This window comes from Rana temporaria, chromosome 7 (genome assembly GCF_905171775.1).
Source record: "Rana temporaria chromosome 7, aRanTem1.1, whole genome shotgun sequence".
In the NCBI taxonomy this organism is placed as follows: domain Eukaryota; kingdom Metazoa; phylum Chordata; class Amphibia; order Anura; family Ranidae; genus Rana; species Rana temporaria.
In genome coordinates this window covers 98,898,007-99,012,942 of record NC_053495.1, presented here as the reverse complement: position 1 = coordinate 99,012,942, position 114,936 = coordinate 98,898,007, and the positions used below count along the sequence as shown (strand labels likewise).

General features: G+C 44.8%; 1 protein-coding gene across 4 annotated transcripts; it reads left to right on the top strand.

Moving 5' to 3' along the window:
• The first annotated feature begins 15,079 nt into the window (after positions 1-15,079).
• ALDH9A1 (aldehyde dehydrogenase 9 family member A1) lies at positions 15,080-114,448 on the top strand. 4 transcript variants are annotated; one of them, XM_040359739.1, is made up of 12 exons: positions 15,080-15,180; positions 36,718-36,905; positions 51,252-51,397; positions 76,461-76,590; positions 77,197-77,331; positions 81,610-81,806; positions 85,145-85,285; positions 92,424-92,612; positions 97,609-97,696; positions 103,484-103,625; positions 106,398-106,510; positions 114,145-114,448. In XM_040359739.1, exons 2-12 carry the CDS (start codon positions 36,725-36,727, stop codon positions 114,237-114,239), a joined length of 1,557 nt encoding a protein of 518 aa, XP_040215673.1. In that variant the 5' UTR covers positions 15,080-15,180; positions 36,718-36,724; the 3' UTR covers positions 114,240-114,448. The 4 variants fall into 4 exon arrangements, with proteins under 4 accessions (XP_040215673.1, XP_040215671.1, XP_040215675.1 ...); XM_040359737.1 differs by lacking the exon at positions 15,080-15,180 and adding an exon at positions 32,116-32,202; XM_040359741.1 differs by lacking the exon at positions 15,080-15,180 and adding an exon at positions 32,160-32,198.
• The last annotated feature ends 488 nt before the right edge of the window (positions 114,449-114,936 follow it).

Below are 114,936 nucleotides of genomic sequence, written 5' to 3'. Positions count from 1 at the left end.
GGCTGAGCGGCAAAGAGGATCTCGGGACCGAGGGTGGGACTTTCGAGGGGTCAGGTAAGTATAACGGGGGGGGGGGGGGGGGGGGGCAGCATCCGATGTTTTTTCACCTTAATGCATAGATTGCATTAAGGTGAAAAAAAATTTTTTCTTTACAACTCCTTTAACTGTCTTTTGCTGAACGCCTTTATTCCCCTCATTGCCACAATATTAGAGACTAATTGTTTTGTAGTCCAAGATAATAACTGATAACAGAAAGCGTGCACAGGCTGGTTACAGTCTACTTTTTCCCCCCCATATGCTGCATGTCTAACCTATACCATCTTTCTGATAGCATTAAGGAGCAGAGCCTTAATGGTATGTGCAATCATAGGCATTTCAAGAATGTATTCAGTTAATGCCCCAGAAATAAAGATCCTTATTTTAAAAAAAGCGAGAGGTGAGAGCCAATAAGATTTGAAAATAAAGTGAAATGGGCAAAAATAAAGATCCTTTATGTTATAGCTTTGTGAGTTGAAGCAAATGCAACATTACTTTAGCCTTACCCCTTTTCCGGAAGTCCTTTTTTTTTTTTTAGATAGTTGGGGATAATCTTCTGATTGGTCTATAAGAGAAATACAGGACATTAGAATGAGGCACATATCATTTTACACATGCACACGCACACACTATCTACATAACAAATAAAGTAAACACTGCCAATGACCATCATTAGGTTAAATAAACTTGGCCATTAACTGGAGGGGGTTAAATAAACGCAGCCAATGACCATTAGGCTAGGTTCACACCTGTGCACAGGACGCGGTTTGTACGGGCACCAGAGCCCATTCATTTGGATGGGCTGCCCTGTCCCATGGCAAGCAGAAAAGAAGTACCTGCACTCTTTTCTAAAATCGCACCCGGCACAGGAACCTCATTTCCCAGTACCGAGGCGGCTCTAGGTTTTGTGAGGCCTTAGGCCAAACCTTGACATGAGGCCCCCAATCACGCCCATAATGGAAAAAATTAATTCAAAAGATAAAAATTAACCGTAAAAATTACATATATTAAAAGCTTTAAAGTACTGGTGTCAGTATCTTGGTGCTGGTGTCCGTGAAGGAGATAGCAGCGGAGAAGTCAATCAGCAGGCAGATGCAGAGCACCCGGCCCACCATGGCCGAGGATCAGCACTGGACTGGGACATCCCAACCCCACAGTGGATTGCTGCATATGTGGGGATGAGGCAGTGGCGGCTGGTGCAAAAAAAAAAAAACATCAAACGCTGCCTCACTGTGCCCCATCAAACGCAGCCTCACTGCCCCATCAAATGCAGCCCCACTGTGCCCCATCAAATGCAGCCCCACTGTGCCCCATCAAATGCAGCCCCACTGTGCCCCATCAAATGCAGCCCCACTGTGCCCCATCAAATGCAGCCCCACTGTGCCCCATCAAATGCAGCCTCACTGTGCCCCATCAAATGCAGCCTCACTGTGCCCCATCAAATGCTGCCACTGTGCCCCATCAAACGCAGCCTCACTGTGCCCAATCAAACGCCGCCACAATGTGCCCCATCAAATGCAGCCGCCACTGTGCCCCATCAAATGCAGCCGCCACTGTGCCCCATCAAATGCAGCCGCCACTGTGCCCCATCAAATGCAGCATCACTGTGCCCCATCAAATGCAGCGCCACTGTGCCCCATCAAATGCAGCCGCCACTGTGCCCCATCAAATGCACTGAGCTGCATCACTGTGCCCCATCAAATGCAGCCGCCACTGTGCCTTATCAAATGCAGCCGCATCAATGTGCCCCATCAAATGCAGCCGCCACTGTGCCACTGGCTTCAGTATTAAAAGACAGGCAGGAGAGGAAGGGGTGCCAAAGGTTCTGAAACGCAGTTCCGCTGCATTCCGGCAGGAAAAAAAAGCCCTGATAATTGGAGGTTCTAAGTCATTTTCTAGCAAAAAAAAAAAAAGAATGCTAATTTTTACATGTGTGAGAAATGTAAAAATTGTCCTGGATAACAAGTGGTTAATGTGCACAATTTGGTTCCCAATCAGCTCAGTTCTGAACACATCAGGCAGAGAATCCTCATTTAAAAAAAAAAAAATAAGTGTTTTTTATTTACAGCTGGGAGTAACAGTCACATACAGGGACAGAAATAGAATCAACCAATCAGCATTAGCCCTGTGTCACATGACCCACGCTGTGACGTCACATAGTCCTTAGAAGGCGCTGTGCACATGTGCTTCAATCACTACTCTTATGCGTGAGCATCAGAGTGGTTGTGTTTAGGATAGGAGAGATAGGTCAGCTGATCTGTTGCTGCTTCTGTTTATCATGTGATTGGCTGACCTTTTGCTCGGCTCTCACGGCTCTACACAACTGCAGCTGACTCGATGACAACTACACAGGATGACAGCTACACAGAGGAAGACACAAGCTGCGGGATATGACGAGGGATCACGGCGGACACACAGGCTGGCTCTATCACAAGAGGGGGGACAGGCTGGCGATGGGCACTGATTGCCAGCTGATGGGCACCTTTTGATGGGGGCTGTGCTGATTATCAGCACAGACCCCCCCCCTCTAACAGGGAGAGCTGCAGATCAGCCTCTCCCTGTCAGCGTAAACCGAGGAAAGCCGTTACCTGCCACTTCCTGGTTCACTTGATGATCAGCTGTGATTGGTCACAGCTGATCATGTGGTAAGAAGCCTCTGTCAGAGGCTCCATACCACGATCGGAGCGACACACCGCACCTCCGATCACCCCACTGCGCCCCCTCGCCGTCTCTGTTATCCTGATCACGTCATATGACGTCCGGACAGGATAATACAACCACTTTGCCGCTGTCATTTTGCTATACGGCGGGCGACAAGTGGTTAAAGCAGAACTTTACCCATACCAACTTATTATTATCATTATACAGGATTTATATAGCGCCAACAGTTTTTCAATATAAAGGGAGATGATACAGAAACAATACAATTCAATACAAGAGGGTTAAGAGGGCCCTGCTCCTGGGAGCTTACAATCTAATAGGGAGGGACTGGTGGAACAAAAGGCAGTAACTGAGGGATGAACTGATGGGAGAAATCAAAGATTCAGTTATTAGTTGAAGGCAGGATAGGCCTCCCTGAAGAAATTAGTTTTCAGGGTCGGGATGTAATAAAAAGATTGAACAACAGATTAAACACACATGAATATATATGTATATAACTAGCTCTGCAAGCGTCCTTGCAAGAGTCAATAAAAACCAAACTAAAATGTTAATACAGTACTATTAAGTCTATAAATCGCTATAGGTAGTCTATGCTCGCAAGCTCCCCCTAGTGGCCAATTCTGTAAAACACAATTGCAGGTAATCTTAGCCAGGCCTGGCCCAAATAGCTTCAGAATGTTCCTCAATGGTGAAGTCTATGGTGAATACGTTGGTGCACTTTAACTTATTTGTAATCCAAGGGATTTTTAGGCTCAGTCAAAGGGGTATGATCAACACAAGTGTTAGTGGACCGATCCTCCAGTCCGCATCGGTGAATTTGGCTAGCGTGACTTTAAGATGTGATGCCGCATACACACCATCACTTTATGTGATGAAAAAAAAACGTCATTTTCTGTGAAGTAAAAAACAACGTTTTTGAAACTTCAATTTTCAAAGACGAAGTTGCCTACACACCATCGTTTTTTCACAATTCTCTAGCAAAGCGAGGTTACGTTCACCACGTTTTTCCATTGAAGCTCGCTTCATAACTAGCTTCTGGGCATGCGCGGGTGTAAAAACGTTGTTTTAAACATCGTTTTTTGCTACACACGGTCAATTTCTGTGAAGTAAAAAACGAAGTTTTGAAAAACGACACATAAAATTGAAGCATGCTTCAATTTTTTTTTGCCGTTTTTCACAAGACATAAAACGACGTTTTCCCCCACACACGTTCATTTAAAGTGACGTTTTTAAAAACGTCGTTTTTTTTCATCACATAAAGTGATGGTGTGTACGCGGCTTTAGGCCTCTGGGTTAGATCAGTCATACCAGTTAGATCTGGTATGTGAAGTGCTATGAGTCACAAGGCTGAGGTAATATTGAAACTTGGGCAAGTGCCCTCTCACCTGAGCCGGCTCAGTCCGCCTGAGTCCCTCACGAAGGATGCGCTGATCAATCGCCGCTCTGTAACACACAGTCTCCGGTATCCCGCTCTCCACTGTTATAACCGTCAGCTGGTGAGTTTCTCCGGTCTCTTGGAAACACGAGCTGGAGAGGTACTTGGTCTTGTCTCTCTCCGAATGGCTGGTCTTCCGTTGGTTCCCGCCTCAGGCTTCAGGCCTAGCTGCTTGGCTGTAGTGCTCTCCCTCGTCCTGCAGAGGGGAGAGCGCCGATCCCAAGAGACCGAAATCAGCTCCTCCCCGCCTTTAAGTAACCTCCCCCATAAAGCTGTGCGGGGGCGCAATGTTCTCTGGGAAGCCAATGCATTGTGGGTACCAAAGTCTATTTCTACTAATGTCAAATGGAGTCAGTTTCTCCTAATCCTTCAAATCCCACAATGCATTGCTTTAGGAAAAAGTAAACACATATTCACAACGTAACTGGAACTTCCAGGGGATTTAGGTATACATAACTATCAAATAGTCCCTGATAGTATGACCCCGCTACACCCCTATACATTGTAAAGCGCTACATAAACTGTTGGCGCTATATAAATTGTGTATAATAATAAAAATAATATTACTTGTGGTAATACACAACCTCTGAGCACACCCCCCATTACAGCACTGCTCTCCCTGCCTGCTCCCTCACTGGCATGTGGCTTTATCTCCACACTCCCCTCATATCGTGTCTCTTCCATTATTATTGTAGCGCCCCCTTGCTTTCAGCATGGGCACTACGCTAAAGTTAGTGGGAATGGGAGAGTTACTTTGCTCCCATTCAGTGTTTGTTCAAATTTGGGACTTCTGTCATCCCAGAAATGTCCACTGTCCACTGGGTCAGTCTGTGGTCAGGGGGTGCAATGCCACCCCTGGCCGGCAGTTGGCGCCAGAGGGGTTCTGGCAGAGCAAGTTTTCCCCAGCAGCCAATTAGAGGAGTTTTTCCGTTGCGGGGCATGCTGGGGGAGAGTATATCTGTGACAGGGGTCATGTGTTAAGAAATCTTTGCGGGGTCCCCATTCCAGGTGCGGTACCCACCTTCAGGGTACGCGCATCCATGGACCCCGCCAGCGCGGCCCACCTGGCCAAAGCTCAAAACTGCATTGAACCTCATCCGGAGGTAAAAGGGGACTCCAGTGCTTCGCTGGGTTTCAGGACCTGTTGAGAAAATCCCAGTCTGGGATCGGGTGTCCGGACCACTGACAGGTATGCTTGCTGTCATCCGGGGGCCTATATAGGAAAAGTCTACTGGGAGGATTTGCTCTCTTTATTCACCTAAGTCCTTTTTTGAAATTGGCCTGTGGCAGAGGCCCTAGAGCCAGGTCTGTGTGAGAGACCTGTTCCTCCCAGCTGGTTCAGAGTGACACTTCGACTGCTCCATTAATCCGGGCCTGATACCGCACGCTTCTCTTTCTTTCCTTCATCAACCTTGACCTTCCCAATTTATGTTGATGTTGGCAGTGTTTGGCCTGGACAATAAAGCATTGAAAGACTCTTTATTGGATGTCTGGACCTTCGCTCACTACCTCTGTTCTCACAACTACACCCCTAGACACTGCCAGGGTGACTTAGTAGGCCGATCCCAAAATCAACCAGTGGCTCCTTCGGGGGTTAGCGCTACACGTGGGGGCTCGTCCAGGATTCGGCCATTACCATTGGCAACCAGAAAGTGAGATTATTTATTAAAGAGCGAAGAGTGTCCGGTGTTGTGTACTTTGAACTGTCCGGCAGCGAGGGGGTTAACCTCGCATCACTGAGCTTGGGCATGCGTGCGGCCTAGCACGCGCCTACAACGTGTCCGGACAAGTTAATTTCAAGTGGGCGGAGCCACCCTTCCCTGCGTGAGACGTGCAGTGGGAATTTGCGCCAAATGGGGAGGAGAAACACCCAATTTCGCGCCAAGGGGGCAGAGCCGCCATTTTCTTTGAACAGGACGGATCACTGCCGGAGAGATGTCCGAAACTTTAAAGGCCTCGGCTGCCCTAAGGCGTCATGTGACTACACCGAGGCTGCCCTCTGAGTCTGCAGAGCTCGGAGTGCCCGTGACGGATACGGGCATTCGGCTGTCCGCGGCGGGACAGTTTGTCTTGCTGTCCTCTGAGGGAACAGAGATGTTGGGCCTCTTGTGCCCCAGATGTGAAGAGCTTGCCGTCCGCCTCCTGCCCTTTGGCCGATGCCAGCGATGCCGGGCTCCACTGTTCGTGACCATACCAGTGGTCGGACACCCGCGGGACTACCATGTGAACAGGTCCTCCGGAGCCGTCACCGCAGAGGTAGAGACCGCGTGGCCGCAGCCCATTGCTCCAGCTGAAGGAGAATCCGAAGTCCAGGAACGGAGTGTTGTTCCCTTCGCCTCGTCCGCTAATGTCCCACTGCCGGTTGCCGGGATCATTTACCCCCGAGAGGCGAGCCCATTGAATGGGATGGGGGAGCTGAGTGACTTTATGGCCCATGCGGCCTGCTTACAGGCCAAGGCCACTCATGAGACTGTCTCGGCTGGCGCGGCCTCCATACGATGCGTGCCTGCCGGAGAAAAATCTCCCAGACCGATTGACTGGGGGGAGATACGGAGGACCATTCGACCCAATCCAGCCACAACCTTGCTAACCTACCTTCCCGCTGGAGCAGAGGACTCTTCGGACCTCGACCATTGGTCGGAAAGGCTCCCAGATGGATGATGGCGATCTTCCTGACCACCTATTCGAGCCAAGATTCCCCAAGCAACAGGGCTATGGGGGATGTTGGGGCTCCAGAAGAAGAAGGAGGAAGAAGCACCCGGTTCAGAGCGTATCCTGCGGGCCCAGTGGCCCATGTTTGCCTTGAGGAGCAAGTGAGCCCATTGTGTGTTTTTTTTTTCTAGACTCACTGCTCCTCCAACTCGGGACATGCCGTCCTGTGCTGGGTACCGATGTTCCCGTTGCCGGGCCCTGTGTGATTAGGCGAGCTGCCTAGTTTGGGTGCTCACCCAAGGAAGGGGAAAGTTACGTACAAGTATGCCCCCCACTCCACTTAAATTTTTCTTCCCAGTTTCCCTTTTTTTCCCCCCTACTTCTCCAGAACCACATAAACTGTTGTGTAGAACTCTTGGGAGGGGTTGGGTTCAGTCAGTTAGAGTGGGGACTTTGCCAACTTTCTTTGAGCAGCTTTGGAACGTTTCACCAGGAGAAAGAACTATTTTTTTTCCCATTTTTGTATTCGCTTCCTTTTGCTGCTATTTCTGCACCTTTGGAATTTGTGACTGTTGCAGTACCAGTGCACTGACCGCTGGGGGCAGTGTTCTGCATCGTTCTTTGTAGGATAATACTGTTAAATTTTAACTTTGATAATTCTTTCACAGAGTATCTTCCATAGCACTTGTAGTTTAGAACTCTTTGGGGGAGGAAACTTCGCGTTCAGGCTTGAGCGTGCAGTCTCGGTCCAAGCCTCAGAGGTTGTAAATATTAGAGAGATATTGTACATCCTGTGGGCTAGATTCAGCAATGATTTACGCCGGCGTATCCATAGATACGCCGCGTAAATTCAAAGCTGCGCCGGCGTATCTTCTTTCTGTATTCAGAAAGCAAGATACGCCGACATTAGCCTAAGATCCGACTGGCGTAAGTCTCTTACGCCGTCGTATCTTATGGTGCATTCTCACGCTGGCCACTAGGTGGCGCTTCCGTCGTTTTCGGTGTAGAGTATGCAAATGACCTAGTTACGCCGATTCACAAACGTATGTGCTCCCGGCGGTAGTTTTTTACGTTGTTTGCGTAAGGCTTTTTTGGCGTAACGTTGCTCCTGCTTCTATGAGGCGCACGCAATGTTAAGTATGGACGTCGTTCCCGCTTCAATTTTTGAATTTTTTACATCGTTTGTGTAAGTCGTTTGCGAATAGGGCAACTTACGGAGCAAGTGCTTTGTGAATACTGCACTTGCTCCTGTAAGTTGCGCCGGCGTTTCGTAAATACGATACGCTGCGCCGCCGTTACAATGCGCGCCCTTACCTGAATCTAGCCCTGTATGTTTTTGTTTTTCTTTCCCTATGCAGGACTTCTGGGCCCACCTGCTATCAAACACTGCGGAGAATGGGCAGATAGAGAGCAGGGTTGTGTATGTTGTATGTCTTAGGCCAGTGGTTCTCAACCTTTCTAGTGCCGTGACACCTTGATAAAATTTCCCAAGTTGTGGGGACCCCTAACAGTAAAATTATTTTCGTAGCGTGGGTTGTCAGCACCCAAGCCAAGACAAGTAATTTGCACCCCTAACCCACGGACATTTAGCACTGCTTGAGTCCCTTCCACTCATACAGTATTAAAACCCCTTATGATAGATTTTAGGATGTACCACTCTTTCTCTTTGCTTTCCTTTCTTTCCCTTTTATCTCTCTCTATACTAATTTCTTGTTTTTTCCCCCATCCCTCTCTCTAGCCGCATTTCTTGTTCTTTCTCTTATTCTTTCTCTCCCTCTTTCTTTGTTTCTCCACCTCTTTTCTTCTCCCGTCCATGTATTCTCTATTTTTATTCCTTTTCTTGCTCCTTGGTGGGCTGGTGGGGGAATGGGATGAGTGGCAGTGCTGGTGGGGGGAATGGGATCAGTGGCTGTGCTGGTGGGGGGAATGGGATCAGTGGCTGTGCTGGTCTAGGGAATAGGATCAGTGGCTGTGCTGGTGGGGGAAATGGGATCAGTGGCTGTGCTGGTGGGGGGAATGGGATCAGTGGCTGTGCTGGTGGGGAATGGGATCAGTGGCAGTCCTGGTGGGGGAAATGGGATCAGTGGCTGTGCTGGTGGGGGGAATGGGATCAGTGGCTGTGCTGGTGGGGAATGGGATCAGTGGCAGTCCTGGTGGGGGAAATGGGATCAGTGGCTGTGCTGGTGGGGGGAATGGGATCAGTGGCTGTGCTGGTGGGGGGAATGAGATCAGTGGCAGTGCTGGTGGGGGGAATGGGATCAGTGGCTGTGCTGGTGGGGGGAATGAGATCAGTGGCAGTGCTGGTGGGGGGAATGGGATCAGTGGCTGTGCTGGTGGGGGGAATGGGATCAGTGACAGTGCTGGTGGGGGAATGGGATGAGTGACAGTGCTGGTGGGGGAATGGGATGAGTGACAGTGCTGGTGGAAGGAATGGGATCAGTGACAGTGCTGGTGGGGAGTTGGGGTGAGTGGCAGTACTGGTGGGGAGTTCTGATCAGCCAACTTAGATGCTCTTGATCAAGGTCATCTGCTGATCTGAGAACTGTAGTGGGGACTTTTAATGGTATCTATATTCACAGGTAGTGTTACTTACTGTGGGCCAGATTCAGGTAGAATCGTGGCGGCGTAACGTATCGTAGATACGTTACACCGCCGCAATTTTTCATCGCAAGTGCCTGATTCACCAAGCACTTGCGTGAAAAATTACGCCGGCGGCCTCCGGCGTAAGCCTGCGTAATTTAAATGGGCGTGTGCCATTTAAATTAGGCGCGCTCCCGCGCCGGACCTACTGCGCATGCTCCGTTTCAAAATTCCCGCCTTGCTTTGCGCGCAGTGACGTCATTTTTTTGAACGGCGACGCGCGTAGCGTAATTCCGTATTCCCGGACGGCTTACGCAAACGACGTGAATTTTTAAATTTCGACGTGGGAACGACGGCCATACTTTATACAGCAATACGTTTGCTGTGTAAAGTTAAGGCACCCAAAACGACGACTTACTTTGCGACGGGAAACTAGACTAGCAGCGACGTACCGAACGCGAAAAACCGCCGTGGATCGCCGTAACTCCTAATTTGCATACCAGACGCTGGTTTACGACGCAAACTCCCCCCAGCGGTGGCCGCGGTACTGCATCCTAAGATCCGACAGTGTAAAACAATTACACCTGTCGGATCTTAGGGCTATCTATGCGTAACTGATTCTATGAATCAGTCGCATAGATACTCTGAGAGATATGACGGAGTATCTGAGATACTCCGTTGTATCTCCGCTGTGAATCTGGCCCTGTGTCTCTGGCTTCACTGTCACCTATGCTAAAATTAGGAGATAGGGTCTCCTCCAGCCCCTCCCACTTCACATTCCTCACCAGTCAGCTGACCTCTAGTCTCTGCCCCCCAGCCATGCTGTGAACTGAATGGGCGGCAACGGGCTCCAGGAACAGCCCTGCTGAGCGGCTGCAAAAAGGCTGTGAGAGCGGTGCGGGCTTCAGGAACAGCCCAGGATTTGGTGACCCCTGGCAAATCATCATTTGACCCCCAGGTTGAGAACCACTGTCTTAGGCCATTTTAAGAATTGTATTACCATGTGTGAATTATGTCTTTCCTTCTTTTCCTCCTTTTTTTTTTTTTTTGGCAGGTATCAGGTCAGTATTCGGGCTCGAATGCTTTAGGACACTGGGGACAGTGTCATTTCACGTGGGGGGAGAATGTAGCGCCCCCTTGCTTTCAGCATGGGCACTACGCTAAAGTTAGTGGGAATGGGAGAGTTACTTTGCTCCCATTCGGTGTTTGTTCAAATTTGGACTTCTGTCATCCCAGAAATGTCCACTGGGTCAGTCTGTGGTCAGGGGGTGCAATGCCACCCCTGGCCGGCAGTTTTCGCCAGAGGGGTTCTGGCAGAGCAAGTTTTCCCCAGCAGCCAATTAGAGGAGTTTTTCCCTTGCGGGGCATGCTGGGGGAGAGTATATCTGTGAACAGGGGTCATGTGTTAAGAAATCTTCGCGGGGTCCCCGTTCCAGGTGCGGTACCTACCTTCAGGGTACGCGCATCCATGGACCCCGCCAGCGCATTCCACCTGGCCAAAGCTCAAAACTGCATTGAACCTCATCCGGAGGTAAAAGGGGACTCCAGTGCTTCGCTGGGTTCCAGGACCTGTTGGGAAAATCCCAGTCTGGGATCGGGTGTCCGGACCACTGACAGGTATGCTTGCTGTCATCCGGGGGCCTATATAGGAAAAGTCTACTTGGAGGATTTGCTCTCTTTATTCACCTAAGTCCTTTATTGATATTGGCCTGTGGCAGAGGCCCTAGAGCCAGGTCTGTGTGAGAGACCTGTTCCTCCCAGCTGGTTCAGAGTGGCACTTCGGCTGCCAGGCCTATCATAGGGGTCTGTCCGGGGGCACTTTACCCACTCCAAGTAGAGTGGCGACGAGTTACAGAAATTGGTACTATACAGAGCAGTACTGACTGCTCAATTTAATATCCGGGCCTGATACCGCACGGTTCTCTTTCTTTCCTTTATCAACCTTGACCTTCCCAATTTATGTTGATGTTGGCCCTGGGGAAGAGAAAAGCCACGGGATTACATAGCTGATAACCCGCTGTTACAGCTTACTTTACATTGCGGCTCCCTCCGCTCCACTCGCGGTTACACACAGCCCCGCCTCCTGAACCCGTGCCTGTATCATATAGACAGAACACGTCCCAGCATTGGACTGGCATTCTGTCAATCTGATACAGGCACGGGTCAGGAGGCGGGGCTGTGTGTAACCGCGAGTGGAGCAGAGGGAGCCACAATGTAAAGTAAGCTGTAACAGCGGGTTATCAGCTATGTCGGGCGTCACTAAATGGCAGTCCGGTTCCGGCCCCACTGGCCATTCTACCCGGACCGCAGCCTCGCCTGTGTGTCTCTGTCGCCGGCTCGCCCGCCTGCCAATGCCGCTATATACACAGTATAGCAGGCGCGGCAGGTCTGTGCCTTCTCTGCACTCCCCCCTCCCCACACTGCCTGTCTGCCTTAAGCATACAAACGTGAAGCACGACCGCGCTGGACAATGGGTGGGACTTTTTAAGTTGAAAAGTGTGTGATTGGTTGCTAGACAGCGGGCCGGTCCCAGCAAGAAATCACTCACTTTTAATGGGAAAGGCCCCGCCCATTGTCCAGCGCAGCCACGCTTCATGTCCTGTGTGAATAAGGTAGGTTTTCTGTGTGGAGGGGGTGTGCTGTGCAGTGCAGTGCAGGACAGGGCTTGGGTTTGATATTGAGAGAGGACTGTGATTTGGGGTGATCAGTCTGTGATGGGGTGATCTGTGATTGTGGGGAGTTCAGTCTGTGATTGGGGGGTCCATCTGTAATTGGGGGATCAGTCTGTGATGGGTGGTCCATCTGCGATTGGGGGATCAGTCTGTGATGGGGGGTCTGTGATTTGGGGGGTCAGTCTGCGATGGGTGGTCCATCTGTGATTGGGGGATCAGTCTGTGATGGGGGTCTGTGATTTGGGGGGTCAGTCTGTGATGGGGGGTCCATCTGTGATTGGGGGATCAGTCTGTGATGGGGGGTCAGTCTGTGATAGGGGTTCTGTGATTTTTGCGGGTCAGTCTGTGATTGGGGGGTCAGTCTGTGATAGGGAGTATGTGATTTGGTGGGTCAGTCTGTGATAGCGGGTCTGTAATTTGGGATTGTGGAGGGGTCCATCTGTGATTGGGGGGTCCATCTGTGATTGGGGGGATCAGTCTGTGATGGGGGGTCCATCTGTGATTGGGAGGATCAGTATGTGATGGGGGGGTCTGTGATTGTGGGGGGGTTCAGTCTGTGATGGGGTGGTCTGTGATTGTGGGGGGGGGGGGGTTCAGTCTGTGATGGGGTGGTCTGTGATTGTGCGGGGTTCAGTCTGTGTTTGGGGGTCCATCTGTGATTGGGGGGGATCAGTCTGTGATGGGGGGGGGCTTGGGTTTGATATTGAGAGAGGACTGTGATTTGGGGTGATTAGTCTGTGGTGGGGTGGTCTGTGATTGTGGGGGGTTCAGTCTGTGATTGGGGGGGTCCATCTGTGATTGGGGGATCAGTCTGCGATGGGTGGTCCATCTGTGATTGGGGGATCAGTCTGTGATGGGGGGTCTGTGATTTGGGGGGTCAGTCTGTGATGGGGGGCCCATCTGTGATTGGGGGATCAGTCTGTGATGGGGGGGTCAGTCTGTGATAGGGGTTCTGTGATTTTTGAGGGTCAGTCTGTGATTGGGGGGTCAGTCTGTGATAGGGAGTATGTGATTTGGTGGGTCAGTCTGTGATGGTGGGTCAGTCTGTGATAGCGGGTCTGTAATTTGGGGGGGGGGTCAGTCTGTGATAGGGGGGGGTCTGTGATTGTGGAGGGGTCCATCTGTGATTGGGGGGTCCATCTGTAATTGGGGGGGATCAGTCTGTGATGGGGGGGTCCATCTGTGATTGGGAGGATCAGTATGTGATGGGGGGGTCTGTGATGGTGGGGGGGGGGGTTCAGTCTGTGATGGGGTGGTCTGTGATTGTGGGGGGGTTCAGTCTGTGATGGGGTGGTCTGTGATTGTGGGGGGTTCAGTCTGTGTTTGGGGGGTCCATCTGTGATTGGGGGGGATCAGTCTGTGATGGGGGGGGGCCTGTAATGGGGGGTTTGTGATGAGGCAGGAGGGATGTGATGTAAGGGGGGGGACACTGATGTAAAAGGGGTCTGTGCAGAGGCTGCAATGGTGGGCACAGTGGGCAGAGGCTGCAATGGTGGGCACAGGTATGGCTGCACTGATAAAGTTTGTAACTTAATTTGGCATAAAACATGTAAGTGTCATTTCATGAGATAATTTGAGGGCGTGTTTAGGGGCAGAATTAGGGGTGGTGCAGGGTAGGGATTGGTTGGGTCAACTGGTGGTGAGTAACCCTTAAGGCCTGGCTAGTAGCGCAGGACTTGAAATTTTGAACCCTGCGCTACATTATTATTATTATACAGTATTTCTATAGCACCAACAGTTTACACAGCAATATAAGGGCAGACAGTACAATTACAATACAATTTATTACAGGAGGAATCAGAGGGCCCTGCTCGTTAGAGCTTATACAGCCATACGTTTTCCCAGTGGTGTAAACAGGGTTGGTGTCACCTGGTGCGGTAAAACATGGTGTCACCACCCGGATTGGATTGGATTGGATTGGGGAGGGTGGATGGAGCCGCTGTTCTGCCGAGATGTGTCCCCCTGGCGGATAATGTCCGCTCTGGACTGCGCAGGGCTCTAGCAAACGGAGCCGCCGGAAATTGCTGAATGTGAAGCAGCTGTAGACTGCGCCTGCTCAATGAACAGTGTGACAGACTTTGCCACACGCTCTCGATGCGCGCTCCAGTCTGCAAGGGGCGGGTGTAAGGATGGCTACAGCAAGGGGCGGATGTGTATTACTATTATATATCGTGTAAGGCGCGGTTGGCTACAGCAAGGGGCGGGTGTATTTCTATTATATTGTGTAGTTTCTTGATGAAACCACCCTAATAACACACCCGCCCCTTGCTGTAGCCATCCGCCTAGGGTTGCCCCCTTTTCTTCAAGCCAAACCCGAACATTTTAGCGGCACAGGGCACGTTTTTTTTCGTAGTATACACAATAGGATAATAAAAGACCTGGGGCACCTTTGGGCGCCTCAAGGAGAGTGGTAATGCAGCACGCTGTGGCAAACAATGGGTGTGGCCAAACTGCTCTTGCTGACATCGTGGGTCCCCCTCAGTGATGGCAAACCTGCCCCCAGACAGCGGCCCACATCTCCCGAATAGCAACAGATTTTTGTGACTACCTCAGTTACTTGGGGAGCCACAGCCCAGTCTGAATAATGTGTCCGGGTTTCAGGCAGACTGAAACCCGGACACAAGATCCCAAACCCGAACTGTCCGGGTGAATCCTGGACAGGTGGCAACCCTACATCCGCCCTTACACGATATATAGTAATAGTGCGCCACAAAATCGTGCTCATGTGATCAACAGCTGTGTTCATTTTCGGCGATTTTCAAAGGTCCGTTGTGCCTGCGCAGTACAGAGCGGGCATTATCCGCCAGGGGACAAGTCTCGGCAGGACACCGGGATTGTATTATGATGGTGGACGGTTTTCCACTTCTACAGTGGGGGTGCAAATTCTGAAAATACAATTTATTGTCAGCAATGTGGCATTGTCAGCATTGTCCGTGCTATATCACTATTGACCGCTAGGGGGAGCAGAGTGCTGCTGTAAACAGAATCTATGAGCTGCGTATGCGCACTGCCCCATGTTGCCGAGGATCAGAGACAGCTGTCTCCGCCTCCATATTGTTGAAGCCTAATATTGAGGCTGCTGCTGGTAGAGTATTGGAAGAAGGGAGGTGAGAGCTGCTGGCGGAGCGTAGGAGTGAATACCTGGTAGGTTCCAGGGCTGGGACGAGGTGGACTTGTTCACAATGTGTAGAGTGCTGCCAGCGGGACGTGTGAGAAGTGAGAGGAGAGAGGACAGGCGGAAGGAAACTTGTAGCAGATGGTCATTTCACCTGTACAAGGAACTTCTGTCTGTACAAGGAACATTGTATGCCCACCTTAGAGTCTGATTGTACAATCACCTATCCTTCTACCTACAACTATGCAGTGCATTGGGCTGGCCTCATGTTACACAGGGGGGATTTACTAAAGCTGCTGCACTCAGAGTCTGGTGCAGCCAATCAGCTTCTAACTTCAGCTTGTACAATAAGACCTGGAAGCTGATTGGTTTCTGTGCAGAAATGCACCTGATTTTGCATTCTCCCGCTTTAGTAAATAAACCCCATATAGTCTTGGTAAATCTGAAGTAGATTGTACAGTCAGATAAGGTTGCATTCACACCTGAGTATTTTCAGCTTGTAAAATGCCCAGAAAAACTCCTGGGAAAACGCCCAACAAGCAAAATCCCATTCATTTTAATGGCACCTGTTTACATCTGAGCATTTTGTCACCTGAAGAAAAACGAAACGCCTTAGGGCCCTTTCACACGGGGTGGATCAGTAATGATCCGCCCCGTTTGTCCGTCAGCTCAGCGGGGATCGCTCCGTAAAATCGTCGCTGACAGGGCGGTCCCCCCACACTGTGCAGGGACCGCCCTGTCTTTTCTCCGCTCTCCCCTATGGGGGATCGGATTAACACGGACCGTGTGTCAGTCTTCATCCGATCCGCAAATGGAAGAAAAAATAGGATTTTCTTCCGTCTGCAAATCGGATCTTTGCGGTGATTACGGGTGTCGGTGGATGTTCATCCGCTGACACCTGCAATCGCATAGGGACCAATGTATGTCCCGGTTTCATCCGCAAACGGTCCGCACATGTGAAAGGGGCCTTAAGCGAAAAAAAAAAGCCTTATAGCTAGATTCAGAAAGACCGCCTTAACTTTGCGGCGGAGTAGTGTATCGTGTTTACACTACGCCGCTGTAAGTTAGAGAGGCAAGTACATGATTCACAAAGTACTTGCCTGCTAAGTTACGGTGGCATAGCGTCAATGCGGCGGCCGTAAGCACGCCTAATTCAAATTCGGCTGAGGGGGCGTGTTTTAGGTTAATATGGGTTGACCTGACGTGATTGACGTTTTTTAGAAACGGCGCATGCGCCGTCCGTGTACATATCCCAGTGTGCATTGCGGCAAAGTACGCCGCAAGGACCTATTGATTTCAACGTGGACGTAAATTACGTCCAGCCCTATTCACGGACGACTTACGCAAATGACGTAAAATTTTCAAATTTCGACGCGGGAACGACGGCCATACTTAACATTACTAGTTCAGCTATTTGATGGAATAACTATACGCCTGAAAATGCCTTACGTAAACGGCGTATCTGTACAGCGTCGGCCGGGCGTACGTTCGTGAATCGGCGTATCTGGTGATTTACATATTCTACGCCGACCGCAATGGAAGCGCCACCTAGCGGCCAGCCTAAAAATTACACTTTAGGATACGACGGTGTAAGACACTTACGCCGCTTGTATCTTAGCCTAATTTAAGTGTATCTGTTTACCAGAATACGCTTAAATTTGCGTCGGCGCAGATTCAGACTTAGCCTGGCGTATCTACTGATACGCCAGCCTAAGTCTATCTGAATCTGCCTATTAGGCTGCATTCATACCTGAGCGTAGCTTTTTGCGGCGTTTTTTGCCGCGATTTTGTACAGGTCATAAGGTCACCAATGTTAAAAGCAGAAAAACGCCCAAATCTGCCTAAAAAAAAAAAAAAGTCCCAGAACTTGTTTGAGCTTCAGGCGTTTTGGAGTGGAGATGTGAACCATCTCCATAGAGAATAATAGATTTTTTTCCCCTCCAGCGTTTTTGTAGCTTGAGGCTTCAAGCTACAAAACGCTCAGGTGTGAATGGGGTCTAAGCGTTCGCACTCAGCTGGTATTATGAAAAAGAACAACTAAGACCCCTTTCACACTGAAAGCGCTTGCACACTGGAGCGGTGCGCTAGCAGGACCGCTCCAAAAGTCCTGCTATCCGCATCTTTGGAGCTGGGTGGTTTACCGATCCTTCCCATTGAAAGAGATGGGGAACTGCAGCTATAGAGGCGGCAGAGGCGCATCGAGGGCGGTATTGACCCTTTTTTGGCCACTAGCAGGGGGGTAAAACCGCACCGCTAGCAGCCGAATACCACCGCAATTCTGACGGTAAAGTGCCGCTAAAAATAGCAGCGCTTTACTGCCACCGCACCTCCCGCCCCAGTGTTGGTAAACAATGAGAGACTTGTTAGTTTAGCCTGAAATTCGTTGATTATTGTATCATACATTCAACCACCAGAAGGTTTTACCTCCTGCATGACAAGGCCATTCTGTTGCTATTTGGCACTGCATTACTTTAATTGGTAACTGCGCGGTCATGCGACACTGTACGCAGATGAAATTTGTATTAATTTCATGATACCATCAATTTACACATTTATTATGCATTCATATCAGTCCCTGCCCTCAAGGAGCTTACAATCTGAGGTCCCTAACTCGAATTCATACATACTCCAGGCCAATTAACCCTCTAGCGTGTCTTTGGAGCGTAAGTGGACACCAGAGTGCTTGGAGGAAACCCACACAGTCACAGGGGGAACAAGCTCTGTACGGGTAGTGCTAGAGCTGCACGATTAATCACGAAATGATCGCAATCTCGATTCATCCCCCCGCGATCTCCAGGCCGGATGACCCACAATTTTCGGGTGTGGCCATAGGAAAGTCCCCGACTTCGGCCTAGCTCCAGAGCGCCGCCCATCTTGGTACACCCGGCGGCTGTCTCGTCAGGAAGTGACGTTTCGTCGCCGCCATCTTTCTCCACCCAACACTCCTGCACATTAATGTTAGTGAGAAGGGGGCAAGCGGACACTCTGTAAACCCAACAGAGTTTTACATTTCAGTTATTTTCAACACAAAACGGAGCTTATGTGGTTAAAGCGGAGTTCCACCCAAAAGTGGAACTTCCGCTTAATCCACTTCTCGCCCTCTTACATTTGGCATGTCATTTTTTTGGGAGGGGGGGAGTGGGGGCTTCAGGAGGAGTGGGACTTCCTGTCCCACTTCCTCCTTCCGCCGAGGGGCTGCTAAGGCGATACATCATATCGCCTTTTGGTAGCCCCTCCCTTTAGGCGATCGTCTAGGACACGTGACAGGTCCCAGGCGATCACCTGTTCAATCAGATGGTGCAGCACAACTCGCGCATGCGCTGTGGGTGCCCGGCCATGAAGCCAAAAGCTGTGACGGCCGGGTGCCCACACTTAGAATGAAGACGCCGGCCTGAGAGGGGAGTGAGAGGAGCGGAGCCCCGGCCGGCGCGTCGCTGGAACGTGGAGCAGGTGAGTGTATGTTTATTAAAAGCCAGCAGCTACTGATTCTAATTTTTCCCAGAATCGTGCAGCTTTAGGTAGTGCCGTGGTTGGTATTTAAACCGACAGCCCCAGTGCTACTAGGCGGAAGTGCTAACCCTTTCACACCAGTATGTCTGTTTTTTCATCCATCCGTTACAGATGAAAAAGGGACATGCATGTATCCCTATGGGATAGCGGGTGAACATCCGCCGACACCCAATCTCATCAGTGTTCGTTATGCTCTGTTTCTGCAGATGCAGGAAAATCCTATTTTTCATCCGTCTGCACAGCGGATTGGATGAACACAGACAGATGGTCCATGTTCATCCGATTTCCCCCCCCCCCCATAGAGGAGAGCGGAGATCTGACAGGGCGGTCCCTGCACAGTGTGCGGGACCGCCCTGTCATCTGCTGGCTCAGCGGGGATCAACGGAGCGATCCCCACTGAGCAAGCGGATATATAAGGAATGGGTCATCACTGGATCTGCCTGTGTGAAAGGGCCCTTAGTCACTGTGCTATATCATTTATTTTTAGGCAAACAGAGCTTTCTTTTGGTGATCCTTAACCACTTAAGGTCCGCCGCACGACTATATACGTAGACAGAATGGCACGGCTGGGCACGTGGATGTGTGTGTGTGTGTGTGTGTGTGTGTGTGTGTGTGTGTGTGTGTGTGTATATATATGTATATATATATATATATATATATATATATATATATATATATATATATATATATATATATATATATATATATAATCTTCTTTAAAGGGGAGTTCCATCCACAATTGTACTTTTTAAATATAAATACCCCTGTAATACACAAGCTTAATGTAGTCTAGTAAAGTTAGTCTGTAAACTAGAGGTCGACCGATATGGGTTTTTCTCTGGCCGATGCCGATATTTAGAAATCGCGGCGGCCGATAGCCGATTTATGATGCCGATTTTTTTGGGCCGTTATGTTAAGCCGATTTTTCAGGCGCTTTTGGGCTAAACAGTAAAGTTAGCCCACATTTTTTTTTTCGTCCAAAAGTTTTCATTACCTGCTTTTGTGTATTACATTTTTTATATAAATAAATAAATATATATTTTACACAAAAACAGGTAATGAAAAAAAAAATATGGGCTAACTTTACTGTTTAGTTATTTTTTTTATTTGTTAAAGTATATTTTCTCCCAAAAAAATGTGTTCGAAAGACCGCTGCGCAAATACTGTGTAACATTAAATATTGCAGCAATCGCTATTTTATTTCCTAGAGTATCTGCTAAAAAATATATATAATGTTTGGGGGTTCCAAGTAATTTTCTAGCAGAAAATACAGGATTTTTACTTGTAAGCAACAAGTGTCAAAAAAGATTTAGCCTTTAAATGGTTAAACTGAGAACTCTCCTACACGGAGTTCAGTTCATTGATAAGTAGCAACATTGTATATCTTTTCTAAAACTTGGCAGGCTGCCCAGGAGAGAGAGAAGTCTTCTATGGGAAGCTTCAGGCAACTTGCATTGACTTCTATTACAGAAGCTTTTTGCAAGTCGCGGTGCTGAAGTTTAAATCGGCTTTTTTAAAGCACAAATCGGCCTATGCCGATTAATTAAAAAACGCCAAATATCGGCCGATATATCAGCTGGCCGATATATCGGTCGACCTCTACTGTAAACTAAGGTCCGTTTTGTTAGGTTGTTAGAGCATTTAGTTAGTTTATAATCTAGAAATAGACCGTGGCCATCTTAAGTGTGGGCATCATGAAGCCAGACTGTATGACTTCCTGGATTTCAGCCTTGCAGATCTCGCACATGCTCAGTGCTGCACAAGCGATGTAATAGGTTTCAGTCAGGTTTCCATAGCAACGGGAGTGTCAGAGGAAATTGCCGCCCCTTCTCTATGCAAATAGGCTATTTGCAAGGACTACTGACATACATGATGCCTATCCCAGAAACCCTTGCGAATAGCCTTTGACTTAATAGCCTGGGCTAATAAGGAGGAGGAAGTAATGAAGGACTACAAAATAAAGGTATTTACAAGCAACAAAATAAATAAAAATTGTCCATTCTGAACACTATGAGATTAGGGCATGCAGCACAGACAAACATAAAAAAATGGGTGGAACTCCGTGACGGCGCCCGTGGGACACGATCGCCGCCGGTGTCCCGCGATCGGTTCACAGGAGCTGAAGAACCGGGAGAGGTGAGTGTAAACAAACCTCCGTTCTTCTCTGTGTCATTGATCGTCTGTTCCCTGATATAGGGAATGACGATCAGTGACGTCACACGTCCAGCCCCGCCCCCCTACAATAAGAAACACACATTAGGTCACACTTAACCCCTTCAGCATTTTTATAGCACTTTTCGCTGTGAAAATGACAATGATCCCAAAAGTGTCCGATGTGTCCACCATAATGTCGCAGTCACGAAAAAAATCACTGATCGCCGCCATTGATAGTAAAAAAAAAAAAAATATATATATTAAAGAAAATGCCATAAATTATACCCTATTTTTCAAACGCTATACATTTTGCGCAAACAAATCGATAAACGCTTATTGCGATATTTTTTTATTTTTGTTTTACCAAAAATAAGTAGAATAATACGTATCGGCCTAAACTGAGGACATTTTTTTTTTTTTTATATATTTTTTGGAGATATTTATTACAGCAAAAGGTAAATTTTTTTTTTTAATTTTTTTCAAAATTGTCGCTCTATTTTTGTTTATAGCGCAAAAAATAAAAACCTCCAGAGGTGATCAAATACCACCAAAAGAAAGCTCTATTTGTGGGGAAAAAAAGGACGCTAATTTTGTTTGGGAGCCACGTCACATGACCGCGCATTTGTCGGTTAAAGCGACGCAGTGCCGAATTGCAAAAAGGGGCAAGGTCCTTAACCGGTTAATCACCTCTGTTTTTTTTTTTTTTTTTTTATTACAGTAATGAAAAAAGACCAACAATTTTTGAATAATGTAAGATATTTTTATTTTTCTGTAATAAAACACATCCAACAAATAAAACGAAATTGTTTCCTGAATTTAGGCTAAAATGTTTTTGGTAAAAAAACAAATCCCAATATGTGTATATTGATTGGTTTGTGTGAACGTTTTAGCGTCTACAAACTATGGTTATATACTGGGATTTACGTAGCTTTATAAATGCTATACTGTAATGGCAGTGATGTGTGACTGTGATAGGGTGGCGGACAATCTGGTGCAGACACCGGCTACGATAGTCACTAACTGACGCTGACGTCGCTAGTGACACTAATACAGTGATCTGTGATGATACTGTACTAATGACACTGGCTGGGAAGGAGTTAACATCTAGAGGCAATCAAGGGTTAACTGTGTGCCTACCTAGTGTAATGTGTGCTGCTTGTACTTGCTGATCTGGCTGTTTTTTCTACCTGCTTTTCATGGAGAAGAAACAGCCAGATTGCTGTTCCCTGTATACAGTTATGTGTGATTGGACAGCAGGTTTCAGCTAAAATCCGCTGCAAATACTCCTGCTGTGTCCAATCATTGCACTTGCCTCCCACTCACAGTATATTTACTGTGAGTGGTCGGAGGAGGTTGTGTGTGTTTTCGCTATTGATCATTTTTAGGATGGGCTCCCTTTATGGAGACAAAGCATAGCTGACACCGGAGATGATCAGCTTCCACAATTCTTTCTAACAGACCGTGAGGCCAGACCCATACTTGTACAGTCTCCTTCAGTGCAGACGCACACGCCAACGTTTGTTGTGGTAATTCAATGCAATCATATATGGGCCCCACTAATCCACTGCAGCAGATGTCCAAATCGCACCATTCTTCTATGGCAATGCAGCGTACGGCAAGGAGCTGCCGTGCGTTGTGATGTGCTGATGGGCAATTGCGATGACCACGGCCGCAGAGTGTGTTGGGATTCAGATGTGCTGCACTGGGATCTATGCTGTGTACACATTGAGCTAAACTTGAATGGGCCCAGATTAGAGGGTTGGGCTGTGGAATGAGACGGTGAAAATAGTAATACCAATATCTGATGATGGACTCCATATATTGGGTATTTAGATGAGGGATTGTTGGAATAATATGTGCTAGTATCTGTTCACACAGACCTGCACATAAAAATGCAGGGTTATATTGTGAGGGCCAGCAGGGGGCAGTGCAGTGGACATTGAAGCACATTGCACTATGTATTTTTTTTTCCTTCCAACTGTATTGAAATGTCAAAATGACATTTTATTTCATTTGTTTGCCTGTGGTGTGTAGAAATGGACATTACAGGAAGCTTCTTACATGAGCTCCTGTCTATTGAGGAAAAATGCTTACAGTCTGTTTTCCCCCACCGCACAGCACCCAGGGACTCTGTTGCATTGTGATTGGGCACATAGGGCCAGATTCACGTAGAATCGCGGCGGCGTAACGTAGATACGTTACACCGCCGCAAGTTTTCATCGCAAGTGCCTGATTCACAAAGCACTTGCGTGAAAACTTGCGTCGGTGGCCTCCGGCGTAAGCCCGCGTAATTCAAAGGGGCGTGTGCCATTTAAATTAGGCGCGCTCCCGCGCCGGACCTACTGCGCATGCTCCGTTTTGAAATTCCCGCCGTGCTTTGCACGAAGTGACGTCATTTTTTCGAACGGCGACGTGCGTAGCGTACTTTCGTATTCCCGGACGTCTTACGCAAGAAATTTTTTTTTTTAAATTTGACGCGGGAACGACGGCCATACTTTAACATGGGCTGTGTAAAGTTAGGGCAGCTAAAACGACGACTAACTTTGCGACGGGAAACTAGACTAGCAGCGACGTAACGAACGCGAAAAACCGTTGTGAATCGCCGTAACTACTAATTTGCATACCCGACGCTGGTTTACGGCGCGAACTCCCCCCAGCGGCGGCCGAGGTATTGCATCCTAAGATCCGACAGTGTAATTCAATTACACCTGTCAGATCTTAGGGCTATCTATGCGTAACTGATTCTATGAATCAGTCGCATAGTAAGGAAGACCCTAAAACAGAGATACGACGGTGTATCAGGAGATACGCCGTCGTATCTCTTTTGTGAATCTGGCCCATAGCGCATGTTTTTGGTGCTTCATTGCACCTAGTGTGAATGATCCCAGGGATCTCCTTCCTGGAGATACAATGCATTACAGAATTTTGTACTCTTTAGGACAGTGTTTCTCACCTGGGGTGCCAAGGCACAAGACCTTGTTTACCCTAAATCAAAGACAGATGAAGAGACTCTGATGTGAGGTGGGGGACCCTGTCGTGGGGATATTCTGATGTGATGGGGGCTGACGACTCTATGGTGATTAGGGAGGGGGATGCCTCTGACTTGAGGGAGTCCTTTGGCTTAAAGGGGAATTCTGATGTAAAGTAGGGTTCTAATATGATAGAGGACCTCTAATGTGAAGGTGGTCTTTGTGATATGAATAGGGTTGCCACTTTTTTCTTCAAGCCAAACCCGAACAATTTAGCAATGCACAGTAATTTTTGTTTTGTTTTAGTAAACACTATAGGATTGTAACAGACCTGGGACACCTTTTGGGCACTCCAAAGAGAATAGTAATGCCGCGCTCATAGTGCCCCTTCACCCTCCGGTCAAGCCCTGTTTCGGGCCACATTCCTGTCTGAATAATATGTCCAAGTTGAAGGTGGACTGAAACCCAGACACATGATTCAAAACCCCTACTGTCCGGGTGAATCCCAGACAGATGGCAACCCTAGATATGAAGCAATTTTTATCACGGTGGTTGTGTGCATTGTCCCAGTCTCAGGCATCCTATTGAATTCACAGCGTTCATGTAATTGGCTGATCCTTTCTGCCCTCTGGAAGTCCAGACCCTAATAAAGAAATGCTAGGGCTGGGAGGAAATGGGTTAGAGTGATAGTGAACTCTATTTCTCCAGTCATCTTCCAGGACGGCACACCTGAGATGACGCGTCTCACCTGACAGGAAACACAATTAACAGAGTTTAAAAGGCACCACCCTTCCCTCTGTCCTTCAGTTATTGTGTTTCCCACAGGATGCAGTAAAACTGTTTCTTTTCTTTTTACAGACCAAAGCCTGGGGCTGAGCTCTCCTCCCTGGGGGTCAGACCTAGGGGAGCCAGTGGTGGATGCTGGGTCAGACTGGGCATTGTCCTTCCCACACAGAGTCTTAAATCATTACTATGTGGGTTATATTTCACCATCAGGTGCTGGACACTGGTGTAATCAATTAGAACAGGAAGTTCCCTCCCTATATAACCCCTCCCATACTGGGAGCACCTCAGTTTTTTCACCAGTGTCTAAGGTAAGCCCGCGTTGAGGGGTGAAGGCTGGGCCTCTTGCTTTGCAATTCCCTGCAGCGTGGAAAGGTAAGCAGAGGTACCTACGGGACTTGGTCCGACAGTGGGTTCTCCATTGGGGATTATGGGTCTCGCCTTTTTTATGCTTCTATGCATGGGCAACTTAACCACAAAGTCTTTTGATACAGGATGGCTCTGGCACCCATATACCTCCCCTAGTGGGTCCTAGTCCTCCACTGAAGGGGCTATTGGGTCTTGCCTATAATGCATGTGTGCCTTGGCAAAGAAACCACTATGTCGGTTGAGACAGGATGGCTGTAATACCCATAGATCTCTCCTTCAGGAGGTTGGTACCCCTATATGAGTATGTCTTATCTGTTTTCCACGAAGGGCCCTAAGAGGACATGCTGGGTGTTTCGCTTGCCATGATTTCCAGGAACGGAAGCTCAAGGTTTGCTGATCTAGGGTGCGGCTTACTGCCTCCGCTTCAGGCTCTGCCACGATGGGGGGGGGTCGGGGGTCCCTCGTCCCTACGGCTCCTTGGGGGATCTCTCTCTCCCCCGCCTCCACCATTCCCCTACGCGTGCGTGCGTGAGAGGGGCGTGCTTTGAAGGCGGGGGGACGATGTGGTTGCCGCTGGCGCACGCGCATGTGCTCCGGCTCATGGTGCATAAATATTTCCCTTTATCCTTCTAAAGAGGAAATTGGTGTTCTTGGTTGCGGCTGCCTCCGAAAGAGAGTATTGGCAACTTTCTTTGTATAGAGCCATACTTAATTATTTTTACAAGAAGGGTGATGTTAAATCCTCACCCAACCGTATTGGCTAGAAGGATCCAGTGTTCATTTGAATTAAGATATTCTTGCCTTCCTTTTCCTTTTTTTTTTTTTTAGGACCTTGATCCGCGGAAGGAGAGGAAAAACCCTAGATGGGGGCGGGAAGTGTTCAGATCCGCTATTAAAATGGCTATGCGCTCTCTCGTTATAGTAAGAGAGGTCAAGACCTATCTGAAGCGGCTGCTCGGATACAGAAGACTGATGTTGTTGCGCTACCAGGAGGCCCCAGCAAGGGGCAGGCAGCGTCTAAATCAACTATTGTCAAATGTTGATTCATCGGGTTATTATTCAGGCTTGTGGTTTATAGAGAGGGCTTCCCCCTGTTTCTTTTTGGGGTGCACCCTACCAGGATAGTAAGCACTTTATGCGAGGTGCATTACCAAGCCTTTATGACTCAGATTTGCCAGACCTGCAACTTGGTCGTTTGTGCTTACGTTCACTAAATCCTATCAAGTGGACATAAGACGGCAGGAGGATGCAGCCTTTTTTTGTTGGCACAATATGCGACAGGCAGCATTAGAGGTCCTCGTGTCTGATGGCAGTCTGCGTTGTTGGTGTCTCCCTCCCCTCAGTAAGCATTGCTTTTGGACATCCCACATAGTAATGATTAAGACTTTGTGTCCCGTGATGTATGATAAAGAAAATAGGATTTTTATAACAGCTTGCCTGTAAAATCCTTTTCTTGGAGTACATCACGGGACACAGAGTCCCCACCCCTCTTGTTTGGGGATATTGGGACACTTATTGCTTGGGACAAAAACTGAGGTGCTCCCAGTATGGGAGGGGTTATATAGGGAGGGAACTTCCTGTTCTAATTGATTACACCAGTGTCCAGCACCTGATGGTGGAATATAACCCACATAGTAATGATTAAGACTCTGTGTCCCGTGATGTACTCCAAGAAAAGGATTTTACAGGTAAGCTGTTATAAAAATCCTATTTTTGGTTCCCAAAAAAGGTCTCGGGGAGGTAGAGGTTTTTTGAAGAATCCCCCTGAGAAGCTGGAGGTTCCTGATCATGGTGAAGCTTTTTTTTATTTTTTTTTATTTTTTTTCAGAACTCCAGGGACCACTCAACCCACTCTCTCCTCCTACCTTATGGTGGTAAATGAGCCAGAGGAGCCACGCAATGGATCCCCAATGTTCTGGGGAGGAGGTCCTGGTAGCACTCTGCATCTCCCGGCGTCAGGTTGAGCTGGCCGGGTGGGGGGGGGGGGGAATCTCTTGCTTGCCGGTGCATCGCCGTATCGGTGTCTTCCGGATGCTACTGTGCATGTCGGATGTCGGCACGGCGCGCGCTGATGCCGTCACTTTCGCATATTCCAGAGCACAGGCTACGGCAAAATGGTGGCAATTGGCCTGGCAGACGATCGTAAAAGCGGCAACGGAGCGGTTCCGTTTTTTCCCTAGTCTATCTGACCCGATCCCTTCCTGTCAGTTGGATCATTCGTTCGAGATGGAGAAGGAGGATGGACCCATAATGGCAGCACCTGAGGAGACCACAGGGGGCGAGTCGACCCAGCTGATGTGGGGTTGATATTAGGGGGTGGCCCTATTCCCTCTCCCCCGCAGGATATCTTAGGGGAACAATGGCTAACAGGGATTTGTTTCTCTTTTGGTTTGTTACAGAGATGGAATGCCCTGCCCAGGGGATGGCCAGTAGGTCTAAGTCCAAAGCCACCTCTAAGTCTAAGGCCTCGTACAGACATGTCCGATGAAAACGGTCCGCGGACTGTTTTCATCGGACATGTCTGCTGGGATCATTTGGTCTGATGTGTGGACACACCATCAGACCAAATTCCCCGCGGACAGAATACACGGTGACGTGGCGATGACGTACGCGAACCCGGAAGTTCAATGCTTCCACGCATGCGTCGAATCACTTCAACGCCATGAGCAGGTTCTCGGGCCAGCGGACATGTCCGATGAGTCGTACTAATCATCGGACATGTCCGACGGACAGGCTTCCAGCGGACATGTTTCTTAGCATGCCAAGAAACATTTGTCCGCTGGAAACCTGTCCGCTAGCCCAGGAATCTGGTCCGCTAGGCCGTACACACGGTTGGACATATCCGCGGACCAGTTTCAGCAGACCTGTTCGGTCGTGTGTACGAGGCCTAAGCATTGTGGGTACTGCAATGAAAAACTCCCGCAGGACCACATCAAACCTTTTTGCTTTAGGTGCCTCTGTAAGTTAGCAGGCAAGAAAACGGCAACGGCACAAGCTATGAATGAATGCCGGGTGCTACAATCCGAGATGCTAGCAACCCTCCAGTCCTTCAGGACTAAGGTAGAGAAGAGGCAGGTAGAGTCCCCTTCCGGTAGGGAAAGCTCCCCCTCTCAAGAAGAAACAGTGGCGAGTAATACATGGGGGTCCCAGGAGCCGGCTCTCTGTTATTCGAAGGAAAGGAGGCAGAGCTCTCTGGAGGACTGAGAAGATTCTGACCAAGATGGTCAGGTTGAGGCTAGACCTGGGGGCCATCTCTTCTCAGCCGAAGATATGGAGGGTCTCCTCAAGGCAATCTACACGTCTGAGGATATCCAGATGCCGCCCACTCAGGTCTCGGCTCAGGATAGAGTGTATAGGGGACTAGGCAGACCTCAAGCTAGGTCCTTTCCTGTAGTCCAATCTCTCAAGGACATTATCCTGAGAGAATAGAAGGAGCTTGAACGTAAGGTGCTAAAACTTAAGACCTGGAAGTGTAGATGCCCTTTTAAAAATGAGGAGGAAGAAAAAATGTTTAAAGTTCCGCATTTGGGTGCTCCTCTAGCTCAGGTATCCAAACATTCAGACCTCTTCTTTGAGGATTCCAGTAACATACGGGATCCGTTGGATAGGAGATCAGAAACTCTGCTACGCAGAGCCTGGGACACCAATGCTGCAGCTATGGGTCCAGCATTGGCCTCCACCTGCGTGGCCAGGAATGCAGATGCATGGGTCAGTAGGTTGACGGACCATGTCTCACGTGGGACCAAATCCAAAGAGGTCTTGGATTCTCTGGAGGTTATTGGTAAGGCGGTAGCCTATCTGGCAAATGCGGCGGTGGAAACCGTTAGAACTGCCAAGCTGACGGCTCTTCTAAATTCTGCTAGGAGGGCCATTTGGGTAAAGACGTCTAAATCGCGTCTCTGTGGCATACCCTTTGATGGCTCATTGCTCTTCGGGTCGGGCCTGGATCAGATCCTATCCCGATCGACAGAAAAGGGCAAGAAATTCCCGACTAAACCCAAGAGGGATAAAGGAAAGACATTTTTTTGAGCCCCCCCCCCCCCCCCCCCCCAAAGACCACTTTAAGGGTAAGAAGGAGCCAAGGAGAAAGTAGGGATTTGGAAAGGACAAGGAAAAAGGTGGGATCCCTTTTTCTGGTTTCTGGTCCTTTCAACAAGGAAACTAAATGACGCCAACCCAAAGGTTGGTGGGAGGCTCACGTGGTTTCTGAGAAAGGAGAAAGGATCACACAGAGCCCCTATATTCTAAATCTCATAAGGGAGGGCTTCAGCCTAGAATTCCTGTCCACCCCTCCTCCGAGTTTTACCCTTGCCTTTCTCCCCAAAGATCCACAGAAAGCAAAGGGCCTTTTGGACAGTGTCCGGGAGTTGGCAGAACTGGGGGTCATCATCCCTGTTCCGTTAGGTCAGCTAGGGGTTTTATTCCCACATCTTTGTGGTCCAGAAACCCTCAGGCAAATTCCGTCTGATCATAAACTTTCGGAAGCTGAACAGGTACTTGCTATACAAGAAATTTTGTATGGAAAATATCTACACAGTCAGAAGACACCTCTTCAACGGCTCTTCCTGTTTACATCGTGATCAGCCATGATTGGACACGGCTGATCACCTAGTAAAGAGCCTCCGCCGGAGGCTCTTTACCGAGATCAGAGATGCAGGGTGTCAAACTGCTGTCCTGCTGGACGTCAATAGATGTCCAGTCAGGATAACAGAACCACTTCCCGGACGTCGGAGTGCAGCTGTAATAGTTTTTGCTCGTGTGACACTTTTTTTAATGTATTTAAAATGATTGCACAGTTTGCTTTATTTTTTGTTTGGCTTCATACCCTTGTCAGTTCCCCTTTTCCATTTCTTGCTGATTAGTCTTTAACGGCTAAGTTCATCTTTCGCACCCCTTTTCCAAAGGAGTGCCCATGCAAGCCAGGGACCCCAGTAGGGTAAAACAAACTGACCACCTTTTTGAAAAGATTGATTACTTTAGATCTTGTACCTGTAGGCCATTTTTTTGTCCCCCCTGAAGCTCCCATCTTAGTTTACATTCCTGTCCTGGCTAGTTTCTGGGACTCTCACACTCCTGTATCATAGGAGCGAGCATCTCCCCGTTTGAAAAGACATGCATTTGCAGTGTGCTCTGTCTTCCTGCTTCTACAATAGGAGAAAAGAGAACGTGTTATGGGCGCACATCTAAACAGGAATGTAAACAATGATGAAAGTTTTTCAGCCAGGTTTCAAGGGTACATAAAATCTCCTACAGATATGATGTCTATAGTAATGGGCCTCTTGTCTGCATTCTCACTTTATTGGAAAAGGTGTGCCAACTGTGAACTTGGCCTTTAAGGTTAGCGTTTGTCTGAACACAGGCGTCTGTCCTGATTAGCAGGGGATCCCTGGGTGAACAGATCACCTGATGATCTGGAACCAAATGGTACAGATGTCACTCATTTTAGGTTTCACTATTGGAGCTTAACAGACCCATGTCAGGTCAGGTTATAGGAAGCAGGATATGAATGGACATGCATCCGTTTACATCTTTTGACCTCAGATCTGACCGTTTAGTTCTGAAAAATAGAAAATAATGCTGATCTTTCCTGTTTTGTTATTTTGGAGCCAGACTGGATGTAATCAAATGCATATCCTATTACTTCCTTCTGCCCATGGAGTAACATTAAAGGGTTACTAAAGGAATTTTTTTTTTCTTTAAAATAACAAACATGTTATCCTTCCCTTCACTGTGCAGTTTGTTTTGCACAGAGTGGCCCCGATCCACGTCTTCTGGGGTCCCTCGGCAGCTGTCTCTGATCCTCCCCGCAATTACTCACCACAGTCATGCGAGAGAGCTCGCATGGTGGTCAGTAATTGCGGGCGCTCTCCCGTGATACAGCGAGCGGCCATAGCTACTCACTGTATCACTCGGCCCGCCCCTCGGCGTGCCACGTCACTGGATGTGATTGACAGCAGCGCCAGCCAATGGCTGCGCTGCTCTCAATCCATCCGCTCTAGCCAATCAGCGGTCAGGCTGACGGGGACCCGGGCGCGATGTGATGACGTCACACCCGGGTCCCCGTAAGTAAACAAAGCCACGATTGCGGCTGTAGGCCACATTATTCATGAGATCAGTGAATTATTTTTTTTTCACCGATCTCATGGTTTCCAGCCTGGGGGAGAGATGCAGGGTCTTATTGACCCCGTATCTCTCCATAAAGAGGACCTGTCGCACACATTTCCTATTACAAGGGATGTTTACATTCCTTGTAATAGGAATAAAAGTAAAAAAAAAAAAAAAAAAAAAATTAGAAAAGAGGAAAAAAAAAAAAAAAAAAGGAAAAGAAAAAAAATTTAAATTAAAACGCCCCTGTCCCCGGTAGCTCGCGCGCAGTTGCAAAAGCACACGTAAGTCCCGCCGACATATGTGAACGCCATTTAAACCACATATGTGAGGTATCGCCGCGTGCGTTAGAGTGCCAGCAAAAAATCTAGAACTAGATCTCCTCTGTAAATCTAAAGTGGTAACCTGTAAAAAAAAATTTAAGCGTTGCCTATGGAGATTATTAAGTACCGAAGTTTGGCGCCATTCCATGAGTATGTGCAATTTTAAAGCGTGACATGTTAGGTATCTATTTACTCGGTGTAACATCTTTCACATTATACAAAAAAATTGGGCTAACTTTACTGTTTTATTTTTTTAATTCATGAAACAATTTTTTTCCAAAAAAAGGGCGTTTGAAAAATTATTGCGCGAATACCGTGCAAGATAAAACGTTGCAATGACCGCCGTTTTATTCCCTAGGGTGTCTGCTAAAAAAACATATATAATATTTGGGGGTTCTGCGTAATTTTCTAGCAAAAGAATAATGATTTTTACATGTAGGAGAGAAGTGCCAGAATAGGCCCGGTAATGAGGTGTGTATAAAAGCCCGGTATTGAAGTGGTTAAGCTACCATCAGTTCCTCTTGAATAACTAACATGTCGATCTGATCAGAATGCATGTGTCTATTTTGATGGTCTGCAGATGCAGTCTTGCCTGTTGGCCTCCTCCCCAGTTGCTATCCCTTTTAGATTACTGATAGCTGGATCCACATTCCTCCTCAATCTTCCTCCTCCTTCCCGTACCAAACAGTGTAACATCTACTAGAGGGGAGGAGGAGTGCTGTGTACTGGCGGCCTATAGGGTGTGCTCCAACATATAAGTAACTGGTCTCTGGCTCAGAGCACAGAGAAAGCAAACTTCTCTCCCAGCTTTGTGGTGTCTGTGTCCTGTCTCTGGCAAGTAAGTTTCATACTTTGTAATAGTTTAGTGTGTTTGCATATGTGTAGCCTTTGTGTCCTGCCATAAAGATACAGAATCTCATGTCCTCCTATTTCTTATCGGTGCAAATCTTCTATCAGTAAATGTTGGGCACGTATTACTTTTAGGGCTGATTAACACCAGAAACTGCGTGTTTACTGTACATTTTTGCATGCAAATTGACATGCAATTGATGCAGATTTCTGTGCACATTTATATGTGGTTTTTCCCTAAATTGTTTATATATATATATATATATATATATATATATATATATATATATATATATATATATTATATTTTTTTTTTATTTTTTTTCCTTTTGGGTTTTTATGTGCACTGTAATGCGTTGCCGTGTGTTTGCACCCATATTTTTGTGCGTGCTATCCTTTTTTTTTTTTTTTTTTTTTCCCTACTGTACTGTAATGGTGTGAACTTTGCCCATAGAATAACCTGGATTTTTGGAACGTCTATTCAGTGGAAAAACAGTTAAAAATGTAGCGGAGTGCATCTGGTGAGAATTGGCTCTAAAATTAGCACTGTTAAAACTCCTATTAATTCCTTTTAATCACAGTGGACATTTTGGGGATATGCAGTTATTTCTGTTTAGGAGAGCTCTGGAAAGGGATGGGGGTGAGTTTAGTACATTAAAGAGGTACAATTAAGTCAGCAACTACAAATACTGTTGCTGCTGACTTTTAATGTTGGGAATCCAGTGATATCAGCACCCCAGCCGACATTTTCATCAGCTCTTGGGTGCTGCCGCCATTGCCTGCAAGGGACCCCTGTGGTGAAGCGGCTTTACCACCAGTTCTTTACTGCACATGCGCAAACCGTGCTGCGCTTTGTAAATGGCCGGCAGCCAGGGGAGGGGGGCTGAATTTTCAGGTGATCACCCGAAAGTGAGAGTGGGTACCTGTCAAACCCCCTCCCCCTTCTGAAAGGTGCCAAATGGGGTACCGGAGGGAGAGCGGAGGCAGATAAGCAGAGCTTCCCCTTTTGTGTAGAGCTCCGCTTTAATGCAGAGAGCAGATGAAGAAAGGAGATGGGATTTTCAATTTAAAGGAATAGGGAGCATTCGCTGCAACCCCTGAAATAATCCAGTATGTGGAATGTACAAAAGACAGAGCGCAGACCTACTAGAGGAGACAACCGTAGACCTACTAGATGAGACAGTCGGACACTTCGGACCGTAGTCTACTAAGGACAGTACTGTAGTTATCCTTCCAGCGGGTAAATGGACGGGAGGATGTCTATCCAATTGGGGATATAAGTAGCGGTTAAAATCCCCCATAATCAAGTGGATGTAAGGTTCCCTGTGGTGTGTTTTTTATTTATTTTATTTTTTTCTTAAATAAAACTCCTTTTTAACCACTTGCCTACAGGGCACTTTCACCCCCTTCCTGCCCAGACCAATTTTCAGCTTTTAGCGCTGTCACACTTTGAATGACAATTGTGCGGTCATCCAACATTGTACCCAAATGAATTTTTATCATTTTTTCCCCCCACAAATAGAGCTTTCTTTTGGTGGTATTTGATCACCTCTGGGGTTTTTATTTATTGCACTATAAACAAAAGAAGAGGGACAAGTTTGAAATAAAACACAATATTTTTTTTTTTTAGCTATTTTTTTTTTTTTTTTAACACATTTTTTCCTCAGTTTAGGCCGATACGTATTCTTCTACATATTTTTGGTAAAAAATCGCAATAAGCTTTTGGTTTGCGCAAAAGTTATAGCGTCTACAAAATAGGGGGTCGATTGATAGCATTTTTATTATTACATTTTTTTTTTCTACTAGTAATGGCGGCGATCAGCTTTTTTTTTTTTTTTTATCGTGACTGCGTTTTGACACATTTTTGGGACCATTCAAATTTCTACAGCGATCCCTGCTATAAAAATGCATTGATTACTGTATAAATGTGACAGGCAGGGAAGGGGTTAACACTAGGGGGCGAGGAAGGGGTTAATGTATTCCCTAATTGGTGATTCTTACTGTGGGGGGAGGGGAGTGACTGGGGGAGGTGACCGATGGTTGTCCCTATATACAAGGGACACACTATCTGTCCCCTCTCCCTGGCAGGACGTGGATCTGTGTGTTTACACACACAGATCCACTTTCCTGCTCAGTTCCTGAGCAATCGCGGGTGCCCGGCGGCCATCACGGCCGCCGGGCAAGCGCACCGGGCCCTCGGTTACACGCCAGGTGCGCGTGCCCCCTAGTGGTTTTTTAAGGCGCGACGTCCCATGACGTCCACCTAGGATAACAGTCTTCCTCCCGCCGTCTTTTGACGGCGGGCGGATGACTAGTGGTTAAAGAGTTACTAAACCCAGGACCCTGCATTCACTATAACTGCACAGAACAAGGAAATTATTTTAATAAATATAAACTGCTGAATACTTTTTTTTTTTTTTTTCCATCAGCAGTATACAGTGGTCTTGCGATTTCTATCAGTATCCAGCTGAGCACTGGTTAAAGATTTTAGGAGGAGTTTTTGCTCTCCTCTGAAAATGCATGACCCCTGACCCTCTGTCTCGACAGTGCTGATTGGCCCTGTACCGGTCACATGCACCCTCCCTAAAAAATAAAAATACAAAAAAAACTTGTTTGCACATGCTCAGTTAAGTGTATATTGCTGAGTGCCTCCTAGGGTTCTGTACTATCAGGATATGAATTGGGGACAGTGGAAGAAGAGGATCAAAGAAGACAGGATCAAACAACCTTTTACAAAATTTGCAGGATTAACCCCTTAGGTTTCCCCAGTGAGTATAACATGAATGCTTTACTGCATATGCAGACTGATTTTACTGTTGTGGGTTTAGTAACACTTTAAATATCCTTGTTTAAAAACCTGCAATGCAGCTTTTTAATGCCCCCTTTTCCCTGGGTTAGATGTCCTAGGTCTCTGAAACATAACATCTTGGTCATTCAAAGGACAATATCATCCTGTTTCCTAGGCACCTGAATGTACACTATGGGAAGACGGGTGTCTATGCTCTAAAGGCTTCATTATAGTACAGTGACAAACAAGTTGCTGTTTAAAGGGACTTCTTGTAGTATCTTGGCTGTTTTTTGTTTATGAAGCCCTAATATATAGAAACGTTGGATAATTTGGCATTAATGAAATAAAATAATTAACCCCTTTGTGACTGCACAACACATTTGTGCGGCGGCAGAAGGATAGGCTTTAACGCCTACACACCGCACATATGTGACTGCGTGCTCATTGCACACTCTCAGCACAAAAACCGAAGTGTCAAAGACAGCCTTCAGTCTGGGGTAAAGATCAGTATCTGGTGAGGCTTCAGATCATGTGACCACTGTGACGCTCCTTCCCGCCCCCTGGGTGTTCCAAAATGTTTAGTGCATGGGTCTTTGAACTACGGGCCTCCAGTTGTTCAGGAACTACAATTCCCATCATGCCTTGTCATGTCTGTGAATGTCAGTTTTACAATGCCTCATGGGATGTGTAGTTCCGCAACAGCTGGAGGGCCATAGTTTGAGGATCCCTGGTTTAATGGGACAGGATAAGGTTAATGTCTTTTATTTTTTTATTAAACTAGTTTAAAGGTTTTGTATAGACATGACACAAATTTGCTTCTACTCTCCCCCCTCTGAATTATGTCCCAGTTGTGTGTGTGTGTGTGTGTGTGTATGTGTATATATATATATATATACATACATACATACATACATACATTTTTTTTTTAATTGTTCCTGTAGTTAGTCTTATTGAAACAGGCATACCCCCTAAACCACATTTCTCAAGAGTTCTTTCCCTACACACGGTGTGTGTGCAGGCTATTGTGAATCAAGGCAGCAAGCATTGTTTTGCTGGGGAAGAAATCAAAGCCCAATTCCAGTCAAATTTAAAAATTCACCCTTGCAGTGCCCCGCCCCCACACGGCAATAGTTACTTGCTCATTATGTCTAGGGGATTCTACAAGAGGCCACATCATTACCTGATTTCTTGCTCTAGCCCTCTCCTCTTCAACCCACAGTGTCAACTGTGGGACATTAACCCTGTATGATATGTTAGGAGGCTGTAGTGCAACCGGACAAAGCGCTGAAGGAGGCGGCTGGAGCAAGGAAAAATAATTTACTCCTTAGTCCTGTGCCCCTAGGCTAAGTGGGCAATTAACACTTGCCGTGTGGGGGGCCCACTGCCAGGGTCAATATTATAATTTTTACTAGAATTGGTCTTCAATAAATGCATGTGAAGTGGGACGGAGAAGGGTGGGAATAGCCAGAGTTTTGTAGGCCAATAGGCAAGGCTGACAACACTGATTGGGATCTTATAGAGCAGAGGCACTGTATTGCCAGTACAAAGAGGAAGTCAGGAGCACAATGGCTTTCCGGCAGATTATCTTGTATTTTTCTTTACTTGCAGCATTTTTAAAGGGATACAACTGTATGTATTGTAGAGATGCACTAATGTTTTTTTGCCCAGGGATACACTTTAAGCAGAAATAAGTTGTTTTTAAACTTGAATTTTCAGGCTGTTGATGAAACTTTATTCAGGACGTTCTCTTGTTCAGCTGCTGCTTCCAAAGTTCCGAATTGCCATGAGCCGTACACTTGCCACTGGGACCTTCCAGAACTCTCTGCCTCTCAATTATCGTGGCGGGAGCAGAGTGCAGCCTGTAGACTCTGTAGGAGAAGAACAGGCATATGAACCATCTACAGGTAAGATCTTTAGGACTGGTTTACTCTTCTCTTATCCATCTATGCTAAATATAACCGGTAAATCTCTTCAAATATTATGCATGGTTATTTAACCACTTGCCCTCCGTAAGATTTAAATCCCCCTTTCATGTCCAGGTTATGTGTTGCTATGCGGCGCTGCGCTACTTTTCAGTGTGAAGGTGAAACAAATGCTTTAGCCTTCCAATGGTGCTTGTATTGGTCCAGCAGCAGTGCGCCAACACCTTTGCAGCCATTGTGCTACATGCTGGGTGTTTAGTGTGCTCCTGCACCCTTAAGGAGGGGAAGCACAATGGCTGCATGTGCCTTCATTGTGGGGACACTTATTGTTTAGTGTTAGGACCACAGATTACAGGGTGCCTTGGCGCAGCTCTAGCATGCGTTTGCAAATGCGTGCGGACAAAACCCCTGTTTTTAACGCATACTGTTAGGTTAATTGGTTGTTCTGCGAGCTGGTCGGTAAGTACGCTTGGTTTTTCTTTGGGCATTCCCCAGGTTTTCTTGTTAATTTTTCATGTAGTTGCCTACCTTATTTGAAGGTAAAATCTTTCAGAGCTCAAGTGGTTAATGTGAGTAACTTTTGAGAGGGTGCTTTTATTTTATTGAACTTTATTCCTATTTATCCATCTTGCCAGGTTTCATCTGTTAAAAATTACCTTTCTAAAAATGAAGCATTGTTTACACCCTTCTTTTTTTTTTTTTTCCTTATTTTGTATACTCTTAAAAAAACGCTGGATGAAAATTGCTGATGGCTTTTTTTTTTTTTTTTTTGAGCCAGCTTGTAGTAGCTTTTAGAAGCATTAGCATTTTATTAGCTTTTTTTTAGTAGTACAAGAAAGAATAAGGTACAAAAAATGCTGCTGCTAGGCGTATTTTTAGGAGCATTTAGCATTTTTCTGCTGAAAAAACGCTTCATAAACTCTACAAAAACATATTTTTTTTTCTACTATCTATCTATCTATCCTATCTATCTATCTATCTATCTATCTATCTATCTATCCTATCTATCTATCCTATCTATCCTATCTATCCTATCTATCTATCCTATCTATCTATCCTATCTATCTATCCTATCTATCTATCTATCTATCTATCTATCTATCTATCTATCTATCTATCTATCTATCTATCTATCTATCTATCTATCTATCTATCACATCCCTTGTGATAGCAGTAAGCATGACCGGCCCTGTTTAGGGAGAGATATGGGGTCTTATAGACCCCTACCCTCAAAAGCATCTAATCAAATCTAAATTGGTTTGATCAGATTCTTTACATGCCAGTAACGGCTTGTAAACCTCAAGCTGGATGTACCTTCCTCCCGTCTCAAAGTACCTGGACACCAAGCGGTACAGGGCTCCCTAATCGCTCTGGAAAGCCCGTTAAAGGTGTCAGGCTATATCAGGGGGGCCTTCTACGCCCTTTAAAAGTGATCAAGCAGTTGCAAGAAAGCCCATCGCAGGCTGAAAATTTTGATACTGGGATTATAGCTGCACTTGCACAATATAACTACTTTAACTCAAGAATGTATGGGTACGTCTTAAAGGTTTGAAGTAGTTAATTGTGTTCACTGACCTAATCTACAGAAAGAGGCAGGAAAAGGGTACATTCTACACTTTCAGAGGCAATCTTACATTTGATGGTGTTCATAAGGACTGGTGAGAACTGTCCAGTGCTGAGATTTCTTTCACTTTTGGTTTACTCCTGATAAAAGATATCATGTGTCTGGTAGCAGAGCCTGATATGAGGAAGGCCTCTTACACCTCTGACTGTGTATACAAGAGTACAGAGTATTAAGAGTGCCTGTATGTCTTGCTAGCCGCAGGGCAGGTATCCACGCTGGGCAGGAGAATTTGTCAGATGGCTCCAGCAGGCAAGCAGCTGGTACTGATGATAGTAGGCAGAGTAGCAGAGTCAGGCAGGCTGGGGCATACACAGATGTCATGGAAAAATTGGTTCTATTGAACACAGTTCCTGATGAGGGGAGCTTATCTGCAGGTGTATGCGCACGCCATAATACAATGTTGATCAGGCACTGAGAGACGTCAAAAGCACACATCCGCTAAACCGACAATGCGTTTGCAGAGTGGATGCATCCCACAGGAGAATTTCTGTGCATCACGCAGGGGCCCTTTCGCCTGCCGACATCCCCACTCCGCAAACACCCTTCTGCAAATCAGGAAGTTTGTCTCATCTAGACTGCCCCAGTCAGCTCTTAGAGTGGGTCGCGGAAGTACTAACACTGGGTGACACTATGACAATTCATATTAAATACATCTTGAAATTTCCACAACACAGACAGGATGGATTGGGTACAGGGCACAGGCAGGAGTGTGGTCGAGAAACAAGCCGGGTCTGGAACCGATCAGTAAAGCAGGAGCTAATGGAGCAGACAGAAGTAGAGATCAGGAGACAAGTCAAGGTCAGTTCAGAGAATGGTCAAGACCAGCCGGGTCAGCAACTGGAAGGAGGATACAGATTCACAGGAGGCTGAAGACAAAGCAGCACTGGTCCTGAGCACTGGTCAAGTTTAACCACTTGCTTACTGGGCACTTAAACCCGCCTCCTGCCCAGACCAATTTTCAGCTTTCAGCGTTGATGCACTTTGAATGACAATTGCGCAGTCATACAACACTGTACCACAAATTGAGCTTTCTTTTGGTGGTATTTGATCACCTCTGCAGTTTTTTTTTTATTTTTTGTTAAAATTTAAAAAGACTGAATAAAAAAATATATATATGTAATGTTTTTTATATTTTGTTATAAAAGTTTGCAAACTGGTAATTTTTTCTCCTTCATTGATTTACGCTGATGAGGCTGCCCTGATGGTACGCTGATGAGGCTGCCCTGATGGTACGCTGATGAGGCTGCCCTGATGGTACGCTGATGGGGCTGCCCTGATGGTACGCTGATGGGGCTGCCCTGATGGTACGCTGATGGGGCTGCCCTGATGGTACGCTGATGGGCACTGGTGGGCTGCCCCGATGGGCACTGAGAAGTGGCACTGATGGGCAGCACTGCTAGGTGGCACTGATGGGCACCTATGGTGGTGGGCATTGATAGGTGGCACTCGTGTGCATTGGCAGGGGGTTTAGATTGGCACACATCAGGGAAATGTGCCTCCTTCCTCTTCGGGACCGATGTCCCTTGCACCTAAGCCGGTGATCGTCTTGCTTTTTTTTTCTCCTCACGCAGTCGGCGTGAAGAGATAAAAAAATAAAGATTACAGAGCTTTGTTTATATCACATGATCGGCTGTCATTGGCTGACAGCTAATCTCGTGGTAAGGTGACTCGGGTGATCACATCGCGTGCGAAGGGGAGGACGCCTATTGACATCCTCCCGGAAAAGTAGGTCCATGCTGTTTTGCAGTCATTCGGCTATAGTGTGGACGGGAAGTGGTTAAATAGCCCGTTTTGGCGTTGGCATCTGTGACGGGTGTACGCAAGCGCCTGTGCGCACGAGAATGCACGCGTGTGTGTATATGCATTAGCCAGTGTCCAATTCTTGCGTGCACGAAAGAGACTATGTTTTAGCCTGTGCACAGAAGGCCTTTCCGTATGTAAGAGCTAAGGTGACATTCCCAGATGGGGACAGATACTAATTTTTATTTTATTTTTTCTTGTTTTTGTTTTACGTTGTCAAGGCAACTGTCACGGAATCACTTCCCACACTCAGCTTGAGTGGTTCCGTTTTTTATATCGCTTCTCCCAGTCTGAATATAGATATCAGATTTTCCAACTGCTTGCAACCAATAGCTAGGCAGTACTCATTTTGACTGCTGAACATGAACTGTTTGTTTGAACACAGGCACACATAGATATTCACACTTCTCATCAGTTGACTGTCCAATCAGCAGGGAGAGCTGTTGGGGGAATCCCCCTCCCCTCTCCCAGCTAATCCACATAGACATATAGGGCCAGATTCACAAAGGAGATACGACAGAGTATCTCAGATACTCAGTCGTATCTCTCAGAGTATCTATGCGACTGATTCATATAATCAGTTACGCATAGATAGCCAGAAGATCCGACAGGTGTAATGGACTTACACTGTCGGATCTTAGGATGCAATACCGCGGCCGCCGCTGGGGGGAGTTCGCGTCGTAAACCAGCGTCGGGTATGCAAATTAGGAGTTACGTCGTCGCAAGTGTTAGATTTCCGTCGCAAAGGTAGGGCACCTTTAACATGGTGTAAAAGTACTCCACCATGTTAAAGTATGCCCGTCTTTCCCGCGTCGCTTTTGAATTTTTTTTACATTTTTTCTTTTTCCCGGCGTAAGTCTTTTTTTCACGTCGCGATTCACAAAACGTTGGCGCGTCGTAATTTTGCGCAAAGCACGTCGGGAAATTTGCGACGGGAGCATGTGCAGTACGTCCAGCGCGGTCGCGCGCCTAATTTAAATGGTACCGCACCATTTGAATTGGGCCGCCTTGCGCCGGACCTGTTAAGTGCTTTGTGGATCGGGCACTAAATCGGAAAACTTGCGGCGGTGTAACGTAAACGGGTTACGTTACGCTGCGCCGCCTGTATGTGAATCTGGCCCATACATCCCATAATAGATTGCTTCCAAAGCAGACAGACATAATAGAACAATGGGATAAAGCCACACCTAACAAATACATAGCAACCCCCACCCTACCTCAAACCATCTAGCAATGGGCTCTGATGAACGATGGACTTTATCTTCATATATTCTTGAGGTCAGACTGGGGTTCTCGGTCACCCTGTGCCCCTAATAGACAGAGGGTAACTTGCACATAGGAGGGGCTGGGGGGAGCTTCCAGTGCTCCCCAAGGTAACCTGGGTTCCACAAGCCCTCACCCCAAAGTGACTCCTGTCACAGCAACTTCTTTGGTTACAGTTTTAGCACCCTCCTCTAGTAGTTGGGCTGCTAGGTAAATCTGGTTTAATTTTTGTCAGTTATTTTAGGTTTGTAAAATGCAATGTTTGCCTGAGAGCCGGTTCACACTGCGGCGGCACGACTTCGGGGGAAACTCTGCAAGTCGTCCTGAAGACAACTTCAGAGGCGATTAGCAAAATGACTTCTGTATAGAAGTCAATGCAAATCGCCCCGAGCCGCCCCCGAAGTCGTACAAGAACCTTTTTCTAAGTCGGAGCGACTTGCGTCGCTCCTATTAGAACGGTTCTATTGCATAGAATGGGACACGACTCCCTGACGAGTCGCCCCAGTGTGAACCGGCTCTTACAGCTTGTTTTTTTAATGTCTTGGCTGTAATGAGAAACAGAAAATGTCTCTAGCAGAATACTGGTTGTTGTGCTCTGACTTATGCAGTGTCCCATCTCTAATCGGAAGCAGAGTATTGAGTTATATAGGCTACAGAGAATAGTGGGTGTTGTGCAATCTGCAGTTTATTTTGCTGGCGATCAGAGATATTATTTCACCTGAAATGAACTCTGTGTCTTGTTTTGGTAGTAGTGTTCAGTGTAATCCACCATGAAATATGAGTGACTGCTAATGCTAGAAGTAAGGCCTCATGCACAAGGGTGTTTTCGCCCCATACCAGGTGTATTTGGTGCACAGGAGACACAGGTGCTGTATACAACCCGCTGCCAGCAGCCTGTCAAAACCAGTAATAGGTTGAAAAACACTTTGGCCGTTGGCACATCTGAGCAGTACTATTTATGGGGACATATGCCCTGAATAAAGACTTTCTACATTGGGGCATACATCCCTGTTACTACTGCTCAGATATGCATACAGGTCAAATAGATTTTGACAGGCTGCTGACAGCGAACTTGTATGCACCACCTGTGCCTCCTGGGTGCCAAAATGTGCCCCCCTCTTTTTTTTTTTTTTTTTGTTAATTGCTATACGGCCTGACTACAAATTGCTTGTGTACTCTTAAAACGTTTGTTACCTCAACATTTCATACTCTTTATATGTGTCTGATGTACCATGTACTTGTTTGAGAAAGTATACAGTTCTTTGTATTGCTTCCTTCATGTGAAATAAATGCTATAAATGAAATGTTTTAGTAGTGATTTTACAACCTATTTATATATTATAGAGTGCCTATGTACCATTGAGGTTTTACCACCTATGGTAGAGCTGCACTATATGTGTGTGTGTGTGTGTGTGTGTGTGTGTGTGTATATATGTATCTATGTATGTATGTATGTATATACAGGGCTTTTTTTTCAGGGGGAACTTGGGGGAACTCAGTTCCACCACCTCTGGCTCAGAGCCTTTGGTGCCTGCTCACCACAATCACTTGTAAACACAGAAGTCTGGTTTCTATGTTTACAAGTGACAGCTCTGTACTCTGTGTGTAACCCCCCTGAACTCTACACTCTGTATGTAATGCAATCTTGGAATTTAATGCCCCTTTAAGACCCTTCTACTGTTTGTGAAATTTGAACGGGGTCGTGGTTGAGTTCCTGCACCTATTTTCTGAGAAAAAAAGCTCTGTGTATATATGTGTGTATGTGTGTATATATGTGTATGTGTATGTATGTGTGTGTATGTATGTGATATATATATATATATATATATATATATATATATATATATATATATATATATATATATATATATATATATATATATATATATATATATATATATATATATATATATATATATATATATATATATATATATATATATATATATATATATATATATATATATATATATATATATATATAATATATATATTGTGACGATATGCGAGTTGCGATACATGACAATAGGTACATTTCACCTCGCATTCGTTCCATTATGAGGGAGTGAACCGGAATCCGGTCCGGGTTTCACAGCCTCTGGGGCTGGCTAGGATTCCGGTCCGGATGTTTGGGTCCACTGGAGTCCACAGTCAGCTGGACTTTAAAAGACCAGGAAGAGAGCACAACAGTGTGCTGAGGGTTTTTGGAGACTCAGGAGGGAACCTGAGTGTGAGGGGCTCTATGGAAAGTAACTGCAGAAAAGGTTTGCTTTATTGTTATTTTGTGGGTGATGGGGACCAGCCCCGCACTGTATAGAGAGGAGATCCCATTTGTCTAGTTTAGCGCCAGCATCCGCCAGACTTAAAAGAAAGTGCTTGCTTGCGGACTGTGATTCAGAAAAGGTGATCCCCACGAGCTAATCCCTCACACGATTATATATATATTATGTGTGTGTAAATATAATTTTTTTTTTTTTTTTTTTTTTTGTAGAGACCCTAAATGGTGGTTATTGCAATATTTTATGTCACACTGTATTTGCGCAGTGGTTTTTCAAACGCAATTTTTATTTTTGAAAAAATACACTTTTAGACCCCTTTCACACTGAGCCGCCCATAACGTCGGCGGTAAAACGCCACTATTTTTACCGCTAACACTCTGGGCGGATTTGCGGTGCATTTCGACCGCTAGTGGGGCACATTTAACCCCCGCTAACGGCCAAGAAAGGTTTGTAACTGCCCGCAATGCGCTGCTGAAGCAGCAGCTGTGGAGGAGCGGTAAACTCACCGCTCCAAAGATTTTTTACTGTCCTGCTAGCGCAACGCTCCAGTGTGAAAGCCCTTGGGCTTTCACACTGGAGACAATAGAGCAGCACTGTTGGGGTGGATTGCAGACGCTGTTTTTAACGCTATAGCGCCTGCAATAAGCCCTCAATGTGAAAGGGGTCTAATGAATTAAAAAACATAAAATAAACAAAGTTAGCCCAATTTTTTTATTTTTTTTTGTATAATGTGAAAGATGAGAATCGTGATCTTTATTCTAAGCAAATAAAATTGTGATTCTCATTCTAGCCAAAATCGTGCAACTCTAGTAGAGGGCATTCCCACTGTTTCCGATATACACCCCCTGGCCACTTTTATTAGGTACACCTGTTCAACTATTTGATAACATAAATTATTGCTAATCAGCCAACCACATGGCAGCAATTCAATGCATTTAGGCATCAAGATGTGAAGACAAATACCTCTATAAAGATAGAGCAAGAAAGGACTTTAAAGGCTGTCACTGATAACTCCAATGTAAAGGGGAAAAAAAGCACTAGAGTATGTCATGTAGTAAAACAAAATACAAAATATATATCATAAGAATAAATCATTGTTCACAAGTCGTTACAAGTTTCCATAACATATAAGTAAATCTTGAAATGTAACAATATTACATCTAGTGCTAGTGCATCGCAATTGTCAAGAACCATACTGAGACAGAAGTGCAGTAAAAATCACACTATTTAATATAATTTGTATAAACGGAGCAAACGTAGTCAAAACATAGCCAGAGTTAGGTAACCAGGACGCATAGCCAGAACAAGCCAGAGAAATGGGAGTCTGGAGGTCAGCTAAGTCAGGTGCAGCAAACGGGATCACAAACCAGAAGGGAAGTCAGCCAAGCAAAAGTCTTTCACAGGAAAACACAGCAGAGATAGTCTGGATATGTTGACCAAGGCAAAGACACAGAAGATTTGATCCATGCAGTTTACATAGCTAGCAGAACGATCTGATGAGCAGGAAATGAAGACCAGGTGAGTCACTGTGGAATGAAGTGCTGTCAATTAACCGACAGCTGAGCACAGAGCTCTGAGAAGGAATGGCTGAGCCCAGCCCTGACAGTACCCCCCTCCTTAACGACCCCCTCCTCATTAGAGGACCACCAGGTTTGAGGGGAAAACATCTATGGAAAGCATGGAGGAGGACAGGAGCATGTACGTCCGGGATGACACCCAAGATCATTCCTCTGGACCGTACTTTTTCCAGTGAACCAGATACTGTATGTGCCCACAGAACCTACGGGAATCGATACTAGATTGTATGTCATACTCCTCATGGTTCTCAACTTGAATTGGGTGAGGTCATGGTACCAAGGTGGTGAAGCGTTTGCACACCAAAGGTTTTAATAAGGAGACATGAAATACATTTGAAATATGCATATTAGAAGGAAGTTCTAAAGCATAAGCCACTGGGTTGATCCTACGGAGAATATGGAAAGTCCCAATAAACCGTGGTGCCAGTTTTGAAGGAACGATGAGTCAGAGGTTGCGAGATGACAGCCAGACCCTGTCCCCAACTTGGTAGGAAGGTGCAGGTAGGAGTCTACGGTCAGTATGGAGTCTGTACATATCATTGGCATGTCGCAAGGACTCTTGGACCTGTATCCAAGTGGAACAAAGACCACGGAGATGCTCCTCCAATGCAGGAATTCTCTGAACAAATGAATCGGGCAACATGGATGGTTGGAAACCATAATTCACCATGAATGGAGACAATCTGGAAGCGGTATTGACAGGACTATTGTGAGCAAACTCCGCCCAAGGTAAGTGGTCTGACCAGTTGTTATGGTGGTCAGTAATGTAGCTATGTCAAAACTGCTCCCAAGGACTGGTTGGCTTGTTCTGCGGTCCCATTCGACTATGCAGAGAAGGAAAGCTGAATTCCCAACTGTGCACGAAAAGCTTGCAAAAACCTGGACACAAACTGACTAGCCCTGTCCGAGATGATCACCTTAGGTAGCCCATGTAAGCGAAAGATATTCTGAGCAAAACTGGAAGCCAGTTCTTTGGATGTGGGCAACTTCTTAAGTGGAATGCGAGACATTTTCGAGAATCGGTCAACCACAATAAGGATAACTGTGTTGCCCTGAGAGTTGGGAAATGCCACAATGAAATGGAAACGCCTCTCTCAATTGGGGATGGGTTGTAGGAGGCCCACTGGCAGGTGTCTTACTCTGAGCACACACTGATGTAGCCACCTTCGTAGCTGCTTGTTCTATGTGTAGACCAGAATGGTTGGGAAATGGCCCAAATAGGTTGATTCTTCCCTGGGTGGCCAGCAGCCTTAGGAGAATGGTAAGTCTGGAGCACGGCAGTGGTCACAAGGTTTCTCAGGAGGAGAATGGATCTGAGTGGCAAGAATTCTGTTACCCAAAGGTGAAGTGAGACTGGTACGATCCATAGCCAGAATACGATCGGGAAGAATTGCAGGAACCGACTCCATTTTAGAATCCTAGGAAAACTGTTGCGACAGACAGCCCTTACATTCTTAGTACCGGGTAGGAATGAAACTATGTAATTAAAGCTCGACAAGAAAAGTGCCCATTGTGCCCTTCTGGGAGAAAGGCTTTTAGCCTCAGACAAGAATGTGAGATACTTATGGTCAGTCAGAGTAAAAACCAGCACAGTGGTACCTTTTGAGGAGTTGCCTCCATTTTTAAGGGCTAAAATGATCACTAACAACTCTATCCCCAATCTCATAATTGCATTCTGCAGGAGACCATTTCTTGGAAAAGTAGCCACAAGTATGCATAGTGTTCTCAGAGGTAGGACTTTGAGACAGCAGGGCACCAACTTCAGTCTCGGATGCATCAACCTCAAGGATCAAAGTTACTGTAGAATAGGGACGTACCAACACAGGAGCAGAAACAAAGGCAGCCTTGAGACTCTCAAAGGCATTCATGGAATCCAGAGACCAATTCTGTGGGTTACTGTCCTTTCTGGTCATTACAGTCAGGGGTTTGACCAGAGACGAGAAGTTACGAATAAACTCCTGATAATTGGCAAAGCCAAGAACATGTTGCAATAGCTGTAAACCCACGGGTCAGGGCCACTGTAGAACTGCTGAAAGTTTTTCTGCGTCCATCATAAAAACCAGCAATGGAAATTACATAACCCCGGAATTTAACCTGTTCACCATGAAACTTGCACTTCTCCAATAATTAAGGGTTATTCTCTCTGAAGCACATGAAAGACATCTGTGTGGTGGCTCTCAAGGGAATTGGAAAATATGAGCATATCGTCGAGATAAACAACCACACATAGCTGCAACAAATTTCCGAGGACATCATTGATACATTCCTTTAAAACTGCCGTAGCGTTGCAAAGACCAAACGGCACTACAAGGTATATATAATGGCCAGTTATTGACTGGAATTAAACACACAGTTTTCCATTTGACACCCTCCTTGATCCTCGCAAGATTGTATGCCCCTCTCAAATCAAGTTGCTCCCTTGAGGCGGACAAATAATTCCGTAATCGATGGAATCGGATAAGCATTCTTCAACGTGAAGCGATTGAGACCCCCTGATGCTACGTACACACGATCAGAATTTCTGATGAAAAAAGTCAGACGGAATTTTTTCATCGGATATTTCACCCGTGTGTGTGCCCCATCTGAGTTTTTCCTTCGGAAATTCAGACGGACTTCAAAAGCGAATAATATTATTATTATTATTATTATTATTATTTTTATTATTATTTTTTTTTTTTTTTTTTCAATGTAACTTTTTTTTTTCTTTTCGGAAATTCCATTAGTCTGTATGGAATTCCGACAGAGAAAAAAACATGCATGCTCAGAATCAAGTCGAAGCATGCTCGGAAGCATTGAACTTAATTTTTCTTGGCTCGTCATAGTGTTGTACGTCACCGCTTTGACGGTTGGAATCTGGTGTGACAGTGTGTATGCAAGATAGCTTGAATGGAATTCCGTCGGAAAAATCCTTCGGAGTTTATCCCGACGGAAATTCCAATCGTGTGTGTGTGTGTGTGTGTGTACAAGGCTTTATAATCAATACAGGGTCTTGGTTCACCACACTCTAATTCTTTTTCACAAAGAAGAAACCAGCACCAGCAGGAGACAAGGATTTATGGATGAATTCTGGAGAAAGTGCGTTGGCAACATACTCCTCCATGGCTTTGTCCTTCGAGACAGCCATAGGGTAAACCTAGCCAAAAGGGGGCATGGCACCAAGTTGAATGTCAATTGCGCAATCATATCACTGGTGTGGAGGCAATCTACCGGCTACACCTTTGTTAAAGACATCGCTAAATTTGCGGTACTCCTCCCTACTAGGTAGGAGGGGAGTAGGGAGGAGAGTGAAGAGGTGCACAAGACCTTAGCCACTTTCTTAAAACGTATCTTCCTGCATTGTGGCGACCAGAAAAGTACCTGAGCACAAAGCCAATCTAGAGGGGTTGTGCCTCTGTAACCAAAGATAACCAATAACCACTGGAAAATGAGGTGAGGAAATTACTTGGAATTGGATTATCTCATGGTGAAGAGCCCTTATAACCCTGGTCAATGAAGCAGTCTTATGAGTCATGGGCAGGCTGTAGAGGTCTCCCATCAATGGCCTCAATGGCAAGTGGAGTGGCAAGAAGCTGCAGCGGAATCGAGTGTTTAGACACAAAGGCACCATCAATGAACAGGCCTGCAGCCCCAGAGTCGATTAGAGCCTGTATCTCAATGGATGACTCGGACCAAGAAAGGGTCACCGAGACCAGGGGCTTATCCTTCTGGATAACTGGGGATGAAACTATGCCACCTAAGGTCAGTTCCCTACAGGATCTCAGGTGCAAGCGTTCTCTGGTATGGATTTTGGGGGGACCCCACACCATTTAAAAAAAAAATGTTTTTTTTCCTGACGAGAATCTGGGCCGTGTGTACAGGGCTTTATAGATTTTTCTGGTTCAGACACTGAAAGCATGCAATTGAATAGAACCGATGCACAGGATGCAAATTCTGTGTTAAATAAATCCTGTTAGAATGTATGTGTTTATTGCATTGTATTTTTTTATTTTCATTTTTTACATAAGATAAGGGGGTAGAGTGAGATGTTATAAACAAGCAAATATTGTGACATCAATCTCCAAAAGTTGCAAAATGGATGCCTTGAAGAAGGGGGGGGGGGGGCGGGTTTTGGAGCAGGGAGCATTCTGCTCACAGATCAGTCTATATCTAAAATGGATTATAGAAAATGGATGCTGTTTGCTTAAAGGGTCACTAAAGGAATTTTTTTTTTAAATCTAAATAGCTTCCTTTACCTTACTGCAGTCCTGGTTTCATGTCCTCATTGTTCGTTTTTGCTTTCATGTTGCTGTAAATCCTCTCTGTTCTGGACACTTCCTGGTTGTCTGTTTCCTGATAACCACAGTACTGGGAGATTTCTCACGGTGGTCACTAATCAAGGAGGTGTGATTACTGTGTGTAAAACGAAACTGGATTGGTGCTGAGGAGTTTTAGACAAAGTATCACTGCTCTCTATTGGCTGACTGCCCTCTAGTGGCTCTCTGTACATCAGAGAACTAGCAAACAGCAAAAACGAAACTACACTGCAGGCACATTATATGATTGTTTTTTATCAATTTTTAATCATTTTTAAAAGGAATCAGTTAACTATTATGTCTCTATGCCCTGTAAACAGTCATTTCAGCTAAAAAAAAAAATTCCTTTAGTGACCCTTTAACTACTTCAGCCCCGGAAGATTTGGCTGCTCAATAACAGGCCATTTTTTGCGATACGCAACTGCGTCACTTTAACGTACAATTGTGCATTCATGCGATGCTGTACCCAAACAAAATTGACAACCTTTTTTTCCCACAAATAGAGCTTTCTTTTGGTGGTATTTGATCATCTCTGCGGTTTTTGCGCTATAAACAAAAAAGGAGCGTCAATTTAAAAAAAAAAAAAAAACTATTTGTACTTTTTGCTATAAAAGCTATTTTTTTTTTCCCCTCAGTTTAGGCCGATATGTATTCTACATATTTTTGGTAATAAAAATCGCAATCAGTTGGTTTGCACAAAAGTAATTGCGTCTACAAAAAAGGGGAAAGGTATTTATGGCTTTTTTTTATTTTTTTTTTTACTACACAAAGGATAACATGCTGGAGAATTTGACTGTAGAAAAAAATGTCTGAAACCAAAAACAGCTGCTGTAAAAACGTCCAGCGTGCATTAAGCCTTGGGGTGGGGGCAGGGGCTGCTGATTAAGATAAAAAACCTTCTGCCTTTAGGGTAAGTTCACACCAGATACAGTTCCGTGCACTTTTTTCCTGCACTTAGCGTCAGTTCACACCCATGCAGTCCAGTGCTTTTTTTTTTTCTGCATCACACACACATTGAAAGTAGGTTATATTAACTAGAGCCACTGGAATACATGGAAAACGCTGTGCATGCATTTTTAGGGCCAGTTCACACTATAGAAACGCAGCCTTTTACTGCATGCATGTTTTTGATGTGTTCCAGTTTATTTTTGGTGCGTTTTTGATAGTCCAGTGCACCCACTGCATGTGGTTTGAAATGGCTTTTGGTGCAGAAAAAAAGCGCACGGAACTTAAATAAACGATAGTCAATTTTTATTTTATTTTTTTGTCGGCTAGAATTTAGTAGTCAAGGCCCCCATTTTTTTTTTGTATAACTTTGTTGCAGGTTTAAATGACCATCCAGTTGTGTATAGAAAATTCATACATTTTATACCAGGGGCACAAAGGTTCTTACAGATATGAATATGTTTTATGAAGACTTACAAGGAACTGTCTGCCATTTCAGTTTTGGGCCTCTTACTATATTTATTTTATTTATTTATTTATTTTAACAGGACGTGTCATTACAAAGTTTCTTTGCTCTGGAGAGAAAGAGGTTAATGAAGCCATTCAAAGTGCCAAAGCTGCTTTCAAAATATGGAGCCAGAAATCTGGAATGGAGCGAGGCCGTGTCTTGTTGGAGGCAGCCCGTATTATTAGGGTATGCTTTTTGTAATATAAACCTCATTATAAATGCCATAATGCTGCGTAATAATAATTTGATCTCAATATGTTTGTCATTATATTTTTAACTTGGAATTTTTTAACAAGTCTTGGAATTTTCTCCAGTTACCCAAAAAGCAGAAGTTTTCCCGGGTAATAAAGTATACTGATTGTTCTCTCTGCAACAGTCCTGTAGTCTGCAGCGACTAACCATCTGTGTTCAGTTAGTGCAGGACTTATGTGGGGTGTGTCCAGGGCCGATCCACCCTATAGGCTCACTATGCAAGCCGCTAAGGGCCCCGCAAAGCTGCGGAGGGCCCCCCAAATTACTAGAGGCCCCCGCCTGGTGAGAAGTCATTTTTCATTCACCCCGCTTCTCAACTCGCTGGCTGCATGGGAGAAGAGGTAAGAAGGCGGCACTCCTCACTCCTCACTTTAATGTAAGATGCCATTTCCGACAGCATAACACCCTCTCCCCCCCGCTTCTCAACTTTAATCTTTAGTGTGACATGTCACTGTCGGCAGCGCCCCCCTCGGCTTCTCAACGTTAATGTGACATGTCATTTTGCTTGGGGCCCAGGGAGGTCAGGACCGGCACTGGGTGTGTCTTTGTAGAGTCATCCGGTCCAAATCTGCATCAGTATTCCCATCCCTACCTCTCAAGTTTCACTTTTGTGAGTGTCTAAAACACCCCACTTATACACTAGATTAAGCAAATGGCTACTGCACTGCTACTGGGAGCACAAATATAGATACCCTTCACACAAATAAGGTTCAGTATCAAAGTGCACCACACCTACAGGATATAATAGTCTATGGCAAAGTGCAGCTAACCTGAAGAAAAACCACATGTGAACTGAGCTGCACCCGTGGTGCGGGTAAACAACGCATCAGTGTGAAAGCAGCCTTAGGCTATAAAGTGGGCTCTATAGAGTAGAGTGAGCTGCCATCCACCCGCTCTGCTCATTGTGGCCCTCGCTCTTCAAAAGGTTGGGAGCCCCTGCATTAGAGTAAACCTGATAATCCACAAACTCGCCAGTTAAGTAATGACATTAGAAATTCGCAAAAGGTAATGAATATTGCAATAACTCATTGGCTATATCTGCTTTAGAGTGCACTCTTTATGAATGGCAATGATTGAAATGTAAAGCTTTGTAGAGAGGTACCTCGTACTATGGACAATGGGCAAAGTTCTTGTAAGGCAAGTATCTGAGTGAGCAGTCTTTAGCTATAGTTCTTCAGCTGGCTTGCATTGGGGCCCAGTCTTCATTGTGGTGCACATGAGTACCGTCCCAGAAAAGTCTGCATGCAATAAATAACTGCTATTTAGATGGCCAGTCCCTGTGAGATCAGTCTCTGCTAGCAGCAACAGGTGAATGGCAGCAGTGTCCTCTCACCCAGGGCTGGTGCAAGGATTTTTGACACCCTAAGCGAAACACCATTTTATTTGCCCATGTTTGTACAGGGATACTTTCTCACCTCCTTGCCAATATTAAAGGATCACTAAAGGAATTTTTTTTTTTTTTTTTGCTGAAATTACTGTTTACAGGGTATAGAGACATAATGGTTAACTGATTGCTTTTTATCTATTTTTAATAGTTTTTAAAAGGAATCATATAATGTGCCTCCTAGATGCAAAAACGAAAGTGAAACTAGTTTAGTCTTTGCATGTTATTTTATGCCTCTGTGCTGGACAGTGCCATAGAGAGTCATGGCTAGGAAAACGAAACTAAAGTCTCCCATGACTTTTTTCATAAGGAGCCAGTCAACCAGGAAGTTTCCACAACAGAGTAGTATTACAGCAACATCAGAGCAAAAACGAACAATGAGGACATGAAACCAGGACTGCAGTAAGGTAAAGGAAGCTATTTAGCTAAAAAAAAAAAAATCCTTTAGTGACCCTTTAACTCCATTAGTGGGGGCATATATAATTAATTCCAATGCGCTACTGTGAGTAAACAGAATAATGAAGAAAATAGTGTGCAGATAATACTTGGGGCAGCTGTATCTAAAAGTGTTCACATAACACAAAAAGGAAAAACAAGCTAAATAAGTGATAAGCGCTCCAGGTATGTGATGAATCACAACACAGTGTATAAATAGATGAATGAAACGCAAAAATGAAAAGGGGGTGAGTGACCAAACTCAAAATGTGCAGTGCGTATCCAAAAATACAATAGAAAAAACTCAGTGTTAAGACAACGTGAAACCCTTTGGGGTGTCGCATCCCCTGTGGGTTAAAAATCACTGAAATGTGCACACATATAAAAATGAATAATATATAAAAGGTATAGGATATATAATATACAAAATGTGATGTCTAATACGTGAATAGAGATCTGTAGTAAACAACAATAGTGATAATGATGAGACAGTCTATGGATAAGGATAATGGGATGTTCACATGTGAAGGTTCCTGTATGTAAGGCAGTGATTGGGGAATCCTTATTGATGTTGTAGTGCCCTTACCATGAAGGTGCTATATGTGCGCATATAGGGATATCCCTCCGGGTCTCCGATCACCTTTCTCCTGGGATCACTCAGTGCAGGTAATTCCAACTGCTGTGTGCCATGAAGGTGTTTATATGTACACATATAATGCTGGTCCTCCGGGTCTCCAATTCCTTTTTTCCTGGGATCACTCAGTTGGTTCCAGCTGCTGTGTAACTCCAAAAAGGGTCCAAGTAATAGTGGTCCAAAAGGTTGAGCAATGGGATAGGAAGAAAAAAGAGATTGCCTCCGATTGTGTAGTGGGTTTAGGGATCCAAAAAGTATTTATTCAAAACATAAAATGCAGATGATACAAAGGTAACACAGAAGGCGTTGTGTATTGCCAAACAGCGTTGATAATAAAGTGCAGACGTGGCGTTTAAAATTACCGCCTTACGTCCTATGGTCTCCGGCTTGTGTGAGTAATTTCCTCGGTCTCGGCTTGCGACTCCCTACGGCGTTACGTCACGCACCTCGTGACTTCATCAGGGGATTGAAGAGAATCCCCTGATGAAGTCACGAGGTGCGTGACGTAACGCCGTAGGGAGTCGCAAGCCGAGACCGAGGAAATTACTCACACAAGCCGGAGACCATAGGACGTAAGGCGGTAATTTTAAACGCCACGTCTGCACTTTATTATCAACGCTGTTTGGCAATACACAACGCCTTCTGTGTTACCTTTGTATCATCTGCATTTTATGTTTTGAATAAATACTTTTTGGATCCCTAAACCCACTACACAATCGGAGGCAATCTCTTTTTTCTTCCTATCCCATTGCTCAACCTTTTGGACCACTATTACTTGGACCCTTTTTGGAGTTACACAGCAGCTGGAACCAACTGAGTGATCCCAGGAAAAAAGGAATTGGAGACCCGGAGGACCAGCATTATATGTGTACATATAAACACATTCATGGCACACAGCAGTTGGAATTACCTGCACTGAGTGATCCCAGGAGAAAGGTGATCGGAGACCCGGAGGGATATCCCTATATGCGCACATATAGCACCTTCATGGTAAGGGCACTACAACATCAATAAGGATTCCCCAATCACTGCCTTACATACAGGAACCTTCACATGTGAACATCCCATTATCCTTATCCATAGACTGTCTCATCATTATCACTATTGTTGTTTACTACAGATCTCTATTCACGTATTAGACATCACATTTTGTATATTATATATCCTATACCTTTTATATATTATTCATTTTTATATGTGTGCACATTTCAGTGATTTTTAACCCACAGGGGATGCGACACCCCAAAGGGTTTCACGTTGTCTTAACACTGAGTTTTTTCTATTGTATTTTTGGATACGCACTGCACATTTTGAGTTTGGTCACTCACCCCCTTTTCATTTTTGTGTTTCATTCATCTATTTATACACTGTGTTGTGATTCATCACATACCTGGAGCGCTTATCACTTATTTAGCTTGTTTTTCATTAGTGGGGGCAGTATGTGTTGGGGGGCCAGTATGTGGTTGGGGTTCCCTGCTGTTTTGTGGGCAGGTTAGGGAGCTGAAGCATTATAAACAGAAGGAACTCCTGCAGGGGAAAATTTCTGTCACTTGCCTCATGGCTACAGATGAAGAGTCCCGGGGCTGCCATGTCGGCTCCTCCTCTCGGTGCATTTTTAGCCAGAGAGGACACCAATGTAATTGGGAGTCAGCCACACCCTTGCCCCACCCTCCATCTTGATCATCCCGAGAGAATCTATAGGCTTCAGAACGAGTCCTTACAGGCTGCCTGCCCTACACTGCGGATCGCCGGGTACTGCAGGTAAAGAGCGTGGCATTGTGGACTTCACGCGCCCGCCGCTAGCTCCGTGAGCCCGACCATGGGACTCAATTGCCGCGGGGATACCCGCGATCGTCTCACAGTAAGAAAGAACGGGGAGATGCTGATGTAAACGAGCATCTCCCCGCTCTGCCTAGTGATGATGACAGTGATCACCACTTCCTGTAATCGGAAGCGGTGATTACTGTCTTGTCATGTGTAGCCCATCCCCCCCCCCTACAGTAAGAATCACTCACTAGGGCACTTAACCCCAACAGCGCCACCTAGTGGTTAACTCCTTCACTGCCAGTGTTATTTTCCACAGTAATCAGTGCATTTTTATAGCACTGATCGCTGTAAAAATGACAATGGTCCCAAAATGGTGTCCGATGTGTCCGCCATAATGTTGCAGTCACGATAAAAATCGCTGATCGCCGCCATTACTAGTAAAAAAAAAAAAGATTAATAAAAATGGCCAAAAAATATCCCCTTTTTTGTAGACGCTATAACTTTTGCGACTTTTTTTTTTTTTTTTTTTTTTTCTTTTTACCAAAAATATGTAGAAGAATATGTATCGGCCAAAACTGAGGAAAAAAAAAAATGTTTTTTTTTTTTTTTTATTGTCGCTCTGTTTTTGTTCATGGTGCAAAAAATAAAAACCGCAGAGGTGATCAAATGCCACCAAAATAAAGCTCTATTTGTGGGGAAAAAGGGACGTCCATTTTGTTTGGAAACCACGTTGCACGACCGCGCAATTGTCAAAGCGACACAGTGCCGAATCGCAAAAAGTGGCCCGGTCATTTGGCTGCATAATGGTCCGGGGCTTAAGTGGTTAAACTTTACAACTTTATTCCCGATGTGTTTACTAAGGTCCTCTAACAAACCTCTGAGGGCTTCACAGAACAGCTGTATTTATACTGAGATTAAATTACACACAGGTGTAAAATGTAGTGGAACCAATTGCCTTGTGAAGTCTATTTACTAATTAGGTGACTTCTCAAGGCAATTGGTTCCACTAGATTTTAGTGAGGGGGGGTATCGGAGTAAAGGGGACTGAATACAAATGCGCGCCACACTTTTCACATATTTTTTATTTGTAAAAAAAAATGTTGAAAACCATTTTATTATTTTCCTTCCACTTTACAATTATGTGCCACTTTGTTGGTCTATCACATAAAATCTGAATAAAATACATTTTTAAGATTTTGTTTGTATGAAAAAATTAATTCTATGCATTAAGATAAAAAAACCTTCTGTGGCAGCTGCGCCCGCACCCCCTAATACTTACCTGAGCCCCATCTCTCTCCAGCGATGTTCACAAGTGTCTTAGCCAATTGGGACTCTCCTCCTGATTGGCTGATACACAGCAGTGGCGCCATTGGCTCCTGCGTCTGTCAATCCAAAGTCAGTTAGCCAATCAAAAGAAAGAGGGGGTGGGGCCGGGGCTTCGTGTCTGAATGGACACATAGAGCTGTGGCTCCGGGTGCCCCCATGGCAAGCGGCTTGCTGTGTTGGCACTTGACAGGAGGGAGGGGCCAGGAGCTGAGAAGAGGAAGATGCAGGCTGCTCTGTGCAAAACCAACTGCACAGAGCAGGTACGTATAACATGTTCTTTAAAAAAAAAAAAAAAAAAAGACTTTGCAATCACTTTAAGACAGCAGACAATCCTATTTCCTACACATACCAATATTACATTCCAGAAATGCTTTTGCTTGTACTAGGGATCTCTAAATCTTGGTGTACAAATGTTCCAGACAAAGTTGAGAGCTCATGCGCATTCCTCACTACTATAATTTATAGTTCATTTCTTTCTACTGCTTGCACTGGTTATTCCATGCATTCAATTGCCAAGAAACTGAGGAATTCATGCAACACTGTTCTGTAAATTGTATTGAGAGATAAGAGCAAACTGGATCCAACCAGATAAGAGAAGCCTAGCTGTTCCAGTACAAGCATTGGATACGTACATTTGGATCTGCTGTTTGAGAAATAGATGGCTTACAGTTCCTGTTTGCTCCCTACAAACCAAATACCAGTGTACTCGGTCAACTTGCTCAGATGCAGGCCTTAACCCCTTTTGTGCCAAAGGGTAAAACAAATCTTAATGCCTAAGCACAATTTTGACATGTTTTAGTAAAACTGTAAATATCATCACAACTACTTTGTGCAACCAGGTGGATTATATATTTAGTTTTTTGTTTTTGTTTTTTTTCAGGACAAATTGGGCTTTCATTTGGTAGCAAATAATTTTGGATATCTCCTGATCTTTATTTTATTTTTTATCAAAAGAAAACTGGCCCACAATAGTAAAAAAAATAATAATAAAAAAAAAAATTCTCCTGCTCCTGACGATCGCAACAATACCACATATGTGTATGTTGTTTGTTGTGTGTACCCGTGGTAAAACCCAGAAGCAATAGTGCACATTTTGCATTTTAAAAAAATAATAATTTTGGTCCTACCTAAAACACACTGATGCTAATTTAACCACTTCCGGACCACGCGCCGTTGTTTTACATCGGCACTTTGAAGAGGAATACCGTTGCTATGGAAGCAGCTAGCTACCATAACCCCGGTATCCTCTTCAAAAGCGGGCGGACCGCTTTCAGATAAGTGTTTTCTGCGGCAGGAGAGGGGCCCCCCTTCCGCCGCGTTCCGGTGCCCTCCGCCGTTTACCGGAGCCATCGGTAGTGGCAGAGGCAATCTGGTCCTCTTGCTGGTTTGGAATGGAGACAAGTGAGGGGAAGATGGCCTCCACCCGTCTCTATATCATTGCAGGGCAGAAGAAACGTCAAAACGTCACTTCCGCCCAATGCTCTTAAAGCGGTCCTCCACCCTAAAGTGGAGTCCCGCTGATCGGAACCCTCCCCCCCTCCGGTGTCACATTTGACACCTTTCAGGGGGGAGGGGGGTGCAGACACCTGTCTAAAGACAGGTATTTGCACCCACTTCCGGCCACACGATACGGGCGAAAGACGGGCATTCCGTCACATCCCGTCTGTCGCCCGTTGTGTGCTGGGAACACTCGGCTCCCAGCACACAGCGTGTGAGCCAATCGGCGGGCGCAGCGCGACTCGCGCATGCGCCGTAGGGAACCGGGCAGTGAAGCCGCAGCGCTTCACTTCCTGGTTCCCTCAGCGTGGATGGCGGGGGGGGAGCAGCAGAGTGACGAGCGATCGCTCGTGCTCTGCTGCGATCGGCGCTGGACTCCAGGACAGGTAAGTGTCCTAATATTAAAAGTCAGCAGCTGCAGTATTTGTAGCTGCTGACTTTTAATATTTTGTTCCCATGGCACATCCGCTTTAAGGAGACTTTTTTTTTTTTTACATTTACTGTATTTATTGGCGTATAACACTCACTTTATTACCATGAAAGTAAAGGGTAAACTGTGCCTGCGTGTTATACGCAGGGGGCTGTGGAACGTTTTTTCCTGAAACTTTCCTCTTAAAATTAGGGTGCGTGTTATACGCTGATAAATACGTTTATTAATTCGTTTTTTTATTGCATTTTAGTGTAAATATGAGATCTGAGGTCTTTTTGACCATTACAAGGGATGTTTACATTTGCTGTAATGGGAATAAAAGTGACACAATTTAATTTTTTAAAGAACAGTGTAAAAAAATTAAATAAAAGGTAAAATAAGAAAAAAAATTTATTTTTTTTAAACGCACCCCGTACCGCCGAGCTTGAGTGCAGAAGCGAACGCATACGTGAGCAGCGCCCCAAAACATGCAACCTGTAGATTTTTTATTTTTTATTTTTTTTAACTTTGCCTATGGAGATTTTTAAACTTAAAAGTTTGTCGCCATTCCACGAGCAGGCGCAATTTTGAAGAATGACATGTTGGATATCAATTTACTCGGCGTAACATTATCTTTTCACAATATTAAAAAAATTGGGCTAACTTTACTGTTGTCTTATTTATTTTTTATTCAAAAAAGTGTATTTTTTCCAAATAAAGTGCGCTTGTAAGACCACTGCGCAAATACGGTGTGACAAAGTATTGCAATGACCGCCATTTTATTCTCTAGGGTGTTGGACCCCCAAACATTATGTATATTTTTTTTTTCTAAGTAATTTCTAGCAAAAAAACGTGTTAACTTGTAAACACCAAATCTCAGAAAGAGACGCGGTTCTTAAAGTGGATGTAAACCCCTATTATTTGTGCCCAGTCTTGCCACACAGAGCTAATCCAGCTCCGAGCAATGCTCTTTTATTGTTCAGTGAAATAAAACAGACTTGCAGAGATAAACCTTAGTTCGTTCCGTTCCCTTGCTGTGAGTGACAGGTTATTTACATATTTTATGCACTAGCCTGAGACAGAGGAACAGCCTGTGTAAAAAGTTCACAAGTCACATCCCTCTCCCTTCCAGCTCTCCCAGGATTGGCTGCATTTACTGTGTTTTGACTGGATGTTTTTCATCATGGGGTGTGATCCACAGTTCAGTGTGACGAGGAAATGCATGTATAGTGCAGTGAAAACACAGCACAGAAAGCAGACTATACACAGACAAGTGATCTAATTTTAGGTTAGATGCATTTAGTGAGAGCTGGGCAAATTGTGTGTGTGTGTGTGTGTGTGTGTGTGTGTGTGTGTATGAGGTCCCCTGATCACAGTTGCAACTTTGGGTTATTTACATATCTCATGCACTAGCCTGGAGACGGGCATTATTTTTTAATTCCCACCCCACTCCTTTTCTGAAGTCATGTGGTTACTTTTCTGGATTTTGACTGGATGTTAGTGATCATAGCAGAATTTAGTGTAAGGAATACACAAGAGAAAATGCATGTTGGCAAGGGGAGTGTAGAGGTGGGCGGGGAGTCTACTGACATCACGACTCCACCCACCGAGCTCCAGACAACAAACCCACACACAGAATCTGCAGTTTTTCAGTTCTTATAACAGACAGAGGGGAGACATTTGACAGGTAAGGATACATGCAGGAGGCATGTATATCCGTATAGATCAGCACTATGGCAGTAGTTTAGAAAGGATGAGAGTGGGTTTACATCCACTTTAAGTAGTTAATAAAAATGTAATAAAAAAAAAAAATCCTGCCCAAAATATATTGACTTTGACCTTTTCACCCTTACTTGACCAAACACTAACCTATATTAAACCTTGATCTGGGTATTTTTTCTTTCTTTTATTTTTAATTTGTTTTACCAACACTTTTTTTTTTTTTTTGCTCTGCGAGGAAAGAGAAAGATACATTGTATCTTTTTTCATCATTCACTGAAAGCCGGCTCACACAGGGGTGACCTGTCAGGCCACTCAGCCGCCTGACAAGTCGCGGTCTGCTCTATTCAATGGAGCCATTCTAATAGGAGCGACGCAAGTCGCTCCGATATAGAAAAAGGTTCCTGTACGACTTTGGGGGCGACTTGCATTGACTTCAATACAGAAGTCATTTTGCAAGTTGCCTCTCAAGTCGTCTTGAGATCGCCTCACCAAGTCGCCCCCAAAGTTGTGCCGCCTGTGTGTGAACCAGCTCTTAAGGGGAAAAAAGAAAAGAGGTAGGCTTCACAGTGACTGATCACTGTGGTATCGGAGTCTACCACATCGATCAGGTGACTTGAAATTGGGAGATAAGGGCCCAGGGCTGTCGGTGAGACCCCTGTCTCTGTGCTGAGAGCGTGCTCCCAGCACAAAGAAGTCGCATATACACTATATTACCCAAAAGTATTGGGACACCTGCCTTTACACGCACATCAACTTAGTCTTAGTCCGTAGGTTTCAATATTACGTTGCCCCCCCCCATTTCAGCTATAACAGCTTTAACTCTTCTGGAAAGGCTGTCCACAAGGTTTAGGAGAATGTTAGCCTTCTGGAAGAATGGCATTTGTGAGTTTAGGCAATGAAGTTGGAAGAAAAGGCCTGGCTTGCAGTCATCCCTCTAAATCATCCCAAAGGTGTTCTATCGGATTGAGGTCAGTCAAGTTCCTCCACCCCAAACTTGCTTATCCATTTCTTTCTGAAGTGCTTAGACACGGCATTCTGTGTACAGCAAGCGTCTTTAGCAATGATCTTGTGTGACTTTCCCTCCTTTTAGAGGGTGTCAAAGACTGTCTTCTAGACAACTATAAAGTCAGCAGTCTTCCCCATAATTGTGCAACCTACAACCAAGTTTTGAGTTAATTAGCTGATTAGAGCGTGACACATGAATCTACAATATTGAAAGGTTTCACAATCTTCTAGTTTTAGGAGATACTGAATTTTGGGTTTTCCCTAGATGTAAGCCATAATCATCAAAATTGTTTCACTTTTTGAATTGAATTACTGAAATTAACTTTTCGAGCATACCGTATTCAATTTTTTTTAGATTAACCTGTGTGTGTGTGTGTGTGTATACTGTATATTTAAATGGCGATTCTAGCAGAGGGAGAAAATTATTCAGTCTTGGGTTGCAAAAGAGGACACGGCCACACAATGAAATTGGGCAAGAAGCAGTTTAAGTGGTTGTAAAGGCTGAAGGTTTTTAATGCATGAAGGTAAAAATACCTTTAAAGGGGTTGTAAAGGAAATTATTTTTTTCCCTAAATAGCTTCCTTTACCTTGGTGTAGTCCTCCTTCACTTACCTCCTTCTTCGATTTTGCTTTTACATGTCCTTATTTTTTTGGAGAAATCCTCACTTCCTGTTCTTCTGTCTTTAACTCAACACAGTTATGCAAGGCTTTCTCCCTGGTGTAGAGAAAGTCTCTTGAGGGGGGAGGGGGCGAGCAGGAGTGTCAGGACACCCACAAACACACAGCTCCTTTCTCTATCTGCAAAGTAGAAGCTGTGTTTACACACAGCTCTCCCCGTTCTTCAGCTCCGGAGACTGATTGTGGGACTCCGGCGGCAATCTGGTCCGCGGGTCTCGCGGAGCTTCGGACCGGGTCGCGGGCACTTAAAGAGGACGTACAGGTACGTGCTTGTGCCCAGCCGTGCCATTCTGCCGACGTATATCTGCAGGAGGCGGTCCTTAAGTGGTTAAAAGCAAAATCGAAGGATGAGGTAAGTGAAGGAGGACTGCACTAAGGTAAAGAAAGCTATTTAGGGAAAAAAAAATTTCCTTCACAACCCCTTTAAGTGTGAAGCTGCCCCCTCAGCTTCCCCTAATACTTACCTAAGCCCCGATCTCGATCCCGTATTGTGCATGAGACCCGAGGATCGCCCGGATCACTCCCTCCTGATTGGCTGAGATGCAGGAGCCATTGGGAAGGCGGGGGCGGGGCTAAGCATTGGAGAAAGAGGGCAGACCTACAGATGGGCACAGCACAAGACTGGCATAAGTATTTAGTGAGGGGGAGGGAGAAACGCTACTGAAAATGTTTTTACCTTAAAGCAGAGTTCCACCCAAAAGTGGTGACTCTGCCCCTTATGACGTCACAGTACCATCATGGCTCGGGACTGTGACGTCATAAGGGATTCCGATAAGCCACCCCTGCAGACCCTGAGGTTGACGGGAAGAGGCCCTTGTCCTCATCAACGTGGGGACAAGGTGCTTTGGGGTGGGGGGCCGCAGGGCGCCCCCCTGCCCCAAAGCACCTATCCCCCATGTTGAGGGCATGAGGCCTGGTACGGTTCAGGAGGGGGGGCGCTCACTGGTCCCAACCTCTCTTCCTGACCGGTCGGGCTGCGTGCTCGAATAAGGGTCTGGTTTGAATTTTGGGGGAACCCACATGCCGTTTTTGGGATTGCGCTGGAAACACATTTTCGCAGGCTGGTACTGTATCAGGAAGAGGATAATGAGTCAATAATTGCGAGACTTCTCCTCTGTGCCTACAGAGGGGAAGATTGCTCACAGTCATTTCTTGTCAGGCTGGGAATGAATAAACGGCACACTTTAGGTGCTGTTAATGAGGGGCATTTCTGCGCAATCGCGGGTGACGTCATTAACACGAAAAAGACGATTTTAGGTGGAAATACAGCTGTGAGTACACTTTCACAGGCAGCGATCAGCTACATGATAAGATTAAGTTGTCTCAGAGGGTTTACAACCACTTAAATGCAGAGGTAAAAAAATCCTATTACTTTAGAACCACTTTAATTTATGCATTGGTCTTTTGTAAACTCCCAAAGGTTAAACCAAAAGTTAAACATCAATGAGTCTTTACCATCTGGTATGAAATGGTGAGTTATTAAGGGTGTTCAGGTTGTAAACGATAAGGCTGGTCAATCAATGTATTAAAAATACTGTGTGTTATATATTTTATTGTAAACGTGATCATGTAAACTGGGTTAAATTAATTTCACAGAATTTTTGTGCCTAATGTACACTAGGCACGTAAAGCAGATTCCTAATTTTAAAGCATAAGTTCACCTTTTGGGAACATGTTCCAACTCCTGCACAGTCTACCTGATCCACTGCATCTAGTGACAGCAAGCAGGGGATCTTCTCCCCCCCCCCCCACTCTGTCACACTCGGTCGCATCATTCATTTAAAATAATAAAATGGATTTTGGAGTCATTTTAGGTATAAACTATATTATCTTTATTAATGCCTAAAATTGTGGGGTACCTGTATGTTGTGGGTGGACTAGGAGTAGTTGGCTACAAATAGGGCAGACTATAAGTAGTTAGTCTTCAACTCAATTTCCCCAATAGAATAGAGTGTAAAATGTCCAACAGGACTGGTGATGCCACTTGTATGCGTTCCTTGATGAGCCAATCAAGGGCGAATACTGCTGCTGTGAGATGTGAGCGAATTGTTTCTCTGGAAGCCCAGATCCTGGATCTGGAGAATCAAGGAGCAACACTGAGAAGCATTAGCTACCAGGAGAGGAGCTTAGACATTACCCAGCTGGTGCTGGCGGGGGCCACCCTAGAGGAGGTTGGAGAGATGGAAGCACAGGAATCAGAAGTAGGTAGCTGGGTGACAGAAAGGAGGAGGGGTAGAAGGAAGAGCACTAGGAAGGCCAGTCCTGAGTTTGTACACCCCAACAAATATGCCAGGTTGCATGATGGGGATACAAGCTATGGGGTGGCACTGCTGAAGCGGGCACCCTCCCCTAGCCGCCAGGGGAGTGACTGCTCCAGTAAGAAGGGGAGTGTTGATACAGGTAAGGCGGGACAAGTGCTGGTAGTGGGAGACTCGATTATTAGGCGGACAGAGGGCAATCTGTCAGAATAACCCGGGGGGCCAAACCGTGTGTTTTATGGGCGCTCGGGTTCGGCACATCACAGGTCAGTTGGACAGATTATTTGGAGGGTCTGGGGAGGACCCAGCGGTCATGATAGATGTTGTTAGCAATGACTAAGTGAGAGGAAGGTGGAGAGTGTCCTAAAAAACTATTTCAGGGAATTAGGGAATAGATCGAGGAAATGACCTCCAAGGTAGTTACGGGAGAGGGGTCAGAAAAAGCAATAGCCAAATAGGGAGCTGATAACAGAGGGTGATGGAGTCTGCAATAGTAATAGCAGTGAAAATATAACCATAACTAATCACAGGGTAAGTGATTTGGGAAATTCAAAGACAAAGCCCTGAGAAACAAGGGGTGAAAACAATCTGTACGCATACAGCACTAAGAGGCGTATACACAAATGCTAGCAGTCTAGCTAAAAAAATGTGAATCTGGAGCTGCTATTACATGAGGATGACTTGGACTTTGTGGGAATAACTGAAACTTGGTTTGACGGCTCACATGATTGGCTGGTCAATATTCAGGGGTATTTCTTGTATCGAAAGGACAGGGAAGGTAGAAGAGGGGGTGGGGTGTGTTTTTTTTAAATATATGTCAAAAGTGACGTAAGGGTGGTACAGAGGAGCGACATTATGTATGGGACTAGGGGAGGTGGAATCAGTATTGATAGAACTTCAAAGAGAGGAGGTGAGTGGCAAATTTATAGTGGGGGTATGCTATAGGCCATCCAACATGGAGGAGGAGGAGGAGGAGCTGGAAATATTATCTCGGATTGAAATGGCAGGAAAATGTAATCATAATGGGGGACTTCAATTATCCCGATGTGACGGTATCGGTATGATATCCCCGTCAACGTTCCCTTCTTCCCATAACGAAAATCACCCCAATATTCCACGAGGAGGGATATCCCTGGAATCGCCCAGAAAGCCACACATGAGACCAGCTTACTGCTTGAACAACACAGACTTTAATGTTATAACACACACAGCTTATATGTCATTTCCAAAACTGTTACAATGACAAATCTCCGCCCCCCTCACACTGGGGCTTCCATACAGATTATAGGCAGACACGACGGGGCCGATGCTGAAAACACATTTTCTTTAGACAATGACATCAATGACGCTGAGCACTAGCTGTACTGAATACATCAACCAGACCGCTCGACCCCGCATATAGAGAGATAATTTCCACAATGAAGCAATCAGAATAATTAACACAAGCCACTTAAACCCAGCTCTCCTTCACACAACACAATAGATCAATTAACCTTTAGAAATAGTGAGGGGACATTAGCACGTCAATAACCTGTCAGAGGAATGAATCGCATGAAATTCCTTTCTACCTCTACCCATGGCTAGCAGGGAGCAGCACACTGAGACATATAGGCAAATGTATCACAATGGCCCCCCTTTTGCTCCCTGCGCCGGCAAACCCGGTTGGACCTTCCCTGGTCCAGTAGGGTTGACGGGTTCAGAGATTTTAGTCCGAGGTTAACTCCGTTTGGCATGACTGACCTCCCTTGGCAACTGCTTCAGACTCCGGTATGTCACCGGGTCGTCAGATCACACGCCGGTCAGTCCCCAAGTCTTTGTGCGATCTGCAAAGTCACCAGAAGTCAGTGTGAAGACAGCGAATGGGTCTGTGCGCCGCCGTCTAGGTGTCCCGCTATGGGAGGGGGCAGGTTATGGCTCTGAAGTGACAATCCCAGGAGATACATAAAAAGAAAAAGTTATATTTGCTGAAATGCTGTAGCACTGGTGCTCAGTCGGGGGGGGAGGGGAATCGGAGCCCCATAAGGTCAGCCACCCCCCTGCTCCCTCCGCAGCCGCCGGTTCTCCTCTTTGAGCTTCTCCAGCTCCATCTCCAGTTCATGGAGCCTGGGGGGGTCAGCCCGCTGTGACCTCAGGTGGTTGTTCTCCTCCTCCATGCGGCTTATGCACTCCTCCAGCTCTATGTACTCACGGATCAGATCCTGCTTGCTCATGTCCTGCAGGCTCTCCACGTGGTCCTTCATCATCAGGAACTGGGTGGTGGTGTAAGGGGCCACCGGTGGGCCCTTGGCGAACATCTCGGCCCGCATCTGGGGCGCCCGCTGCGATTCCATCTCCTCCAGTCGCTTCTTCTCCTCCCAGGTCCGCTGGTTATATGACTTCCAGGACCTCTTCTTCTTGGAGGGTAGCTGGCGGTGCCTCTTTCTGCCCAGCTCCCTCCAAGGCCCCTCCGGCTCATGGCTGTCGCCCATGACCAGCTGACAATGGTGTTCCCTGTTGTCCGTAATAACAGATTGTACCATGAGGGCTTCGTAAGGGGTGCCCAATGGTTCTTCCTGACCCAGCTCCTGGGGATCCCAAGCTGAGTCTACACAATGGGCTGCTGCTGGTGGGCGGTACCCAGGTTGAGACCAATTTGACCTGGTGTTGTCATTCATGGGGCAATTCTGCTTGAAGTGACCCAACTGTTTGCACCGGAAGCAGCGTTGTTCGTTGTCCTCCTGGCGTGGGTAGCGAGGGCTATATGTCATCGGTCTGTTAGGCGGTTGGTATCTAGCGGCTGGTGGGTGTGAGGGCGCCGTTGGTTGTGGGGGTTGTACCCGTGGTGTGACCTGGTTTGTCTTGCGAGTATCCGCATATTCATCCGCCAACTTCGCGGCCTCTGGTAGAGTCATGGGCCTGCGATCTCTCACCCAATCCTTGACGTCCGTCTGGATGTGATTGTAAAATTGCTCCAGGAGCATTAGTTGCAAAATGTCCTCTGCGGTGGTGGCCTGGCTGCTGTTAACCCAGTTAGAGGCCGACAGGGACAGCTGGCATGCCCATTCTGCATAAGAGTCTTCCGTGGTTTTGCGTGAGTCCCTGAACTTCTGTCGGTGGGACTCTGGGGTTACTGCATAACGAGCCAGGAGCGCTTCTTTAACCCTGGCGTAGCTATGGATATCCTGATCTGGCACGGTCCGGAAAGCATCAGAAGCTTTGCCTGACAGTTTGCCTGACAATATTGCAACCCAGTCTCTTCTAGCTATTCGGTGCAGGTTACATTGTCGCTCAAAGTCTGCCAGGTAGTTATCAATCTCGCAGTCCTTTTCATCAAAAGCTTTAAAAGCGCTAAACGGAATCTTCCTTGCGTCTGCTGTGCTGTACTAACTGTTCGTAGAAGGTGCGGCTGCTTGTTGGACTGCTGCCAGTTTTAACTGTAGCTCTGCGTTTACTAACATGTCCATCACTTTCAGCACCACATCCGGCGTTGGGTTCGGGCCGAACCACGCTAGCTTCTCTCTCATTTGCTTGTTGGTTGGTGACTCCTCCTGAATCACTGGTGTCTCCATCTCTTGTACTGCTGGCGTTGCTGCAATCACGTCCTCCTGGTCTAGCTCCATTAATTCTGCTAATTCTGCTTGGTTTTGTTGCTAGCAATCCTTCCACGAACTTCCAGTAGTTCTTTCAGTGTATTTCTTTTAAGCAGGGTGTAGCAGCCTTCCATTCACTGTTCCCAGTGTCTGCTTGGAATCCGGGTGTAAAGGAGAGTAGAAGGGAAGATCCCGCTGCTGCCAACCAATTTGTGACGGTATCGGTATGATATCCCCGTCAACGTTCCCTTCTTCCCATAACGAAAATCACCCCAATATTCCACGAGGAGGGATATCCCTGGAATCGCCCAGAAAGCCACACATGAGACCAGCTTACTGCTTGAACAACACAGACTTTAATGTTATAACACACACAGCTTATATGTCATTTCCAAAACTGTTACAATGACAAATCTCCGCCCCCCTCACACTGGGGCTTCCATACAGATTATAGGCAGACACGACGGGGCCGATGCTGAAAACACATTTTCTTTAGACAATGACATCAATGACGCTGAGCACTAGCTGTACTGAATACATCAACCAGACTGCTCGACCCCGCATATAGAGAGAGATAATTACCACAATGAAGCAATCAGAATAATTAACACAAGCCACTTAAACCCAGCTCTCCTTCACACAACACAATAGATCAATTAACCTTTAGAAATAGTGAGGGGACATTAGCACGTCAATAACCTGTCAGAGGAATGAATCACATGAAATTCCTTTCTACCTCTACCCATGGCTAGCAGGGAGCAGTACACTGAGACATATAGGCAAATGTATCACACCCGATATCGACTGGGCAGAGGGAACAGCTTACTCAAGGCCCGTCATTTCATGAATGTTTTATAGGACAACTTCATGTCCCAAATCGTGGATTCACCAACTAGAAAGAATGCAATGTTAGATCTATTTATTACGAGCGATCCAAGTCTGATCTCAGATGTGGTGATATGTGACAGCTTGGGATCTAGCGATTATAGATCACGTTTACCATAAATTTCAGGAAAAGGAGGCATATGGGTGGTACAAAAACACTACATTTCGAACGAGCACATTTTCCTGGACTATGGTCATTGCTACATGACTTTAATTTGGGACCAAATTCTGGGGTCAATGAACACAGAAATATAATGGGAATGCTTTAGGAGAATATTAAATAAAGGTATCAAGTAGTGCATTCCAATGGGCAATAAATATAGAACAGCAAAAATTAAACCTGGGTGGTTAAACCGTAATGTGAGTAGCCTCATCAGGGAGAAAAGTATGACCTTTAAAAAATATATAAAGGGAATGGGTCAACATGGCAATCCTGCACTACAAGGAATGCAACAAGAAATGTACAATCGCAATCGAGGCGGCTAAAAAAAAAGATTACGAGAGACACATAGCGGAAGAAGTAAGTTTGAAATATCCAATAAATTTCGTTCCACTTCATGATTGTGTCCCACTTGTTGATTCTTCAAAAAAAATTACAGTTTTATATCTTTATGTTTGAAGTGTGGCAAAAGGTCGCAAAGTTCAAGGGGGCCGAATACTTTCGCAAGGCATTGTATATTAACAGTAAAAAGACAACATCGGAGCACATTGCACACAGATGAGGATGGTTACAGATGACGCAAAGAAGGCAACTGTGCTAAATGCCTTCTTTGCCGCAGTTTTTATACAAGAAAAATAAGGGTTTACCGACCGCCACTGACGTGTTGGTGGCATAACACAAGAGGTTGGAGTCAAAGATAGACTTGGTAAGCTCAACAGAAATTGCCAGGACCAGATTGCTTGCACCCAAGAGTTCTCGGAGAACTCAGTCAAGTTATAGCCAGACCATTGTTCCTGATCTTTGTGGACAGCATATTGACAGGATTGGTACCAGCTGATTGGAGAAAAGCCAGAGACATATTCCTGGGAATTATAGGCCAGTCAGCCCAACATCAGTAGTGGGTAAATTATTGGAGGGGATGATTAGGGGCTACATCCAAAGTTTTACTGAGGAAAAGAATATCATTAGTGGTAATCTGCATGGGTTTGAGGAGACGTTCCTGCCAGACCAATCTGCTAACATTCTACTGGGAAGTGAGCAGCCATCTAGATATGGGGAGGGCTGTGGATGTAGTGTATCTGGACTTTGCAAAGGCATTTGATACATTCCCCCATAAACACTTAATTTACAAGCTGAGGTCCGCAGGCTTAGACCATAGGGTTTGTGCTTGGGTAAAAAAATGGTTACAGGGACGGGTTTAAAGAGTAGTGGTAAATAACATGTACTCGGATTGGACTGGAGTGGTGAGTGGGGTACCCCAAGGTTCTGTTGTGGGACCAATTCTATTCAACATATTCCTAAACGACATAGAGGATGGGATGAATAGTTCAGTCTCTGTTTTTTCGAATCACACAAAGTTAAGCAGAGTAATAAACTCTCATCAGGACATGTACATTTTGCAGAATGACCTGAAAAAAATAAGAGTGGGCTGACAAATGGCAAATGAGGTTTAATGTGGTGTAATGCACTTGGGGTCAAAAAACATAAATAAAACTTTCACTAGGTGGAGTACAGCTGGGCGAGTCAAGGATGGAGAAGGATCTAGGAGTACTAGTAGATCACAGGTTGAGCAACAGCATGCAGTGCCAAGCTGAAGCTACCAAAGCTGGCAGAATATTGGCATGCATAAAAAAGGGGATATACTCCAGGGACAAAACTATAATTTTGCCACTTTATAAAACTCTGGTTAGGCCTCACCTGGAGTTTTCAGTCCTGTTATTGTCATCAGTCCCCTGAAGGGATGTGCTGGAGCTGGAGAGAGTCGAAAGAAGGGCAACAGGACCTCAATTACAAGGAACAGCAGCAAACACTAAATCTAGTCTCGCCGGAGAAAAGACGCTTGAGAGGAGATATACGATCTACGAATATCTCAATAGGGATCCCAGCATAGGAAATAAAATATTCAGTCATGGGGAATGTGAAAGGACACGGGCCACACAACGAGACTGGAGAAGAAGCGGTTTAACCTTAAACTGCTTAGGGGGTTCTTCACTGTTGGGGCAATAAGGATATGGAACTCTCTCCCACAATTGGTGGTGGTTGCAGAGAGTATGTATATTTTTAAAAGACTTTTGGATGTACATCTTAAAGGACACAACATACAGGGATATGGGAAAGCATCATAGACACTGATACACATGCACCACTGCACAGAACAGGTTAAAGCGGAGTTCCACCCAAAAGTGGAAGTTCTGCTCATCGGATCCCCCCCCCCCCTCTGGTGCCTCAATTGGCACCTTTCGGGGGGAGGGGGGGACAGGATACCCAGAAATCCTTTCCCACTTCTGGGAGTCTGGGCTGCGGCCCATGACGTCAGGGAGCGGGGCTTCCTCCTCTTCCCCCGGCCGCCGTGCTAGTAGGAGAGAGGACTGGGCCTCACGCATGCGCAGTAGGGTTCCCGACGTGAAGCCAAAAGGCTTCACTGCTGGGGTACCCTTACTTGCAATGTCGGTGGCAGCACCTGACAGCTGATGGAAACATGTTGCGGGTGCCGACATCGCTGGACTCCAGGACGAGTAAGCATCCATTTATTAAAAGCCAGCAGCCAGCATTTGTAGCTGCTGTTTTTTAAAAAAAAAAAATCTTTGGGCAGAACACTACTTTAAGTAGGACATGTTTGACATGTTTGTTTAAAAAAGCAAATCAAAAAGCAAAGACTTTAATATCACTTTAAACATTAACAGTTTAAAACTGTGGCCTTGCCTTTGGCTTATGGTGGCAATATGTTGCTGCCATGTAACAGGCCATTTCAGAGACACAAAGTGAGAATTACATGGTTACATAGTAGGTAAAGCTGAAAAAAAGACAATAGTCCATCCAGTTCAACCTGTGTAGCACAGGTTGAACTGGATGGACTATTGTCTTTTTTCAGTCTTGCCTACTACTATGTAACCAAGTTAGGCCCCTTTCACACGGGGCGGATCAGTAATGATCCGCCCCGTGAACCTCCGCTTGCTCAGCTGGGATTGCTCCGTTGATCCCCGCTGAGCCGGCGTATGACAGGGTGGTCCCCGCACACTGTGGGGGGATCGGATGAACACGGACCGTCTGTCCGTGTTCATACGATCCGCCAGATGCATGGAAAAGTAGGTTTTTCCTCCGTCACACTTTGGCGGGTCGGATGTCAGCGGGCAAGTCATCGCTGACATCTTTGGCTCCATAGAGGAGCACGGAGCGCCCGTTCAGGTCCGCCTAAAAAACTGGCAGGCGGACCTAAACGGGCCGCCCGTGTGAAAGAGCCCCAATTCTCACTTTTTGTTTCCTACAGATATGACATATTTTTCCTTATAACTCCTGATGACTGCCTAAAAATAAAACAATGTGTAGGATTTGTAGAATACACTTGGGGCTTGTTTACACTTGACTAAATCTCTATCGCTTAACAAATGCTCCTGTAGCGTTAGACGCGTGTTGACGAGCTTTAGTCCTATGGGCCGCTTTGAAACATTACAGTATATTAACTAATCCCAACACCCTGCAACAGTACCGCAACTGTCTGGTATTGAAAGGCTTCAAACTCCTCCTGACTCGACATGAGGCTTCAATTTTGAAGCGCTACAATGCTGACGATTCATGTTATGATAGTGTGAACAGCACCGTGTGCGGTCTGTTGTATCTTGTGCATAGGCATTTGAGGGGCGTATTTCATTCCTTTCAAAAGCCTGCTATCAATGCTGGTGTGAACACAGGGAGGCATGTGGATGTTAATAAAAAATACCTGGTTGATCTGAAATGGCCTGTTGCATGCTAGAAACACACTGGGAGTTGTTTACGAAAGGCGAATCCTTTTTGCACTACACGTGCACTGCAAGTGCAGTCCCTCTAGATTGCTTTAAATCTGAGGGGAAGCTCTGCTGATTTTATCATCCAATCATGTGCATGTCCCTCTCAGATCTACAGCGACTGCACTTCCAAGTGCAGTGGTTTTGCACAGAGCTTATAGCCAGTCAGCCTGCCATTTTAGGCCCTGCTTGATCTGCAGTTGCCATGGTGCTGGACATGTGATTCCCCCAGCTGTTTGATAGCTTGACAGTTCAATTGAGAGCATAAGCAACTGTGACCATTATCATTCACAGCATGCTTTGAATGTAATCATTTTGGAAAAATATTAAATCAATTCTGTTTTAAGTTGTGCTATAGCTTAGGAAAGAATGAACATGAAAGTATCTTCTTTTGTTTGGTAGTTTTTCATTTAGCTTTGAAAAGTTCCTATATGAATACAATCTGTAAAACAATGTTTTATATAGGCCAGTAACTTCAAGTAAACTTATGTAGGTGCGCACTGACAAAGTATATGCATTGCTAAATACTTAATGTCATTTTTGTAGTGTCAGCCCTCATTTGGAAAATGTAAGACTCAGGGGCGTACCTAGAGCATTTGGCACCGGCGGCGGTTCCTATGACTGGCAGCTTATCGCTCAAAAAGGAGCAGGAACTTGTTTTGGGTAGAGAAAAGGGAAACTGCCGCTCTAGGTGAGTGCACTCAGCAATCAGTGTCCTCTCAGAAGCGTGGGTGCTGGCTATGACTAAGGACTGATGCCCCAGTGCGAAACGCGTCAGCTATCCACCCCACTGTCTGCTGTGACTTGTAGTGCTGTTTCATTTTTTTACAATTAAAAGCAACTTTTAAAGAATTTTGTGGAAGTGCGGCTGTCCAGTCTTTTCTCCGGTCTTAACTTATTTTGGGTGTCATGCGTTGCCATTTGCTGTGGCAAAGTCGCACTGCGATTTGGGGTGCCATTAAGAAGGTTGGGGTAATATAGTGGCAGGTTAGGGCAGTATGGGGTATTATAGTGGTAGGTTAGGGTAGTATAAGGTATTTTATTGGAAGGTTAGGTTAGTTTGGGGTATTATAGTAGCAGCTTAGGGTTGTATAAGGTATTATAGTGGCAGGGCTCAAAATGTCATGTCCTGAGCTACTAGCCAGGCCTCAAGGGTTACTCGCCCAACCCCTACCCTGCCCTGCCCATAATTCTGTTCCTTAACACGCCCTCATAAATTATCTCATTGAATTTCACTTAAATGTTTTATGCAGAATTAAATTATAAAAATAAAAATTAACAACAATTTTATCCGTGTCTGCCAATACAGCCTGTGCAGGGAAAGAGAGGAGAGCCCCTCCCCCTTGTCCGGGGATCTTTGCTTGACAGATGACATGTCCCAAAATTGGACGGGTGATCTGTCTATCAAAGTGCGCGAACAAAGGAGGGGCTGTATGTGACGGCGCATGGCGGGAAACACACAGCTATTGAAATGAAAGCTGTTATGTTCCCGGTGCTCTGATCATCTGGGCGGTGGCTCTCCTCTCTCTTCCCCTCCGATCACTGGGAGAATCGCTCCCATACCACCTGCCAGCCAACGGTGCTCACCCCCTGCTCCCAGGCAGCCCACACTCGCCAACCCCTTAAAATCCACTCGCAAAATGCAAGCAGATGAGTGGAATTTTTGTGGGCTGGTTTAAGGTATTATAGTGGCAGGTCTGGGTAGTATGGGATATTATAGTGGTAGGTTAGGGTAGTATGTAGTGACAAGTGTGCTCAGTCACTTACAGCATGGCTGGAGAAGCAGACACCCACAGCTCCTGGGTTCTCTTCTTTTTTTCTTTTTTTTCCTCCAGCTGTAGGATTAGCTAGTGAATGAGTCTTTCGGCAGGAGTGGAGGAGGCTCCACCCACCAACTCCGGCTGCCTCAAGAGATATTGAAGATCTCGGTGGCTAATTTCCTTTTTTTCATCCTGCGTACTAAGTTTATGGCCAGATTCAGGTCCTGATTTTTTCCCCCTCTTTGAACTATGAGTTTTTGTGGAATATTTTGCATGGTGATGTAACCTCTACTTGGTGAATTCTTGACTGGATGAAAATATGACGAATGCACTATACAGTGAGGATTAAAGAATGTTACCCTAACAGTTCATGATAGGGTAACATTCCTGATAAGTGTCTGTTGTACCATATAACTGTTAAAAAGTATCCTGCTCTTTCTGTTTGCTTTCCTTTGTGTGAAAAACTTAGCGATCCTGCCAGTCCCCATGCTTTCCTATTTGAATTGACAATGCTAGTCATGAGAGCAGATCCATCCCAATGTGGTCAGTTTTCTGGCTGTTCTGGAAGAAAAGTCTGTCTGTCCTCCAATGGCCAAGACTTGTGCTGACACATCCCTCCTGCACAGCGAATCACTGGGATGATCAGTGTATTGCTGTTTCTCCACCCCGAGATCACCCCTTATGCAGAACAGAAATGATAAAATCACTTCTGAAAAAAGTAAAAAAAAAAAAAGATGTTCTGAATGCTTCTTTTTATTTATATGTATATGTGTGTGTATGTGTATATATGTATGTGTGTGTGTATATATATATATAAAAATCTATATACAAATGTTTGCCTTTCATTTCAATTTTAAACAGAATGGGTTGATTTACAAGGTAAGGAGGGATCACATATACTTTAAGGCTGTGGTCCTTGTGGAAGACAACCTCTCCATGGGATGAGGGGTGTTTTATCGGGGGTGCAGCCTGTTACTTTTGAGGGGGGGGGTGCAGCCTGTCACCTGAAGTCAGCTCACGGGCCTCACCAGAGCTCTATGACGATGACAATCATGTCCCTGGCCCGCCTCTTCTCCCCCCCGTTCTCCTTCTTTAACCCCTGCTCCTCATCTCTGTTCTTCTTTGTGACGTGACCACAGATGGTAGGGGTTGATGGTACTGGGAGAAGGGGAGTAGGCGCCCTCTGGTAGTTGGAGGGTGGAGGTGCAAGCTGTGCTGACTCGCGTTCCTGACGCCCAAGCCCCTGTTGGCAGCTCGGCCCGTAACAGGCCATGGACTGGCACTGGTCCACAGCTCAGGGGTTGGGAACCTCTATCAAAGAGCATATTTGTGACTCTATGAAAATGAAGGAAAGTAGGGATTTTTTCCTGTGGCAAATAGACTCCGGCTGTTTTTAGTGTTAATAATAATAATAATAATAATAATAATAATAGTAGTATTTGTCATTTTTAAGCCTTTTTTTTTTTTGCAAGGCTCCATAATTTTTCATGGTTTAAAATGGCTGCATATTTTTCAGCTGTGGGTAAAAGAAATAGTTTATATCCCTGTCTGAATGGTAAAATAAACATTATACATTTCCATCTTTGTACAAATGAACTTTGAATTCAATTCAATTCAATTCAATTCAGACCTGTGAGTGACATCAAACACTGTTTCAGTCCAGATCTGCAAGTTTAAATATTTTCCTGAAAGTGCAATAACTCTTTGGTTATGCCTTTTATTATAGGAGCGCAGTGAGGAGCTTGCTACAACGGAAGTAATAAACAATGGAAAATCCATCTTCGAGGCTAGAGTGGATATAGAGATTTCATGGCAGACATTGGAATACTTTGCTGGACTTGCTGGTACTATGGCTGGTAAGATGTGTGTTTTTTTTTTTTACCTTGCTGGAATGCTGACAAAATGTGTTAATGCTTGCAATAAATCTGACAAAATATATTCATTGTAATAAGCACATCCTTGGTATTTGCCATTCAGCTTTAATCATGTAGGGCGAACACCTAAAGCCCAGGGCACTCTTGTATGTAACTCTGTAACTCAACACTGTAATGCACGGCTTTCTCCCTGGTGTGGAGAAAGCCTCTTGAGGGGGGAGGGGGCAAGCAGGCAAGTCAGGACACTCTCTACTTTGCAGATAGAGAAAGGAGCTGTGTGTTAGTGGGCATCCTGACACTCCTGTTTGCCCCCTCCCCCCTCAAGAGGCTTTCTCCACACCAGGAAGAAAGCCTCACATTATTGTGTAGTTAGACAGAAGAACAGGAAGTGAGGATTTCTCAGAAGAAATTAGGACATTTTAAAAGCAAAATGGAAGGATGAGGTAAGTAAAGGAGGACTGCATTAAGGTAAAGGAAGCTATTTAGGGAAACATTTTTTTTCCTTTACAACCCCTTTAATGCTATGTATAATTTTCGGCATACAGCTTTTTCAGTGTTATATTTTTAATGTGCTTTCCCTCTATTTAGGTCAGCATGTGCAGCTCACTGGAGGCTCATTTGGTTACACAAGGAGGGAAGCTCTTGGCGTTTGTGTTGGGATTGGTGCTTGGAATTACCCCTTCCAGATTGCATGCTGGAAGGCTGGACCAGCTCTTGCTTGTGGTATGTGTTCTGCTGAAAATTAAACTATTAAAATGTAAAGACTAAGTTCATATTTTGCAAAAAAGTAATAAATGCAACAACAATGATCTTAAGGTCAATATAGATTTAGTCAAGCCTGCAAAACATTACACCTGTGATCAGTGCTTCATGGGTGCAATGCATAGGTTCTATCTGTGTTTTATCCCAGCCCCAGGTCCATAAGAGAGGTATGGACCTGCTGTTATGGGGATGAAGGAAGTTGCAGAAGGTTTATAAAGCGGAGACTGTGTTCTGCATAGTCCCTCTGCCCCAGTGGAAGATGGGACTTTTAGTATTTTCTTATGAGCAATCCTGGACTTTGAATATGTGGCTGTGCAGGCAGAGTCATGCAACGCTGAGAATGCTGCTAGAAGATTCACCCTGCGAGTTAGGTAAAGGAGAGGGGAAGGGGGCGGTTTGGGTTTTGGGGATACTGTATGTGCCCCTGCTTCATTTCAGATGCAAAATTTTGGTGTAAGGTAAAAAAGAGAACCTAGCTTTTAACTTCACATGAACAAATGCTGCACACACGGCATTACATTAGCACACTATTTTAGGAAAAAAGTCTGTTTTTCTATTTAAAAAAACGTTTCTGTAGCTTTTTCATGTGCACTAAAGCCTAGGCAAATATTACTTGGTCTGTAGCTAGCAAGTGGCATTGTGAGATTTTGACTGTTAGAAACTACAGTAAAAATTATCACTTTGCAAGGGGCTTTTCATTTTAAAAGGGAATTTGCTCTTAGCTTGGTGAACATAGTGAAAATTCTCTCTGCACAGAATACCCAATCGCCTGCAAGGGCAGTGATTGAATCATTTAAGGTCCACATGATTGGTTGATTGAAGTCCGCACAGCTTCCCCACATTCAAGATGAAGTAAAAACTCCCTTACAAAGTGAAAGCTCCTTAGCTCAGTGAACATGCTCTTTTTCTTTAGGAAATCAACCCCAGAGAGTCTGTTCTGCTACACTACTTTGCAGGAAGAATGGCCTGAATGGCTGTTTGCATTTATACAGTAGATATAAATACAAACTCCTACATGGAACACGTACATAAAGGGTGACAACATAACTGATATTTTCTATTACACTGTGCGAGTCAAGTTCAAATTCCCATTTCAACGTATTTGCTCTGCAATATTACATTTCTCAGGGATATTTAAATTGTACTCGTGCTCAACACGAACATAAAGCTATATGACCAGTTTTGCTGGTCTAAAATACTGTAGAAAATTATGTTGCAGCATTTCTTGCTATTTGGTAACAACATCATCTTTATTCAACAGCCAATATGAAAGTAAACCTCTGAGAAATATTGGAGATGACTTATTTGTATGCTCCAGGATTTAGGATCTTTATCATACCTCCACTGATTAGTGGGTTACAAACCTGCAATGAGCATGCAGCTAGTTAAGGGTGCATTCACACCAGGGTATCGGTTACAGTGTTGCCAACCTACCAGATTGAAGTTTACTGACACAACACCCAAAAATACTGGCATTTCCAAAAGTTAAAAACTACAGTTTTAAGTGCAAATTTTATTAGGCTACAAACAAGTACAATATTCAATAAGCAATGTGATTTTAAAGCAGAGCTCCACCCAAAAGGGGATCCTCTGCTTGTTTGGGAGGGTGGGTGGTAGCAGGTACCTGGTTTTGACAGGTGGTATTTCCAGTTAAGATCGCCATATGGCGATCTATGGCATTTCTGGCCACTCCTCCCTACCCCCGCTGCGAAGCTGTGAAGCCACAAAGCCTGTTTACCTTACTCCAGATGCCGGCGCCTGCACCCATAGCAGATTGACAAATTTGCTAAGGGTACTGACATACAAGGACACTTGCCTGTCCAGGGATCCTTCTATTAAAAGTAAGCAGCTGCAGTATTTTTTACAGACTGGAACTCCTCCTTATGGTAGATATTGAGGCAAAATACATATTTTCCTATTTTATTTTAGATGTAGTAAGTAGCTCAGAACCAGGACTCAGGAGGGCAAGATATTAGAATGGACAGGCACACATACATAGAATTGACTCTGACAGCAGTGTGCAGCAGCACAGGTGATGATGTCCCTCTCCATGCCAGTGAGACATTTCTGGGTTTGCAGTTGCACAGATCAGGAAAAGTCTCACTGCCTGTGATTATCCGTGTGCAGTATCGGCTTCCTCGCAGGATCGGGCATGTGGGATTTTGAACATGTCTGAGCCCATCTCTAGTGGTATTTAATCACCACTGGGTTTTTCATTTTTATTATATAAACAATAATAAGAGATTTTTTTTTTTTTAAGACCCAAAAATATGTTTTCTACTTCCTGCTACAGAACAGATGCAATAAAATGATTAAAAAAAATAGAATTTATTCATTCGTTTTGGCCAAAATGTATTCTGCTACATGTCTTTTAAAAAAATTAAAAAAATAATCATGAGTGTATATGTTGATTTGGTTTGCATGAAAGTTAGTGTCTACAAACTATGGTCTATAATACTGGAATTGTTTTCTCTCTTTATATTATTAATGGTGGTAATCAGTACGGTAATTTATAATAGGACTGCGATAGTGCGGCAGGCAATCTGGCACTGGGGGGAACTGAGTAACTGACACTGACATCACCAGTGACACTAATACAGTGATCAGTGCTACTATACACTGTACCTGTACTAATGGCACTGGCTGGGAAGGGGGTTAACATCTAGAACGATCAAAGGGTTAACTGTGTGCCTAACTAGTGTTAATGTGTGCAAATTTTTACTAAAGATCTCTGTTTCTTCTCCCTGCTTTGCAGAGAGAAGAAACCAAGACTAATCCTGTGTTACAGAGCTCTGTGGGCCCCCACAGGGCTTGGGGCTGAGATTGGACACAGCCAATCAGCAGGTCCTGCCCATGAATTATTGGCTGGGATTTGCTGACAAACTCCCGCTGTGTCTAAACACAGTGGGTGTCAGTGCGGGGGCATGCATGCTCATACTCTATACCCGGACATTGGTTTGCCTGTATGGGCCACCCATCTGCAGTACATTGCGGGCGGTCCAGAAGTGGTTAAGCAATAGTTTCCTGTTTAGAATGTTAAACAGATCGCAAAGAATCTCGAGTTAGCCCTTCCTATACTATTGTCACAGACCCTTGCTGGGCATACACTAGGAGAATTTCATTCAAAAAGTTTCATTTTAGGAACGGTTGTTTGATTTTCCAATCATTAGTGAGTCAAACTGACGTTCGTTTTCAACTACAGTGATGAGAAAATTCCAAAGAAGCATGACAAGTTTTTTTTTCTTGAACGATCCAACTTTTAACAGTGTATGTGTTTTTTTTTTTTTTTATTGCAAAATCAAATATTTGAAATAATTCAAATATTTGATGTACTTTTGAACAACATTCCCCAGGCCACAGAGAATTTTCCAACACTGTGACACTACGCTTCGTGATTGTAAAGGTTCTGTTTGTTTTTTTATTTTATTTTTTGTTTAAATAACAAACCTGTTATACTTATCTGCTCTGTGCAATGGTTTTGCACAGACCTGCCCCAGTCCTCCTCGTCTTGGGTCCCCTGCTAGCGGTCTGGGCTCTTCCTCTGTGTGCCACCATAGGAAGCTGCTTCCTATGGTGGCACATGTGCAGGCTAAATCCCAAGCTGGGCTGTGTACGTCTATTGACACATACAGTGTGACTCGGCCCCTCTCCCTGCTCCCTCATCACTGGATTTGATTGACAGCAGCAAGAGCTCACGGAGTTCATTGAGGGGAGAGAGAGAGCATCGCCGGATCGAGATCAGGCTCAGGTAAGTATTTACGGGGGCTGGAGTTTTTTTTTTTTTTACCTTTTTTTTTTATTTACCTTTTTTAATGCAGAGAATGCATTAAGGTTAAAAAAAATCTTTTAGCCTTTACCATCACTTTAATTTTCAAATGCTTTGACACTGAATTCAATAACATCAGATTAGCTATAATTGGCCTTCATGGTTTCTGTATTGGCCTAATTCATTCTGTATTACCCAGCACGGAGAGAGAGCGATTTTCGTACCTGCCATTCACTCACTTTTCTGCCATCTTTTTAAGTTTTTTATCTGCATTGCTAGTATGTATTTTAGGATCTTCTTTTTACTTGCTTTTAGATAGGCTTTTTCTGTGTGTGTGTGTGTATCAAGAAGTCTCCCATCTGGAGACATGTGTTGGCAGATACTGTCCTTTCTACGTACTTCAATCTATAGAACTAAACCTATATCCATGTACAAATGCTGGCTGACAAAAATATTTTGTAATGTTTCCTCAGGAAATGCCATGGTGTACAAGCCTTCCCCCTTCACTCCCATAACCGTAGTTTTGCTGGCTGAGATCTTCAGAGATGCAGGAGGTCCACCTGGTCTCTTCAATGTGGTGCAAGGGGGGGCCACCACTGGAGAATTCCTCTGTACGCACCCAGATGTGGCGAAGATATCCTTCACTGGCAGTGTTCCCACTGGCTCAAAGGTGAATCGATGCAGCTCCAAACAGAACAACTAGTCAAGATTCTTTACATTTGTGTTTGTTCATTTATTTAATGTTGCCTGTTTTATGTCGGTATAATCTTTCCAAGAAATGACAACATACCCTGTGTTAGTCTTTTCTTCTTTCTAGTTCTTCACGTTTTCTAACCCTAACTGGAGCAGACAAAAGCTGACCATACGCACATTGATTTTGTTCATTAATCCTGAGGGCTGAACAAAAAAATAAAAATCTAAAAGATTCCTTCATCCACTAAAAATTGTGTGGATGGACAAATCTCTGCTGCTGCGATTGTATTAACACTGATTTTGGAAATATAGGCCCGGATTCACAAAGCTTTTACGCTGACGTAAATCACTTTACGCCGACGTAGTGCAAATGTGCACCCGGTGTATCTGTGCGCCGTACCCACAAACTAAGATATGCCTAAAACAGGCTTAATCCCGCCGACGTAACTTGCCTACGCCGGCGTAGGGTGGGCGCACATTTATGCTGGCCGCATGGTGGCGCTGCCATTGATTAGCCATTCAAATATGCAAATTAGGAAAATACGGCAATTCACGAACCTGCGCGCGCCCGACACAGGCTACGAGAGGTGCGCTTAAGTTCCACTTCCGGCGTAAAGTTAAGCCCCATAAAGGAGGTGTAGCCCAGCAGCAGACATGCAAAGGTCTGCACCAAGGAATACAAGCCGGCGTATTTTACATAGTTTACGCTGGACGTGTGTCTGGATGGGCGTAGATTACGTTCATGGCGTAGGTAGTGATCTGGGGTATCTTAGGTAGTTGTTCTGACTTGGTTATGAGCATGCGCACGGGATGCGTCCACGACACGACGCATGCGCAGTTCGTTAAAACGTACTTTTCTGGCTCTCCAACCATCATTTGCATGGGGCAAGCCCACTTCCACCTACGCTGGCCTGCGCCTTCGAAACCTACGCCACGCCGACGCAGCTTTGGGAGCACTGGCTTCCTGAATTCCATGCTTGCCTCTCTGCGCTGCGTCGGCATAGCGTACATTGACATGCGCTACAGTGGCATAATGTGCACCCGCTCTCTGTGAATCCGGGCCATATTTTTTATGTTAAGTGGAAGAAAAATGCGAATTAATGCGTAACAATTAAGACTCCCTCACATTTGATAAGAGAAACACGGGGTAAGCCATGCTTTTCAAAGTGAGATTTCAGTACCTTGAAAGTTTCCTAAAGAGTACAATCTATTTTCTGCATTGCATGTAAAGCCTCGTACACAGGGTCGGACTTCAAACAAACTTTACTGTGGACTTTTGTCCAAAGGGAGTTGGCCGGGCACACCCATAGCATACACACGCTTGGACTTTTCTGCAAACTTTTCTAAAGCTTTCCCAAAATCACATGGTTTTTCTGTTCTTTTTTAACATTGGTTCTGAGCATGCGCGTTTGTACTTTGTACAAAAGTCCGATGGCTTGCTGTACACACGGTCGGACTAGGCACCATCGGACTTTTGTTGCCGAAATGTTTGTCCGTTTGCAGAGCGAACTTTTGTCAGATGAAAACCGAAAAAGTTTGTCCGATTGAGCGTACACACGGTCGGATTTTTTGGAAAATGTGCTCATTTTGAAGTTTGTTGGGAAAAAGTCCAACCGTGTGTATCAGGCTTTAAGCATACTTGCACTGGTACATTCAGGAGTTTATCAAAGCACTGCACATGCAACCAAATGCAATGTTCCAGTCCTCATACACTGTGTGCCATTGAGCTGAGCCTGTCAGGTGTGAAAAAGCCCTTTATTAAAGGGGTTGTAAAGGAAAAAAAAAATTTCCTAAATAGCTTCCTTTACCTTAGTGCAGTCCTCCTTCACTTACCTCATCCTTCAATTTTGCTTTTAAATGTCTTTATTTCTTCTGAGAAATCCTCACTTCCTGTTGTTCTGTCTGTAACTACACACAGTAATGTGAGGCTTTCTTCCTGGTATGGAGAAAGCCTCTTGAAGGGGGAGGGGGCGGGCAGGAGTGTCAGAACACTCTCTACTTTGCAGATAGAGAAATGAGCTGTGTGTTAGTGGGTGTCCTGACTAGGGTTGCCACCTTTTCTTCAAGCCAAACCTGAACACTTTAGTGGCACAGGGCACATTTTTTTCCGTAGTATACACAATAGGATAATAAAATACCTGGGGCACCTTTGGGTGCCTCAAGGACAGTGGTAATGTAGCGCGCTGCGGCAAACAGTGGGCGTGGCCAAATTGCTCTTGCTGACATCGTGGCTCCCCCTCAGTGATGCCAAACCTGCCCCCAGACAGCGGCTCGCATCTTCCAAATGGCAACAGATTTTTGTGTGACTACCTCAGTTACTTGGAGCCACAGCCCAGTCTGAATAATGTGTCCGGGTTTCAGGCAGTCTGAAACCCGGACACAAGATCCCAAACCCAAACTGTCCGGGTGAATCCTGGACAGGTGGCAACCCTAGTCCTGACACTCCTGCTCGCCCCCTCAAGAGGCTTTCTCCACACCAGGGAGAAAGCCTCGCATTACGGTGTGTAGTTACAGACAGAAGAACAGGAAGTGAGGATTTCTCAGAAGAAATAAGGACATTTAAAAGCAAAATGGAAGGATGAGGTAAGTGAAAGAGGACTGCACTAAGGTAAAGGAAGCTATTTAGGGGGAAAAAATGTTTCCTTTACAACCCCTTTAAATGCCTCTCAAAGAGATCCCTGGTATTTCTCCTGTCTATGCATCCATCTTCCACCCACAGAAGGCCATACCATCTTCTTTTTTTTTTTTTTTTGGCATTTTTCAGGTTCAGCTTTTATTTGCTGGATTATGCTTGCCTTGAGATAACGCAGTTATGTAAATCTTGATGCCGTGCAGTAGTATTTTGTTGGCTGTGTGTACACATTATGTCTTTCATAGGTCAGCCCATATTTCTGCCTCTCACCTCATTACAATAATCCCCTGTGATGGATCACTTGCCTGTCTGCAGCCAACTGATGGCATTCCCACAAGAAGCTCCTTCTGTCGCTATCATTTGGTTGGAGATCAAGGACTTCCATTTACATTTTTTTAATATTGTTTCTGTATATTGTGAAACAGTCATTTATTCATACCGACTTGTAACTTTCTGGATACGGTCTACTTTAAGTCTATATAATTTTAATATGCACTCCGGGAAGATGAGGCACCATAAAACTTTGACCACACTGTCCATAAATCTGTTTGTAGATCATTTTGTATAGATAACTCTCTGCGGTAAATAATTTTTCTCAGCTTGCTATTCTGCGATGGGAGGGTACCAGATCTACATACCTTAGAAATAATTAACCAGCTGTAAACCAACCTGTCTCTTTGCAGATCATGGACATGGCATCCAGAGGCATAAAACCTGTGACTTTGGAGCTTGGCGGAAAGTCCCCTCTCATTATCTTTTCTGACAGTGACCTAGAAAATGCTGTGAATGGTGCAATGATGGCAAATTTCCTAACACAGGGACAGGTAAAATGTGATTGACTGGGAAGGTATCAGATTAATCTGCACTAGTTTACACAAGTTAGTAGGTGTTCCGAATAGGTATCCACAACAGATCTGTAACATATGCCACATTTTTGTTAGCTTCTGTCTGCACATGAGAACGAAGTATTCATATTTTTGCATAAACACAGTTGCGATTATCTTGCCTTAAAGTGGTTGTAAACCCTGACATGTATCCAGTGAAGTGACTAGCCTCAGGTGATACACAGCGATTAAACAAATCTGCCTACATAAGTTGTACCTATTTATTTGCAGCCATTTGTCCTGTACATCTGTGTAAAATTCAGAGATGAAGGACGAGAGCTGCAGTTACACACTGCACAAGAGCTATGAGAGCTGATTGGAGACAAGGGACTTTGACACAGAACAGAGAAACAGACGGGAGACTGCCAATCGCAGATTGCTCCCTGCCCTTGTCATCTTTTTTTGTTTGGTGTCAGGAAAACTTGTCAGAAGGGACTCTTGCTGATAACAGAGGAACTAGTCAGCAGAGAGACATGGCACGTATTGCTTTGGAGAGAGGTAACTAAAGACTATTGAAAAATATGGGCTTTATTCAGATTTTATGTCTGAAGTTTACAACCACTTTAACCCTATTATCCTGGGATATCAGCCAAATGGAAGGGAGGGCACTGGATAGCAAAACTAGTCAAGGCTCCAGTTTTTGGAACGTACGTCGCTCCCCAGGCGGAGCTAGTTCTAACCAAGGCTGTTTACATTAGTGCCGAGCCTAGACACTAATTCATGTGAGTGGGAATTTTTATACTTCTTTTTTTATAGTGCAGTAGTTTTATTCAAAACGGATGGCTAAAAACATGTTTTGCCTTGTCTGATGTTTCTAATGTGATCGTTCCTGGAGAGATAACAGAGTTAAGTTAAAGGATTAAGAGTGGCCATTGAAGATTAAAACTATCAGTTTGGCTGATATCCCTACATATAATAAACATTGCTTGATGACCTTTATTAATTTAAAGGTCATAGGCTATCCATTCCACATGGTGTGGGCCGGGGACTGTCTATATGATACAAGGACCTTGCTTAATGCACTATAATTATTTTGGTACTACTACTTCCTTTTTTTTGCATTATTTGTACAATCAGATGACATAGTATATGGCCATCTTTATACAAGTACATAGGAGGGAATGGATGAAGACACTCGGCTATTGTATCAGGTAGGGTTGTCCCGATACCACTTTTTTTCAAGTACTTGCCGATACTGATTACCGATACTTTTTTTAAACTCATGTCACAGTTTGACTGGGCACTGATAGGTGGCACTGACAGGTGGCTGGGCACTTATGGGCACTGATAGGACGACACTTATGGGCACTGATAGATGGCACTGATTAAAAAAAAAAAAAAAAAAAAATATCGGCCAACCATCAGCACTTATGAGCACTGAATGCAGCACTGATTGGTAATTGCATTATAAATTACATGAATGATGAGAGGAGAGGAAGGATTTTGCAATGCTATATGGCAGGGGTCTTGAATTAAAATTCAAGGAGGTCCGATCACTATAATTTTCTTTGGGCCGAGGTCCGAATCTCAAGTCCCCATTTGTCCCCATCACAGTTCCCCTTTACATCAGGTGTCCCCATCACAGTTCCCCTTTACATCAGGTGTCCCCATCACAGTGCCCCTTTACATCAGGTGTCCCCATCACAGCGCCCCTTTACATCAGGTGTCCCCATCACAGCGCCCCTTTACATCAGGTGTCCCCATCACAGCGCCCCTTTACATCAGGTGTCCCCATCTCAGCCCCCTTTTACATCAGGTGTCCCTATAACAGTGCCCCTTAACATAAAATAAGGGTCACGCTGATGGGCACATTCTATGCTAAGGGGCACCCTGATGGGCACAACAAAACGTGATCCTTAACATAAAATGTGCCCATCAGTGTGCCCCTTACATGGGCACATTTTATATTAAGGGACACTCTGATGGGCAAATTTTATGTTAAGGGGCACTCTGATGGGCACAAAAAAACGTTTATATTAAGGGGCACGCTGATGGGTATATTTTTAATGTGTACGCTGATGGGCATATTTTATGTTAAAGGGCACAACAAAATATGCCCATCAGTGTGCACATTAAAAATATACCCATCAGCGTGCCCTTTAAAATAAAATGTGCCCATCAGAGTGCTCCTTAACATAAAGTGCCCATCAGCGTGACCTTTAACATATGCCCAGCAGTGTTGACAATAAAAAATATGTCCATTAATAGTGATCACTAACTATGAACATGCAACATACCTAGAATGCAGGAGGGGCGGATGCTGCAAGATAAGGAGCCGGGGCGAGTAGCAGGGGCGGGGCACGCACGTGATGTCATTCCCCTACTTGCAAGGAGAGCCAGGAGTGGACCCGGGAACCAGGAGAAGCAGGGGGCGGGGAACGCAAGTGACATGAGAGCCAGGATTGGAACGCGAGCTGCGGGGAAGGAACGTGACGTCACGCCCCTACTCGCGGCCATACGCGCTGGTAAACTTTCGAGACCTGCATGCTTCTTTTTTCTTTTTTGGCGGTTTTGGAGTATTTCCACTCGTCATTTGAATGGGCTGCCTATGTGTGACAAACACTCCAAAAAAGCTCCAGAACTTTTTTTAGAGCGGAGTGTGGCAAGTTTTTTACTGTGATTTTTGGTGCTCTTGCAGACACCATTTGCTCAGTCCCCCTCCTTCCCGATATCCAACGGGACGCGCCAGGGGTGCCCGCTCTCACCGCTACTGTTTGCGCTGTGTGTCGAGCCCCTGGCGGCGTCCATCCGTAGAAATCCCAACATCCATGGGGTCCCGGTGCGAGGAAGGGAGTTTAAACTGGCACTTTTTGCAGGCGACATCATATTCACCCTGACACAGCCCAGAATATCACTACTCAACCTGCATGCAGAACTTGACCTCTACAAAACCCTCTCCGGCTATAAAATAAATGTGACCAAGTCGGAAGCTCTCCCTATTAATATCCCAGCGGCTGAGGTGCAGCACCTACGTCAGTGCTTCCCATATCACTGGAAGACGACAGCTCTAAAGTATCTGGGGGTCCAGATCACCTCGTCTTATACAACCCTGTACCAGGCTAACTCCCCCCCCTCTGTTTCGTTCCATCAGAGACCTCCTACAGTAATGTAAGGTCCATCATATTTCCCTCTTGGGGAGGGTGGCCTCTGTGAAGATGACCATCCTTCCTAAACTCCTCTATCTCTTCCAGACACTGCCCATCCCAATCCTGTATTCAGTCTTGAGACGGCTCCAGGCGGACCTGGTGCGGTTTGTCTGGAATTACGGGAGGCATAGGATATCTCGCACAGTCCTGACGGCATCCCGCACCGAAGGGGGACTGGCGTTCCCTGACCTAATTAAGTACTATCAGGCCGCGCAGTTGCGCGCCGTGACCTCCTGGTTTCCCCAGCGGTCGTACAATAAGTGGACAGAAATCGAAAAGATATGTCTCGCACCTGTACACCCTTACAATTTGCTCTGGAAAGCGGGCTTGCTGGTGCCGGGGGTCAAACCCCATTTGAAGCAGTGGGGGGTGTAGAGGAGAAGGCCCCTGCTGCTGGGCTGGGGGGGCCGTGTGCTGGACTGGCACCCAAGGTTGCATCTGGGAGGCCCTTGGATCTATCCACTGTGGGGGACGTGGCAGGGAGAGGGGCCCGGTCCCCCATCCCTCCCCAGGGGTCGGTACCGGAGAGCGAACTGCCTGGGCATAAGATATCATGGGGTCAGCTCCCCTGTTAGTGATCCAGAGGTCTCCACTGCGGGACTGTCTCTGTGGTTGAGGGGGAGCAGGAGCAAAGGGAGATGGCTGTAGGAGTCCTTGAGGCTGCTCCGTAGGAGAAGGCCCTGGGGTCCACGTGTGCACAGGGTCAGGCGGGGGGGGGGGGGTAAGTCCTCAGGAGCCACAGAGGGGGTCGGGGAGATGGGGCCCTCCGCCGAGAGCCCCGGATCCGAGGCCGTGCGCAGCAGCCTTGGGAAAGCCTCAGAGCACTGTGTGCCGGGGTCCGTGTTAAGGGCCTAGTGGAGCATGCTGGTGGGCGGGAGACGGCGCCGTCTGGGTAGGCTGTGGCGGAGGAAGACTCACCGCTCCAGGCGTAGGGGGATACTGTCCTCTCGCTCCATGGGCAGGGTCCGGCAGGCTTAGTGAGTGATCCAGGGCTCGGTCTCCCGGCGGAGTTGTAGGCCGCGTGGAGGAGGCGGAGGTGGTTGGCGCCATCATGTCCGCGCTGCTGTGGGACATGGTCGGCGGGGAAAAATACCCCCGGAGAGTCGCTGAGGAGCCGGGAGGAGGCTGAGATGATCCCCTGACTTTGGAGGAGCGGGTCCTCCGGGTTCCACCCATAAACGAGCGGTGTAAGCCCCCAACAAAAGGCAGTTTAGCTGTGGGCTAGAGGAGAGCTAGGAGCTCAAGCTTCCATCCAGGGCAACTTCCAGTCACGCCCCCTCTCTCAAATTTTTTAATGTAGCAAAATGTGTGTTTTGCTTATGTGTTTTGGGGTGCCGTTCACAATTAATGGTACCAAAAGTGCAACTAGTTAATTTTAGGTGTATAAAGGTGGCCATACACTATACAATCTCATTTAGATTTTCCAAAACTATATATTGGTAGGACATAACATCTATACACTCTGTATTCAATCAGGTAGGCCCTTGCGCTACATAGGAGATGGTACAATCAGATTGTATAGTGCGTGTGGTGAGCTTTACAGACTTCCAGGGACACACTTCTCCTGTTTTCAATACCAAGCTCTGCTCCACATAGGCTGTGATCACTCAGCTCCTGAACACTCTGCCAAATAAACGATCAATGCAAGAAGAGGCAAAACCAGGAAGACCCTCACTGTATTCAGCGAGAATGTTGTTCGTTGCCATTGATTGTATATCTGTACAGAGGTGGGCAGAAGCGATCTCTTGAGGGGAGAGGGGGCCGGTGAAGGGAGTGTGGTAATGAGCACAGCTGGTGAACTCCTTCCTGTGTCTTTCCCAACCTAAGGGCTGTCCAGGAAGTAAAGTAATAGAGCGTTTTTTAATACAACAAATTGGGGCCTGAGGTAAGTCCCCCGTCTAGCACATATAGAAAATGTATTTATTTTTAAATTCCAGAAGTGCAATTTACAGTATATATTTATACATGTATTCTCTGCATTATCTGAATGCAGCAAAAATATATATTACATTTTTATTTTTTTCACTTGTGCAGATGCCTGTAAACCCCCCACAGTAAATGCAGCGTTACATAATTGAGGACAGTGAGGCTGAGGCATGCAGATGGACACATTGAGGCTCCAAATGGGCATTGTTGACCCTGTTTTCCACTTACAGTGGCTGCTGCATTCTCACCCTAGGCTTATACTCGAGTCAATAAGTCTTCCCAGTTTTTTGTGGTAAAATTGGGTGCCTCGGGTTATATTCAGGTCGGCTTATACTTAAGTATATACGGTAACTATGTATTATAGTAACTGTTTATTCATTGTATACAAAGTATCCAGAAGTTATTTCTTTGTTTTTCAGTTTTGTGTTGTATGGCTGATAATTTTTCAGTTTAATTTTACTGGTTATTAGTTCAGCCACTTTGGGGGCGTTTTCTCTTTAGTGTGTGTTTTTGTTACCTGAAGTTGGTCATACACATAAGCAGTGCCTTATATTGGCAATCTTCTAAGAAATATTTTTTCATGTCTGATAAATTTACTATTGATTTTAATAAACTAATTATGTATGGCTTCCAATATGTAACTATTTCTTGACATTTATGCCAGTGTTTTGAAAGCATTATACATGGAATATATTGAGCTACTGCTAAGAGTTCATTCATTGCAAACCATTCCAAAAAGCTACCAGTGTAATCGTTTTTTATTTTGGAATTGGAGAAGTTGGGAGTGATTTTTTGTTTTATTACAGCAGTATTAAACACAAAAGGAAACATTTACTATATTGCAGTTTACACATTCTTGGATGTGATGGCTGCATTTGTTTTATTTTTTAAAGGGGATGTAAAGGAAACATTTGTTTTCCCTAAATAGCTTCCTTTACCTTAGTGCAGTCCTCCTTCACTTACCTCGTCCTTCAATTTTGCTGTTAAATGTCCTTATTTCTTCTGAGAAATCCTCACTTCCTGTTCTTCTGTCTGTAACTCCACACAGTAATGCAAGGCGGAAACCCTGGTGGGGAGAAAGCCTCTTGAGGGGGGAGGGGGCAAGCAGGAGTATCAGGACACCCACTAACACATACAGCTCCTTTCTCTATCTGCAAAGTAGAGAGCGTCCTGACACTCCTGCTCACCCCCTCAAGAGGCTTTTTCCACACCAGGGAGAAAGCCTTGCATTACGGTGTGTAGTTAGACAGAAGAACAGGAAGTGAGCATTTCTCAGAAGAAATAAGGACATTTAAAAGCAAAATTGAAGGATGAGGTAAGTGAGGGAGGACTGCACTAAGGTAAAGGTAGCTATTTAGGGAAAACATGTTTTACCTTTATACAACCCCGTTAAGGCTTGCTTACTCTTAATTTTTTATCTGTGATCTGGCCAGCACATCTGTTGTGTTTCAAAAATGAACGAGCTCCCTTGCAGTTTCAGGGATGAGACAAACCATTTAACGCCGGTAGGGGTGATTTACATTGGTCAGCGTTTATATTGATCCATTATACTGAAAGGAAATAAAACCTGCTGTAACTGCTTATAAAATACTAGCTTGGGTTTGGCTTTCAATTTGTTAGCGTTTTAAAATCTCCTGGCACATTTAACACTCCCCCCCCCCCCCCCCCAGGACTGACACTGCTGCTGTCCAAATGTGCCCCCCCCTGTGCTCCTTCATCCAGAGTGGGGGGGGGCACTCTAATACAGGATGTGTGTCACTGGCCCGATAACCAGGTGAAAACCGAGAGGGGGGGGGCCTAAACAAAAAAGAATAATGTAGCCACCGTATTCAATGATTGGTAAGCTGCAATATACAGTACTACAATTTTTGGTTTTGGGTTTCATGGCGCTTTAAATTTCTGAGTGTAAGTAATTGACACTTGCTTGGTGTTTACATTTATGTTCTCTAACTTCTTGACCTGCTGCAAAGTCATTTTGATGGCCTCCTCATTATTGCACCGTTTAGGTGTGCTGCAACGGAACACGTGTGTTTGTTCAGCGGGACATTCTGGAGAAGTTTACTGAATCTGTAGTGAAGAAGGTAAAGAAAATTAAAATTGGAGACCCACTTTTGGAAGACACCAGGATGGGACCACTTATTAACCGCCCTCAACTGGAAAAAGTATTTGGTTTCGTTAAGGGTGCAAAGGAACAGGTAAGTGAAATGTGACTGTAAAGCAGGTGGTCTTTTGCATTTTAAATTGGACACATTGCCAGTCTGCTGTAGAAGTTCCTAATACAGCTTGAGTTTGAGTACAGCTTAAGTTTCTCATAATGTGTAAACCGCCAGCCCTTAATGTGGCAGAGCCATCCCGCACCACCTGCACTTTGGATGCAAATGACGCATTTTAGGTTTGTAAAGTGTAGAATACCTGTTTCTTTCTCACCTACTTATTGATGTCTCAAACTACCTGGTTATACTGTTACCTACAAAGGAAATGGACACTGGCAAAAAAAAAACTGTTAGCCAGCATAGGATTACTCTGTCCTCCAAAAGAGTGAATGTGTTTTATTTGGCTCTGTTGTCCTCTATTCATTAGGAAGATTTTTCTAATTTCCAGTTTAGACTGGTGGTCTGTCTGCAACAGACCTGAATCTCTGGAAGTTTCTCAAGTCGTTTACAACTACTGGTAGATATGGGAATCCTGAAAAGCTCTTAAGCTAGCCAAACAGCCCAGGTTCCCAGTTGATCATCTATATGGGTGTTCCTCTAAAACAGTCCTGCATTTGGCAGTGACTACCTGTCTGTTCCAGTTTATACGGGACTCTGCTATTCAGGCCAGTATGTTTTGGGATTCCATATGTCCCTATCGGTCTAGAGCAGGGGTCTTCAAACTATGGTCCTCCAGTTCAGGAACTACAATTCCCATCATGCCTAGTCATGTCTGTGAATGTTGGGAGTTTTACAATGCCTCATGGGAAGTGTAATTCCACAACAACTAGAGGGCCATAGTTTGAAGATCCCTGATCTAGAGCAATGTTCCTTTCCTTGTTCTTCTTGTAACTCATTGTTGTAAGTACCTAGCAGGCTTGCGCTTGAGGTTTCCTTTATTTAGGTACTGAGAATACATGTGTGGTGTTTGCTACATTAACAATGGTAAATGACCAGCCATTTTATGTGGGGAGTTTAAACTCTCATTTCTGTTTACCTTTTTACTGTGTACTTTGCAAGCTGGACGCATGGGGATCCTTTTTATTTTCATTTGATAACACAGCACTGAAAGTAGAAGGCGTGCACAAGCACACTGTGAAAGCAATAATGGTGTGAGAGGCAACAGGGATGTAGAGGAGCTCCTGGTTTGGAGCAGATGATTCAGATTGAGCATCTTGGGATGCTGCTTGACCACAATTAGGACCCACTTGTCTCTTGGGCACCACCTCTGATCCATAATTCACAAATCGGTGAACCTCTTTCCTGCTAAATCTGACAGACATGCTGGACTTCTCTGATTCACTGCAGATTTAGATGTGGTTTATATGTCCCCTTTGTAGGTACATTTTCCTCCCTACAATTGTACCCTGCTAAACTATGACTAACTCGTCAAATTGCCTATATAAGAGATCTCTCCACTACTGCAACTGATCTTTGAGCATAGTGGACAAATGTCTATAGCTTTGACCTTTTGGCTGTGACACTCAACAGTTTTCCTTTGGTTAAGTTGCTTGGCTGTGGAATTCTTATATAAGAAGCATTTCTTCTGCATGATCTTCAAGGGACTATTTATCTAGCATTCAGCTATTCTTTAGGGGAAGAAGCTTACAATGCAGACTGCAGTCATTTCATTTTCTGATTGTTGGGAAACATAACATTCATTCACTCCTGTAAGTTTTCGCCAAGTCCCTCCTAGCTTGGTTTCTTGTCCATGGTTTGGAATTTAGTTTGAAAAACTCTTGACAAACCTTTGGTCTCCCCACTTTCCTTCATGAGGGGGGGTTGACATTTATGGTATTTAACTTTTTATAGTTGCTTAGACATCCTCGATATTTGGGTTCAGGAAATGGTATTTGACAGGTACACTCTAGTTTTACACGTTTTACCACATCTAACTCAAGCACCCTCGGGTCTTCTGTCTCTATGTGCGCTTGTTCCAGTTTCCATGTCAATATGTTTACCACATTTTGGATCTCAAAACTGTGTCGGTCCTCATTCTTGTCCAGAAATAAGGGCGAATTTATGGTTTCTGTGGATATCAAAAATGTGTCCCTGTATATTCCAATTGTTACAGTGCATGAGTGTTTTCCCATGAAAAGACATGTAGTTTAGATGTTGTCTTGAGCAGAACTCCACTTCTGTCTCATCCGCCATGTACAGTGCCTTGCAAAAGTATTCGGCCCCCTTGAACTTTGCGACCTTTTACCACATTTCAGGCTTTAAACATTAAGATTTAAAACTGTAATTTTTTTTGAAGAATCAACAACAAGTGGGACACAATCATGAAGTGGAACGAAATTTATTGGATATTTAAAACTTTTTTAACAAATAAAAAAATGAAAAATTGGGCGTGCAAAATTATTTAGCCCCTTAAGTTAATACTTTGTAGCGCCACCTTTTGCTGCGATTACAGCTGTAAGTCGCTTGGGGTATGTCTCTATCAGTTTTGCACATCGAGAGACTGAAATTTTTGCCCATTCCTCCTTGCAAAAACGCTCGAGCTCAGTGAGGTTGGATGGAGAGCGTTTGTGAACAGCAGTTTTCAGTTCTTTCCACAGATGCTCGATTGGATTCAGGTCTGGACTTTGACTTGGCCATTCTAACACCTGAATATGTTTATTTGTGAAAGATTCCATTGTAGATTTTGCTTTATGTTTTGGATCATTGTCTTGTTGGAAGACAAATCTCCGTCCCAGTCTCAGGTCTTTTGCAGACTCCATCAGGTTTTCTTCCAGAATGGTCCTGTATTTGGCGCCATCCATCTTCCCATCAATTTTTACCATCTTCCCTGTCCCTGCTGAAGAAAAGCAGGCCCAAACCATGATGCTGCCACCACCATGTTTGACAGTGGGGATGGTGTGTTCAGGGTGATGAGCTGTGTTGCTTTTACGCCAAACATAACATTTTGCATTGTTGCCAAAAAGTTTGATTTTGGTTTCATCTGACCAGAGCACCTTCTTCCACATGTTTGGTGTGTCTCCCAGGTGGCTTGTGGCAAAACGACACTTTTTATGGATATCTTTAAGAAATGGCTTTCTTCTTGCCATTCTTCCATAAAGGCCAGATTTGTACAGTATACGACTGATTGTTGTCCTATGGACAGAGTCTCCCACCTCAGCTGTAGATCTCTGCAGTTCATCCACCGTGATCATGGGCCTCTTGGCTGCATCTCTGATCAGTCTTCTCCTTGTATGAGCTGAAAGTTTAAACGGACGGCCAGGTCTTCGTAGATTTGCAGTGGTCTGATACTCCATCCATTTCAATATTATCGCTTGCACAGTGCTCCTTGGGATGTTTAAAGCTTGGGAAATATTTTTGTATCCAAATCTTGCTTTAAACTTCTCCACAACAGTATCTCGGACCTGCCTGGTGTGTTCCTTGTTCTTCATGATGCTCTCTGCACTTTAAACGGACCTCTGAGACTATCACAGTGCAGGTGCATTTGTACGGAGACTTGATTACACACAGGTGGATCCTATTTATCATCATTAGTCATTTAGGTCAACATTGGATCATTCAGAGATCCTCACTGAACTTCTGGAGAGAGTTTGCTGCACTGAAAGTAAAGGGGCTGAATAATTTTGCACGCCCAATTTTTCAGTTTTTTTATTTGTTAAAGTTTGAAATATCCAATAAATTTCGTTCTACTTCATGATTGTGTCCCACTTGTTGATTCTTCAAAAAAAAATAGTTTTATATCTTTATGTTTGAAGCCTGAAATGTGGCAAAAGGGGGCCGAATACTTTCGCAAGGCACTGTATGTCCCAAATGTGGACAATTGGCAGGCAGGCTTCCTCAGGGGACAGGCATTGTTCTCTTGGTGTGGGTCTTGAGACCCAGGAGTTTCTCTGTGAGACAAATCACCTCTTCCTTCAGCTAGTTCAGAGTTTAGCTTTCATCACTATCCAGTGCCAGTTTTTTAACCTTTTATTTTCCTTCAGAGACTGTAGGGCTCATTTATTTCCCTGTGCCATAAACAACTGTTTTAACCCATTAGAGACATTCCTCTCTCTGCACAAGGACAAGGAGATGCTGAGACTATAAGCATTCTTCTCTGGCTATTACCTCAAAAAAAAACATGTTTTATTTTCCTCTGTGCAGCTCCAGTTCATTAGATGGAATTTTCCCTCTTTCTCTGGATGTAGTCTGGGCTTTAAGAGTTTACTTCTCAGCCACTGCTTCTCTCACGTAAATGGGATTCCTTTGATTTTTTTTTTGTCATCCTGGATGGACTCCCTAGGGGTGCATCAGTTTCTAGTTGCTCGGGTAGATCCTTGTCCAAACTTAGTCTAATGGTTGGGTTCCACATTTTCTTGTCAAGGCATGCTCTACTGGATCTTCATCTTTTTGGCATTAAGCAAATATTCCTTAGCATGGATTCCCAGATCTACCTGGCGGATGTTTAGGATTTATCTGATGCCAGCATCAGGCTATCGGTTCAGACTGCTCTTTGAGCTGTAGACAAGTCTCCCCGTTTTTTTGTTTTTTTATCCTTTTATCCTTTTAGCCTTTGTGCTACATTGCACACCCCTTGGTTCCACTGCTTTAGAGTAAAAGTAGAATTTTTGCAATAACCTTAAAATACTTTTCTTGGAGTCCATTAAGGAACACAGATCCTACTCCTTTGTGTTTTTGATCATAGTTCAGGGTTTTTTCTTTGCTGGATACGTTTTTTTTTGTCTCCAGTGTGTTACTCCAGTAGACAGGACAATCACGCAGCTGCTTAAGACTTCATGTGTCTCTCAATGAGCTCCAAGAAAGGATTTAGTGAAGGTATCAGAATGGGGAAAGGTGGCGGTAAATATGATAAAGGTGGAGGCATTTAACAAATAAAAAAAAAAATATAAACATTAGTAGATTTTGGCCTCAGTTAATAACTAAAGTTCATAAATGTTCTGTGTGTGTTTTTTTTTTTTTTCCGATGTATCATTTTGTTTGTCCAAGTAACGACTATAACTAACTATAACTTTTATATCTACATATCATCTAAATTTTTTAGGGTGCAAAAATCTTGACTGGAGGAGAACCCTACATTCCAGAAGATCCTAAACTGAAAGGAGGATTTTTCATGAACCCCTGTGTACTAGGTATTTGTTTTATTTATATTAATTTACATTGCTTTCATAACTGTTTTTGTAAATGATCAACTTTGATCCAGAGCTTTGGAAGGATATTCCTGATGTTATGTGGAAATTGGTAAGTCAAATAAATATATTTCGGCCTTTCCTACCAGAATTTTATCCATTGTCTGAGGATTTCATAGTTACAACTAATGGGGTCCATTTTAAATAAAGGAAAAAATTAGTTGTGTAAAAAGGTTATCAATGTATATAGTATATTTTTCAATGTTTTTGCCGAATGTTTTCACCGAAAAGTGCTATAAAAATGCACTGATTACTGTGAAAATGACAATGGCAGTGAAGGGGTTAACCACTAGGGGGCGCTAAGGGGTTAAGTGTGCAGTAAGGGAGTGATTCTTACTGTAGGGGGGCGTGGCTGCATGTGTGACATCACTGATCGTCGTTCCCTATAACAGGGAACGACGATCAGTGACAGCCACACTAGGAAGAACGGGGAAGGTGTGTTTACACTCGACTCTCCCCGTTCTTCAGCTCCTGTGACCCGATTGCGGGACACCGGCGGCAATCAGGTCCCGCAGGCACGGTCACGGAGCTTCAGACCTGGTCGCGAGCGCTCCGCCGGCTGGACACTTAAAGGGCAACGGACCTGTGCGTGCCTGTGCCCATCCGTGCCATTCTGCCGACGTATATCAGCGTTTGGCGGTCCTTAAGTGGTTAAACGACTTAAATAAAATTAATGGCAAAAATGTGGCATAGTGGGAAGGGAAACTTCAAATTTTTTTGGGAGTGCATCGTGTATGTAAGTCTGGAACTGGTTAGTTTACACAACTTTAACAAGGTTAATATACAACACATGCATATGTGTTTTTGAGTGTTATACTTTAAGAGCCGGTTCACACTGGGGCGACCTGGGATCCGACTTCAAGTTGCCCCAAGTCGCGCGGTCGAGAAAATGAATGGAAGTGAATGGGAGCCGTCTTAATGTACACTACTGAAGTCGCTCCGACTTCAGAAAAGGTTCCTGTACTACTTCAATCTGACTTCTAGGCAACTTGTACCCATAGATTTCAATGGAAGTCGCCTCAGAAGTCTGATCACTGTCTTAACTGAAGCAACAATACAGGAAGATAACCTACATTTCTCAAGCAAACCCCTCCCTCCCTCCCACAGAGCTGATTGTTGTTTGATTGGCCACTGGAAAGCCTCCTGTCCTGGAGGCGACTTAAAGTTGCCTTGTAAGTTGCCTGATTCATACTCAAGTCATGTCCAAGTTGCCTCCCAAAGTCATGCTAGAAGTCGTGTTGCCCCTGTGTGAATGGGCTCTTAGTATGTAGACCTTGAAGGAGTTGGGGATAAAAGGGCTTTTTCTGTAGCATGTTTTTTATTTTATTTTTAAAAATAGTCTCAATGAATACATAATAAATGTAAAATAACCAAATATAGTTACATTGTTTGCTTTAAGCTGTATTCCGGACATGAGGACAATGTGTGCACTGTTTAAAATGTAATATCAAGTCAGTCATATCCACATGATTAGATGCACAAGAAGCAACTTATTGACCAAGGTCATGTGAAATGTTTTGCACTAGATGTTGCTTGGAAATGTCTTTTTCTGCAGCATCCAACTTCTGGTTTTGATTGTAAGCACATGCACAGAGCTGAGTCACAGATGGCCTTATTTATGTGCCTACCACTACAGGGAGTGCAGAATTATTAGGCAAATGAGTATTTTGACCACATCATCCTCTTTATGCATGTTGTCTTACTCCAAGCTGTATAGGCTCGAAAGCCTACTACCAATTAAGCATATTAGGTGATGTGCATCTCTGTAATGAGAAGGGGTGTGGTCTAATGACATCAACACTCTATATCAGGTGTGCATAATTATTAGGCAACTTCCTTTCCTTTGGCAAAATGGGTCAAAAGAAGGACTTGACAGGCTCAGAAAAGTCAAAAATAGTGAGATATCTTGCAGAGGGATGCAGCACTCTTAAAATTGCAAAGCTTCTGAAGCGTGATCATCGAACAATCAAGCGTTTCATTCAAAATAGTCAACAGGGTCGCAAGAAGCGTGTGGAAAAACCAAGGCGCAAAATAACTGCCCATGAACTGAGAAAAGTCAAGCGTGCAGCTGCCAAGATGCCACTTGCCACCAGTTTGGCCATATTTCAGAGCTGCAACATCACTGGAGTGCCCAAAAGCACAAGGTGTGCAATACTCAGAGACATGGCCACGGTAAGAAAGGCTGAAAGACGACCACCACTGAACAAGACACACAAGCTGAAACGTCAAGACTGGGCCAAGAAATATCTCAAGACTGATTTTTCTAAGGTTTTATGGACTGCTGAAATGAGAATGAGTCTTGATGGGCCAGATGGATGGGCCCGTGGCTGGATTGGTAAAGGGCAGAGACCTCCAGTCCGACTCAGACGACAGCAAGGTGGAGGTGGAGTACTGGTTTGGGCTGGTATCATCAAAGATGAGCTTGTGGGGCCTTTTCGGGTTGAGGATGGAGTCAAGCTCAACTCCCAGTCCTACTGCCAGTTTCTGGAAGACACCTTCTTCAAGCAGTGGTACAGGAAGAAGTCTGCATCCTTCAAGAAAAACATGATTTTCATGCAGGACAATGCTCCAGCACACGCGTCCAAGTACTCCACAGCGTGGCTGGCAAGAAAGGGTATAGAAGAAGAAAAACTAATGACATGGCCTCCTTGTTCACCTGATCTGAACCCCATTGAGAACCTGTGGTCCATCATCAAATGTGAGATTTACAAGGAGGGAAAACAGTACACCTCTCTGAACAGTGTCTGGGAGGCTGTGGTTGCTGCTGCACGCAATGTTGATGGTGAACAGATCAAAACACTGACAGAATCCATGGATGGCAGGCTTTTGAGTGTCCATGCAAAGAAAGGTGGCTATATTGGTCACTGATTTGTTTTTGTTTTGTTTTTGAATGTCAGAAATGTATATTTGTGAATGTTGAGATGTTATATTGGTTTCACTGGTAAAAATAAATAATTGAAATGGGTATATATTTGTTTTTTGTTAAGTTGCCTAATAATTATGCACAGTAATGGTCACCTGCACACACAGATATCCCCCTAAAATAGCTAAAACTAAAAAAAAAATAAAAACTACTTCCAAAAATATTCAGCTTTGATATTAATGAGTTTTTTGGGTTCATTGAGAACATGGTTGTTGTTCAATAATAAAATTAATCCTCAAAAATACAACTTGCCTAATAATTCTGCACTCCCTGTATATATAGATATATCTATAGAGAGAGAGATATCACTAAGCAAGTATTTACTTTCTTTGGATATAAGAGTTGGATTTCTACCCTGATTCCTGTATTTTTTTTAATAATGTACGTACATTATATAAAATATATGACAGGTATTGCTTGGATTTGCTTTATATGGGAGTTGTACATTACCCTGGAATAATATTTGAATTCCATGCAATAGTTTTTAATGTTGGACCTGCCCAACATTAAGCAGTAACAATCATGCAGATGTGTGTTTAACACATCTGTATGATTGTTGCTGCTTAATGTTGGACACTTGGCCTTTGGAAGGTTTTACCCCTTTCATGACCAGGGCACTTTTTGATATTTAGTACTGTGCTACTTTAACTGGTAATTAAAGTCATGCAACACTGTATTGAAATGAACTATATATACTTTTTCTTCCACACGCCTAAAGCTTTCTTTTGGTGGTATTTGATTACCACTGGGTTTTTTATTGTATAAAGGAAATTTTGAAAAAAAAAATATTTCCTACTTTTCCAACATGGCAAATAAAATCGAATTTCTTCGTAAATTGAGGCCAAAATGTTATCTGCTACAAGTGCCAACAATGGTTGTGTGCTAACACTGCACTTTTGGGAACACTATACTATTAGGAACACTTGTATAGTTCCAACTGTGATCAAGATACTGAACCGTACACTATACTAGTAATTGTGGTGATTTAGTGGCTTGTAGGGGTTGATTTACTAAAACTGGATTGTGCAAAATATGGTGCAGCTCTGCATAGAAACCAATCGGCTTCCAGGTTTTATTGTCAAAGCTTAATTGAACAAGCTAAAGTTGGAAGCGGATTGGCTACCATGCACAGCTGCAACATATTTTGCCCTCTCCAGTTTTAGTAAATCAACCCCATAGTGTGGTGGGCAATCTGGCGCTAACCGACACTGCCTGGGAGGGACACTATTAATACAATTGAAAGCATTGTGTTGTTTCTTTCTGATAAGTGCAAGCAAAAATGCCTTTTGATCATATCAGAGCTTCAGAATGGTCTTGTGGTCCTCTGCATGCTTCTGTTCTTTCGAAGAGTCTAGTTCTGATCTTGGACTACAGAATGATTAGCCTTTTATATTGTAGAGATCTGAGGGTGAGAGGGTCTGAGTAGTTAGCCAAAGACAATGGCCAGGGCTAATACCACTCGGTCCACAAAAATGCTGTGTGCTTTCAGCTCACAGCAGGGTTTAAGAGCTTAGTGCATTTCTGGATTTAGGGGGGTGCTGGGCAAACCCCCCAGATTTCATTTACACCCCTACCTCCCCAAAACCTACCTCTCCCTCCACCTCAGACACAGGGATAATGATTAGTGTGGCAGTGGGCAATTACAAAACCAATCCCCTGGGTGTCTATCGCTCTGCAGCAACTGAAAGTTGTCAGGAGAGAGAGGAGGAGAAACTCGTTTTCAGCTGCTGCAGAGAGAGAGAGAGACAGACATACAGGGGATCGGTTCTGTAAATTCCCCCAACCACCTTGATTATCCCCTCTGCCCACCAGCCACACTGTGTACATTTATCACCCCAGCATAGAAAACTGTTTACTATGCTTCAGTTTGTGAGTGAACATGAAGCCACTCGGCACATAGCACTTCCCATTTATTGACTTTCCAGTGCAGCTGAGGCTGCAGAGAAAGGAACTGGGGTATCTCTTTCCTCCAGTCCCTTTCTCTGTCTCAAAAGTGAGACATCAGGGATCTGTTTAGGGGGCGCCTGGGCGCCGCCCCTTCTATCCACAGCCATCCTGTCTATCCATGCATCCGACCCCTTTGAGGACACCGGATGCATGTATTGCACACCGCCACCATGATGAGCGCAGAGAGCAGGGGAAGGGGAAGCCGCCACGTGATGCCTGCGGAGAGTCTGTCAAATCATAACTTGCAGCTGTGTTCGTACGGCTGCTGCATTCCTATAGTGTAACATAGGGTTCCTGCACACAGCTCCAGCCCGATAAAAGTAAACACTGATTCACATTGTACAGATCACAGCACCCGTGTGAGTCCCAATGCCTCAGTCACACACCGAGCTTCATATGTTAAATCAATACAGTTTTTGTTTTTAGTTTTTAGCAGGAATTTTGTAAGTTTTATTGCGTGGTGTCCTCTAATGAATTTTAATGTATGTTTAACAAAATTTTATTTTTGATATTTTGAAGGGGCCCCCTGTCCTTTGCCCAACTGACCCCTATTGTCGGCTTTGCTGATTCCCCTGTGCACTGCCCTGCTGACTTCCCATCCTCTGCCCCCCTGACATTTTTACTGCACCCCCACATCATACAGGCTAGACCTGGCCCTGGTACTGCATATGCTTTTTTATTTTACCTTTAACATACTGTATGTTTAAAGTTTCAAGCATGTACTTGGTACTTTTTCAAGAAATTTTTATTTTTTATTTCTCACCTGTTTATCACATTACATTTTTCAAAACGGCATATACCAGCTTCTGTAAAATCTATAAAATTTCATTTTTTCAGTCTTGTTTTTGAATTGCTCATAGGAAATTGTGCAGATGACATGACCTGTGTAAAGGAAGAAATTTTTGGCCCTGTGATGTCAATCCTGCCCTTTGATACAGAGGAAGAAGTTTTGCAAAGGGCAAACAATACAAGCTATGGTCTGGCTGGAGGAGTTTTCACCAGGTTAGTGGATTTTTATACTGCAATTAAAGCTTCAGTAGGGAACGTCGGTATATAACCTCTGTATTTTAACGGCCTTTATACATTTGCATAAGGGTTAACTACCAATACACTGGCTATATGTATGACATGTTTGTAGTGAAATGATGGAAGTGATGGGTTAAGTCTTTGCTCAGGCATGTAGTTGGGTTCTAAATTCTCGAGTTATTTGACGTTTGGTTGAGTTTTTATACGTGTATGTGCATATAGCAGAGGATTCCTAGGTCAATTGTCACATGATTTGGGAGGAAACCGCTTTCCTATTAGATCTGCCAACTTCTCATCCACCTTCCTAGACTTTTCTCAAACCTAAAGGCCCATACACACGATACGAAAATCAAATGGAAAAATTTGTTCGAGATATCTGCTGATTTTCGGATCGTTGGTACGGTGCTTTCAACAGCTGGTTTTGCCTTTTGTCAGACAAAAGCTGGATGCGCAGACTATAAAATTTTTGTTGGACGTAAACTCAACGTCTGATTTATTTTATTTTTTTTCATTTCATTAGTACGTTTTTTGTACGTAAAAAAAATCGTAAGAGCATGACTACGCATGCTCAGAAACGAAATAACACATACAAAACTATTCAACACATTGCATCACTTCTGGCGTTGTTTTCTGTCATACGAAAATCTTCGTATTGTGAGTAACCTCTTCACTTTTGACATGAGACCAGCATGGCACAAAAAACGACCGTGCGGTCATCCAAAAATCTAAGCGTGTGTACGAGGCTTTAGGCTTGGGTCACACTAGTAATTCTGTCAGTAGCAAAACCATGACTGCGAAATAATCAATAAAACTCAGCTCACTTCTATTATTGCTTTGCACCCTCATTGCCTAAACCTGCAAGGTGTTGCACTGTCACTGCTCCTTTGCTAGTGATTCAAATTATACAGCATTTGATTTTGCAAGTGATCAACCTTCATTAGCGGTAAGTGGTTCTGCTGCTGGCAAGGTGTTGCCAGCGCATAATGGACCTTAAGAATAGGTGGATTAGGGCACATTTGTAAACACTGTAGATGTGTTCTACCACCGAGCTCAAAATGTGAGTGTGCTTATGCACGCTGTAAACTCCTAAGGTGACATAGAAATGTGAGGGCAGTGAACCATACAGACTTGAGCGGATCATCATCCTTCACCACATCTTTTGGACAACTATCATATGATTTGGTTATCTGGCTGCATTTGTGTATTTTTTCAGCAGAACAGAATAATAAAGGTAAAACCATTTTCAGACCTAATTTTTGGGTTTGTGTCTGTTGCTGCCATTACAGGGGTGTCAAACTGGCGGCCCTTCAGCTGTTGCAGAAATAAAAGTCCCCTCAGGCCCCTGCTTGTAACTGTTAGCTTTGCAATGCTTAATTTTTGTTATGCTGATCATACACTAGGCAACTACTGTTAGACTTTTAGTCCATTTCAACCACTTTTTACCAGCTTTAATAATAAAAAAAATTACCAGATAGACCAATGTAGCCTACTACCAATGGTTTCAAGTGTTTCATGGGTGTGTTTAGACATGTTGGTTATCTATTTGTGTTGTTTATGTTAGAAAGCAAAGGGATATCTGCCTAGTGGAAGTCACAAACACTTTTTAAATCAGAGCTCTAACCTGTAAAACATTTAAAATCTTAGCAGAAGCTTCACGTTCCTACTTCATTTTATAATTACAGGTGAATAAGGCCTTCAGGTGCACATATTTCCTAGAAAGACTGAGGCCTCGTACACACGACAGAGATTCTCGGCAGAATTCGCCGAGAAACTCGGTCAAAACCCGGATTCTGCCGAGAATCTCTGTCGTCTGTACAGTTTTGGCTCGATGGAGCCGCCGAGGAACTCGACGAGAAAATAGAGAACATGTTCTCTATTTTCTCGTTGTCCTCGTTCTTCTATGGGAGAAGCCGGCCCGCCGAGCTCCTCGGCGGCTTCATCCCAAAACTCGACGTGCCAAGCACGTCGAGTTCCTCTGTCGTGTGTACGGGGCCTGAAAGTTCTTATAGTCACCCAGCTTGCTTCACTTGCTGGTTCCCCTGTGTCTGTACCAAGTCCTGCATTGCTTAGTTGCAACTCAAGCACTGGCCTACTCTTTAAAGTTGCAAATTGTATCGCTTATCGGCCTCTGCACTCACAGCTATCATGGCAACCTTTTAAACCACATAGATGAGATCTCCTTAAAGCTACATTTAGTTGTGCAAGCCGGGAGTGGCTGACTGTGAGAATCAGTAGATTCTTGCTAGGGGGTAGCTACACACTGCATGCACACAGCAGTAGCGGTCAGATTTGTACTGTTTACAAATCAATGGCCAGAGCCTCTGCTGTTTGCCCATAACATCTCATACAAATGGTTACATGAAAATAGCCTGTGACAGACCCTGGATGCAGACAGGATGTTTCTGACTGCACACAAACTGTCTTCAGCTAATAAGCCATTTTATATGCAGCCATTGGACAGTACAGGTGCCTCCAGAGGTAGCATCTAGCAGTAAACTATCCACTCCTTGTGAATGTAGCCTAACTGTCATTGTTTTACCTGGATAATAAAAGTTTTTTTCCCCAAGGATATTTTTTTGTTTGAGGTTTTCTCTGCAGGTTCTGTTTTTTTGTTCCCAATGTATTTGATTCATGCCATGTTAATGCTTCTGAAAATGTCTACTAAGGGACACATGTAGGAAATTACTACTCTTTACGCTGACTCTCAGTATTCTCTCCTACCTTGCATGCTTTCTTTCTTCCCTACAGAGATATACAGCGTGCGCATAGAGTCGTCGCTGCTTTACAAGCTGGAATGTGCTTCATCAACAATTATAACGTGAGCCCAGTGGAGCTGCCCTTTGGAGGCTACAAGAAGTCTGGTAAGTTTTGGCTATAGTTCTACAGATAAAGAAGTTTAAGGATAATTCTTGTTAACATATTTGATTAACATGTAGATATCATCACTCAAGTAGCTCACTTATAGAGTAAGATCTCCATATCCTGCAGTTTTTTCTTTTTCATACATCATGGGACTAATATTCATTTTCTGCTGGGTTATACTTCATCATTAGGTGAATGGACACTGGTAGACCAAAGTCTTTAGACAGGAAGTGATCCCCTATGTAACCCCTCCCATACAGGAAGCACATCATTTTTTTTCAGGTGCGTCAGATAAGGAGCACCAAGCAACCCTCCTTTCGGCTCTGTATGAGTCTTCTAGGGAGGATGGTATCCTCCTTCGAGGCAGTGCCCTATGGCCCAGTTCCATTCCAGGCCTCTTAACAAGACCTCTTGTTGGCTTCAAACAGGAGAGGACAAGCCCTGGATTATCCAATGTGCTTATCTCCTGGGGCACGTTTAAGCCTAAACTGGTGGTTGCAGAATCAGAACCTGCAAAAGGGAAAATCCTTTCTCTTGATAACTTGGAGAGTACGGACTACAGATGCCAGCCTTTCAGGCAGAATGAGCAACCCTAGAGGGGCTCATAGCTCAAGGGAGAGGGTCAAGGACAGAGTTGATCCTGACCATGACCATCAATGTCCTGGAATTATGGGCAGTACGACTGAACCTGCGGTCCTGGGCAGTGGAGCTTCCTGACTACCCGATCAGGGTTCAGTCCAACAATGCCACTGCAGTGCCCCATGTAAAACACCAAGGCGGTACCAGGAATTGTTCAGCTCTGAAGGAGGTGAACTACAGACTAGCCTGGGCAGAGGTACATGTGCCAATCCTATCCCGGGAGTAGAGAACTGGAATGCAGAATTATATCAGCCGCCAGCAGATCTGCCCCGGCGGAATGGTCCCTACACCCAGGAGTCTTCCAGGAAATTAGTCAACATTGGGGATGGCCAGAGGTCGACTTACTGGCATATAGGTTCAACAACACGCTACAGCAGTTTTGTGTCCTGAACAAGAGATTCTCTGGCAATCGGAGCAGATGCTCTGGTAGTTCCATTGAGTCAATACTCCCTGGTTTATGCGTTCCCTCCGGTCCCTCTCCTTCCATATTAGTTGTGCAGGATTCGGAGAGAGGGAGTTCCAGTCATTCTGGTGGCACCAGCCTGGCCTAGAAGACCCTGGTTCCCAGAGATTGAGACTAACAATAGACGGGCCATGGACGCTTCCATGGTGCCCCGATCTACTGTCTCAAGGTCCTATATTCCACCCCAATTTACAGTTTCTAAATTGGACGGCATGGCTATTGAAGCCAGGGTGTTAAAGGACCCGTGGCATCTCGGGACCAGTGGTGTCTACCCTAGTGAAATGCTAGAAAAAACTGTCACTAGGAAGATCTAGCATAAGGTCTGGATGACTTGTATTGCTTGGTGTGAAGCCAAAAAAATGGCATCCACGGAAATACGTGATTGGGAGAGTTCTCTCTTTTCTACAGTCAGCTGTCAAAATCAAATTGGCTTTGAGCACAATCAGGGGTCAAGTTTCAGCCCTATCAGTATTCTTCCAAAGGCCTTTGGCCTCCCATTTACTGAGCCAAACCTTTATGCAAGGGGCAACTCGCTTGCTTCCCCCCATTAGGTCACCTTTGTGTCCTTGGGACTTGAACTTGGTGCCGTCGTGTTACAGAAACAAGCATTTGAACCTATTAAGGAAATTCCATTAATCTTGCTGTCACGCAAGCTAGCCTTCCTGATGGCTATCACCGCGGCTAGTTGTCAGCCCTGTCGTGCAGGGAACCGTATCTAATTCTTCACCACAACAGGGTGTTACGATCTGTTCCATCCTTTTTTGCCAAAAGTGGTGTCGGCCTTTCATTTAAATGGACATTATTTTGCCTTCTTTTTTGTCTCGGCCTCGTTCGGCGGAAAAGAGACGACTGCATTCTTTGGACGACGTCCGGGCAGTCAAGGTTTGTCTGTTTAGATCTGCAGAGAGTTAAAGATCTTTTTTCAAAAGGAACCAAGAAGAGGCAGGCAGCTTCCATTGCCAAGTCCTTCAATTTGTAATTCAGTCCTACGGTCTGAAACATAAAGCTGCTCCCTTTAGGGTGAGCGTGCATTCTACCAGGGGTGTAGGAACCTCCTGGGCTTTTCGCCATCAGGTATCGGTGTTTTAGATTTGTAAGGCTGCTACCTGGTCTTCAGTGCATACGTTCACAAAATGTTATCAGGTGGATGTTGGAGCAGCCGAGGATTCGGCTTTAGGCTGCTGTATAAAGTTCTGATGGCTATTTTTATTTGGTAGGGTGTCTCCCTCCCCTCAAGGCTATTGCTCTGGGACGTCTCAGCAGGTAATCAATATTAGCTTGACTCTGTGCCCCATGATGTATGAGACAGAAAATCTGATTTTTTTTTTCCGTCAATCCTTTTCTTAGAGTACATCATGGGACACAGAGGTCCCTCCCCTCTATTTTGAGGATTGAGTGCTTGCTACAAAACTGATGTGCTTCCTGTATGGGAGGGGTTATATAGAGGATCACTTCCTGTCTAAAGACTTTGGTCTAATGATGAAGTATAACCCAGCAGGTAATGAATATTAGCCTGACTCTGTGTCCCATGATGTACTCAAAGAAAAGGATTTTATAGGCAAGTATGAGGGAAAAAATCCTATTTTTTTTCTTGCTGTGCTTGAAACACTTGGTTAATATCATTGGTAACAACGGTATTTACTGTATTTTATGGGAAATTAAACTTGGACTACATTCCCAAAAGCATTTTTGGCCAGATGCAAATGGAAGCAGCAGGAATCTACTGATCCTTTCTGCTGTTTTTAACCCCACCAAGCCCATACACTTTAATGACTGTTGGCTGCAGCTATTCGTGGCTGTTTTGACAGACAGTGTTTACATGCAGTGATCACTGCTGGACGCACACAAATGGCTACGAATGCCAGCAACCTGTCATTAAAGTGTATGGGCTCTGCAGCTGGCTGCTTACATGTGTCAAAAACTGCAGCAAAAATTAGCAGATTGCTGCTGCTGACATTCGCACCAGGGCAAAACATCCTTGCGAATGTAGCTTGAACCGAACCGAAAATGTAATTTTGAATTTACTAATCCCAGCAAATTCTAGTAGCTACAACTCTATAACAGACTGTAGAACATCTGTTACAACAAAGGAAGTTTTGAAGTAAGTATTCTGTCAGTGCTGATTGTTGGACTTATTTTTGAATTTTACACTGTGAGCAGTGTTGCCATGCACCACGTTTTCAGCCAGTCTTGATACTGGCAATGGGGATTGAGCTTGGTTATTCTGGATTAGCTCTGATATTTTGGATACGTTTTAAAAGCAATGCATGTGACTGGGCGTTCTTTGCAAATTAAATTTCCACCTCACTCTTTAGTAAATCAAATATATATATATATATATATATTAGTCAGGTCCATAAATATTGGGACATCTACACAATTCTAACCTTTTTGGCTCTATGCACCACCACAATGGATTTGAAATGAAACAAACAAGATGTGCTTTAACTGCAGACTTTTTAGCTTTAATTTGAGGGTTAATCCAAATCAGGTGAATGGTGTAGGAATTACAACAGTTTGTATATGTGCCTCCCACCTTTTAAGGGGCCAAAAGTAATGGGACAGATTAACAATCATAAATCAAACTTTCATATTTTAATACTTGGTTGCAAATCCTTTGCAGTCAATTACAGCCTGAAGTCTGGAACGCATATAAATCACCAGACGCTGGGTTTCATCCCTGGTGATGCTCTGCCAGGCCTCTACTGCAACTGTCTTCAGTTCCTGCTGGTTCTTGGGGCATTTTCCCTTCAGTTTTGTCTTCAGCAAGTGAAATGCATGCTCAATCGGATTCAGGTCAGGTGATTGACTTGGCCATTGCATAACATTCCACTTCTTTCCCTTAAAAAAACTCTTTGGTTGCTTTCGCAGTATGCTTCGGGTCATTGTCCATCTGCACTGTGAAGCGCCGTCCAATGAGTTCTGAATCATTTGGCTGAATATGAGCAGATAATATTGCCCAAAACACTTCAGAATTCATCCTGCTGCTTTTGTCAGTAGTCACATCAATAAATACAAGAGAACCAGTTCCATTGGCAGCCATACATGTCCACGCCATGACACTACCACCATCATGCTTCACTGATGAGGTGGTATGCCTTTGATCATGAGCAGTTCCTTTCCTTCTCCATACTCTTCTCATCACTGTGGTACAAGTTGATCTTGGTCTCATCTGTCCATAGGGTGTTGTTCCAGAACTTTGAAGGCTTTTTTAGATGTTGTTTGGCAAACACTAATCTGGCCTTCCTGTTTTTGAGGCTCGCCAATGGTTTACATCTTGTGGTGAACCCTCTGTATTCACTCTGGTGAAGTCTTCTCTTGATTGTTGACTTTGAAACACATACACCTACCTCCTGGAGAGTGTTCTTGATCTGCCCCAACTGTTGTGAAGGTTTTTTTTCTTCACCAGGGAAAGAATTCTTTGGTCATCCACCACAGTTGTTTTCCATGGTCTTTTGGTGTTGCTGAGCTCACTGATGCGTTTTCTTTTTAAGGATGTTCCAAACAGTTGATTTGGCCACACCTAATGTTTTTGCTATCTCTCTGATGGGTTTGTTTTGTTTTTTCAGCCTAATGATGGCTTGCTTCACTGATAGTGACAGCTCTTTGGATCTCATATTGAGAGTTGACAGCAACAGATTCCAAATGCAAATAGCACACTTGAAATTAACTCTGGACCTTTTATCTGCTCCTTGTAAATGGGATAATGAGGGAATAACACACACCTGGCCATGGAACAGCTGAGCAGCCAATTGTCCCATTACTTTTGGGAAGCACATATACAAACTGTTGTAATTCCTACACCGTTCACCTGATTTGGATGTAAATGCCCTCAAATTAAAGCTGAAAGTCTGCAGTTAGAGCACATCTTGTTCGTTTCATTTTAAATCCATTGTGGTGGTGTATAGAGCCCAAAAAATTAGAATTGTGTCGATGTCCCAATATTTATGGACCTGACACTATGTATGTATGTATGTATGTGTACAGCTTATATCAGCCCTCAAAATTTCCACTCGCCTACTAGCATTTGGCAAGTGGATTTAAGCTGGGGGCGAGTGATGACAGGGCTGCATGTCCAATCTCCCTCTAATCTGTGCCTACACTTAGAAGCCCGATGAGATTGGCGGCCGAAGAGGAAAGGTGCATGCTCGGGAAAAGTAGTCTGATGAGCCGCGCACAGGCAGAGCAGTACACAGGTGATCTCCTTACAATTCTCATTAAGCCATGGGACCTAACAGTATGACCCCCTCCCCCGGGCCCCGACCAATGTAGCTGGAGAGCAGAAAGTAATGAGTGAGGTGGAGGATTGCAAAAATTACCACTCTGGTGCAGCGCTCACTGAAATTTGCCCTGACATGAGAGCGGCAGCCTTCTAGTTTGTGCAGTTTTCTTCTCCTTGTGCTCTATGTAAGTGTCCAGCAGTTTAGCCTGAGCACTGTGAGTAGACTGGTCTCAATGTGTGCTGTGCGCTGTCAGTGTGCGCTGTGCTATGGTGTCAATGGCTGTGCAGTTGTGTGGATCTCAGCGCTGGATTGTACTCCCTCCCGCTGTGCTTCAGCTCCTCTCTGCCAGCCTGAATAAAAGGGGGAAGTGGGGACATGCAAGCGTGGAGCCGCACACACAGGCTCCTGATGATGAGATGAATGGAAGAGAGAGAGAGGATGGATGGGAGTTGCAGAGGAGACAGCAAGAGAATGGGTAAGAGACCCAGTTCTAGTGCCCTGTCCCTCTGGTCTGCCCCCAGTGCCCTGTCCCTCTGGTCTGCCCCCAGTGCCCTGTCCCTCTGGTCTGCCCCCAGTGCCCTGTCCCATTTTGTTAATGTTGTTGTTGGTAATATTTAATTTTGTAACTTGATTCTGCATAAAACATTGTCATTCCATGAGATAATCTACGAGGGCGTGTTTACGGGTGCAATTAGGCGCAGGGCAGTGTATGAATTAGGTGGGGCAACTGGTGGCGAGTAACTCTTGAGGCCTGGCTAGTAGCTTAGGACTTGAAATTTTGAGCCCTGGCTTATATAATAGTGTAAATTGGCCGTCCCCTCAAAATAACGCAACACATAGCCATTAATGTCTAAACCGCTGGCAACAAAAGTGAGCACACCTCTAAGTTATGCAATCAAAAGCAACCATGCAAAAAAGCACTGTATGGGCCATGTCTTGTGCGGACAAAATAAACAGGCAAAAATCAATTAACAAGACTATCGATTTAATGTTGCCATGAGTAGTGTTTTTAAAACAATTTGATCCTCCTCTGCATGAATGGTAAACAAACAGCTTGTTCAGCACTTGAATATACCTTATGGAGGCGGCAAATTAACTGGATGGTTGGGAAGTTTGCTGCGATGGATGAAATCCTCATGTGTCCTCTGTACAGTCCACACAGGTGGGGAGGGAGGAGGAGCACGGTCCAAATGGTGTGTAGAAAATGGGGACCGAATTAAACTTCAAACAAATCCAGGTAATAGATGGTAACTCAGCCGGCCTGCCATGGATGGTAAACAAACCAAAGGGTAATGTGAGCGGGCTCCAATGGAGATGCGGAGGATGCCGAACAACCCTGTCGTGACGTCAGACAGCTCAGGGAGACCGGATCCAATATGAGGCTGGGAGCTTGGAGCAATGGAAGGCTCAAAAAAGCCAATGCCGAAGCACGTCTTGACGCTCAGAGGTGAAGAGCAAGCCGAGAGAGGCAAAGAGGGGGAGTACTTGGCTGTAGTCTTGACAACGCGTATCGGGGCGTGGCCCTTCCTCAGGTCACCCCTAAGTTAAAATTTCCAAATTGGGCCCAAAGTGTCAATATTTTGTGTGGCCACCATTATTTTCCAGAACTGCCTTAACCCTCTTGTGCATTGAGTTCACCAGAGCTTCACAGGTTGTCACTGAAGTCCTCTTCCCCTCCTCCATGATGACATCACAGAGCTGGTGGATGTTGAATACCTTGCACTCCTCCCCCTTCCGTTTGGGGATGCCCCACAGATGCTCAACAGTCCATCACCTCAGCTTCTTTAGCAAGGCAGTGGTCGTCTTGGAGGTGGGTTTGGGGTCGTTCTGTTGCAATGCTGCCCTCCGGCCCAGTCTCCGAAGGGAGGGGGCTCATGCTCTGCTTCAATATGTCACAATACATGTTGGCATTCATGGTTCCCTCAATGAACTGTCGCTCACCAGTGTCGGCAGCACTGAAATATCATTTCTTCAGTGTTGTCACATGAAAAGATATACCGTAATAAAATATTTACAAAAGATGTGAGGGGTGTACTCACTTTTGTGAGAGTGTGTGTGTGTGTGTGTGTGTGTGTGTGTGTATGTATATATATATATATATGTGTGTGTGTGTGTGTGTGTGTGTGTGTGTGTGTGTGTGTGTGTGTGTATATAATATATTTATTTATTTGTGCATATAATTTTATTTTTTAGTAATACAATTGTAAATACTTTGTCAATACACAAGCAGAACAGAATGCATGAGTAGTGTTTTCTTTTTACTGTCAAATGCTAGTAAACAGTTACATTTTATGCTCTGTGTTCACAGGCTTTGGACGTGAAAACGGCCAGGTGGCAATAGATTACTATTCACAGCTGAAGACTGTCTGCGTAGAGATGGGAAATGTTGAGTCTGTGTTTTAAATGGGATGAAACGCCTCTCGCATCACTCTTTCAAGAAGTATTATGAATGTTGCATTCCGAAATTTCTGGTTTCTGAGATTCCTTTTTTCTGAACTGGTGCCACATTTTTCTATTTTGCATGTGACTGCAAGAACTGCATATTAGCATTGCTATTGTATTTAGTATGGCTCCTAAGTAGAAAGCATTAAAGTATATCAGGATTACTCTTATTTCTTTGTGGATTTTTTAGCAGGGAATTAATCTCTAAATTGGAGTATGGAAGGAAGAGCGGGTTCTGTTGTGTAGTTGTTTCTGTTAATGTGAGACCTATAGATATGACACCGTGCATACTAGGTTCCAAGATGGCAGTGAAACCTAGCATAGAAAGGACAGCACAAAGTGCATTTAGAATTCTTGACTAGCTTTGCAAATAATAAAGGTTTGTCCTTTGGTCTGTGAATGGACTTTAGGCTGAAGCATGCTTATCTACCTGTGAAGCAATTGTAACTGTTGCCACATAAAGCTTTGCAAACACTTAAACTCCATTATTAAACATTAACTACAAAAATGCTGAATAATGAATTGATGACCATATATAAACTATTGCTTCAGTTTCCCTGTTTTTGCCAGTATAATAGCTCCAACTATCCTTTGACATCTTTTGTTATCTCAGACACACCTTATGATTATATTTGTTTTGTTCTTGTATTGAAGTAGT

Bases quoted from the DNA above. Each gene is read 5' to 3' on its own strand.
- ALDH9A1 (XM_040359739.1), top strand. From the start codon at position 36,725: ATGAAACTTTATTCAGGACGTTCTCTTGTTCAGCTGCTGCTTCCAAAG. The intron at 76,591-77,196 runs GTAAGATGTGTG...CCCTCTATTTAG, and splicing joins ACTTGCTGGTACTATGGCTG to GTCAGCATGTGCAGCTCACT. The intron at 103,626-106,397 runs GTTAGTGGATTT...TCTTCCCTACAG, and splicing joins GCTGGAGGAGTTTTCACCAG to AGATATACAGCGTGCGCATA.